Here is a 144,179-nt window from a genome sequence, read left to right as displayed (position 1 = left end):
ATTAGTATATGGGAGGGGGAAAACTTTTCCAGATGGGTGTTGACCATGGCGGTCATTTTGGATCCAACTTTATTTTTTTCAATGGGAAGAGGGTCATGTGACACATCAAACTTATTGAGAATTTCATACGGATACTGGAAGCCTGTGCTAGCATTTCTTCTGCGGTGTTGCTATTAGTGTGTCAAGAGTGGAAGAAGACAGCTGCATTGACAATCCAACACAATGGGCAGCACTTTGAACATATTTTATAAGTGGTCATAAACTTGTAAAAAACTCATGAAAGAATAAAGTTATGCTAAGATCAAGCACACCATTGTTTTTCTTATAAAATTTTCAATAAGTTTGATGTGTCACATGACCCTCTTCCCATTGAAAAAAATAAAGTTGGATCCAAAATGGCCGACTTCAAAATGGCCACCATGGTCACCACCCATCTGGAAAAGTTTTCCCCCTCCCATATACTAATGTGCCACAAACAGGAAGTTGGTATTACCAACCATTCCCATTTAATTTAGGTGTATCCATATAAATGGCCCACCCTGTACATTTCTGAAATTGCACAGCCAGCATCTAGTACATGCTGCCCATGGAAACGGGGGTGCAGAGTAGTAAGTGATTAGATGTTAATGAGCTTACTATGTGCTAATTTGCATTTTTATTAAATATTTTGTAATTCTGATATTATTAATATTTCATAAGAGGAAATTGTTAACATGGATGGTGTATGTATGCTTAAATATAACGTGGATGCTTGAAAATGCTCTTTGCTAACCACAGTTTGCTACAAACTGTATGATTCAACTAATGTAGGCCAATTCAGAACATTTAAATCTGTTTTGGATTAGCAAACCTGTTTGTACAGCTTGTTATCTTTAAAAATCATTAAATTGCAGAGACCTAAGTACAAAAAGTCCAGGCATGAATCAAAACAACAGCCTTTATTTGTAGAGAGAGATTGTAAGTAATGGCTGTGACACCAGCTTTATATTATTTTTCACATCAGTTATGTTTTTCTTCAAGACTTCTTTGAATACACACTTTTTCAGTAGGTGTAAAATGTCCTAAGCCGTAAGTTCATTTATTATTGCGGAAGTTACAGGACAGTAGTAAACACTTCCGTGCAGAATTATTACCTTTGCCAAAACTTTAAGTAAACTACAAATATTATATAATAATATTATATTAATATATTTCACATTGTTTGAAATATATTAATTTAATATTATTATATAATATTTGTGATACCATCCGGATAACAAAAATACAATGTCCTTATAGAATAAAAAGAAGCTCACTTTGGAGGAAGATGTTGCTTGGGGAGATGTTTCTTCTTAAGACTAAAGACATGTGACAGTTACAGGAGTTCTTGCAGGTAGGCCACAACAGCATAGTCATCCATCGAGACCAAAAATGAATAAATTCATTCTGATAACAAACCTTCTCAACAGGCAACGGTCCCTGGACTTGGCTTGGACACTCTATAGTGATATACGGTACTTTTAGATATCATTCAATGTCCTCTGCTTTTTGCTTAGAAGAGTTGTATTTGTTACTGCAACTCAGCTCCACTGAAGTGAATGGGCCAATGTGCAATACCACATACAACCTGTGGACAGGTGTGGAGCTGTCTTTCGGAAAAAGCAGCCATGTTTTTCGAGATTTGGACAACCCCTTTAATTTATTTTTATTATTTCACTTTTGCATAAAAGAAGCAAAAAATGTATTCCTACATTCTAAATAAAGTTTTTGTTCTCAAACTTACTACAAGCAAATATCTGTTGATTTTCCATTAAAGCTACACAATATGAAATTCTTCAAAGTCATCTGCCCATTATGCCTGTAGAGTTCTATTAGGCAGATATGGATCAAAAAATGTATTTTTGGAATATGATTGCTGGTATAATGATGGTATATAATGTTGGCTGAAGTGTATTGACTTTTTCCATATATACATGGACACATACTACATGTAGATGATTTTTATGCAATAAGAGTTGATGGCAGATGTATGCACACAGTTATATCTGGGTCATATGTTCTGTAGCACTGTTCAAAAGTGTAACCTACCCCATCTAGCCATGCTGAACATAATCAAAGTGAACAGAGCAACAATTTACATCCGTCCCTTAAATTAAAGAGGATATTCAATAACATAGACAACATTTTACTGTTAGATGTATTTGTGCAAATTGCATATACCAGGTACAGCATTAATATTTTGGTACTTTACGTGTATATTTTTACTTTTTGGATAACAAAACTTCAGGAAAATATTGTTCTTGACATATGCCATTATACAACATATAGTAATATTTTTTTTCCCTGGGGATTTTAAGATTTATTTAATAGGTTAGATGTTCTAGTTAATTAAATGCATGATTTAAACCAATTGCATTGAGATTGAGAACAGACATTGCAATATAACGTCTTGTACACAAACAGTTTTTACAAGATTTATATAAATGTACTCAGAATGTAATCAGAAAATTTCTATCTCAAAGGTACAGCATACAAATGAAATATTTTCATAGATGGAACAGGTATAAAAAAAATTGTATTATCTCAGTTTAATAAGTTCATTAGTGATGAGCGAGCACTAAAATGCTCGGGTACTCGTTGCCCGGGTCGAGCAAATTGGATTAATCGGGTGCTCGACCCAAGCAACGAGCCCAATGTAAGTCTATGGGAAGCTCGAGCATTTTTTAGGCAGCTCCCCCCGGCGGTCGGCAGAGGGCCTAAAAATTGCCCAAATCGATGGGAACAGTGCTCAAATGACATGGGAACAGCATGGGGAAGACCCCTGGTAGCATCTCTGACTCCCAGATCACTGCTGTCAGCAACGTGGTCAGAGTATTACACCACTTTTACAGACTCACAATAAAACATACAAAAACGAAACCAAAATGGATTTTCCTGGGAAATATGCTAAGGAACATCCTTTCCAGGGTAATGACTTGTATATAAGGCAAAATAAATAACAAAAAACAAAAATACTCCTCCACAACTTGGGCTATGTTCACACGTAGCGTTTTTGATGCGTTTTTGCACTTTTGAATTGCTTTCAACCAAGACAAATGCATTCACCAGGAAATGACATTTTAACATTTTACAACCTTATCTGGCCATGTGGTGTGTGACACATCATCAGACACATGCATACAGTGCTGAAAAGACATGGGAACAGCATGGGGAAGACCTCTGGAAGCATCTCTGACTCCAAGGTCACTGCGTAAAAGTGTGCCCATCATAAGTGATCCTTGGCACATGCGAAGATGCCTCCTGCCATGCACCTGTCGATGCAGACTTGCAACAATCACCGTTCACATCCTTGTCCCACTGCAGCGTTCAGTTGTCCCTACCCCATTCCTTGGAATGCAAGCGCAAGTATGCAGGCAGCCACCCACCCACAGGCTGCAATACTATACTGCCAAATTCTTGACAGCTGCTTGCACTTGAAATGTGGCCTTTTAGGCTCGTGGAGGCGGAAGCTTTTAATTTCTTGAATACAGAGTTGGACAATGGCCTGATCTGTAATGCGTTTTGAGAAATAACATGCATAAGCATGGCCGATCCACATTAAAAAAGCAGCCATAGAGTGTCCGGGAACCTTCCCCCACACTTTTCTTAGCCAGGGCTGCTTTTCGGCAGGGTTGGATGGGCCCACCAGAGAACCGGAGACTCCTTCGACGGGCCCTGGCTTCTCCTTCAGGAGAGTTCATAGTTCCGAGGTGAGGCCATGATGATGATAGAGGCCAACATCTGCTTAGTTTTCTGTTACTTGGAATGCAAGTGCAAGTATGCAACCAGCCAGCCACCCACCCATAGGCCGCAACACTAAACTGCCAAATTTCTGGGCAGCTCTTTGCACTTGAAATATGGCCTTTTAAGCTCGTGGAGACGGAAGCTTTTCACAACCTCATGCCGGCGGCGGCCGGGTGTCCATACTCGGTCCCCAGCTGCCACTATATTTCCCTGTATCGCCTCCGCCTTTCACAAGCACGGGTCCCACAACATTACCTGTGCCCTTCCCAGTGCACTTACAGGGAAGGACCGCCTAACCACAAACACGTGGACCGGTGAATGTGGCCAGGGACGGTATGGAGCCAGTCCACAACTTTTTTTTGCCGAGAGTTGTATTTATCTCGGTGAAAGGACTGGCATAGAGGGAAACCGTATCTACCCTGCGTGTTATTTCTCCCAGGAAGTCCTCTAAAGCTGTTTGCACTTGAAATGTGGCTGAATTTTACTGCTGGTACTTTTCTGTGGGAATTTGCTTGCCTCCTACCAGCCTGGAATATTTCCAGCAAACTATGGTACGACACCATGGTATTAGCATTGCCCCCAGTACCAGTAGCGAAGCCATCCCCAATTTCCTTCTCAGGAATTTTATTTGGTAGACTGAGTGGCTGCCCAAATACATTTTCTCACAAAGGAGCTGAAGATAGAGTGGCAGTAGGTGCAAGTTTCTCCAGTCTGTTAGATATTAGAGGGTGAACAGCAGCACATTGGATCAGAGGTTAGCACTGAAGCCTTGCAGTGCTGGGATCCTGGGTTCAAATCCCAGCAAGGACAACATCTGCAAGTACTTTGTATGTTCTCCCCATGTTTGCGTGTGTTTCCTCCTCAGTAAAAAAACAGCCATAGAGTGTCTGGGAACCTTCCCACACACTTTTCTTAGCCAGGACTGCTTCTCGGCAGGGTTGGACGATCCCACCAGAGAATCCTCTGGCGTGCATTGGCTTCTACTTCAGGAGAGTTCATGATAGCGCTAACTTTGCAGCTGCTATGGGGCTCTTGAGCGAGTGAGAAAGGTTAGCCCTCAGAATCAAATCCTCTGGTGGGCACAATGTTTTTCAATTTGAAACAGCTTCTCAGTGGGAGTTGTATTTCACCACAGCCATTTTCTTTAGCCCGGTGAAAGTACTGGCATAGAGGGGAACCGTATCTACCCCGGCTGTTATTTCTTCGTCACCAGGTTCCGCCCATTGTCACACACGACCATGCCTGGCTGTATGTTCAGCAGTGAGAGCCACAGATCAGGCTGCTGTGTTACAGCTTTCAACAAGTCTGCAGCGCTGGGTGGTTTGTAAATTAAGCATTAAGCATGTTATCTTCAGCCGCTTGGCCAAGGCAGCGCTGCAGTGCTGTCAGCTTGTGACTGATGTGGTCATTTTGGAGATGGAGGAGGAGGTGCATGAGCTGAACAATGTGATTACATTGAGGTTAAATTGGTGACGCTGTTTTTTATACTAAAGAAAGATCCTATTGTTTTGGTTTTTTTTACGTTATTTTTTAAGACAAATGCATTCACCGGGAAATGTCATTTTAACATTTTACAACCTTATCTGGCAATGTGGTGTGTGACACATCATCAGACAAATCCTTTTTTATTTATGATGGAGGGACTCTGAAAGTCATAAAGCCTATTTTTATAGGGACATCAGACGGCCCTTACTATTCTTAAAAGGCCAGCAGTCGGCCCTCGCTATTGTTAGAGAGCCATCAGCCGGCTATGCTTTGTTATTCCCATTATTAACAAGTGGGTCTCCTATACTGTTATTGCGTATCCAGTGACAGCAAGGGCTGCCAAAAATTTGGACGCAACCCAATACTCCTTTGAAGAGACATAGAGGAGGGTCTCAGTAAAAAAAATGTTCCCATTATAAAGGTGCGGGTCTCCTATAGTGGTAATGCCCATGCTGTGACTGCAAGGGCTGCCAAAATTTGGGAAAAAACCCACTAAGAATTTAAAGACACATGGAGCAGGGCAACAGTAACAAGGTACGACATGTTCCCATTAGAAAGGAGAGGGTCTGCTATATAGTTATAGGGTATGCAGTGAGTCCAACGGCTGATCAATTTTAGGAAAAACTCCACTAAGAATTTAAAGACACATGGAGCAGGTCACAGTAACAAGGTACGACATATTCCCATTAGAAAGGAGAGGGTCTGCTATATAGTTATAGGGTATGCAGTGAGTCCAACGGCTGATCAATTTTAGGAAAAAATCCACTAAGAATTTAAAGACACACAGAGCAGGGCCACAGTAATGACAAATTCCCATTAGAAAGGAGAGAGTCTCCCATAGTGTTGGCATATGCAGTGAATGCAAGGACTGCCAAAAATTTGGAGGCACTACAATGCCCCTTGAAAGAGACGTGGAGGAGGGCCTCATACAAAAAATGTTCTCATTAGAAAGAGAGGGCCTCCTATACTTGTAATGCTATGCAGTACGTGTATGGGCTGGCAAACATTTACTCCTGGGGGGTATACATGAACATACTGTATAAAAAATTTTTTTTGTGGGCATCATAAACACCCTTTAAAAAAATTATGTGGGTGTTGCATCACGGACCACGGTCACCCTGGTGATATGGTGGTGGAGGATGAGGAGAAGGAGGAGGACAAGAGCAAATAGCCAAAATCAGGAAGCGTATACCCATGTGTGGGTGTGAAAAGGTGCATGGGAATACAGCTCCCAAGAAAAGTCACTGGATTTGAGTTTATGTTACGCTGCTATCATTCGTAGAGATGAGCGTTGTTCTACTCGAACTGTTCGCCAATCTCAAATTCGAGCTGTTTTGGGCGGTGTTCGAGCCGTTCGGCGAACACGAACAATTTGATAAAAATTCGGCTGTTCGAGGTTATGTTCGATAACTGTTCGTGCACCAAAATCATAACTGGATTTTTTCTCAGTAATGATGAAAATTAATGTTAATACGCAGTTTGAGTGCACAGCGGGGTGGGGGGAGGGGCAGGGGATGGATCTCTGCAGGAACAATGAAGATCTCCATTTTTTTTTCTCTTTCCCGCATTTGCAGTGGGGAGGTGCAATCTGTCAGCCTATCAGCAGCGCACACACGGAGCGAAGTGCTTTTTTTCACACAAGCAAGGGCATGTGTCATTGGCAGTGTATGTCACATGTCCTTGCCCTATAAGACCAAGCTATTTTCCCCGTCGCCACCATTTTCTCACTGCTGCAGCTGCGTGTTAGACGGCACCGCTGTTGCTGTGTGCGCTATACCTTGTTAATTTCAAGCCAATTTTCGCACAAATATACAGATAGCTTGGGAGTAGGGAATAGTTGTGATTGCAGTCCTTTTAAGGACTAGGTTACAGCATTTCCTACGACTTTTATCAGGGAGGTCTGTGCTCTTAAATAGATAGGTTGTGGGAGTAAAGACTACTTGTAATTGGAGTCCTTTTCAGGACTAGGTTACATCAGTTCCTATCAGTTTTTGCCAGGCAGGTCTGTGCCAGTGCTGTGCAAGTTTTTTTCACAGCATTTGGCTGAATCTAGCAAAGCTAATCCTTTTTGGCCTATTGCAGAGTGTGTTAGTCAGTGGAGTAGCCTATCTGTGCTGCAAGATATACCACCTGTGTATAGAATACCAATTTTTTTACTGCACCTAGTGAAGTAAAATCTTTTGGGCATAGCATCATTCTATTAGTCCATCTATACTGACCTCCATCAGGTTGCAAATTAAAACTAATTTTTATCTGCATCTACAGTACCTCTGAAAAAATATTTGGGCTTCTAGCTGTGTGTGGGACTTGTTGTATTAGTCCATCTATACTGACCTCCATCAGGTTGCAAACTGAATATATTTTTTTCTGCATCTACCTCTGAAAAAATATTTGGGCTTCTAGCTGTGTGTGGGTCTTGTTCTATTAATCCATCTATACTGACCTCCATCAGGTTGCAAACTGAATATAATTTTTTTCTGCATCTAGCTCTGAAAAAATATTTGGCCTTCTAGCAGTGTGTCGGACTTTCTCTATTAGTCCATCTATACTGACCTCCATCAGGTTGCAAATTAAAAATAATTTGTATCTGCATCTACAGTACCTCTGAAAAAACATTTGGGCTTCTAGCTGTGTGTGGGACTTGTTGTATTAGTCCATCTATACTGACCTCCATCAGGTTGCAAATTAAAAATAATTTGTATCTGCATCTACAGTACCTCTGAAAAAATATTTGGGCTTCTAGCTGTGTGTGGGACTTGTTGTATTAGTCCATCTATACTGACCTCCATCAGGTTGCAAACTGAATATATTTTTTTCTGCATCTACCTCTGAAAAAATATTTGGGCTTCTAGCTGTGTGTGGGACTTGTTGTATTAGTCCATCTATACTGACCTCCATCAGGTTGCAAATTAAAAATAATTTGTATCTGCATCTACAGTACCTCTGAAAAAATATTTGGGCTTCTAGCTGAGTGTGGGACTTGTTGTATTAGTCCATCTATACTGACCTCCATCAGGTTGCAAATTCAAAATAATTTTTATCTGCATCTACAGTACCTCTGAAAAAATATTTGGGCTTCTAGCTGTGTGTGGGACTTGTTGTATTAGTCCATCTATACTGACCTCCATCAGGTTGCAAACTGAATATATTTTTTTCTGCATCTACCTCTGAAAAAATATTGGGCTTCTAGCTGTGTGTGGGTCTTGTTCTATTAATCCATCTATACTGACCTCCATCAGGATGCAAACTGAATATAATTTTTTTCTGCATCTAGCTCTGAAAAAATATTTGGCCTTCTAGCAGTGTGTCGGACTTTCTCTATTAGTCGATCTATACTGACCTCCATCAGGTTGCAAATTAAAAATAATTTTTATCTGCATCTATAGTACCTCTGAAAAAATATTTGGGCTTCTAGCTGTGTGTGGGACTTGTTGTATTAGTCCATCTATACTGACCTCCATCAGGTTGCAAATTAAAAATAATTTGTATCTGCATCTACAGTACCTCTGAAAAAATATTTGGGCTTCTAGCTGTGTGTGGGACTTGTTGTATTAGTCCACCTATACTGACCTCCATCAGGTTGCAAATTAAAAATAATTTGTATCTGCATCTACAGTACCTCTGAAAAAATATTTGGGCTTCTAGCTGTGTGTGGGACTTGTTGTATTAATCCATCTATACTGACCTCCATCAGGTTGCAAACTGAATATAATTTTTTTCTGCATCTAGCTCTGAAAAAATATTTGGCCTTCTAGCAGTGTGTCGGACTTTCTCTATTAGTCCATCTATACTGACCTCCATCAGGTTGCAAATTAAAAATAATTTTTATCTGCATCTACAGTACCTCTGAAAAAATATTTGGGCTTCTAGCTGTGTGTGGGACTTGTTGTATTAGTCCATCTATACTGACCTCCATCAGGTTGCAAATTAAAAATAATTTGTATCTGCATCTACAGTACCTCTGAAAAAATATTTGGGATTCTAGCTGTGTGTGGGACTTGTTGTATTAGTCCATCTATACTGACCTCCATCAGGTTGCAAACTGAATATATTTTTTTCTGCATCTACCTCTGAAAAAATATTTGGGCTTCTAGCTGTGTGTGGGACTTGTTGTATTAGTCCATCTATACTGACCTCCATCAGGTTGCAAATTAAAAATAATTTGTATCTGCATCTACAGTACCTCTGAAAAAATATTTGGGCTTCTAGCTGTGTGTGGGACTTGTTGTATTAGTCCATCTATACTGACCTCCATCAGGTTGCAAACTGAATATATTTTTTTCTGCATCTACCTCTGAAAAAATATTTGGGCTTCTAGCTGTGTGTGGGACTTGTTGTATTAGTCCATCTATACTGACCTCCATCAGGTTGCAAATTAAAAATAATTTGTATCTGCATCTACAGTACCTCTGAAAAAATATTTGGGCTTCTAGCTGTGTGTGGGACTTGTTGTATTAGTCCATCTATACTGACCTCCATCAGGTTGCAAATTCAAAATAATTTTTATCTGCATCTACAGTACCTCTGAAAAAATATTTGGGCTTCTAGCTGTGTGTGGGACTTGTTGTATTAGTCCATCTATACTGACCTCCATCAGGTTGCAAACTGAATATATTTTTTTCTGCATCTACCTCTGAAAAAATATTGGGCTTCTAGCTGTGTGTGGGTCTTGTTCTATTAATCCATCTATACTGACCTCCATCAGGATGCAAACTGAATATAATTTTTTTCTGCATCTAGCTCTGAAAAAATATTTGGCCTTCTAGCAGTGTGTCGGACTTTCTCTATTAGTCCATCTATACTGACCTCCATCAGGTTGCAAATTAAAAATAATTTTTATCTGCATCTACAGTACCTCTGAAAAAATATTTGGGCTTCTAGCTGTGTGTGGGACTTGTTGTATTAGTCCATCTATACTGACCTCCATCAGGTTGCAAATTAAAAATAATTTGCATCTGCATCTACAGTACCTCTGAAAAAATTTTTGGGCTTCTAGCTGTGTGTGGGACTTGTTGTATTAGTCCATCTATACTGACCTCCATCAGGTTGCAAACTGAATATATTTTTTTCTGCATCTACCTCTGAAAAAATATTTGGGCTTCTAGCTGTGTGTGGGACTTGTTGTATTAGTCCATCTATACTGACCTCCATCAGGTTGCAAATTAAAAATAATTTGTATCTGCATCTACAGTACCTCTGAAAAAATATTTGGGCTTCTAGCTGTGTGTGGGACTTGTTGTATTAGTCCATCTATACTGACCTCCATCAGGTTGCAAATTAAAAATAATTTTTATCTGCATCTACAGTACCTCTGAAAAAATATTTGGGCTTCTAGCTGTGTGTGGGACTTGTTGTATTAGTCCATCTATACTGACCTCCATCAGGTTGCAAACTGAATATATTTTTTTCTGCATCTAACCCAGCCAATAGTTTTGACCTAATACCACAGTTTGGCCACTCAGCTCTGCTCGGTTACCATCCATTGTTTTTTTGTGCAAACAACTCCAGAGTTGTGAATTATTTAACCACCAAAATGAGTGGAAAAAGGCCTGCTGCTGGTGGAAAGGGGAATAGGCGTGTTGGGAAGGGGAAAAAAGGTTGTGTCCGTGGGGTAGGTGTTAAAGCAACAGTAACATCTGCAGAAGAAAGACCATCTTCCAGCCAAACTAAAATGTCTACTTCTTTTAGCGGACAATGTGATAAGATCCCTTTCTTACGGCCACGCCAATCGCTACAAATTCCAGATGAGGCACAAAAACAGCAGGTGCTTCAACGGATATCAAGTGCTCCTTTAAGTGGGCTCTCCTCCACATCAACTTCAACATCACAAATACTCCAGTCCTCAAAGGTGTCACCCAAATCGCACTTGCTTCCTCACAGCTCCCAAATCTCCAGCTGCCCATCTGAGTATGAGGTAGAACAGATTGTTGAGTCTGCAGAGCTGTTTACTCATACTATAGCCTGGGAATCAGAGGTCGACTCCAGCGCTTCTGTGAATCCAGACGAGGAAATGATCTGCACTGATGCCCAGAATCTTTATGAGTCGGATCCAGGACCAGACGCAGAAGGTTCTGACCATAATGTAGACCCTCATTCCCAAACTGTAACTCCTGTTGGTGGAGACAATGAGGAAGACGATGATAAGACTCAAATACCTGATTGGAGCGACAACTTTAGTTTTTTGTCAGGGCAGGAACAGGTTGGCTCTGAGGACGACGGGTGTGATAACACACAGGGTGATGATGAAGAGGTTGGAGATCCCACTTACTGTCAACCCACAGTCAGCCAAGAGATGAGGTCAGCAGAGGAGGTGGAGGAAGATGCTAGTGACGACGAGGTCAGGTTTCGCCTTCCTGGACAGAGACGTAGTACTGGAAGCACGTCAACAACTGCATCCTCAAACACAACTCTGCCTCTCACCACAAGTCGTGGTGGCTCTTCAGGTCGCATGGGTGCTAAGCCTTGCATAGCCTGGGCATTTTTTCAGATCGATAAAGATGACCCAACTCATGTTATCTGTAACATTTGTCAGCAAAAGCTAAGTAGAGGCCAAAAAATACATAGTTTGAGTACTTCATGCATGAACCGGCACATGGACATGAAGCATAAGTTGCAGTGGGAAGCTCAGTGTGCTACAATGCGGCCTAGCCGGCCGGGCCAACCACCGTCTGCCATATCTTGTGCATCCGCGGCCTCTTCATCCTCTGTGACTGGGGGGACAGCAGTCACACCTGTTTTGGGGCGCAGACCTGCCACCTCTTTACCCGCAACAGCCAGCGTGATTGGCAGGTCATCATTTTCTTTGGAGGTGGTAACAGCAGCTGGTGTTGAGCGCTGTCCGACATCGATAGCACCACCTTTGGATCAAGGCAACCTAACATGTCCGCCTGCATCTTCCTCACAGACCGGCAGTTTGCCGGGGACACCCTTATCAACCCCGTCTAAGCACAATAGCCAGCCCTCGGTCCCTCAGATGTGGACAAGTAAAAGACCATTTCCTCCTAGCCATGAGAAAGCTAAGAGGTTGAATTTCACCATCTGCAAGCTCTTGGCTACAGAAATGCTGCCTTTCCGCCTGGTGGACACAGAGGATTTTCGAGACCTTATGTCCGTCGCAGTGCCCCAGTACCAGATGCCCAGTCGGCACTACTTCTCAAAGAAAGGTGTGCCTGCGCTCCACCAGCATGTCGCACACAACATCACCGCTTCTTTGAGAAACTCTGTGTGTGACAGGGTGCATTTCACCACAGACACTTGGACGAGTAGGCATGGACAGGGGTGTTACATGTCGCTGACTGGGCACTGGGTAACTATGGTGACAGCAGGACAAGGGGCTGCTGTCCAAGTCTTGCCGTCCCCACGAGTTGTGCGTCAATCCTCTTTATGTCAAAGTTCCTCCACTGCTTCTGCCTCCTCAACCTCCTCTCGGTCTTCCACCTGCACCCAAAGCCTGTCTGGTCATGCCACAAGCTTTCTAACTGCGCAGAAGGGATCCTGCACACCTCCTTACTATGCTGGCAGTAGGGCTCAACGTCATCAGGCGGTTTTTACATTGAAATGTCTGGGAAATGTGAGTCACACAGCTGAGGAGTTGTGGTCAGCTCTGGAGAACCAATTTCATGAATGGTTGTCTCCACTGGACCTGAAACCAGGGAAGGCCGTGTGCGACAATGCTGCAAACCTGGGTGCGGCCCTTCGCCGGGGCAATGTCACACACGTGCCTTGTATGGCTCACGTGTTGAACCTGGTTGTCCAGCAATTTTTAGCCCACTATCCTGGACTAGATGGCCTTCTGCAGAGGGCATGGTCACTGTGTGCTCACTTCCGCCGTTCGCATCCCGCAGCTCAGCGACTTACATCTCTACAGAAGTCGTTGGGCCTGCCACTTCACCGGCTAAAATGCGATGTGCCTACCCGGTGGAATTCAACTCTGCACATGTTGCAGCGACTGTGGCAGCACCGACAAGCCCTGGTGCAATACATTCTGACGTATAGCCTGGGCCAACGAGATTCAGAGGTGGGGCAAATCACGCTGGAGGAGTGGTCTCAGATCAGGGACCTATGCACCCTTCTGCACAGTTTTGAAATGGCGACGAAGATGTTTAGTGCTGACGATGCCATTATCAGCATGACTATTCCGGTGATTTACATGCTGGAGCACATGTTAAACAGAATTCGGAGTCAGGTGGTGGCACAAGAGGAGGTGGAGGAAGTAGAGGAGGAGGAGTTGTATGCGGAAGGGCTAACATCTGCAAGGTCCAGACGGTCGGCAGCACCAAGGCGGCAGGCATGTGAGGGTGGGGGAGATGGTTTTACCAGGGTGCATGGTAGCAGCCAAACTAGTGAGGACGGTGCAGGAGCCCAGGAAGAAGTGGAGGACGAACTGATGGAAGACTCATCAGATGAGGGAGACCTTGATCACATTTCTGTTGTGCGAGGTTGGGGGGAGAGGACAGAGGAAGGAAGCATGATTGTTACCTCGCCACCAACACAACAGGGACTTGGTGCTCCTGGATGCGCAACACACATGAGTGCCTTCTTGCTGCACTACCTGCAACATGACCCTCGAATTGGGAGAATTAGAAATAATCCTGACTACTGGGTTGCCACACTGTTAGATCCCCGGTACAAAAGTAAATTTGCAGAAATTATTCCTGCCATAGAAAGGGATGCACGCATGCAGGAGTATAGGCAGAGACTGTTGCAGAATCTTACATGTGCTTTTCCACAAAATACCAGTGGTGCACGTAGTGAATCTCACAGTTCCAACTTGCCAACCGTGGGACCGTCAAGTGTTCAGCACTCAAACCGTAACAGAACCACAGTATCTGGTGGTAACATCAATTTTGCGGAATCATTTCACCACTTTTTTAGCCCATCCTTTGCAAGGCCACAGGAGACAAGAAGTCTGACACATAGTCAACGCCTAGAGACGATGGTACAGGAGTATCTCCAAGTAAACATTGAAGCCACGACTGTGTCACTGGACCCTTGCTCTTTTTGGGCTTCCAATCTGGATAAATGGCCGGAGCTAGCCACTTACGCCTTGGAGATCTTGTCATGCCCCGCAGCCAGCGTTCTGTCTGAACGTGTGTTCAGCGCTGCTGGTGGTGTGCTGACAGATAAGCGCACGCGGCTCTCCACTGATAATGTAGACAGACTCACGTTCATAAAGATGAACAAATCATGGATCCGAAACGACTTTTCTACCCCTGTGTCATCCTGGGGAGAGTAAAAGCTTGATGATTGTTTAATATCACCCTACCAACCGTTTTAAGCTTTCAAATTACTAATCATGTTTATCTGTATCTTGACTGGAAAATAATTTGGGCTTTGTAGCAGTGTGCAGCACTGATCCTATTAGGCCATCTATAATAAGCTCCACCAGATTTAAAATTAAAAATAATTTTTAGCTGCATCTAGCCCGGAAAATAATTTTGGGGCTCCGAGATGCGCAAGACACATAAGTGCCTTCTTGCTGCACTACCTGCAGCATGACCCTCATATTGTCAGAATTCGAAGTAATCATGACTACTGGGTTGCCACACTCTTAGATCCCCCAAACTTTTCGATCAACCTTTTCATTTTAATAAAGACCAAAAAAATGGTCATTTTTGAAATTATAAGCATTAGCAGGTTGTTAGAAACTGAAATCAAACAGTTTTCAACTCAAAACTTTATTCTAGGTGATGTTACATTTTCACATAGGAACCCTTGTTCGAAAGGAGCTTCTGAACTCTCTCGTCCATTGAATTTGTCAGGTTTTGGATGGTTTCTGCTTCAATTGTTTTGCATGAGGACAGAATACCCTCCCAGAGCTGTTGCTTAGATGTGAACTGCCTCCCGCCATCATAGACACTCCTTTTAATGATGCTCCAAAGGTTCTGAATGGGGTAGACGTCAGGGGAGCATGGGGGTCACACCATAAGTTTGTCCCCTTTTATGCCCATATCAGCCAGAGATGCAGATGTTTTATGTGCAGCATGAGATGGTGCATTATCATGCAGAAAAATGATCTTGCTGTGAAATACACGTTTTTTCTTCTTGAACCATGGCAGGAAGTGCTGTTTGAGAAAATCCACATACATTATGGAGTTCATCTTTAGCGCCTTCAAGGATCCTAAAGGGGCCGACAATCTCTCTCCCCATGATTCCAGCCCAAAACATTACTCCACCTCCTCCTTGTTGGCGCTGTAGCCGTGTTTGCGTGGGGTGTCCATCAACCAGCCATCCTCCACTCCATCCATCTGGACCATCGAGCGCTGCACGGCACTCATCCGTGAACAAAACAGTTTTGAAATCAGTCTTCATGTAATGTTTGGCCCACTGGAGCCGTTTCTGCTTGTGTGAAGTGGATAGAGGAGGTCGACAGGATGGCGTATGCACAGCTGCAAACCTCTGAAGGACCCTGCATCTTGTTGTTCGGGGGACGTTGGAGGCACAAGCAGCTTCAAAAACTTGTCTGCTGCTATGACAAGGCTTTTTTGCCGCTGCTCTTTCAACCTGACGTAATTGCCTGTAGGAAAGAGTCCTCAATTTGCCCTTATCAGCACGCACACGTGTGTACTGTGAATCAGCTACATACTTCTTGATTGCCAAGACACTTCATCCTGATCATCGCACAATGTTGATTGTAGTCATGCCTTGACCTAAACACTCCACAATTTGTTGCTTCTCAGCAGCTGACACATCCTTTTTCTTTCCCATTTTGGCAGAAAATGTAGGCTGCTGAATAATGTGAGAGAGCCTTCTTAAGTAGTCTTGCCTTTCATTGGACACACCTGACAAACTAATTAGCACTGGTGTCTGCAATTGCTTACAGTGATATAAAGAGCCCTGACACACATCACCATCAATGAGTTTAACTGACAAACAAACAAATTCTTCCCTTATCACTCCTAAACACTTTTTGCATAATAATTTGGAACACAGTGTACATGTGCTTTTCCACAAAACACCAGTGGTTCACGTAGTGAATCTTACAGTTCTAACTTGCCAACCGTGGTCTGTATGGAGTTGTTCAATAAAGGGCCCAAAATTAAGATAACATAGATGGGAGAGGTCTCTATGAATAGGAATTCCTAAGTATTTGATACCCTGTGAGGGCCAGGCAAAGGGAAAGTTGGACTGGATGGAATCCTATATGGATTTGGGGAGGGAGACATCGAGGGCCTCAAACTTCGCTGCATTGATTTTAAAATTTGACCATGTAACAAAGTGATCTATTTCAGCCATAACAGTATGGATGGATATATGTGATTGAGTGATATATACTAGGACATCATCAGCAAATAGAGAGCACTTGTACTCGGTGCCTCCCACCTCAATCCACCTAATATTGGGGTTATGGCGAATTGATGAGAGTAGGTGCTCCGTCACTAGGATGTATAAGAGAGGGGACAGAGAACATCCCTGCCTTGTCCCATTGGTGATTGTGAAAGGTGATGAAAATGTTCTGACGCGCCCCCTGGGCCTTGGGACACCCGGAGCCGGACCCTTTTTGGTGGATGCTGGTGGTTGTAGTCTCCGTGGCGGCAACCCGGTTCCGTGGCTCAGGGCGGTCAAACCAGTGGCGGAACTATTTATGTGGTTTTGATGTTTAAATGTCCGACTACGCCACCCGTGGATTGCGGTCAGAGTGAACCGCCCCTCCAGGGCAGACCGCTGAGGCTGGTGTTGTGGGTGCAGCAGAGCGTAGCATAACTCCCCACGGGAGGAGTATAGCCTCAGGGCAGTGTATGCGGAGGATGGGGGTGATGGTGCAGGGCAGCAGCAGTAATGACACGGAGTCAGTGATGCAGTCCAGGGCCTTTACTCACAGTTCTTATTATCCAGACCACGTCTGCAGGTAACGGCTGCCCACGTCGTACTGTGCTCACCAGGTGAGCGGCTCAGACAACTCCCAGATAACTTTGGAGCGCTTCACAGGACCCCCTTTGTGTGTCCTTTGTCTGGCCTTTCTTACCAACCCTTCTGTCCGGCTGCCTCGGGCCTCCTCTTGGTAAACTTGGCGCCAGTTTCCCTGACCCTATGTGGTGCCTTCCTAGCGGGTGTAGCGAGGGGCTGCGCCACATAAAATGTCACAGCCTCCTGTTTCTAGCTGAGGGTCGTTTCCTGCCTCCACTAGTTTCGGGGACCGGTCTCCCCCTTTGGCCTGACCCCTCCACGCAGGTGGATTCTGGCGTGCGGTGGCGACTCGCCCGTCCGCACCCCTGAGATCCCTTCGTTCCTCGTTCCTGGAGCCTTCTCCGCTCCTCTTCCTTCCTTCTCCCTCTTCCAGGCCTGGGCCTCTGTTACTAGGCCCGCCTCCGGAGCAGAGCTCATGCAGAGCCCCTGCTCCCTGCCACTTCTGCTCAGACTTCTCTGCACTGAACTAAGATGGTGCCCACCTTTTATACTCCCTTCTCAATGCACCCAGGAACTGCTTCCTCCCTGCTCCTGCACTACAGGGTTCCCATTCCTCAGTGTTCCCTCCCCCCACTCCAGCCAGGGACAGGGACTGTCGTGCCCATCTCAGGGGCATATTGGTCGCCCTGCCCCACGGCAATGTGGTGTAATGCATGCAGGTGTCGGGTCGTGATCCACACTACATCCTTACCTGAGAGTGAGATATCACACCTCTGGGTGAGGTGCAATACCTCTGTAGCAACCGAGCCCTCAGGGTGCTACAGTTCCATTTATCTTCAGCCTAGGTGACGTATTGCGATACAGGGCCGTGATTTTGGCTATAAAAGGGTCCCCTAGACCCCTACCCCAAGCTTTTTAAGAGAATCATATATGGCGTGCCAGGAGACTCTATGGAATGCTTTCTCAGCATCCAACGAGAGTATCTAATTACAAATTTTTAACTGCATCTAGCCCAGGAAATACTTTGTGCCTAGTAGCAGGGTCTGCTAGTCAGCGGATTATCCCGGCTGTTAAGCAAGCTACACCACCTGTAGTTTGGACACTTCATTTTTTCAAAGGAAATGCTTCGGGACCACGGGATACTCAGTGAAGAGCAACAGGAGGCACCCCAAGGCATAGGGGCTGGGACTGGCAGTAGGATGCCTTGCGGTGGACAGCCGAGCTCGATCCTTATAAAAGCTTTTTAACTGCAGCAGCTTTAGTGGACGCTACTGGAGCTGGAATTACGCGGCTGCTGGCATGAGACTTGCCCTCCAATAGATCCTTGTAAATGGATTTAAAGTGTATTCATTCAAATTAGAGAGACAATTTAAATTAAAAAGCTTAGAGCTGCCTCCACCACAGGGGGGCTCGCTCGACCCACCAGCGGACAGGCACCAGTATTGGGAGAGGGGGGCTGGCCATCAGGGTTCACCGCGGCTCTGGCACAAACCCGGCGACACGGAGGTGGCACGGGCAGGAGCGGACTGGCCGTGTCGGCTTCTCACTTTTTGAATTTTAGAAGGGCATGACATGCCTATATCTGTGTCTCCCCCTCCTTTTACTCCTCCACCTCTTTTATTTTCGCATGACTATATGTACTTGTCACTTTTCCATGTGTTAGTTATGTCTTCTGAGCAGTTTGTCAGCTTTTGGACACCTTTGAAGGTGTTTTCTATGTGTTTCTATGTGTTTTTGTTTGCCTGCCATTGGTTTTAACGGTGTTCGAAGGTGTTCGTCGAACAGTTCGACGAACAGTTCGGCGAACACACGGGTGTTCGACGAACCGAACCGAACTCGAACACTACGGGGGTGGCTCAACACTAATCATTCGGTGCTGTTGAGAAGTCTGGCCCAATCCAGCCCTTGTTCATTTTTATAAGAGTCAGCCTGTCAGCATTTTCAGTTGACAGGCAGATGCGCTTATCAGTTATAATTCAACCAGCGGCACTAAAAACCCGCTCTGATAAAACGCTGACGGCAGGGCAGGCCAGGACCTCCAAGGCATAGAGAGCCAGTTCATTCCACGTATCCAGCTTGGATACCCAATATTTATAAGGCACAGAGGAATCACGGAGGATGTTGGTAGGATCGGCAAGGTACTCCCTCAGCATCTTCCCAAACTTTGCACTCGTTGTGAGAGTACCCCGCGCCTCAGGGCCTGTGCGATAGGAGGGTCTGAGAAAACTCTCCCAGAACTTTGACAGTGTTCCCCTGCCTCTGCTGGATTGAGGTTGTGTCTCTCTCGCCTGTACTCCTTGGTTGTCCAACGAAGTGTGCCCTCTGCAGCCAGCGTTTTCAGATGGTAATTTTTTTAATAGTTCCACAACAATGGCTTTCTGGTACTGCCCCATTTTTGTACACCTGTCCGCCTCAGAAATAAGAGATATAAAGTTCTCCTTGTAGCGTGGGTCTAGTAGTGTCACCAACCAGTAATGACTGTCACCCAAAATTTTGAGAACGCGAGGGTCATGGGAAAGGCAGCGTAACATAAACTCTGCCATGCGTGCCAGACTGCTAACAGTCAAGACTTCCGTGTCCTCACCAAGAGGATGACTTACCATGCTCTCCTCCTCCTCCTCCTCCTCTCTGTCCTCTGGCCATCCACGCTGAACAGACGGTATGACAGCTGTGCAGGTAGTACAGTCTATAGTGCATGAAACTAGCTCCTGTCCATCCTCATCCTCCTCCTCTTCCTCATTGTCACCCAATCCACGTTGGGATGAGATGAAGCTTGGGTGTGTAATCACCCTGTATGTTTCCTTGCTCCATCTCATCATGCTCTGCTTGCAATGCATCCTCTTTGATTTTGAGCAGAGAGCATTTAAGAAGACAGAGACGCTAATTATGGCGTCATCGCCGCTCACCATCTTGGTGGAGTCCTCAAAGTTTTGGAGAATGGTACATATGTCTGACATCCATGTCCACTCCTGAGGTCTTATGTGTGGAGTCTGAGCTGAATACCGACGGCCTTGTTGATGCTGGAACTCAACAACTGCACACTCCTGCTCACAAATCCTTCCCAACATCTGCAGTGTAGAGTTGCAACGCGTGGGGACATCACACACCAGTCTGTGAGCAGGAAGCTGCAAACGCTGCTGAAACACTGCAAGGGTGGCGGAAGCTGTAGGTGACTTTCTAAAATGGGCACACAGGCGGCGTACTTTAACAAGCAGAACCGGCAGCTCCAGGTGAGATTTGAGAAACCGCTGAACCATGAGGTTAAGCACATGGGCCAGGCATGGTACGTGTGTGAGCTCGCCTCGCCTCAGAGCCGCCACCAGGTTCCGGCCATTGTCACACACGACCATGCCTGGCTGTATGTTCAGCGGTGTGAGCCACAGATCTGCCTGCTCTTTCAGAGCTGTCCACAACTCTTCAGCATTGTGTGGTTTTTCACCTAAGCATATTAGCTTCAGCACAGCCTGTTGCCGCTTGGCCAAGGCAGTGCTGCAGTGCTTCCAGTTTGTGACTGATGTGGTCATTTCGGAGATGGAGGCTGAAGAGGAGGAGGCTGAGGAGGATGAGGTGCAGGAGCTGTAGACCGTGGGGGCAACCCTGATTGACCTAGGGCCCGCAATCCTTGGCGTCGGGAGGACCTGTTCCGTCCCAAGGTCCGACTGGGTCCCGGCTTCCACTATGTTAACCCAGTGTGCCGTCAGCGAGATGTACCATCCCTGCCCACAAGCACTTGTCCATGTGTCCGTGGTTAGGTGGACTTTACCGGTAACTGCGTTGTTGAGAGCACGGCTAATGTTTTGGGACACGTGCTTGTGTAATGCGGGGACGGCACACCGGGAGAAATAGTGGCGGCTGGGGACCGAGTACCGAGGGACGGCCGCCGCCATCATGTTGCGGAATGCTTCCATCTCCATGAGCCTGAAAGACAACATTTCGAGCGCAAGCAGTCGTGAAATGTGAGAATTTAGTAGTGTGGCCTGTGGGGCGTTGGCTGCATATTTGCGCTTGCGTTCCAAGGACTGGGATATGGACAACTGAATGCTGCACTGGGACAAGGACATGGACATGCTTCCTGATGCTGCTACTTGAGAGTGTGCAACGACAGGTGCAGGGCAGGAGGCGTCTTCGCATGCACCATGGACAGAGGATTGGCTTGCATGATCAGCAGCGGAAGAAGCAATGGTGCCACCCGCAGACACTGTTCCTGGACCCTGGGGTTCGGCCCACAAAGTCGGGTGCTTTGATGCCATGTGCCTGATCATGCTGGTGGTGGTCAGACTGGTCGTTTTGCCACCCCTGCTGATGCTGGCCTGGCAGGTGGTGCAAATGGCCTTTTTGGGGTTATCGGCACAGTCTTTAAAGAACAACCAGACTCGGGAAGACCTAACAGTTGTACTGGCAACTTCCTTTGTGATGGTGTTACAGGGAATGGTTGCCTGCCTTCTGTCTGTGGCCACCACACTGCTTCTTCCTGCCTGTTGGGGTGCTCTGCCTCCCTCCCCCTGTGTGCTGCTGTCCTCACTCGGCATGTCCTCCTGCCAGGTTGGGTCAGTTACTATATCATCCACCACCTCGTCTTCCACTTCCGCACCCTGGTCCTCCTCCTGACTTCTGGCAATTGTGTCTGATCATCGTCCACCTCTTGTGACACTTTCCCACCGTCGCCTTTGTGTGACCATGGCTGCTCAAATATTTGGGCATCGCTACATGCGATCTCCTCTTGCCCCGCTTCAAGTGTACCAGGCGAGAGGTCCGAATCTATAAATGGAAAAGTGAACAGCTCTTCAGAGTGTCCAAGTGTGGGATCCGTTGTCTCTGGGTACACGGCATGGTGGGAGGAAGGAGGATCAGGGTGAGGAATATGCGGTCCAGACTCACGGCTCCTGAGACTTGACCGTGTGGAAGACAGGGTGGTGGTGGTGGTGGCTGAGTGACTGGAAGCATTATCCGCTATCCAACCAACAACCTTTTGACACTGCTCTGGGTTCAATAGTGGTGTGCTGTGCTCCCCTAGAAATTGGGACTGGAAGGTCAGGCGAGAAGATGTGGGTGCTTGTTGTGGCACAATTTCGGCTTGCCCACGGCCTTGTCCTCGGCCTCTCATGCACCATTACCATCACGTCCAGTTCCCCGTCCCTTGCCACGTGTCTTGCCCATTTTAAATGGAGGACAGTATCTTCCATGCTCACTACAAATGACTGAGTTTGGAGCGAACTTATATGTGATCCATGTGATAGAGAAAACAGAGTTTTAAATACCTGGCCTGTAGGTAAGTAGTTTGAACAGCAAACTGTGGTGAATTGCTTCAATGACACACTAAAGGAAATTTTTAATGGAGGCCAGAAATGGCAGTATTTTCTGACAACGTATATGTGATCCGTTTGACGGAGAAAACAGAGTTTTAAATACCTGGCCTGTAGGTAAGTAGTTTGAACAGCAAACTGCGGTGAATTGCTTCAATGACACACTAAAGGAAATTTTTAATGGAGGCCAGAAATGGCAGTATTTTCTGACAACGTATATGTGATCCATTTGACGGAGAAAACAGGGTTTTAAATAGCTGGATTTCTAGGGCTCTAATATAGAAAGGACCTGGCTGTATTCTGCAGTGCAAACAAGCGAATGTCTCAGAAAAAATTGTGTTCTCTGGATTGCTTTTTAAGCAAATAATGAGGATTGAGATCCAAAGAAAAGTATTCCTGGCCCCTGAGACCTGGGCCTTTGTATAGAAATATCTAACAGCAGCAGAAGTCAGAATTGAAATGGAGCCTCTTGTGTTATATGCACTGCAGTCTGCTATATACACTGCCAGCCTATACACCCTGCCAGCCTGATATCTCTGCAGATGGATTAGTCCTCAGGGATTGAAGCTTGAAGAGGACAATTTGCATATTCCAGGTGCCTTCAGGGAAAAGCGAAGAGTCTCCCTCAGCTAGAAGATCGTTGGGTACAGCCGGGACCAGCTGCTTGGAAAGCATCGCCAAACCAGGGATTGAAGCTTAAAGAGGACAATTTGCATATTCCAGGTGCCTTCTGGGAAAAGCGAAGAGTCTCCCTCAGCTAGAAGATCGTTGGGTACAGCCGGGACCAGCTGCTTGGAAAGCATCGCCAAACCAGGGATTGAAACTTGACGAGGACAATTTGCATATTCCAGGTGCCTTCTGAGAAAAGCGAAGAGTCTCCCTCAGCTAGAAGATCGTTGGGTACAGCCGGGACCAGCTGCTTGGAAAGCATCGCCAAACCAGGGATTGAAGCTTGAAGAGGACAATTTGCATATTCCAGGTGCCTTCTGGGAAAAGCGAAGAGTCTCCCTCAGCTAGAAGATCATTGGGTACAGCCGGGACCAGCTGCTTGGAAAGCATCGCCAAACCAGGAATTGAAGCTTGAAGAGGACAATTTGCATATTCCAGGTGCCTTCTGGGAAAAGCGAAGAGATCTCAGCTAGAAGATCGTTGGGTACAGCCGGGACCAGCTGCTTGGAAAGCATCGCCAAACCAGGGATTGAAGCTTGAAGAGGACAATTTGCATATTCCAGGTGCCTTCTGGGAAAAGCGAAGAGTCTCCCTCAGCTAGAAGATCGTTGGGTACAGCCGGGACCAGCTGCTTGGAAAGCATCGCCAAACCAGGGATTGAAGCTTGAAGAGGACAATTTGCATATTCCAGGTGCCTTCTGGGAAAAGCGAAGAGATCTCAGCTAGAAGATCGTTGGGTACAGCCGGGACCAGCTGCTTGGAAAGCATCGCCAAACCAGGGATTGAAGCTTGAAGAGGACAATTTGCATATTCCAGGTGCCTTCTGGGAAAAGCGAAGAGTCTCCCTCAGCTAGAAGATCGTTGGGTACAGCCGGGACCAGCTGCTTGGAAAGCATCGCCAAACCAGGGATTGAAGCTTGAAGAGGACAATTTGCATATTCCAGGTGCCTTCTGGGAAAAGCGAAGAGTCTCCCTCAGCTAGAAGATCGTTGGGTACAGCCGGGACCAGCTGCTTGGAAAGCATCGCCAAACCAGGGATTGAAGCTTGAAGAGGACAATTTGCATATTCCAGGTGCCTTCTGGGAAAAGCGAAGAGTCTCCCTCAGCTAGAAGATCGTTGGGTACAGCCGGGACCAGCTGCTTGGAAAGCATCGCCAAACCAGAGATTGAAGCTTGAAGAGGACAATTTGCATATTCCAGGTGCCTTCTGGGAAAAGCGAAGAGTCTCCCTCAGCTAGAAGAGTTGCATGGCAGATGTGACAACCTACATGGTGAGCTGCAACATGTGCTACATATTCACAGATCAACCAGAAGATGAAACCAACTTCACCTGCCAGAAGTGGAGACTACTAGCTCTTTTAGAAGAAAAGGTGCGGGGACTGGAAGAAAGAATTGCGACATTAAAACTCATCAAGGAAAATGAAGACTTCCTGGACAGAACAGAAGCGTCACTACTGGTCACGGAAAGTGAAGGAAGCGTCAGAGAGCCTCCAGAGGCAGACAAGTGGAGGCAAGTGACCAAAAGAAGCAAGAAGACCATGGAGACACCACCAACCACACAATTGAGAAACAGATTCCAAGGACTTGTGGAGGACGAAGATGGCACACATAAGGATGAGGCACTACCAGCAAGCAAAGAAGAAAAGAGCACCCAGAAACACCCAGAAGCGACAAGAAAAAGGACAGCCAAGAAGGGAAGAAGAGTGGTGGTGGTGGGAGACTCACTACTGAGAGGAACAGAAGCAGCTATCTGCAGACCGGACATAACCGCAAGAGAAGTATGCTGCCTCCCAGGTGCGAAGATCAAGGATGTTACCGATAGGATACCGAAGCTCATCAGTTCCAAGGATGTCCACCCATTTCTTCTGATACATGTTGGCACCAATGACACGGCAAGGAAGGACCTACCGACAATCTGCAAGGACTTTGAAGCATTGGGGAAGAAAGTAAAAGAACTGGATGCGCAGGTCGTTTTTTCTTCTATCCTTCCAGTAGACGGACATGGCGTCAGGAGATGGAACAGGATCCTTGATGTGAACAACTGGCTGAGACGATGGTGCAGACAACAAGGATTTGGATTCCTGGACCACGGTGTGAATTACCTCTATGACGGACTCCTTGCCAGAGACGGACTACACCTCAACAAACCCGGGAAACACACATTCGCCAGGAGACTCGCAACACTCATCAGGAGGGCGTTAAACTAGAAGATGAGGGGATGGGAAGAAAAACGCCAGACACGAACATGAAACCAGAGAACATACTAATGAAAGATATGAAGTGCGACAAAGAAGGTCCAAGACAAGATACTTGGAAGGGAGGTAAGAAAATTTCTAATACAATCCACATGGAGAAGATTGGAACAAAACAAAATTGTGTAAACTGCGTGCTAGCAAATTCCAGAAGCCTGACAAACAAGATGGATGAACTGGAAGCAGAAATATCTACAGGTAACTATGACATAGTGGGAATAACCGAGACATGGTTAGATGAAAGCTATGACTGGGCAGTTAACTTACAGGGTTACAGTCTGTTTAGAAGGGATCGAAGAAATCGGAAAGGGGGTGGAGTCTGTCTATATGTAAAGACGTGTCTAAAGCCTACAATACGGGAGGATGTATGGGAGGGAAATGAGGAGGTCGAGTCCTTATGGGTGGAGATACATGGGGCAAAAAACAATAAGAAAATTATCATAGGAGTCTGTTATAAACCACCAAATATAGCAGAAGCCACGGAAAGTCTATTAATGAGACAAATAGACGAAGTAGCAAAAAATAATGAGGTGATTATTATGGGGGACTTCAACTACCCCGATATAGACTGGGAAGCCGAAAGCTGTAGATCTCAGAAAGGAAACAGGTTTCTGTCAATTATCAAAGACAATTATTTGTCACAACTTGTGCAGGAACCAACTAGAGGGACGGCCCTTTTAGACTGAATATTAACTAACAGGCCAGACAGAATAACTGAGGTGCAGTTCGGGGGGCACCTGGGAAATAGTGACCACAACATTATACAATTCCACATGTGCTTCCGTAGGGTGCCCAGCAAGGGAGTCACAAAAACAGTGAACTTCAGGAGGGCAAAGTTTGATCAGCTAAGAGATGCCCTTCACCTTATAGACTGGGATAGTATCTTCAGTAATAGGAGCATGGATAGAAAATGGGAAATTTTCAAAACAGTCCTACATAGTCACTGTAGAAGGTACATACCTTATGGGAATAAAAGGGCTAGGAATAGGAGGAAGCCAATGTGGCTAAATAAGGAAGTCAAGAGGGCAATGAAAAACAAAAAAAGGGCTTTCGGTAGACTTAAACAAGATGGCAGAGAGGAAGCACTAATATCTTATAGGGAAAAAAACAAACTCTGTAAGAAACAAATAAGAATAGCAAAAGAGGAGACAGAGAGACTAATTGCCAAGGAAAGTAAAACGAATCCCAAACTGTTCTTTAACTATATATACAGTAAAAGGATTAAAACTGATGGAGTTGGCCCAATGAAAAATAACCTGGGTAAAATCATAGAGGGCAATGAGGGTAAAGCAAACCTACTCAATAGCTTCTTCTCCACTGTTTTCACAAAAGAAAACAATTTATCGGAGGAAATGCAGAGTGATAAAGTAAACCCTCCGCTAAATATCACCCACCTAACCCAGGAGGAAGTTCAGAAACGCTTAAATAATATCAAAATAAACAAGTCACCAGGCCCAGATGGCATACACCCCCGGGTACTAAAAGAATTAAGTAATGTGATAGACAGACCGCTCTATCTTATATTCAAGCACTCTTTATGGACAGGAACTGTCCCACTAGACTGGCGCCAAGCAAATGTGGTACCAATATTCAAAAAGGGGTCTAAAAGTGACCCTGGGAACTATAGACCAGTAAGCTTAACGTCTGTTGTGGGTAAATTGTTCGAAGGATTTCTTAGAGATGCTATTGTAGAATATCTTAATGATAATAACTGTCTAACTCCATATCAACATGGATTCATGAGGGATCGCTCCTGCCAAACAAACCTGATCGCCTTCTACGAGGAGGTGAGCTCACAGCTGGACCGGGGAGAGTCAGTGGATGTTGTATACCTTGACTTCTCCAAAGCGTTTGATACCGTGCCACACAAAAGGTTGGTATATAAAATGAGAATGCTTGGTCTGGGGGATAATGTGTGCAAGTGGGTAAATAGCTGGCTGAGTGATAGAAAGCAGAGGGTGGTTATCAATGGAGTAAGCTCAGGGTGTGTCAGGGTTACTAGCGGGGTGCCTCAAGGGTCTGTCTTGGGTCCTATATTATTTAATATATTTATTAATGATCTAGTGGAAGGGTTGCATAATACAATAGCAATATTTGCAGATGATACTAAACTTTGTAAAGTAGTTAATACAGATGAGGATAGGGCACAGCTACAGGAGGATTTAGATAAATTGGGGAGTTGGGCCAAAAAATGGCAAATGGGGTTCAATGCCGATAAATGTAAGATCATGCATATGGGAAAGAAAAACAGCAGTCACCCATACATATTAAATGGGAAACCGTTGGGGAAATCTGACATGGAGAAGGACCTGGGCGTCTTGGTTAACAGCAAATTAAATTGGAGTGCCCAGTGTCAGGCAGCAGCTGCGAAGGCAAATAGAGTCATGGCATGCATCAGAAGAGGAATAGGGGCATATGATGAGAACATTGTTCTTCCTCTGTATAAAGTGCTGGTAAGGCCGCACTTAGAATATTGTGCACAGTTCTGGGCTCCGGGGCTCAGGAAAGACATATTGGAGCTAGAGAGGGTACAAAGGAGGGCGACTAAGGTAATAAAGGGAATGGAGGGACTAGAATACCCAGAGAGGTTGTCAAAATTAGGCCTATTTACGTTGGAAAAGAGAAGGCTTAGGGGAGACCTCATAAACATGTATAAATACATCAGGGGGCAGTACAGAGATCTCTCCCATGACCTGTTTATACCAAGGATGGTGACAAAGACGAGGGGGCACACTATGCGTCTGGAGGAAAGGAGGTTCCTGCACCAGCATAGAAGGGCATTCTTTACGGTCAGAGCCGTGAGACTCTGGAACTCTCTGGGAGAGGAAGTGGTGATGTCCAACTCACTTAATGAGTTCAAGAGAGGCCTGGACGCCTTTCTTGAGAACAATAAAATGACATCTTATGCTTAGTGATACTTAATTAATCCAGAGATTTAATCTGACTGCCAGATTGGAGTCGGGAAGTGAATTTTTCCTCAATAATGTAAATTGGCCTATACCGCATGTTTTTTTTTTGCCTTCCCCTGGATCAACGCTGCGGAATAGCTGCAGTGCACAAGAAATAGGCTGAACTGGATGGACGCTTGTCTTTTTTCGGCCTTATAAACTATGTAGACTATGTAGACTATGTAGACTATGTAGGACTGTTTGTCAAGATGGATATGTGTAATGTTTGGTTTTTCTCCCTACACTACCTAATACACAAGCAAATCTGTCCCTGACGCAGCAGCACCTCTCCCAAAACAAGCAAATGGCGCAGAAAAACTGTGTTCTCTGGATTGCTTTTTAAGAAAATAATGAGGATTAAGATCCAAAGAAAAGTATTCCTGGTCCCTGAGACCTGGGCCTTTGTATAGAAATATCTAACAGCAGCAGAAGGCAGAATTGGAATGGAGCCTCTTTTGCTATATGCACTGCAGTCTGCTATATACACTGCCTGCCTATACACCCTGCCTGCCTGATATCTCTGCAGATGGATTAGTCCTCAGAAGGACTGTTTGTTAATATGGATATGTGTAATGTACGGTTTTTCTCCCTATACTACCTAATACATGATAAAATCTCTCCCTGACACAGCAGCAGCTCTCCCTAAACTGTCTGATCCGGAGTGACTGTGACGAGCATGGCGGCGCCAGGTCTAATATAGACCTGATGACGCTGTGCGGCCAGCCAATCACTGTAATGCCCACAACCAACATGGCTACGGCATTACAGTGCATGGCAGGCAATCCCTGCATGTTCATTGACTCTCTAAAGAGCGCCAAACATGCAGGGAGGGGACCCGAGTTCCCACCCGAGCAACCCGGAAATACTCGGCGAGCGCCAAGCATCTCGAGCAGTGAGAAGCTCGGGCGAGCACCGAGCAGTAGTGAGCATGCTCGCTCATCTCTAAAGTTCATACTTCAATCTGCTTTTTAATATGTTTGTGGCTTCGTAAAGATAATGAGCACTGAACCAGAAAACCACAAGTTTACAGACCAAGATTGTGTTCAGTGGCAAGTATGATTTTCTATTCTTTCTCTTTGTTTTTGTATTCAAGCTATATGATGCAAAGGTGAATCTAGGTTTTCCTGCGCTCATAGCAAAAATTCAGTTTGGCATCCAGTTCTGCACATAGCTTAAGCGTTTTAAGTAGTCGTTACTAGTGTTGAGCGAATTTGTTCGACATTTCAAATTCAGGTTCGTGTTCGGGGTTCCGGCGTGTTCGCTCCAAAAAATTGGCTCCACCCATGAACATCCTTGATTTGCCACACTGTCACGCAGATGTTAACTTTGTGACCGGGTGGCAAATCAGTGATGTTCATGGGCGGAGCCGACTTTTTCGCGTGAACACGCCGGAACCCCAAGCACAAACCCGAATTTGAAATGCCAAACAAATTCGCTCAACACTAGTCGTTACGTGATTGCTCATGTGTGATTAGAATACTTACAGTCAAGTGCCGACTATCTTCTCTTTGTGAATCTCTCAATGTTCAGTGAAAAACTACAGCCCCTTCTTTATTTAGAGAAGCCAGTAGGCAAGTTACTGTAAGTCTGAAAATCATATTTGAATTGTCATGTGATGACTAGACATGAGCAGATCAAGCCACGGAGGATCAAGTTTGAGTCAAATTTTCTGAAATTCGCATTTTCATTTGGAATTCAATTCCTAAGTCGTTTCTCTTGCCTGTAAAGTGTAAGGGCTTATAGACAGAGAGGTTCTTTCTCTTCCCTCAACGCCACATGTATTTTACAAGCAATTACAAGTTTTCAGTCTTGAGAATTGTGCTAAATTTATTTGATGCAAATCTAGTTTTTTGGGAAAATTAGTCGAAGTCGGAGAATACCAATTTCAAAAGATCCACTGATATCTATTGATGACCACTGGGACTGCCAACTTATTAGATGACACAATACTTTGTTAATATAGCTATGTATTGCTACATGTGTCCAGGATGAGAACCAATAACAGTATATGAATACATCACCAGAACCACCAACAGTACAGAAGTACATCACCAGAACCTTCAACAGTGCCGAAATACAGCATCACAACCACAATCAGTACAGAAATACATCACCAGAAGCACAATTAGTACAGGAATACATCCCCAGAAGCCCACATCAGTGCAAGTCTACAGCAATGTGAAGCACTGTGGAATTAATTGTGCTATATAAGCGAGAAAAATAAATAAATAAATAAATTGCAATGTCAGGTTAGCCACATATACAATTATATAGCATGACCCCAAAATTCCCATTAAGTCCTTAACAATGATACGGAAATACTGGGAGTTGATAAGTTATAGTCAGTATCACTAATAAAGATTTACATTCAGGTACTTTATAGATTACATTTTCTCTGATTGGAGTAAGTCTCTTTCTTTTCTTCTCCATCTGGTCCAGACGCCATGATGACTCTTTATATCCACAGCTCGTCTGTCTTCCTTCTTCTCTGGGCTTCTCCAGGACTTCCTGACACAGTGCTCTTAACCGGTTCCCGACCGCCCACTGTACATAAACGTCGGCACTTGCTGGGCTCTGTGCAGCGCCGACGTTTAAAAACGGTGGGTGGTCCCGCAGCGCTCAGGACCCCCAGGGTCCTGCTAGTGCTGCGGTACCGGTTCAGAGCGATAGCTCTGACATGTGGCATCATGGGGACCTGATTGGATCAGGTCCCCATGATGTTAACCTGTTCCTATCTTCTAGATGCCGCGATCCATAGCGATCGCGGCATTTAAAAGATAGTGACAGCCGGTGGTCGGCGATCGGGACCCCCCACATACCTCAGGAGCAGCGGGGATCCCGGTGCTGTGACCTCTGACATCATCGAGACCTGATTGCCTCAGGTCTCGATGATGTCAGCGTCACACCAGCCAATCAGAGAGATCACCAGGGAAGTTTGTTTTAGCAACAAACTTTCCCAGGCGATCTGGCTGATAGAACACTGTTTCTCCTCCGATCTCAGTGAGAGAGCAGAGGAGAAACAGTGTGACAAGAGCTGTCAGCCTTGCCACTGTAAAATTGAAAAAAATAAAATAAAAAAGAAAGTAAGAGTTAGGGTTAGTCAGTCCTGTCAGATCAGTCAGTCCTGTCAGATCAGTCAGTCCTGTCAGATCTGTCAGTCCTGTCAGTCAGTCCTGTCAGACCTGTCAGTCAGTCAGTCCTGTCAGATCAGTCAGTCCTGTCAGACCTGTCAGTCAGTCAGTCCTGTCAGATCAGTCAGTCAGTCAGTCCTGTCAGTCAGTCCTGTCAGAACAGTCAGTCCTGTCAGATCAGTCAGTCCATCAGTCCTGTCAGATCAGTCAGTCCTGTCAGATCAGTCAGTCCGTCAGTCCTGTCAGATCAGTCAGTCCTGTCAGATCAGTCAGTCCGTCAGTCCTGTCAGATCAGTCAGTCCTGTCAGTCAGTCAGTCCTGTCAGATCAGTCTGTCCTGTCAGTCAGTCCTGTCAGATCAGTCAGTCCAGTCAGATCAGTCTGTCCAGTCAGTCAGTCCTGTCAGATCAGTCAGTCCTGTCAGTCAGTCAGTCCTGTCAGATCAGTCAGTCCTGTCAGTCAGTCAGTCCTTTCAGATCAGTCAGTCCTGTCAGATCAGTCAGTCAGTCAGTCCTGTCAGATCAGTCAGTCCTGTCAGATCAGTCAGACCTGTCAGATCAGTCTGTCCTGTCAGTCAGTCCTGTCAGATCAGTCAGTCTTGTCAGATCAGTCTGTCCAGTCAGTCAGTCCTGTCAGATCAGTCAGTCCTGTCAGTCAGTCAGTCAGTCCTGTCAGTCAGTCAGGCCGGTCAGTCCAGTCAGTCCAGTCCGGTCCGTTCAGTCCAGTCAAAAAATATAAAAATAAAATGGCCCGTCAGACTTATACTGCAGAAGAGGTGTATGCCCTGCTGTGTTCTGATAGTGATGACAGTGCAATCTCAGATGGAGATATGGATTTTGAGGGCTTTAGTAGCGGTGACACTGAGAGCTCAGAAATGAGCAGTGATTCTGGTCCATCCTCAAGCCCAAGGACCAGTACAGCAATAGGGGCAAATAGCGCTACTGGAGAAACGTCTCCAAATCAGGGAACACTGCCCAGTACAAGCGCTGTCCCTGCTACTAGTGAATTGGCGCACGCCAGTGTACAAGGGGCTTTGCCACATGATCTAGCATTTCCCAGATGGGAGGCTTCGGATTCAGCTGCTCCATTCAGCCCTGATTTCAACGCCACTCCTGGTATAAATGTGGAGGTGGAAGATTTTGGACCAATTCATTTTTTTAATTTGTTTTTTTACAGACAGTTTGCTAGAGCATATTGTCGTGCAAACAAATTTATATGCATCCCAATTCATAAGCCAGAATCCCCGATCTTACTATGCTAGGGCAAATTTATGGACACCAACTAATATCCCGGAAATAAAAAAATTTTTAGGACTTACATTTGCCATGGGGCTTTTTAAAAAACCGAGCATTCGATCCTACTGGTCCAACCACCCTGTTCAAGCCACCCCTATGTTTTCAGTCATTCTGCCTAGGACCCGTTATGAAATGCTCTTGCGGTTTTGGCATTTTAACGACAATAGTCAATGCCTGCCCAGAAATGCCCCAGAACATGACAGGTTATATAAAATTAGAGCCATCATTGAAAATTTGTCAGAAAAATTCTTAAGGCTCTACACCCCAACACAAAATATTTCTATAGAGGAGTCCCTTGTAAAATTCAAAGGAAGACTGCACCTCAAGCAATTTATCCCATCTAAAAGGGCAAGGTTTGGAATAAAGATCTATAAAATGTGCGAAAGATCAACCGGATACACATCCACTTTTCGCATATACGAGGGGAAAGATAGCCAACTAAACCCACCAGGATGCCCTACTTTTCTGGGGACATCTGGAAAAATTGTTTGGGAGCTGATAAGTCCATTTTTTCAAAAAGGCTACAATCTATATGTGGACAATTATTACACCAGCATACCCCTATTTAAAAGTCTGGTTGAACACAACATCGGGGCTTGTGGGACCATTCGTAAAAACCGTCAGGGGTTTCCACAGCCATTGGTCAACCAAAAGTTCCAAAAGGGGCAGTCAGGGGCTGTACGCAACGGAGAGCTGCTTGCCCTGAAATATAGGGATAAGAGGGATATTTTTGTCCTCAGCTCGATCCACACAGATGCCACAAGGGCCATTGTAGAACTAGGATCCACCACTCCGAAGCAAAAACCTGTGTCAGTCATTGACTACAACAAACACATGGGGGGTGTGGACCTTGCAGACCAGGTTCTACAGCCATACCAGGTATCAAGAAAGTCCTATACCTGGTATAAAAAGTTGGTTATTTATTTGTTTCAGGTGGCCACATACAATTCTTTTGTGTTGTACAAAAAAGCAGGAAATTCAGATCCTTTTCTTGATTATCAAGAAAAGGTAATTGAAAATCTGGTCTTTCAAAGTGTTAGCCCCGCTCATCCATTAGAATCTGAGGATGTGAAAAGACTCACTGAGCGACATTTTATTGCACTTATTCCAGCAACGGAAACAAGAAGGAACCCCCAGAAAAGATGTTGTGTATGTACTAAGAGAGGAATGAGGCGTGATACCCGCTACTATTGCCCACAATGCCCATCATTGCCAGCCTTATGCGTCACTGACTGCTTTAAAATCTTCCACACAGAACCACGTTTTTAAACTGTAAAAATGTATCCCAATTTGTCATTCAAACATATGGTTCATTTAGTGAATGACACATTCGAGTAGAGCTCACTTAATTTCCAGGGGGGGTTCTCCAGAATCTAAACCTTCCATTGCGTGCTTGTTTCTGGAAATCATCCATTGAGTTAAAATGGTCACTAAACCCATAGATGAATACCCAGAGGGGTGTCATTTCCAAAATGGGGTCACTTGTTGGGGGTTTCCTCTGTTTAGGCACCTCAGGGGCTCTCCAAATGCAACATGGCGTCCGCTATCGATTCCAGCCAAATTTCCATTCCAAAAGTCAAATGGCGCTCCTTACCTTCCGAGCCATGCCGTGCGCCCAAACAGTGGTTTTGCACCACATATGGGGTATCAGCGTGCTCAGGAGAAATTGCACAACACATTTTGGGGTCCATTTTTTCTGGCTGCCCTTGTGAAAATTAAAAATTTGAGGCTAAAGTAACAGTTTTGTGTTAAAAATGTGTTTTTTTATTTTCACACTTCAACATTATAAAATTCTGTGAAGCCCCTGGGGGTTCAAGGTGCTCACTACACATCTAGATAAGTTCCTTGAGGGGTCTAGTTTCCAAAATGGGGTCACTTGTTGGGGGTTTCCACTGTTTAGGCACCTCAGGGGCTCTCCAAATGCAACATGGCGTCCGCTATCGATTCCAGTCAAATTTCCATTCCAAAAGTCAAATGGCGCTCCTTACCCTCCAAGCCATGCCGTTCGCCCAAACAGTGGTTTTGCACCACATATGGGGTATCAGCGTGCTCAGGAGAAATTGCACAACACATTTTGGGGTCCATTTTTTCTGGCTGCCCTTGTGAAAATTAAAAATTTGAGGCTAAAGTAGCAGTTTTGTGTTAAAAATGTGTTTTTTTATGTTCACACTTCAACATTATAAAATTCTGTGAAGCCCCTGGGGGTTCAAGGTGCTCACCACACATCTAGATAAGTTCCTTGAGGGGTCTAGTTTCCAAAATGGGGTCACTTTTTGGGGGTTTCCACTGTTTAGGCACCTCAGGGGCTCTCCAAATGCAACATGGCATCCGCTATCGATTCCAGTCAAATTTCCATTCCAAAAGTCAAATGGCGCTCCTTACCTTCCAAGCCATGCCGTGCGCCCAAACAGTGGTTTTGCACCACATTTGGGGTATCAGCGTGCTCAGGAGAAATTTCACAACACATTTTGGGGTCCATTTTTTCTGGCTGCCCTTGTGAAAATTAAAAATTTGAGGCTAAAGTAGCAGTTTTGTGTTAAAAATGTGTTTTTTTATTTTCACACTTCAACATTATAAAATTCTGTGAAGCCCCTGGGGGTTCAAGGTGCTCACCACACATCTAGATAAGTTCCTTGAGGGGTCTAGTTTCCAAAATGGGGTCACTTGTTGGGGGTTTCCACTGTTTAGGCACCTCAGGGGCTCTCCAAATGCAACATGGCGTCCGCTATCGATTCCAGTCAAATTTCCATTCCAAAAGTCAAATGGCGCTCCTTACCTTCCAAGCCATGCCGTGCGCCCAAACAGTGGCTTTGCACCACATATGGGGTATCAGCGTGCTCAGGAGAAATTGCACAACACATTTTGGGGTCCATTTTTTCTGGCTGCCCTTGTGAAAATTAAAAATTTGAGGTTAAATTAGCAGTTTTGTGAAAAAAAGTTAAATGTTCATTGTTTTCTTCCACATTCCAAAAATTCCTGTGAAGCACTTGAAGGGTTAATAAACTTCTTGAATGTGGTTTTGAGCACCTTGAGGGGTGAAGTTTTTAGAATGGTGTCACTTTTGGGTATTTTCTGTCATAAAGGCCCCTCAAAGTCACTTCAAATAAGATGTGGTCCCTAAAAAAATGTTTTTGTAAATTTTGTTGTAAAAATGAGAAATCGCTGGTCAACTTTAAACCCTTATAGCTTCCTAACAGAAAAAAATTTTGGTTCCAAAATTGTGCTGATGTGAAGTAGACATGTGGAAAATGTTATTTATTAACTATTTTGTGTGACATCTCTCTCTAATTTAAGGGCATGAAAATTCAAAGTTTGAAAATTGCAAAATTTTCAAAATTTTCGCCAAATTTCAGATTTTTTCACAAATAAACGCAAGTGACATCAAAGAAATTTTACCACTATCATGAAGTACAATAAGTCACGAAAAAACAGTCTCAGAATCATGGGAATCCGTTGAAGCGTTCCAGAGTAATTACCTCATAAATTGACAGTGGTCAGAATTGAAAAAATTGGCCTGGTCACGAAGGCAAAAACAGGCTCCGGCGCGAAGTGGTTAAAGAATAACAATGTCCTTATAATGCTCCTAAATAAAAATATCTTCCATATGCTGTGTCCATAATTAAATAATTGCCCCTCAGTGTGCTCCTTGCACAAAATATGACCCCCACATTGTCTCTCTTATGGTACATGACCTCCACAATGTCCTCTCCTATAAAATATTGCCTCCACACTGTCCATCCTTATGAACTACCACTGTCCATTATGTTATTAGCTACAACTGCCACACTGTCCTCCCTTATTAGCTATAACCGCCATACTCTCCATATTTGTTAGCTATAACCACCTCACTGTCCACCCTGATTACTTAGAACCACCACACTGTCCCTATGATAAGGGTCCCCAATTGTGCAGCACCCTTTCCATACTGTGCTCTCCCTTCACACAGTCTCCTCACACTGTGCCCCCCTATACTGCCAAGGCAGTATACTGTGCCCGCTTCTCACACTGTCTCCTCTGCGTACTGCCCCATCCCTAATGTGCCATCCCACTTTGTCCTCTTAAGCCAAAACTTATATACCAACAACACCACATAAAACTACAGTCATATCATTACTAGTGTTGAGCATTCCGATACTGAAATATCGGGTATCGGCCGATATTCGCGGTATCGGAATTCCGATACTTAATTCCGATACTATTGCAATATCGTATACCGGAATCGGAAGTTCCCATAATGCAATGAGACATTTTCATTTTATTCAGCCAATGAGGATCCTAAGAAGTGTGGGCACATCCTGTTAGGCATGTAGGCATCTTAACTAATGGCATGGCTGTGATTGGCTGCTGAAATGATGTCATGATGCACTATAAAAGCCACCGCCGCCATTTTGAGCTCACTCTGCTGTGAATTCAGTTAGGGATAGGACGCTGTTGTTCTGAGGGACAGTTTTAGCTACCTATTTGCTCTATACTGCTTTACCCAAGCTACTTTCTAAATCACTGTGCCTTGCAGTGCTAGTGCACAGTTCCCTGTGCTGTTCACCGCTATCTGCAAGGTCTGTGTGTGTGAGTGCAGCTCACCCTGTAGTGTGTGCTTCAGCCAAGTCTGGTTGTAGTGCACTCAGTGTGTGTCACTGCCTCATACATTGTCCTTTTTTGCCAATTCATAATTTTTCCTGATATCTCCTATTAGTGTGGTGGTTCCATCTGTATTCAGCTAAATTGGTTCCAAACACACTATATAGGAGTAGATAGAGAAATTTTTTTCCGTCTTGCAGCACTAGTGCACAGTGCTCTGCATCTGTACTGTTCACCGCTGTCTGCAAGGTCTGGTGTGTGAGTGCAGCTCACCCTGTAGTGTGTGCTTCAACCCCGTCTGGTTGTAGTGCACTCAGTGTGTGTCACTGCCTCATACATTGTCCTTTATTGCCAATTCATAATTTTTCCTGATATCTCCTATTAGTGTGGTGGTTCCATCTGTATTCAGCTAAATTGGTTCCAAACACACTATATAGGAGTAGATAGAGAATTTTTTTCCGTCTTGCAGCACTAGTGCACAGTGCTCTGCATCTGTACTGTTCACCGCTGTCTGCAAGGTCTGGTGTGTGAGTGCAGCTCACCCTGTAGTGTGTGCTTCAACCCCGTCTGGTTGTAGTGCACTCAGTGTGTGTCACTGCCTCATACATTGTCCTTTATTGCCAATTCATAATTTTTCCTGATATCTCCTATTAGTGTGGTGGTTCCATCCATATTCAGCTAAATTGATTCCAAACACACTATATAGGAGTAGATAGAGGAGCCTTTCTGCAGCATTGGGCCCTGCAGCCCCAGCCAGATTAGTATTAGCCTATTTTTTGCAGCCTCATCTATTGCATTGTAGGTTACCTTCCTACATTGTAATAGCTACAAAAAGTTTGTGATACTATCGTTATTACATCTTTAGGCACATCCAGTGTCTTTTTGTGACAAAAAAAACCTAAATAAAGTTCACCAAACACTCCACTTTACAGTTGTGTAGGCCACATTAGCTCATATTAAAGTCTAGTCCACACTTTATAAAATTAGTGTTTCTTATACCTGTTAGCAGCTGTTCAGGAATAAGCACACTAAGCCCTTAGTACTTTTCTGCCTATCTTTATCAGTCTACCAAGATGAAGAAGGCAGGGAGTAAGGCATGTGGTCGTGGTCGTGGGCGTGGGCGTGGAGTTTCTGCAGGGAGAGGACGTGAGGATTCTGTGCCTGCAGGGAGAGGACGTGGGGATTCTGTGCCTGCTGCGGGCACCAGTGACTCAGCATCCCCCAGTTTTACCAGGGAACAGTCCTTTATGCGCAGCTTTGTAGGAGCTAGCCGTACCCCACTGCTGCGCGAGGACCAAATTGAAGCCGTTGTCGGATGGATGGCAGCTAACGCATCGACTTCAATTAGTTCCAGATCCTCTCAGGTCCTGAGCACTGAAGAGCACCCATCTGTCTCTTCACCACCTGCCAAATTGCCCAGGCAGTCAGAGAGCCCTGGACAGGAGCCATCTCTACTTCTGTTCTCTGAATCTCTTGGCTTGGAAAGAGGGGGCCAGCCAAGCAGAATTCGAGAATTTGAAGAAGAGGTAGTATGCAGTGATGCGCAACCGTTTTGTCTCTCTGAATCTGAAGAGGCGGGTGGGCCAGTGCCTATGGTCAGCAGCACACCTCAGTACGCATCTGATGATGAGACTCAGGTGCCACTTTCTGGTGCGTACTGTGCTGTCGAGACTACCCAGGAGAAGCAGTTGTTTGAAGAGGGTGGTGTAGATGATGAGGTCCTTGACCCATCATGGCGTGAGGGACAGGAAGGTGGTGGGAGCAGCTCTGAGGAAGAGATTCCCCGAACGGCCCAAAAAGGAGGGAGAGGGAGGGGGCAGACTTGGTTGCCTGTAGCCTCCACTTCGGCACCCATTAGGAGCATGGCTCTTCCAAAATCCAAAGCGGGCGCTCCCAAGACTTGCAGTGCCTGGTCCTTTTTTGACACAGTTGCAGATGACATTTGCTTTGTCAAATGCAAGCTGTGTAATCAGAAGGTGAAAAGAGGGAAAAGTGTCAGCAACCTCAATACCACAAATATGTGGAAACATGTGCGGACCAAGCACGTGGTGGAGTTACACAAACACACTGAAGACCTAGGCCAACCTACAGCGCCACCTACCACCTCTTCAGCTCGTGTTGTAGCCTCTTCCTCCAGCTCACACACAGCTGGTTCGGCTTCCTCACAGGATCGCCATGGAAGAATCTCTGGCACTGTTGTACAGAGACACAGTGTAATTCCACCCACAGCACCACTTTCCCAGTCATCCTCACACTCCCAGGCCAGTCTACAGCCATCGTTAGCACAGGCATGGGAGAAAAGGCGCCCATACTCGGCAAACCACCCCCGAGCACAGGCTCTGAATGCTGGCATTGCTAAACTACTGGCCCTTGAAATGCTATCATTCAGGCTGGTGGAGACTGACACATTCCGTAACTTTATGGCATTGGCAGTCCCACAATACAACGTGCCCAGCCGCTTTTATTTCAGCAGGCAAGCCGTCCCTGCCCTGCAACATCATGTGGAGGGAAAAATTAAACATGCGCTACAAAACGCCGTCAGTAGCAAGGTCCACCTGACCACTGATGCGTGGACCAGTAAGCATGGACAGGGACGATACCTTTCCCTCACTGCCCATTGGGTAAATGTTGTGGAGCCGGGTACAGATCTTGAGAGTGGCGCTGTACGTGTTCTGCCAACTCCAAGGATTGCAGGAATCCAGTCTGTACACATTGACTCCTCCTCATACTCCAGTTCCTCTGAATCAGCGCTGCAGGAGCCGTCACGGTCTACCTCCACATCGACCCGTGAACGGTTACCTGTTATGATGACCGATATGAGCACAGCCGTGGCCAAACGTCAACAGGCCGTATTAAAATTAATTTCTTTGGGGAATCGAAGCCACACAGCGCAGGAGCTCTGGAATGCCATCAAGCAGCAGAGTGACGTGTGGTTTGTGCCAGCGAATCTCCAGCCAGGCATGGTAGTGTGTGACAATGGCCGAAATCTGGTGGCAGCTCTGGGCCTAGGCAACCTCACTCACATCCCATGTCTGGCACATGTGCTCAACTTGGTCGTGCAGAGTTTTTTGAGGGACTATCCGGATCTTGATGCACTGCTTCACAAGGTCCGCATAGAGTGCGCTCACTTGCGGCGTTCCAGCAATGCAAGATCACGCATTGCAGCTCTGCAGCGCCGATTATGTCTTCCGGAACATCGCATCATATGTGACCTACCCACCAGGTGGAATTCAACGTTACATATGTTGGAGAGGTTGTGTGAGCAGCAGGCAGCAGTAATGGAGTACCAGCTGCAGCAGGCGCAAACAAGTCGCAGTGCGCGCCGTTCACACTTCACCACCACTGAGTGGGCCTCTATGAAGGACATTTGCCACGTTTTGCGTGCCTTCGATTATTCCACGCGGATGGCGAGTGCAGATGATGCACTAGTCAGCATGACTATCCCCCTTATCTGCCTGCTTGAAAAAACACTGCAAGCACTAAGGGACGAGGTTTTGGAAGAGGTGGAGGATGAGGAGTCACAAATGCCATCTGCTTCTCTACAGTCTGCGCAACGTGGTTCCTCACAAAGGCCTAGGCAGGGGACACTTTGTGAGGAGGATGAGGAGGAGTCAATGGATGAGGAAGACATCTGTCCAGAGGAGGGAGGTACACAATGCTCTAGTAGTCAGTATCTAGAGCGAGGGTGGGGTGATGCAGAGCAGGCAGAGATCACGCCTCAAGCAGGGGACAGCGTTTCTTGGCCAGTTGGCAGTCTGCAGCACATGGTTGATTTCATGCTGCAGTGCCTCAGAAACGACCGCCGCATCGCCCACATTCTCAACACGGCTGATTATTGGGTGTCCACCCTCCTAGATCCTCGCTACCGGGACAACTTACAAAGCCTCATAACACCATTGAACCGGGAGCGTAAAATGCGGGAGTACCAAGACGCACTGGTGCATTCCATCATGTTCTCCATTCCAACCGAGAGCAGTGCTGCTAGTGCTTTACAAAGCAGCTCAGTGCGTCGAGGCAGTGGAGGAAGCTCTGCACAAAGAGGGAGCAGAAGCAGCGCCTCAGCACAAGGCAAGACCAGTATGGCCGAAATGTGGCAAAGTTTTGTGTCCCCGCCGCCACAAATGTCTACACCATCACAGACAGCTCCAGTCAGCAGGAGGCAACGTTTCCGTCAGATGGTGACAGACTACATGTCTTGCCCTCTTAGTGTACTCCCAGACGGCTCTTCTCCCTTCAAGTTTTGGGTCTGTAAGCTGGATACATGGCCAGAGCTTAGTCAGTATGCACTGGAGGTGCTAGCTTGCCCTGCTGCTAGTGTATTATCGGAACGCGTCTTTAGTGCCGCAGGTGGTGTACTAACAGACCGTCGCATGCGACTATCCTCCGATAACGTTGACCGGCTTACTTTTCTCAAAATGAACAAGGCCTGGATCTCTCATGAATTTGCCAGTCCTCTTCCAGAATAAATAATTGGTTGGCAACAGTATCCAGGTCTCCTGTTCTGTTCATGTTTCTACCACCTGAACTGTAATCCCTGAGCTCCAACACCGCCAGTTGGCGCTCGGAAGTGCCGTCTGCACAGTCAACACTTGCTGCCGTGTTATTGGGGTTCAGTAACGTCAGCTGTTCTCCTGCTGTGCGGACGGCAATTTCTCCTGATTTGTCCACATCCACTGTACTACACATTTTAAAGTTGCTCCAATTACTCCTCTGGCTCCTCTGTTTTCATTCTTATCCCTGGGCTCCAGCACCGCCAGTTGGCGCTCGGAAGTGCTGTCTGCACAGTCAACACTTGCTACCATGTTATTGGGGTTCAGTAACGTCAGCTGTTCCCCTGCTGTGCGGACGGCAATTTCTCCTGCTCTGTCCACATTCTCACTACTACAGATTTTAAAGTTGCTCCAATTACACCTCTGGCTCCTCTGTTTTCATTCTTATCCCTGGGCTCCAGCACCGCCAGTTGGCGCTCGGAAGTGCCGTCTGCACAGTCAACACTTGCTGCGGTGTTATTGGGGTTCGGTAACGTCAGCTGTTCCCCTGCTGTGTTCACGGCAATTTCTCCTGCTCTGTCCATATTCACTGTGCTACTTATTTAAAACTTGCTCCAATTACACCTCTGGCTCCTCCGTTTTTAGTATTTACCCTGGGCTCCAACACCGCCAGTTGGCGCTCGGAAGTGCTGTCTGCACAGTCAACACTTGCTGCCGTGTTATTGGGGTTCAGTAACGTCAGCTGTTCTCCTGCTGTGCGGACGGCAATTTCTCCTGCTTTGTCCACATCCACTGTACTACACATTTTAAAGTTGCTCGAATTACACCTCTGGCTCCTCTGTTTTCATTCTTATCCCTGGGCTCCAGCACCGCCAGTTGGCGCTCGGAAGTGCCGTCTGCACAGTCAACACTTGCTGCGGTGTTATTGGGGTTCGGTAACGTCAGCTGTTCCCCTGCTGTGTTCACGGCAATTTCTCCTGCTCTGTCCATATTCACTGTGCTACTTATTTAAAACTTGCTCCAATTACACCTCTGGCTCCTCCGTTTTTAGTATTTACCCTGGGCTCCAATACCGCTAGTTGCTGCTCAGAAGTGCCGTCTGCACAGTCAACGCTTGCTCCAGTGTTATTGGGATTCAGTAACGTCAGCTGATCCCCAGCTGTGTGTCCGGCAAATTCTCCTGCTTTGTCCACATCCACTGTAGTACGGATTTAAAACCTCCTCCAAATACACCTCTGGCTCTTCTGTTTTTAGTATTTACCCTGGGCTCCAGCACCGCCAGCTGGTTCTCGGCAGTTCCATTGGCTCTTGTACCTTCTGCTACCCATCCGGGTTCCAGTACCGTCAGCTGGTTCTCGGCAGTGTCTTTGGCACGGGTACTCCCTCCTGCCCAGCCTGGTTCCAGCACGCCAGCTGTTTCCGGGTAGTGTCAACGTCACTTTGCCTCCAATGCGTTGTCCTGTCGTGTTGCGGTCGGGTTAGCCGACTCTATGGTGCCTGCAGTTTAGGTGACTCCTATGTGGGCTGCGGGATCTGGCAATGAAGGCTGGTTCCATAGTGCCAATAGGACAAGCACCCTCTGTAGGACTGTGGGTTTTGGTAACTGCGGCCGGCTCGCGGCCTTGAACTTTTTTTTTACATGGGTACCTTCTGCTACCCATCCGGGTTCCAGTACCGTCAGCTGGTTCTCGGCAGTGCCTTTGGATTAGGTGCCTCCTTCTCGGTATCCAAGTTCCACCAACGTCTGCTGGTCCTTGGTAGTGCTTTCTGGCACAGGTACCTCCTGCTTAGTAACCGAGTTCCAGTAACATCAGCTGGTCCTCGGTAGTTCCATTGGCTCTTGTACCTTCTGCTACCCATCCGGGTTCCAGTACCGTCAGCTGGTCCTCGGTAGTTCCATTTGCTCTTGTATCTTCTGCTACCCATCCGGGTTCCAGTACCGTCAGCTGGTCCTCGGTAGTTCCATTTGCTCTTGTATCTTCTGCTACCCATCCGGGTTCCAGTACCGTCAGCTGGTTCTCGGCAGTGCCTTTGGATTAGGTGCCTCCTTCTCGGTATCCAAGTTCCACCAACGTCTGCTGGTCCTTGGTAGTGCTTTCTGGCACAGGTACCTCCTGCTTAGTAACCGAGTTCCAGTAACATCAGCTGGTCCTCGGTAGTTCCATTGGCTCTTGTACCTTCTGCTACCCATCCGGGTTCCAGTACCGTCAGCTGGTCCTCGGTAGTTCCATTTGCTCTTGTATCTTCTGCTACCCATCCGGGTTCCAGTACCGTCAGCTGGTTCTCGGCAGTGCCTTTGGATTAGGTGCCTCCTTCTCGGTATCCAAGTTCCACCAACGTCTGCTGGTCCTTGGTAGTGCTTTCTGGCACAGGTACCTCCTGCTTAGTAACCGAGTTCCAGTAACATCAGCTGGTCCTCGGTAGTTCCATTGGCTCTTGTACCTTCTGCTACCCATCCGGGTTCCAGTACCGTCAGCTGGTCCTCGGTAGTTCCATTTGCTCTTGTATCTTCTGCTACCCATCCGGGTTCCAGTACCGTCAGCTGGTCCTCGGTAGTTCCATTTGCTCTTGTATCTTCTGCTACCCATCCGGGTTCCAGTACCGTCAGCTGGTTCTCGGCAGTGCCTTTGGATTAGGTGCCTCCTTCTCGGTATCCAAGTTCCACCAACGTCTGCTGGTCCTTGGTAGTGCTTTCTGGCACAGGTACCTCCTGCTTAGTAACCGAGTTCCAGTAACATCAGCTGGTCCTCGGTAGTTCCATTGGCTCTTGTACCTTCTGCTACCCATCCGGGTTCCAGTACCGTCAGCTGGTCCTCGGTAGTTCCATTTGCTCTTGTATCTTCTGCTACCCATCCGGGTTCCAGTACCGTCAGCTGGTTCTCGGCAGTGTCTTTGGCACGGGTACTCCCTCCTGCCCAGCCTGGTTCCAGCACGCCAGCTGTTTCCGGGTAGTGTCAACGTCACTTTGCCTCCAATGCGTTGTCCTGTCGTGTTGCGGTCGGGTTAGCCGACTCTATGGTGCCTGCAGTTTAGGTGACTCCTATGTGGGCTGCGGGATCTGGCAATGAAGGCTGGTTCCATAGTGCCAATAGGACAAGCACCCTCTGTAGGACTGTGGGTTTTGGTAACTGCGGCCGGCTCGCGGCCTTGAACTTTTTTTTTACATGGGTACCTTCTGCTACCCATCCGGGTTCCAGTACCGTCAGCTGGTTCTCGGCAGTGCCTTTGGATTAGGTGCCTCCTTCTCGGTATCCAAGTTCCACCAACGTCTGCTGGTCCTTGGTAGTGCTTTCTGGCACAGGTACCTCCTGCTTAGTAACCGAGTTCCAGTAACATCAGCTGGTCCTCGGTAGTTCCATTGGCTCTTGTACCTTCTGCTACCCATCCGGGTTCCAGTAACATCAGCTGGTCCTCGGTAGTTCCATTTGCTCTTGTATCTTCTGCTACCCATCCGGGTTCCAGTACCGTCAGCTGGTTCTCGGCAGTGTCTTTGGCACGGGTACTCCCTCCTGCCCAGCCTGGTTCCAGCACGCCAGCTGTTTCCGGGTAGTGTCAACGTCACTTTGCCTCCAATGCGTTGTCCTGTCGTGTTGCGGTCGGGTTAGCCGACTCTATGGTGCCTGCAGTTTAGGTGACTCCTATGTGGGCTGCGGGATCTGGCAATGAAGGCTGGTTCCATAGTGCCAATAGGACAAGCACCCTCTGTAGGACTGTGGGTTTTGGTAACTGCGGCCATCTCGCGGCCTTGAACTTTTTTTTTACATGGGTACCTTCTGCTACCCATCCGGGTTCCAGTACCGTCAGCTGGTTCTCGGCAGTGCCTTTGGATTAGGTGCCTCCTTCTCGGTATCCAAGTTCCACCAACGTCTGCTGGTCCTTGGTAGTGCTTTCTGGCACAGGTACCTCCTGCTTAGTAACCGAGTTCCAGTAACATCAGCTGGTCCTCGGTAGTTCCATTGGCTCTTGTACCTTCTGCTACCCATCCGGGTTCCAGTAACATCAGCTGGTCCTCGGTAGTTCCATTGGCTCTTGTACCTTCTGCTACCCATCCGGGTTCCAGTACCGTCAGCTGGTTCTCGGCAGTGCCTTTGGATTAGGTGCCTCCTTCTCGGTATCCAAGTTCCACCAACGTCTGCTGGTCCTTGGTAGTGCTTTCTGGCACAGGTACCTCCTGCTTAGTAACCGAGTTCCAGTAACATCAGCTGGTCCTCGGTAGTTCCATTGGCTCTTGTACCTTCTGCTATCCATCCGGGTTCCAGTACCGTCAGCTGGTCCTCGGTAGTTCCTCAGCTTTCTTGTACCTTCTGCTACATTTCCAAGTTCAAGCTTTTTGAAATGGTTCTTGGTAATCACTCTGGATCTCCCTGACGAGGACCCTGAAGACGAGGACCCTGAAGACCAACCCTAAGAAGACGAGGACCCCGAAGACAATGACCCTGAAGACGAGGACCCTGAAGACCACCCCGAAGAAGACGAGGACCCTGAAGACCACCCCGAAGAAGACGAGGACCCTGAAGACCACCCCGAAGAAGACGAGGACCCCGAAGACGAGGACCCAGAAGACCAACCCGAAGAAGACGAGGACCCCGAAGACGAGGACCCCCGAAGACGACGACCCTGAAGACCACCCCGAAGAAGACCAAGAAGATGACCCTGAAGAAGTTGACCAAGAAGACAAAGAAGAGAAGACAAGCACCAAGATACAGAAAAACAAGAGACAGAAAACCAAGAAGCAGAAATACAAGAAGCTGCAGAACAAAAAGCGGAAGAACATTAAGCATAAGACTAAAAATCAGAGCAAAAGATAATATCTAAATTATAAGCAGAAGATGACTAAGCAGTGTATGGGGGTGAGTCCGTTCCTCCTCGTGGTGCCCCTGGAAAAGACCTGCTGCTGCAGGCCAAACTGAACGCGGACAAATCCTGTTGTAAATCTTTTGTGACGGGCAGAACGAAAGGTGTAATGTCCAACCTTTTATAGATAACAACTACAGGAATGCCTGTCACAAATAAGAATATGATGAAGAAGAAGAATATGAAGAAGATGAAGAAGTAGAATATGAAGAATGTAAAAAAAAGAATAATACGAAGAAGGTGAAGAAGAAGAAGGTGAAGAAGAAGTGGATGAAAAAGATGCTGAGGATGATGAAGGAGAAAGTGTGGGAGAAGTAAAAAAGAAGGTGAAGAGCATGGAAGTAGTGAAACATAAATATCTGACAAAATATAAAAATACTTAACATAGTTAATATTTCCGTAACTCAGAACATAATAAAAAAATATTAATTCCTGCTATTCCATTTGACTGGGCTAAACCTCTATGCCTTTATTGTCTCCCCCACCTCCCCCAATACATTCTACATTATTCTTAGTTGTTTTCCTTCATGTAGAAATAACCTACAAGGAAAGAAAGGGTTTATTTTAATTCCGATATTTATGTCCCATTGACTTGCATTGGTTTCCGGTATCGGAATCGGCGATATCCGATACTTTTTCGGTATCGGTCCGATCCAATCCGATCCGATATTTCCCGATATCGGAAGGTATCGCTCAACACTAATCATTACCAAATATTACTACCACATACAGTAATAGCGTCCACCTTTTATGCCCCGATACATCTGTAATCTCCCAAATTTTGCCTTCTTTTATGTGCCTCCTAAATAATCATGTTCCTCACACTCCACCCCGCATTCCCTTCAAGATGAATCAGGGCTTTATAATGCAGCTGCAAGTCACAGCTTCATTCAATGTGCTGAACTGTTGGTGGGAGCTAACACTGATCAATGGGGGTGTGGGAACCCCACTGATCCGACATTAATGACTTCTCAAACGGATATCTCATCAATATATTGTAACCAAGAATCCTCTTGAAATGTAGTTTTTTTTTTTCCTTTTTTAAGAAATTCCTGGAAATTGCAGAGACCCTTAATAAAACACATACAACAAATACTGTATAATTATTATTTCCTTCCTTCTATTTTCATCACTATATATGCTTTGCTTTGTAACTTAAAGGGGTTGTCCAGTTCAAATCAATAAGTCTGCAGTCACTCTGTGAATCCTCCCATGACACGCACTGTGCGCTGCAGCTTCTGAGGCGGGACCGTAGGTCATGCATGAGTTATATGTACTCCCCCCGACTAGTAACGTAGCAGTCTAGTGGGCATGGCAGACTGGAGGAAGGGGGCTGGCAGATTGTATGTATAACTCATACATACCCTCCGGTCCTGGCTCAGAAACCGGTGAATCCACACAGAGCACAGTGCTCATAAGTCACACAGAGTGACTGCAGACTTATCAGTTTGAAACAGACAACCCCTTTAAGTAAAATATTATCACCAGACGTAGTTCAGTGTAAAAAAAGCACAGTAAGTAACCCACAGCTTGTTTGGTTAATCTGAACTGACAATATATAACTGAAACTGGAAAACCCCTTTAAAGCCTTAATGATCAGATGATTTTTTGTTTTTGGGATTTTACTTTTTCCTTTCCTTCTTACAAGAGGCATGTTTTTTATTTTTCCATTTACATGGCATATGAGGGCTTGTTTTTCACAGAATGAGTTGTAGATTTTAGTGATTTCATCCATTTTATCATACAATGCACTGAAAATAAGGAAAAATTTCCAAGTGGGATGAAATGGTAAGAAAATTGCAATTCCAGCATTGTTTTATGGGTTTTGTTATTACGGTTTTTATTGATTTTATCGGTAAAAAGTATATGGCAGCATAATTTTCCAAGACAGTATGATTACAGAGATATCATCTTTGCTTATATTATTTTTTATTCAAGGGGTGAAAAAAACAAATTTTTGGTACCATTTTCTGAGACCCGTAAAGTTTTTCATTTTTCATCAATAGACGTGTGTAAGGGCTTTTTTTTTTGCTTACTTGGCCAATGGCTTCATTAATACAAATTTGGGGTTCATACAATATTTTGGTAGTGTTTTATTGAATTATTTTAGGGAAATGTAGTGTCCAAAAACATTATTCTGGTGTTTTGATTTTCATTCACTTTATAGTATTATGTTAACCATATGGGTTAATTCATTTTATATTTCGATGAAACAGACTTTTATAGATAGGGCAAGACAATTTTTTTTCTACTTTTTTTAATATATTTTAAATGAGGAAAAATGTGAGGTGATTAGTGTTGAGCGAGTATGTTCTATTAACCCTTTCGCCGAGTATGCTCGGGCCGAGCTCCGAGTATTTATAGCTGCTCGGTGATATGGTTGAATCGCTCCCGTGTGCATGATTTGCGACTGTTTGACAGTTTTATTACATGTGAGGAATGTCTATTTCTTACACATTCCTCACATGTAATAAAGCTGTCAAACAGTTGCAAATCATGCACACGGGAGCGATTTAACCATATCACCGAGCAGCTATAAATACTTGGAGCTAGGCCCGAGCATACTCGGACCAGAACATACTCGCTCAACACTAGAGGTGATTTGAATTTTGTATATTTTTTCTTTATTTCTTAGTCTGTTTAGTGGTCTTGAGAAGTGCTATAGGGGGATAATGGGTGCCTGAATGTATGTCCTATCGGGATTACTCTAGTTAGAATACCTCTGTCAGAATATGACAGTGGTATTTAAACTCAAGTAATTTATACAATACTAGATGGAGGCCCGATGCTATCGCACCAGGAGGGCGGTAATGTCAAGATGGGGGCAGGCTTTGCAGCGTTGAGAATCTCTCCCCCCCATGTGCTCACCCACCTATCCACTTTTTCTCTCATGTGATCTCTTCTTTAACCTGTGCTATCCCCCTTGTCTGCTGTCTCTCTCCTTCCTGCGCTGTGTTCTCCCCTCATGTGCTGTCACGTTTGAGCTGTCTCCCCCCTGTGCTCTGTCTCTCTCCCCCCTGTGCGCTTTCTCTCTCCCCATCTGCTGTCTTCTCCTCTCATGTGATCTCTTCTTTGACCTGTGTACCCCATGTGCTCTCCCCCTTGTCTGCTCTCTCTCTCTCCACCCCTGTGCTGCCTTCTTCCCTCATGTGTTCTCTCGTTTGAGCTGTCTCCCCGCGTAGTAAATCAGACCGCCGCCATCTTTGTGCAGGCAGATAGCGGCGGTCACATTAAAACTGCTCATGCGCTCCTCCTGTACAAAGAGGAGCGCATTTTAAACAAGTAATATGCATATTCTTCTTGCGTTTTTGGTTATTAAAATCGTTCTGACACATTCCTATTAGGTAATAAATAATAATAATAATCTTTTTATTTATATGGCGCCAACATACTCCGCAGCGCTTTACAATTCAGACAATTTACAGACATTATCGACACTGTCCCCATTGGGGCTCTCAATCTACGTTCCCTTTCTGTATGTTTTTGGAGTGTGGGAGGAAACCGGAGAACCCGGAGGAAACATGGGGAGAACATACAAACTCCTTGCAGGTAGCTCATAATTGACAACACTACAGTTTCATAACAGAATAAGTCATTTCTAACTTATGCCATGATATAACCAAACTACTGTATATTACAATATTATTGTTTCCCTCCTGATGTATTTATGCTTTTTTACTGTAAGAAACTATAAATGAGCAAAATGTATTATGACAATATTTTTCATATGCTTCACTGCACAAGGCAGATATTTCCTAAGGTTTACAACAATATCTACATTTTGAATAATAAATTTGGACATAGATTGTGACATTGTGACATAAATTCCACAGTAGTACCACGTCCTAACAGCATTAACACAAACAAGAAATTGGGCTAAATCATATTTGAAGAAATCTTGAAGAAAGGTCAACCTGCTGGGATTTGAAGAGGATTATTTGCAAGACTGACTCTTATACTTCTTTATACGTCAGTACAGCAACTTGATATGGGCATTAGGGATATTTCCCTATCATAACATTGCACATGGGTAAGTGCACAATTCCTAGAAAAGAACAATTAAACAGAAGAACAGCAAAGAACAAAAACACACAGGTTCCATATCTAATGAAATTCTTCCACTTTCTACAAAAGCAAATATTACACAAACAGTACAAGTTCAAATAAATACCAAGTAATGCATCATAAGCTCTGTGACATGGATCGGTTAGCTGAAAACTTCCGTGAATGACGCAAATATACTTTTGAAGTGATAATGATTTGCTGCTAAAACTCTAAGGCCCGGTATAAACACACAGATTGCGACCCCTAAATTGATCAATCAGATTAATATAAATCTAAACTATGCGATTGGACAATAATTATTGGACAAATAAATCTATAATATTGCATACATAGAATAAGGCTTCATTTTCCTATTAGCCGGACCCTGGGTACATGTCCCTCTCTTCGTTTTATCAAATAGCGGAATTTCTATTGATTATAAAAGAAAATAAAGTTATTTCTTTATTAAATTCAGGTAATTAATTAATAATAGCTATTATTATAATTTTTATTAAAGGTGTTATCCAATGGTCGCATGACATACTGTTGGCATCATTGCTCAATGATGGGAGCAATACCAGTAGTATTGTATGTGACCACTGATGGCACTGATTGGCTGGAGCAGTCATATGTAGGCTACTTGTAAATAAAGTCTGGCAGGACTGCAGAATCTTCTATTCTGGAACACCATGGGAAAAATGAAGTAAGTAGTATTTATTTAATTATTTAAAAGATCATGTGTGCCCGCTATTAAATAGAACAAATATTCACTGCTCCTCACGCCCATGGTCCCGCCCACCTCTAAGCACTGAAGCCGGCGCCGAGAAGTGGGCGGAACTATGGGAGTGGAGAGCAACGAATATTCACTCTCTTTAATAGTGGGCACATGTGATCCCCCAGCAGCTGCAGGAAGCCAGCGGCTGTGGCTCACACTGTGCCCGCTATTAAGGAAAATGAATATTCACTTCTTCCCATGCCTGTAGTCATGGGCATGGGGAGCAGTGAATATTCTGACACCTGACCTCAGTATGTGAGAGCGCATGTCAGTGACGTCATGTGCTACTTAAGCGCTGATGCCAGCTGCTGGCATCAGAAAAGAACACCACTGGAGCAGAGGGAAGGTGAGTAGAATCCTTTATTTTTATGTGGGTGGCGTGAGGGGGCCGTATATACCAGGATGGGAGCAATGTATACCAGGATGGGGAGACATATATAGCAGGATGGAAGGCCATGTATACCAGGATGAGGATGGGGGGGGCACATATATAAGGGTGGGGATAGGTGTCATGTATACCAGGATGGGGATTGGGGCCATGTATAACAGGATGGGGATGGAGGGGCCATGTATACCAGGATGGGGATGGGGGGGCCATGTATACCAGGGTGGGGATAGGTGCCAAGTATACCAGGATGGGGATGGGGGCCATGTATACCAGGATGGTGGCCCATGTATACTAGGATGGAGATGGGGGGCCATGTATACCATGATGGTGATAGGTGCCATGTATACCAGGATGGGGATGGGGGCCATTATACCAGGATGGTGGCCCATGTATACCAGGATGGGGATGGAGGGGCCATATATACCAGAATGGGGGGGCCAAATATACCAGGATGGGGGGGTGTATACCAGGATGGGGGGCCAAGTATACCAGTGTGGGGATAGGTGCCATGTATACCAGGATGGGGATGAGGGGGCCATGTATACCAGAATAAGGGGGCCATGTATACCAGGATGGGAATGGGGGCCACATTTATCAGGATGGGGGGACATATATACCAGGATGGGGATATTAGTAAAGAATTGGGGGGCATTACCCCTATAACAGTGTCAGCAGCAGACCTCCCCCCATAACAGTTTATCATGACCACAATTTTTGCTTCAAATTTTTTTCTATTTTCCTCCTCTAATACCTAGGTGCGTCTTATAGTCCGGTACGTCTTATAGTCCGAACAATACGGTATTTCAAAATGGTATCAATATAAACAGCTTGCCAAAACAAGTCCTCAGACAGCTTCAACAAAGGAAATATTAAAAAGTAGTTGTAGTCTCAGAAAAAAACAACATAACCCTATACTTTTGCTTTTTACAAGTCTCAAATTTTATTTCACTACTTAAATAAAATTTAAATAAAAAACTATACATGTTTAGTACCGAATTAAACTGACCTGGATAATTATGTTGAAAGGAATTTTTACAACACAATGAACTCTGTAAACAAAACAAAAAAAAGACAAAATTATGTTTTTTTTTCCATTTCATTACACTTGGAATTTTTTTTTTTACACATATTGGGCCCGATTCATCAAAGCTTTTACGCCGGTATTCTGCAGTAAAAAGCTTGGAAGAGTATCCTAATTTTGGCGCAACTGGCAGCTGTACTAAAATTATGCAACTTTTGGCATTATTCCGCAGGTTTCGTCCAGCTCTGACAAAGTTCGTGGAGCTTGGCAGGTTAAGGGGTCATGGCAATCGCTGCTTGTCAAATTCATGATTTGTGGCAGCGTTCACAGTGTCATTATGCTACATATGCTACATCAGGGACTAGAGTAGAATTTGTGGCATTCAATGTTCTTCACTCATGAAGAGCCATACACTTCTTCAGAAATCAGGAGTGTTTGACTACAGTCCATCTCCTCATCAAGACCAGTGTGAACAACAGTCTTGATATATCTCGCCCATTGTATGATAAAATAATAACGGTTTAAAAACTATAAGTTGTCCTGCAAAAAACAAGCCCTCGAATGGCTATGTTGGTGGACAAATAAAAATGTTATGACTCCTGGAAGGAGTGGAGGAAAAAACAAAATGGAAAAAAATTAAAAACCGTCAAGACAGAAAGGAGTTAAAGTACGGGAAATACGGGAACGAACAGTCGTCGGGTGATTGCCATTCCTACAAATAATTGTTCCTGATTATTGTCTCATCTAAACAGGCAGGCAATCACCCACTGACTGAAGAAGAGATAATGCTTCATTGTTGAGTGTGATTATTTTTAAGTCACCTTAAAAAGCATAAAAAAACCTGAAATGTGCATTAATAATTTGATTGAGCACAGAACAATTGTATTGACAATCATTCTGTGTGCATAGAAGTCTGGTCAGCTTGTCTAAACAACCCATCAACTTTTATATACTGTAGTCTATTAGCTGTCGTTTAAAGGGACTCTGTCAGCACAGAATCACTGTTCAAACCAAGTACAAGCGCACGGTGCTTCCCGGAAGGGACAATCATTTAAATACACCTTCCCACCTGCTTGGTTTCCATCCTGGAGTCCCTTAATTGCCAGAATGAGCTAGTGTATACACACTTGAAGTTTTGCACAATTTTTCTTCATTTTAAAAACAATAATAACTATTTTTAACGTTATATATTAACTTTGCAAAAGACAATTTAATATTGAAATAAATCCAGCAGAGTTAATTGCTAATTACAATCATCTACAATTCCTGTAGAATTTGTAGCAGTATATTGTTATGCTGCATTAATATATTATTTAATTTTTGTTGAATACACATTTTATGGATACTGCACTTGTATGACTTTTGAACAAGTACAGATGTAGTCATTCTTAAAATGACAAAGTTATCACAATGCAGAAAGATATCCTGGCGTATAATTCGTCACCAATATATACAAATTCAGAGGCTTTGTTGTGTTGGTTTTGAAGGGGTTTTCCTCTTTTAGGAAAGTGGGTCCCAAACTGTGTAAAATACATCAAATACCAAACTCAGCAGGTATTGATGTTAACTTGGTTCAGCACCGGACCCCAGCCACTGCTAGAGTCTTGGCGTTTTGACTATAATGGTGATGTCACATAAACAGCGCACATCACCGCTCTAGCCAACCATGGAGCTCAGAGGCTCATTCATTGAGGCTAATGGCAAGCGCCACACTTTCTGAGTGCGCGAATTACTGAGGTCAGTGGCTGACTAAAGTGGTGATATCAGGTCAACAGCGCACATCACTGCTCTAGCCAGTCACTGAGCACAGTGTCACATGCCATCAAAACCAGTGAATGAGCTCTAAGCTCAATGCTTAGCTATGTAGGTGATGTGTGCTGGTGATGTGACATCTGATGTCACCACTATAGTTAAAACACCAAGACCTGAGCAGTGGCAGGGAGCCGGTGCTGGTATGTATTTTACATAGTTTGGGGATCACTTTCCTGAAAAAGTGGATCCCAATGAAATTACTGTGCTGTGATATATCTTTCTTCTGTTTTATTTTAAGTAATGCGGCTTCATCTGTATATTAACACATAAGAGGTTTCACAGTAAAATATAATGGGTCATAAATTTGGAATATTTAGCATTATTTTAATAATAGGAAAAATACTGTATTAGCAAATGAGCATTCTGTATGACATAGTCAGACCAGGCATTTCCTACCATTATAGCCACAGACTGTAGTTTTCCACTGGAGTCTCACTTTTACACATTTTAGATACTGGAAAATATTTGAATACATTTTTATATTAGAAAGTCTGCTTATCCAGCCATGCTATTAGTTTTCCTGGCACATATAAAGGCTTTCCCTTACTCGAATTTGGCCATAGAAAGAGAGTATGTTAGGTAAATGTGGCTCATGTGTGAAATCCAGTTAAATAAATTATATATATGGTGAATTAACGTCTCGGGCTATACAGGAAATACAGGTTGTAGAATTAACCTCAATCAGAGGTCATACTTTGTGGTCGGATTATACTGAAAGGAAAAATATAAAGAATTTGTATGCATTCCCCTGGAAACATTTACAATCCTCCTACTCCTAAAAAAATCATCAATAATGGATATAAAAAATCTCCATCCCTACCTCCTCTCCCCGTTAATATGCCAGGTTTTCGTCATATAAAAGATCATACCAAGAAGAATGATTTCACAACTTTTTCCACCTTTAATGTCACCCATAATCCTTACAAATCCATTGAGAAACAAACTAAAATAATTTTGAGGGGTAAAGTAAAAAATACAAAACTAATGTGTTTGCATTAGTGTGAACACCCTCTCATAATTGGGGATGTGGTTGTGTAAAGAAATAGACAAATATGTTTTAATTTAAAGTGATTCTAATTAACTTCATATAATATTTGACTGTTGAAATAGGATTTTCCTGACATTTTCTTAGTTGCATTTTGCAACAAAAGCCATGGTCCATAAACAGCTTACAACAGAGCAAAGGGATCTTATTTCTGAAAGTTATAAGTCAGGAGAAATACATTTGAACATTTTGACAAAGTTCATCAATAAGTGGTTGGGACAACAGTGACAGTACCTAGGACTGGACATCCCTCAAAAATTGTTCAAAAGGCAAAAAAATAGTTTTGGCATGTTGCCAAGAGGCCTACAGCAATATTAAATATCAAATTGAAATCGGGAGCCGAGATTTCGGGAGACGAGATCTCGGTGCCGAGATCTCAATCTGAGCAATCTCCGGCGGCCATTTTCCCGGAGTCCACCGCATTACAAAGTATGGAAGGTGCGGGGCTCCGGCTTTCACATAATGTCAGTGGAGGCCCTGCTCAACTGAACATCTCATCCTACCAGCGTGGGGTCCACAGCCATCTCCCGACTCCTGCCTCCGAACACCCTGTCCTGCCTCCGCAGCATCTCCTGCCTCTGCCAGCAGCGACCCTGCCACCTGGGACCCCACTCCACCAACCCCGCCACCCCCGAGGTATGCTAATTATAACACGCCCCGGTTTATTAAAAAACATTTTTTTCCTATTTTTGTCCCCAAAATTTGGGGTGCGTCTTATAAACCGGTGCATCTCATAATCCGTAAAATACAGTATATATTATATCTTTATATTTTTATTAATATTTTTTATTTTATTTTTTATTTTTATTAATATCATTTTATATTTTATGTATTTTTAATTTTCTATATTATTTTTACATTTTTACATTTTTTTATTTACTTAATTTTAATTTATATAATTTTTGTTATTATTTTGCATTTATATACAGTACAGACCAAGGTGACTACCTCTTGAAGCTCATCAAGAGAATGCCAAGAGTGTGCAAAGCAGTCATCAAAGCAAAAGGTGGCTACTTTGAAGAACCTAGAATATAAGACATATTTTCAGTTGTTTCACACTTTTTTGTTAGGTATATAATTCCACATGTGTTAATTCATAGTTTTTATGCTTTCAGTGTGAATGTACAATTTTCATAGTCATGAAAATACAGAAAAATCTTTAAATGAGAAGGTGTGTCCAAACTTTTGGTCTGTACTGTATATATAATATATATATTTTCATTTTTCATTGATTAATCTTCACTTTTCATTATATTTCTAACAATATCAATATGATCCCTTTGGATTCTATTCATAGACTAAAAAATTGTCATTTCTCCATCTCTCATTAGTGTATCTGTATTATTCCTGATCTACTATATCTTCATATTTAACTATTGAAGCGCATCTGCGCATGGATCGCAATTCTTTTTGATATTTCTTTTTAATACTTCTTTGCATATGTGGAAGGACTGACCTTGTGACTGTGACCACATGACCACTGACCCTTGCACGCACTGTTAGGAGACTTTTGAGCATGCGTGTATATCGTGTATTTTTTCTTTGTTATTTATTTATTCTTAGCGCTCACTTGCACAGTACCGCTCATGTGACCACGTGACCTGCGGTCACATGACTTGATATTTTGGCACTGACTTTTTTGACACACTTACGCATGCGTGACTTGTGTCTCCTCTATATTAATGACTACATCGATTACGTGACCTGCACTCAGGTGAGCGATCACGTGAACTATTAACTCTAGTGTGCGTGTGCATAATACTATCTTCTTCCATGGAGACATGTGAGATGCCAACTCCCACTCTTGGCAGTTGCAATAAATTCAAGATAATCAACTGTTTTCCTATATATTTGCATATACAAGTCATTCTCAACTAGACTATTACCCATGATGAAGCCACAAGTGTAGTGGCGATACGCGTGGGATCTTTCTTTCCACTGCCCGTCTGGGTTCCGTTATTCAGGTTATTATGACTATATCTTTGTGCCAACAATCTGTCCACTATGATGTATTATGCTATGTATGTTAGTATTTTTACTAGGTGATAATCTTTATGTTATGTTAGCCTATATAGCCCATTTGTATATCTACATTTGAACCCATATTGTGGGCCCATTCAACCTTTACTTGCCTGACTGATTCTTATTTAGGAATATCAGGCCGATCTATTAGGCTATTGCTGGTATTCTCTATATAATATATTATATAAACAGACAGTTTTGATCTTGTATTGTATCTTGATCTTATCATATGCTACAGCAGTAGCATAGCTACCGGGGGAGGAAGGGGTGGCAGAGGGGGCAGTGGCCCCAGGCCACGCACTCTGAGAGGACCCACCCGGAGCTAGGCTCACACGCCAATACAGTTACACCCTGGGGCAGAGCAGGGAGACTCGATGTCCTTGCAATGCCAGGTGGCTGCTATCGGGTCATTGAGCAGGATGGGAGCCCCCTCGTGCCAGCATCGGCCCCCCCGCCAATCACCCCAAGACAGTTCAATGATGAGAAAGGGAGCGCGACGCCCTCTCTTCCATCAGTTCTCTCTGTGCCTGACGTCACGTACCGGGCGTGATGACGTCATCATTTGGCACCCACTGTTCTGAAGATGTGGGATGCATAGGGATGCATTTTTATATAGACTCTGTCTATGGGGCTGCATTATACTACAGACTCTGCCTATGGGGAGTGGATTATACTATATACTCTGCCTATGGGGGTACATCATACTATATAGACTGCCTATGGGGGTGCATCATACTATATAGACTGCCTATATGGGTGCATCATACTATATAGACTGCCTATAGGGGTGCATAATACTATATACTCTGCCTATGGGGGTGCATTATACTATATACTCTTCCTATGGGGGTGCATCATACTATATAGAATGTCTATGGCAGTACATCATACTATATACTCTGCCTATGGGGTGCATTATACTATATACTCTGCCTATTGGGGTGCATCATACTACAGGGTGGGCCATTTATATGGAAACACCTAAATTAAATGGGAATGGTTGGTGATATCAACTTCCTGTTTGTGGCACATTAGTATATGGGAGGGGGAAAACTTTTCAAGATGGTTGGTGACCATGGCGGCCATTTTGAAGTCGGCCATTTTGGATCCAACTTTATTTTTTTTAATGGGAATAGGGTCATGTGACACATCAAACTTATTGAGAATTTCATAAGAAAAACAATGGTGTTCTTGGTTTTAATGTAACTTTATTTTTTGATGAGTTTTTTACAAGTTTATGACCACTTATAAAATGTGTTCAAAGTGCTGCCCATTGTGTTGGATTGTTAATGCAACCCTCTTCTCCCACTCTAGACACACTGATAGCAACACCACAGAAGAAATGCTAGCACAGGCTTCCAGTATCCATTGTTTCAGAAGCTGCACATCTCGTATCTTGATGGTATGGTGTGGTATATGGGGTATAAAGATAGCTGGGACATTCTTCATCAATGGAAACCTCAATGCCACTGGATATCTGAAATTGCTACATGATGATGTGTTGCCCTCTTTATGCACTGAAGATGGCACGTTCCCTGAGTTTTTCCAACAAAATGGTGCACCATCACATTATGGGTGTCAAGTCTGAGCATTTCCACATGAACAGTTTCCTGGAAAGTGGATTGGTCATCGTGGGCCAGTTGTATGGCCACTAAGGTCTCCCGATCTGACCCCCTTAGACTTTTATCTTTGGGGTCATCTGAAGGCAATTGTCTATGCTGTGAAGATACGAGATGTGCAGAATCTGAAACAACGGATACTGGAAGCCTGTGCTACTAAGGGGTCAGTATACTGTGTGGGGGGTACTATACAGTGAGCGGGCATTATACTATGTATATGAGAGAATCATACTGTGTAGAGGGGAGAAGACTCAGGACATTATTAAATGTTAAGTGGGCACTTATCGTTATAGGGGAACTCATGTTATTGTGACTGTCAATGGGGCAAACAGAGGGCATTATTACTTTCTAGGGGGCAAAATGTAAGCTTTGTTTAATAGTGCACTTGCACATGGCATTTCTATAGTCTAGAGGTTTGTTTTATCATTTAGAGGGTACACCGTACCACACAGCAGGTGCAATAATAGGAACACGGCAGCAGCTGCTCAGTATTAGGGTATCAGCAGGATGAGGAGTTTGTGCAGGTTGGGAATAGATGGGGGACGGTGCCTGAAATGTAAGGAGTCAAATGTGTCTTTGTTGTAACCTCTGTAGACGAGTCCTGGATGGAGAAGTTGTCATGTCAGTCTGGGCCAGATGGAAAATACGGGAGAAGTGAACGATTTCATCAGAAAGAATGTCACCTGTAAGGTACTATATATACCTGTACTGTAATCTCTTTAGTGTTCTGAAGGACTGGTATCTACCACTATATGGTCACCATATAGCAATAATATCAGTGTTGGTCTTTGTATAGAGATTTTTTTAGTAACAGCCCGGTCATCTGCTGAGGTTCTCCTACATCCACTATTAGGGTGCGCCACCATAGTTGTAATCAGGGTTACCTGGTTAGGGGCCACTCAGAAGTTTCGCCCATCCTGAACCAAAACCCTAGCTATACCTCTTTGCTACAGCCATTTTTAAATGTTTTTATATTTCTTTTTTGGCTTACTTGTGAAAAAATATGTATTAATTTTTTTGGAGTATCCCTCATTTTGCACACTTCTTTCGTCTTTTTTTCATGCTACCCAAACATAGTAAATGGGGAAAGAGAGCACTCAGCTTTACACTGTGTGCACATTAGGCAAGTGGGTGTTTTGACCATATCATTTTTATGCAGATTTTCCATCTCCAAGCTGTATAAATATGAATGCATATTGCATGAAGCAGATTAGGTGATGTGTATTTGTGTAATTAGGAGGGTGCGGCCTAAGGACACAACACCCTTTATCAAGGTGTGCAGAATTATTAGGCAGATGGTTTTCCTCAGGCAAAATGGGCCAAAAAAGAGATTTCACTGAGGGACATTATTACAGGTCAAGCGACATTATTACAGGACGGGGACATTATTACAGGTTTAGGAATATTATTACAGGACAAGGGACATTATTACAAGCTAGGGAATATTATTACAGGACAGGGGACATTATTACAGGACAGGGGACATTATTACAGGACAGGGAACATTATTATAGGATTGGGGACACTATTACAGGAAAGGGGACATTACTATAGTACAGGAGATATTATTACTGGATTGGAGACATTACTACAGGATAGGGGCCAGAATTACTATATGGGGCTAATTGAAAAACTACATTACTGTATGGGGCCGATTGGGGGTAAAAACAAAGGAAAATATCTCAAAGAAAATCTAAAATATAGAATGAAAAAGTAATGGAATTATATTTGGCCATCAAAAATGCTGTTTATGTAAAAATTGAAGTAAAAAGGGAAGACCTGTATCATAACCCATATGATAAAAATAATAAAAAACACACCAAAAAAAAAGATGATGATCAAAAGGTCATATAGAAAAATAATGATATCACTGAAAACGTCATCTTCCCCCATAAAGAACACGGTCCTTCAAATTCAAATTTTTCCTATGTATGGTCGCTTTACCCGGCTGAGGTTGAGACCCCTGGTTTAGAACATGTACAAAGATTAGTGAATCTATAAATAAAAAAGGAGATCTACAGGTACTCACCCACATAAAATATTCCAGAAGAAATCTTTTTTTTTTTAATTATTAGCCGATGTGACACTTATAAGATTTCATCTTGAAATATTTGAAAAACTACTTTTGAATGGCAATGCTGTAAGAAAACTGAACACTTGCTGATGGGTTTCCTTTACAGATAATAGCTTTTCATAAGATTTGTTTCATTTTTTTGCATTCATTATATACAGTGCCTTGTGAAAGTATTTGGCTCCCCTTGAACTTTTCTACCTTTTGCCACATTTCTGGCTTCAAACATAAAGATATAAAATTCAAATTTTTTTGGGAAGAATCAACAACAAGTGGGACACAATCGTGAAGTGTAACGAAATTTATTGGATATTTTAAACTTTTTTAACAAATTAAAAACTGAAAAGTGGGGCGTGCAATATTATTCGGCCCCCTTGAGTTAATACTTTGTAGCGCCACCTTTTGCTGCGATTACAGCTGGGGTATGTCTCTATCAGTTTTGCACATCGAGAGGCTGAAATTCTTGCCCATTCTTCCTTGCAAAACAGCTCGAGCTCAGTGAGGTTGGATGGAGGGCATTTGTGAACAGCAGTTTTCAGCTCTTTCCACAGATTCTCGATTGGATTCAGGTCTGGACTTTGACTTGGCCATTCTAACACCTGGATACGTTTATTTTTGAACCATTCCATTGTAGATTTTGCTTTATGTTAGGGATCATTGTCTTGTTGGAAGATAAATCTCCGTCCCAGTCTCAGGTCTTTCGCAGACTCCAACAGGTTTTGTTCCAGAATGGTCCTGTATTTGGCTCTGTCCATCTTCCCATCAATTTTAACCATCTTCCCTGCCCCTGCTGAATAAAAGCAGCCCCAAACCATGATGCGGGTGATGAGCTGTGTTGTTTTTACGCCAAACATATCGTATTGCATTGTGGCCAAAAAGTTCGATTTTGGTTTCAACTGACCAGAGCACCTTATTCCACATGTTTGGTGTGTCTACCAGGTGGCTTGTGGCAAACTTCAAGCGAGACCTTTTATGGATATCTTTGAGAAATGACTTTCTTCTTGCCACTCTTCCATAAAGGCCAGATTTGTGCAGTATACGACTGATTGTTGTCCTATGGACAGACTCTCCCACCTCAGCTGTAGATCTCTGCAGTTCATCTAGAGTGATCATGGGCCTTTTGGCTGCATCTCTGATCAGTCTTCTCCTTGTTCAAGATGAAAGTTTAGAGGGACGGCCGGGTCTTGGTAGATTTGCAGTGGTCTGATACTCCTTCCATTTCAATATGATCGCTTGCACAGTGCTCCTTGAGATGTTTAAAACTTGGGAAATCTTTTTGTATTCAAATCCGGCTTTAAAACTTTGCCACAGTAGTATCTCGGACCTGCCTGGTGTGTTCCTTGGTCTTCTTGATGCTCTCTGCACTTGAAACAGAACCCTGAGACTATCTCAGAGCAGGTGCATTTATACGGAGACTTGATTACACACAGGTGGATTCTATTTATCATTACCAGTCATTTAGGACAACATTGGATCATTCAGAGATCCTCACTGAACTTCTGGAGTGAGTTTGTTGCACTGAAAGTAAAGGGGCCGAATAATATTGCACGCCCCACTTTTCAGTTTTTAATTTTTCTAAAAAGTTTAAAATATCCAATAAATTTCGACCGCTTCACGATTGTGTCCCACTTGTTGATTCTTCCCCAAAAAATTTGAATTTTATATCTTTATGTTTGAAGCCAGAAATGTGGCAAAAGGTAGAAAAGTTCAAGGGGGCCAAATACTTTCACATGGCACGGTATTTCCTTTCTTGATTTTCTTGTATACGCCTTCACCGTGTGATTTGTACAGCCATACCTATTGGCTCTAATCCTGTATATAGGTATTGTGGGATCTCCTGTCATGTAGCTCAAACAAAGAACGCCAAATTGCGTTTGAAACGCATTGCCCTTGAAGGTGGCATGGACTAAATTTTTTAATTTTTTTTAAATAAAATTTGAAGTTTTAAGGAGCTGGAATTTACCCCTTTTTTCATTTTGGATTAAGGCTTATGGTCATTCGGCTTTCCCTGCTCCTGCATGCCTTGAGTTGCCTAGGTGAGGTTTTTTCACTATTTCTTTTTCTAATAGCTGAGGGACTGGTGAACAGTTCAAAATCCCTTTAACACACAGTTGTCTGCATTAGTAGAATGGATTAGTAGTGACTTAGGGTCTGTTATTTGGATCACCCGGCCGTACGATCCAACAGCCGATGGGTAAACTTTCACTGATCAGTGGTTGTTTGAATGCCTGATTACACAGGCAGACCAACACAAATGATGCGCACTGAGTGATCTATACTAGATCACTCTGCGCACACAGGCTGCCATAGATCTCAGCAATGTGAGTCCTATTTACACAGGGCGATGCTCTGCCAAGAACAATGATCTATCATGCTGCACAAAAGATCAAATCACCCAATGGACAAGTGTTTCAAGTGATCGGCATCATATTTACACGGCAAGATAATTGTGAAATTAACTTTTTTCAACAATGCTTGTTCACGATTATCTTGCTGTATAAATGCCCCTTTACTCATCCAATTTTGGAATCCTTTGCACGGACTTGTCAGCTGACAATCATATGTATGACAACAGTTCAAAAGTTCAAAAAATCCAGCATTGAGGAGAAAAACTTTCTTGGTTTATTAGAATTCACAATGCATCATGCAGCACAAAGGTAAAATATTGATAACAACTTTGCTAAATCTGCTGACATGTTTGGAGCATCTTGCACACTTTTAATCATAGTGCATGATCAAATTAGATCATGTGCTACAATTAAGAGCGGGGGAGACCCTCAAAACATGTCAGCAGATGTAGCAAACTGCTATATTGTGTGCTGGATGATGGATAATATAATGCCAAGTCTAGTGAAGCAATAAATGTTTCATCCTCGATGACAATTTTTGACATTTTTTACTTTTTTTTACTGTTGTTTATAGACAGTTATTTTAGTTTCCCTTAAATTGTGCATGCTTTCAACTGCAAGGAATAGTTTTTCTCACTAACATATCGCCATAGTGACATGGAGAAACATTTGTTTGGATCTATGTATGTGTATCAGCAAGGAGGTGAAGGATGTGTATATTTACAGAAGATTATTGAGGGCACTCCACCCAGTGAAAATAATTAGTCATGCTTTGTTTACATGCTCCGTTACAGTTTATCTCAAGCTTATTGCTATGTCCTCCTTCATAGACCTGATTACCCTCAACCGGGCAGAACAGAGTTGAAGGCTATATTTCCTAAATATAATTCTTCCTTTAATGTGGAGCCCCACCTTTGATTAACACTGGCTATATAGTCAGGAAATCTCAAATCTCAATATCAAATCGAATCTTTGTGGTTGGTAAGGTTTTTACCGGAACCACAACAATCCTAAAAACGAACCAAGATATTTCAGTTTTTATCTCTGTTCAGCTGGGTACCATAGATTTGTCTGGGCATTAGTTTTTTGAAGGATACTCCTCTGTTTTAACGATAATAGGTGCAGTGTGTAGAAAGAGTTTGTTGGGTGAAAACAGAGAACGCAAAATGCGAAATTCTTCTGCACTGGCTAAAAAAAATGAATTTTTGGGGGTTACCAGTTCTCACGTACACATTCAGTTTACTTCATATTGTGAAGAAGGGTAACATGGCGATTTTGAATTGCTGATCTTCTGGGCTCATTTCCCACCATGGACAACAACTACAATATGTCTATATGATCTCCCCTTGTTTGCGTGGGTTTCCCCTGCATACTCTGGTTTCCTCTCACATTCCTACTGATAGGGAATTTAGATTGCGAGCCCCAATGGGGACAGTGATGATGTTGTCTGTAAAGCACTGAGAGATTAATGGCGATATATAAGCGAGTAAATAAAGAGTGCCAGTAATGTTATAGGGATAATCCAATCACAAATGGTTGGGGCTATGGAAAAAGTCGAGAGGCCTGTGCTATGCTGTTTATCAATCCCATTTATTTCTATAGGAACAGCTAAGTTCATTTGGCTGTTTAGAGTCAACACTCCTTTGGTCGGCAGAAAGTGGCCAATATTTCCATTTCAGACATTTTTAGGAATAACCCTTAAATCTTAGACAACAACAAAAAAGGTTCTGCAGAAATTATTTAAAATACTTTGTTTTCTTTTATCACGGAAATTTTTTTTTCCAATCTGCCAACACGTATACACATTACCTCACATTAGCTTACAACTTGTTTGTGATGGACACTTGGCATACAATATATACAATTTATAAGAGAAATCAACTGACTTACTGACCACACGTGTAACCCTACCAATGCAACAGCAGGCTATACATTTAGCGGTTCGAATAGATTATTTGACTATGCTTTTTAGTATAATGAAAGAATAGCTATAGTGGTGTATACAAGCCAAGAACACTGTTTTGGCAAATATTCAGTAAATTTTTGCCGGTTTTCAATATGTTTGACATATGTGAGTGGGAATAGACATGCGGTATTCACAAGATATACAGATGTCAGTCTCAAATTGACTGCAGTAGGGAGTCTGGATCTACTAATAAAAAGGTAACAGGAACCTTTTGTACTAGTTATATTAAATAAATAAATATCCTGTATAATAAAGAGATTCAATTATAATATTTAGAAATTGGCATTCTTGTATTACACGTAGGTTTTGCATGCATTTATGACGATGTCAAGTATAAAATCCGTAGCTTCTTAAACAATTGACAATTTATTATAATATAATGACATTTTTAGACCAGGAAGTTAAATGTTATGCAAAATAGCCCTGATCTGTATTCAGTTCACACCTGCTATTTTTCATGTCTCACTTTGAAATAAGACACAGTTATTTGCAAATAATGCAGCTCATTTTCTTTCTTAAAGACGTACATCATTCCTCATCACCTGAGTTTTTTTTTTTTACATATGTTAAATGTATAAAATATAGCCTCTAAGTAACAATATGAGAGGGAGAATTGCATTTTTGAATCAAAGCTCTTAATTTAACATATGGAAGGATGGTTAATGCTTAGATTTTATTGCGAAAGATCGCTAGTAAAATAGTTCATGCTTGTGATTAGCTTTTCATGCCTTGGCTGTTTCTTGACAGATGTCAGAAGTGTATGAATTCCCTGAGCATTTTATAATTTTGTTTTCATTACAGTTACCAAATAAATTAACATTCTGACTGTCTATTCATGGACCATACTCACATCGTATAAGGTACACATATAGCGATCTTAAATTATTATTTTGGAGAAAGACCATCAGTGTCGGTATTGGGGAAGGGGGATGAAAACTGGGCAATTGCTCAGGACTCTCACACCCTTGGGGGCCCCCAGCCTCTGCAGCAGGAGCTAGACTGATAATAGCATTAAAACAATAAAAAAAAAATATATATACACATTTGGTATTGCTGCATTTGTAAAAGTCTGATCTATCGATATATAAAGTAAATTAATTAAATCGGTAAACGGTGTAACGAGAAAACAATCAAAAAGCCAGAATTAAGTTTTTTTGGCAGCTGAAAAATTGCAATAAAATGCAATAAGAGGAGATAAAAACATTGTATCTGCCCCAAAACAGTATCAGTAAAAAGTCAGTTCAGGAAGCAAAAAATAAGCCATCACACAGCCCCATATGTCCTGGGTTCAATTCCCACCAAGGAACATCTGCAAGGAGTTTGTATGTTCTCCCCGTGTTTGCGTGGGTTTCCTACGGGTTCTCCAGTTTCCTCCCACACTCCAAAGACATACTGATAGGGAATCTATATTGTGAGCCCCAATGGGAACAGTATCAATAATTTCTGTAAAGCGCTGTGGAATTAATGGCGCTATATAAATGAGTAAAATAAATAAATAAATATCCCAAAAAAGAAACACATTAAGGCTATGTTCACACGCGTGTTTTTTTCTGCTGCAAATCTGCAGCTAACTTTTCTCTGGCAGGAAAACAGCTGCGTAAAAAACGCAGGTTTTGTTGCGTTTTTTGCTGCGTTTTTGTTGCATTTTTTTGACCACTCATTACTTCCCATGGGTGAAAAAATGCAGCAATTACGCAGCAAAAACGCAGGTGCGTTTTCTGCTGCAGAAACGCTGAAAGAAGTGACATGCTCTATTTTCCAAATAGCAAGCAAGGCAGAAAATACTCAGCAAACAAAAAGCAACATGTGGGAACAGAGAATTCTGGCATCTCATAGAATTTGCTGGTACTGCTAGATGCAGCTGAAAATTTGCATTAAAATCTGCTGCAAAATCCGCAGCAAAACACAATGTGTGTGAACATAGCCTAAGGGTCTCAGAAAATGGTGACAAAAGCAAAATTTGCTTTATTTACAAACTTCTGAATTTATTTTCCCTCTTAAATAAAAAGAAAACTATACGTGTTTGGTATCTGCATACTCATACTAACCTGGAGAATCATATGGCAGGTCAATTTTACCATATAGTGAACATGGTAAATAAAAAACTCAAAACACAATTATAGAACTGCACTTTTTTTGGAATTTTTTTCCTGCTTTCCAGTGCATCACATGATAAAATGAATAGTGTCAATCAAAAGTTTAACTTGTCCCACAAAAAACAAACCCTCAAATGGCTATGTGGACAAAAAATAAAAAAGTTATGGCTCTTGGAAGAAGGTGGAAATAACAAAAACGGAAAATCGCAAATGGTGAAAGGGTTAAAATCCTTGTAATAGCCATATAATAGCAGCATGAGAGCTACCTGCAGGCTTCAATCTTTGGATATTCATGATGGGTTTACTAACAAACTAAAAAAATAATCATATCTATAGAATGTAATTAGGGTTAGTGTGCCTACTAGTGTTGATCGTGCACTAAAATGCTCGGGTGCTCGAAGCTTGGGCCAAGCTCGCCGTGATACTCGGGTGCTCGACCCGAGCAACGAGCCCAATGTTAGTCTATGGGAGACCCGAGCATTTTTGGCGCGGCACCCCCGGCAGTCTTTTAAAAGCCTAACAAGTGCCCAAAACGATAGTGACAGTGCTCAACTGACATGGCGACAGCATGGGGATCGCCCCCGGAAGCATTTCTGACGCCCAGGTCACTGCTGTCAACAACGTGGTCAGAGGTATTAAGCCACTTTTAAGGGCTCACAATAAAACGTTCAAAAACTAAACTGAAACGGTTTTCCTGTGAAATATGTTAAGGAACTTCCTTTCCAGGGTAAAGACTTGTGTATAAGGTAAAATAAATAACCCCCCAAAAAAATACTCCTCCACACCTTGGGCTATGTTAACAAGTAGCATTTTTTATGCGTTTTTGCACTTTTGTATTGCTTTCAACCGTGACAAATGCATTCACCGGGAAATGTCATTTTAACATTTTACAACCTTATCTGGCCATGTGCTGTGTGACATGCATACAGTGCTGAAAAGACATGGGAACAGCATGGGGAAGACCCCTGGAAGCATCTCTGACACCCAGGTCACTGCCTAAAAGTGTGCCCATCAGAAGTCATCCTTGCCGCATCAGAAGATGCAAACTTGCAACTATCCCCGTGCAAGTTCTTGTCCCAGGGCACTGTTCAATTGTACCTCCCCCATTCCTTGCAATGCAAGCGCAAGTATGCAGCCTGCCACCCACCCACCCCCAGGCTGCAATACCATACTGCTTGCTTGCACTTGAAATTGGGCCTTTTAGGCACGTGGAGGTGGAATCTGGCCACCACGTCATGGCTGCGTTGGCGGCCTGGAATCCATACTCAGTCCCCAGCCGCCCGGCGGCCGGGTGTCCACACTCGGTCCTCAGCCGCTAAGGGGCGGCCGGGTGTCCATACTCGGTCCCCAGCCGCCCCGCGGCTGGTTGTCCACACACGGTCCCCAGCCGCCTGGGGGCAGCCGGGTGTCCATAAACGGTCCCCAGTCGCCCCTATTTCTCCCGTCAACTTCCCCCCACACACTTTTCTTAGCCCGGCCTGCTTTAGGGCAGCATTGGACGAGACCACCAGAGAACCAGACTCCTCTGGTGGGCCCTGGCTTCTCCATCAGGGGAGTTGAGAGTGCCAAGGTGAGGAGCATGATGATGATGATAGAAGTTAGCATCTGCTTTGTTTTCTTTTAATGCAAGCATAAGTGTGCAGCCTGCCACCCAACCACCCCCAGGCTGCAATGCCATACTGCTAGCTTGCACTTGAAATGGGGCCTTTTAGTTTGGAGGAGGCCGAAGCTGGCCACTACCTCATGGCTGCTTCATCAGCGAGGTATCCATACTCAGTCCCCAGCCGCCCCTATTTGTCCTGGTGTGCCTTATACATAAGATTAAGCGCGTATACCAAAACATTACCTGTGCCCTCCCCAGTGCATTTAGTGGGAAGGACAGCCTATTCCGCTATAGTGTGTGCATGCCAAACCCCTGTTCATGGTACATGCGAAGATGCCTCCCACCCTGCACCTGTCATTGCAGACTTGCAACTATCCCCGTTCAAGTCCTTGTCCCAGGGCAGTGTTCAATTGTACCTCTCCCATTCCTTGCAATGCAAGCGCAAGTATGCAGCCTGCCACCCACCCACCCCCAGGCTGCAATACCATACTGCTTGCTTGCACTTGAAATTGGGCCTTTTAGGCATGTGGAGGAGGAATCTGGCCACCACGTCATGGCTGTGTTGGCGGCCTGGAATCCATACTCAGTCCCCAGCCGCCCCGGCGGCCGGGTGTCCATACTCGGTCCTCAGCCGCCCCGTGGCCGGGTGTCCACACATGATCCCGGCCTTTTAGGCATGTGGAGGAGGAATCTGGCCACCACGTTATGGCTGTGTTGGCGGCCTGGAATCCATACTCAGTCCCCAGCCGCCCGGCAGCTGGGTGTCCATAAACTGTCCTCAGCCACCCCTATTTCTCCTGTCAACTTCCCCCTACACACTTTTCTTAGCCTGGCCTGCTTTAGGGCAGCATTGGACGGGAACACCAGAGAACCAGACTCCTCTGGTGGTCCCTGGCTTCTCCATCAGGGGAGTTAGAGTACCAAGGTGAGGAGCATGATGATGATAGAAGTTAGCATCTGCTTTGTTTTCTTGGAATGCAAGCGCATGTATGTGTAGCACCCTGAGGATTCGGCTGCTACAGGGGTATTGCACCTCAACCCAGAGGTGTGATATTCCACTCCCGGGCAAGGATGGAGTGTGGAACTGAGCTCGGAAAGCTGCATGCACTACACACATCCCATTTCCGAGGAGCAGACCAACGGTACTCCCACTTAGAAATGTGCAGGTACGACCGAGTCTGTTCCTGGCTGGAGTGGGAGGGGGGTGGTACATCCCAGTAGTGTAGGGGCAGATAGGGGGAGCAGCCTGGGTAAAGATAGGAGCTCATTGGGTGCTGGTCACCTGAGCTCACACATAGAGGGTGTATATAAGGTGGGCACCAACTAAGAACAGGGTCAGATGCAGAGAACAAGTCAGATGCAGAGAACAAGTCAGCAAGCAGAGGAAGAGGAGAAGAGAGAGACCCAGAGTGAGAGAGGAGAAGAGAGAGAGAGACCCAGAGGGGGAAACAGCAGAAAAGGACTCCAAGATCCCAACTTAAATCCCCGGGTGAAGAGTCGGCACAGGGTACCGGATCCCAAGCTGGTGGGGGCAGAAAACACACCCCAGCCAGAGACCGGAGACCGTGGGCAGCGTTTGCCACGGTCACCCATCACATCCACCCCGAAGGCACACCACATGAAGGGTCAGGGAACCCAGGGCCAAGGGTGTCCCAACAGAAGGCCCGAGGGAGCTGGACCTAGGTGGATCACTGGTGGGGACGGCCAGAGAACGGGACAGAAGGAGAGCTCAGGGCCACGCTCCGGACTTGTTTGGGGGTTGGCTGGATCCAGGACCTGGTGGACGCAGCACGGCTCGGGTGGTCACTCGAAGCTGGAGTGACCAGTACAACATCTGCAGTAAGTAAACACCCTTAACTGCACAACCCGACTCTGTCTTCATTGCCGTCTGCACTGCACCACCACAACCCCCATCCTCTGCACCTGTCCCCTCTGAGGCTATACCCCTCCCGTTGGGGGTTATCTCACCAAGCTGCGCACCCACCATCAGCCTCAGCGGACCCTGCTGCAGCGGCGGCCACAGTGACCGCATCACAACGGGTGGCGTAGTCGACACAAAAGAACTCTTAATAACATCTGTAGGACTGCCACATAACACTGAGCTTGACGCCCTGGGCACGGGCCGGGTCACAGCCGCTCGGAGACTACAACCCCCCATCTGATCCGGTGCCGGGTATTCCCCTCAAAAAGGAATATGTCCCAGGGGGCGCGTCATATGTAGTAGCGGCTAGGCCTGAGGTGGTCAGCGTTTTGGCGCATATCCTACCTCCTAAGAGGATTGCTGGATGTTTTCCTGCTACTATCCCAGTTCTATGACTCCCGTTAAAACAAAGCTTCAGGTGATAAATGATGGATGAGGTAGTGGCAAAGGAGAAAGAGCAGGAGGAACAGGGACCATTCACATCAATATCAGGCTAGTCAACCACATATGTCTTGTAGGATATATTTCTGTAACAAAAGGAGCGGTTCGGCTACACAGTTATAGGGCATACAGTGAGTATGCCCCTTGGAAATGACATGGAGGTCAGAGGGCCTTAACTAAACCGTTTTTTCCATTTATACCAACTGGGTCTCCTGTACACTGTTAGCCTAAGGAGTGAATGGAAGGCTTTACAAAAATTATGAGGAACTTGCAATGCCCCTTACAAGAGCCATGCAGTACAGCATATTACAAACATAAGTCCCATTATTGGGGAGTGGGTCTCCCATAGTATTTGCTTATGCCTTCCAAGGAAAAGCTTCCAAAAATTAGGACGGACCAACTTGCAATGCCTCTTACAAGAGCCATGCAGTACAGCATATTACAAAGATAAGTCCCATTATTGGGGAGTGGGTCTCCCATAGTATTTGCTTATGCCTTCCAAGCAAAAGCTTCCAAAAATTAGGATTGACCAACTTGCAATGCCCCTTACAAAAGCCATGCAGTACAGCATATTACAAACATTATTCCCATTATTGGGGAGTGGGTCTCCCATAGTATTTGCTTATGCCTTCCAAGCAAAAGCTTCCAAAAATTTGGACGGACCAACTTGCAATGCCCCTTACAAGAGCCATGCAGTACAGCATATTACAAACATTATTCCAATTATTGGGGAGTGGGTCTCCCATAGTATTTGCTTATGCCTTCCAAGCAAAAGCTTCCAAAAATTAGGACGGACCAACTTGCAATGCCCCTTACAAGAGCCATGCAGTACAGCATATTACAAACATTATTCCCATTATTGGGGAGTGGGTCTGCCATAGTATTTGCTTTTGCCTTCCAAGCAAAAGCTTCCAAAAATTAGGACGGAGCAACTTGCAATGCCCCTTACAAGAGCCATGCAGTACAGCATATTACAAACATTATTCCCATTATTGGGGAGTGGGTCTCCCATAGTATTTGCTTATGCCTTCCAAGCAAAAGCTTCCAAAAATTAGGACGGACCATCTTGCAATGCCCCTTACAAGAGCCATGCAGTACAGCATATTACAAACATTATTCCCATTATTGGGGAGTGGGTCTCCCATAGTATTTGCTTAAACCTTCCAAGCAAAAGCTTCCAAAAATTAGGACGGACCAACTTGCAATGCCCCTTACAAGAGCCATGCAGTACAGCATATTACAAACATTATTCCCATTATTGGGGAGTGGGTCTCCCATAGTATTTGCTTATGCCTTCCAAGCAAAAGCTTCAAAAAATTAGGAGGAAATGCAGTGCCCGTTCGAAGACTCGTGGAGGTCCAAGTTGCTTAAAAAGACGATTTTAATGCCCCTTACAAGAGACGTGGAGGTCAGAGTGGTATAACAAGACGCTTTTAATGCCCCTCAGAAGAGACGTGGAGGTCAGAGTGGTATAACAAGACGCTTTTAATGCCCCTCAGAAGAGACGTGGAGGTCAGAATGGTATAACAAGACGCTTTTAATGCCCCTTACAAGAGACGTGGAGGTCAGAATGGTATAACAAGACGCTTTTAATGCCCCTTACAAGAGACATGGAGGTCAGAGTGGTATAACAAGACGCTTTTAATGCCCCTCAGAAGAGACGTGGAGGTCAGGGTGGTTTAACAAGACACATTTAATGCCCCTTACAAGAGACGTGGCGGTCAGAGTGGTATAATAAGATGCTTTTAATGCCCCTTACAAGAGATGTGGAGGTCAGAGTGGTATAACAAGATGCTTTTAATGCCCCTTACAAGAGACGTGGAGGTCAGAGTGGTATAACAAGACTCTTTTAATGCCCCTTACAAGAGCCATACAGTACAGCATCTTAAAAATATTATTCCCATTATTGGGAAGTGGGTCTCCCATAGTCTTTGCTTATGCCTTCCAAGCAAAAGCTGACAAAAATAAGGACGGAGGAACTTTCAATAATGGCAAAACGGACCACGGTCACCCTGGTGGTATAGTGGTGGTGGAGGCTGAGGATAAAGAGAAGAATATAAAACAGCCGAAATGAGGAAGAGTATACACATGTGTTGATGTGAAGCGGTGCATGGGAATACACCTCCCGAAATAACACAGTGGATTTGACTTTATGTTACTCTGCTGTCATTTGGTGGTGATGAGAAGTTGGGCCCAATCCAGCCCTTGTTCATTTTGATAAGGGTCAGCTTGTCAGCAATGTCAGTTGACAGGCGAGTGCGCTTATCAGTTATAATTCCCCCAGCGGCACTAAAAACACGCTCCGATAACACGCTAGCGGCAGGGCAGGCCAGGACCTCCAAGGCATACAGAGCGAGTTCATTCCATGTGTCCAGCTTGAATACCCAATAATTAAAAGGCACAGAGGAATCAATGAGGATGCCGGTACGGTTGGCAAGGTACTCCCTCACCATCTTTTGAAACTTTCCACTCCTTGTAAGAGTACCCAGCGCCTCAGGGTCTGTCCGAAGGGAGGGTCTGAGAAAACTGTCCCAGAACGTTGACAGTGTTCCCCTGCCTCTGCTGGATTGGAGTTGCCTCTCTCTCGCTTGTACGCTATGGTTGGTCAATGAACTGTGACCTCTGCCGCTAGCGTGTACAGATGGGAATTTTTTTTAACAGTTCTGCAGCAAGGGCCTTCTGGTACTGGCCCATTTTTGCAGACCTCTCCACCTCAGGAATAAGAGAGTGAAAGTTCTCCTTGTAGCGGGGGTCTACAAGTGTCACCAACCAGTAATGACTGTCACCCAACATTTTGACAACGCGAGGGTCACGGTTAAGGCAGTGTAACATAAAGTCAGCCATGCGTGCTAAAGTGTTAACGGGCAAGATTTCCGTGTCCTCACCAAGATGACGACTGACCATGCTCTCCTCCTCCTCCTTCTCCTCCCCCCTTTCCTCAGGCCACCCACCCTAAACTGACGGTATGACACTTGTACAGGTACTACCGTCTACAGCGCATGATAACAGCTCCTGTTCTTCCTCCTCCTCCTCCTCTCCCTCATTGTCCCCCAATGCACGTTGGGATTTGATGAGGCTGGGCTGTGTGTAATCGCCCACTACGGCTTCTTGATCCATCTGATCATACTCTGGCTGCAATGCCTCCTCTTTAATCCTCTGCAGAGAGCGTTGCAAAATATAGAAAAGTGGGATGCTGACACTAATGATGGCGTCGTCGCCACTCACCATCTTGGTGGCCTCCTCAAAGTTTGTCAGGATGTCAGACATCCAGGTCCACTCATGAGGTCTTATGTGTGGAATCTGACCTGAATATCGACGGCCTTGTTGCAGCTGGTACTCCACAACTGCTCTCTTCTGCTCACAAATCCTTTGCAACATGTGGAGGGTAGAGTTCCATTGTGTGGGGACATCACACACCAGTCGGTGTGCCGGAAGATGCAAACGCTGCTGCAACACAGCAAGGGCGGCGGAAGCTATAGCCGACTTGCGAAAATGAGCTGACATGCGGCGTACTTTCACGAGCAGATCTGGCAACTCGGGGTGCAATTTAAGAAACCGCTGAACCACGAGGTTAAGCACATGAGCCAGGCAAGGTACGTGTGTGATCTCGCCTCGCTTCAGAGCCGCCACCAGGTTACGGCCATTGTCACACATGACCATGCCTAGATGTAGGTTCAGTGGTCTCAGCCACAGATCTGCCACAGCCACAGTCACAGCTGTAAACAACTCACAAGCAGTGTGAGGTTTATCACCTAAGCTTATGAGTTTCAGCACAGCCTGTTGCCGCTTGGCGGAGGCAGTACTGCAGTGCTTCCAGCTTGTAACTGATGTGGTGATATCTGAGATGGAGGCTGAACATGAGGAGGAGGAGGAGGAGGATGATGCGCAGGAGCTGTACACTGTGGGGGCAACTCGGACTGACCTAGGGCCCGCAATCCTCGGTGTGGGGAGGATGTGTTCATCCCAAGGTCCGACTGGGTCCCAGCTTCCACTATGTTTACCCAGTGTGCCGTCAGGGAGATGTACCGTCCCTGGCCACAAGCACTTGTCCACGTGTCCGTTGTCAGGTGGACTCTCCCGGTAACTGCGTTGTTGAGGGCACGGCAGATGTTTTGGGACTCGTGTTTGTGTAGTGCGGGGATGGCACACCGGGCAAAATAGTGTCGGCTGGGGACCGAGTACCGAGGGACGGCCACCGCCATAAGGTTGCGGAAGGAATCCGTCTCCACCAGTCTAAAAGGCAGCATTTCCAACGCAAGCAGTCTTGAAATGTGCAAATTTAGGACTGTGGCCTGTGTGGCATTAGCTGCGAATTTCCGCTTTCGTTCAAAGGTCTGGGATATGGACCATTGAACGCTGCGGTGGGACGTGGATGTGGACGTTGATGCTGTTTCTTGAGAAACTGCCATAACAAGTGAAGACTGAGAGGAGGCATCTTTACATGCAGTATGGACAGGGGATTGCCTTGCACACACAACAGTGGGTTCTATTGCACGCACAACAGCGGAAGAAGCAGTGGTGACACCCGCTGACACTGGTTGTGGACCCTGGGGTTCGCCCCACAAAGTCGGGTGCTTTGCTGCCATGTGTCTGATCATGCTGGTGGTGGTCAGGCTGGTAGTTTTTCACCCCTGCTGATGCTGGCATGGCACGTGGTACAAATGGCCTTTTTGGGGTTATCAGCAGAGTCTTTAAAAAAATTCCAGACTCTGGAAGACCTACAGGTTGTACTGGCAACGTCCCTCGTGTTGGTGTTACGGGGAACAGTTGCCCGCCTTCTGTCTGCGGCCACCACACTGCTTCTTCCTGCCTGTTGGGGTACTCTGCCTCCCTCCCCCTTTGTGCTGCTGGCCTCACTCTGCATGTCCTCCTGCCACGTTGGGTCAGTTACTAGATCATCCACCACCTCCTCCACTTCCATTTGCGCACAACGATGCTCCTCCTCACTTCCTTGCAATTGTGTCTCATCATCGTCCACCTCTTGTGACAAATTGCCAGCGTCGACTTCCTGTGGCCGTGGCTGTTCAAATATTTGGGCATCGCTACATGGGATCTCCTCTTCCACCACTTCAAGCGTAGCAGGCAAGGGGCACAAATAAGGAAATGGACCAGTGAACAGCTCTTCAGAGTGTCCAAATGTGGGATCAATTGCTGTCTGACGACACTCGGCATGGTGGGAGGAAGGAGCATCAAGGTGAGGAGGAGTATGCGGTCGAGATTCACGGCTGCTAAGAGTTGACCGTGTGGAAGACAGACCGGAGGTGGTGGTGACCAGGTAACTGGAAGTATTATCTGCTAGCCAATTAATAACCTGTTCACACTGATCAGTTCGCAATACTGGTGTTGTTCTGTGCTTCCCTAGTAATTCGGTGAAGAAGTGGGAGAGAGAAGATGTGGCTGTTGGTTGTGGCACATTTTCACCTTGGCCACGGCCCCGTCCTCTGCACGCACCATCACCAGAACGTCCAGTTCCACGTCCCTTGCCACGCGCCTTGCCAATTGTAAAGGAAGTAAAATAGCTTACACTCGCACTATCAATGGAAAAAGGGTAATAAAAAGTAGATTAGAACCGTGGAAGAGGAAAACCACAGTTCTATTTCTCTGGCCTATACCCGACTCTTTTAAACAATCAGAACAATCAGGGAGAAACTATTACTGTTTTTCCTTACGGAAAAAATACCAAAACCTGAATAATAGAGATTTTTTTCCATGGAATGGCAAAACCACAGTTTTAATTTTCTGGTGTATACCAGACTTTTTAAAATATATAGATTTGCGGCTGAACAGTGAGCGACACACTCAAACTGTTTTTTTTTAGATACCAAAGGCCCAAAACTGGATACTACACAGATTTTACCCGTTGAACTGCAAAACCACACTGGGATTTGTCAGGCATACACCAGACTATTTTCAACAGATATATTTTTATGTCAGAACACTCAGGAGACACTACTGTTTTTTTTTACTGCAAAAAATGCAAAAAGCAGGATAATAGAGATTTTTTACCGTGGAACAGCAAAACCACAGTTTTAATTTATTGGTATATACCAGACTTTTTAAAATATATAGATTTGCGGCTGAACAGTGAGCAACACACTCAAACTGTTTTTTTTTTAGATATCAAAGGCCCAAAACTGGATACTACACAGATTTTACCCGTTGAACTGTAAAACCACACTGGGATTTGTCAGGCCTACACCAGACTATTTTCAACAGATATATTTTTGTGTCAGAACACTCAGGAGACACTACTGTTTTTTTTTACTGCAAAAAATGCAAAAAGCTGGATAATAGAGATTTTTTACCGTGGAACAGCAAAACCACAGTTTTAATTTACTGGTGTATACCAGACTTTTTAAAATATATAGATTTGCGGCTGAACAGTGAGCAACACACTCAAACTGTTTTTTTTTTAGATACCAAAGGCCCAAAACTGGATACTACACAGATTTTACCCGTTGAACTGCAAAACCACACTGGGATTTGTCAGGCCTACACCAGACTATTTTCAACAGATATATTTCTGTGTCAGAACACTCAGGAGACACTACTGTTTTTTTTTACTGCAAAAAATGCAAAAAGCAGGATAATAGAGATATTTTACCGTGGAACAGCAGAACCACAGTTTTAATTTACTGGTGAATACCAGACATTTTAAAATATATAGATTTGCGGCTGAACAGTGAGCAACACACTCAAACTGTTTTTTTTTTAGATACCAAAGGCCCAAAACTGGATACTACACAGATTTTACCCGTTGAACTGCAAAACCACACTTGGATTTCTCAGGCCTACACCAGACTATTTTCAACAGACACATTTTTGTGTCAGAACACTCAGGAGACACTACTGGTTTTTTTTACTGCAAAAAATGCAAAAAGCAGGACAATAGAGATTTTTTACCGTGGAACAGCAAAACCACAGTTTAATTTACTGGTGTATACCAGACTTTTTAAAATATATAGATTTGCGGCTGAACAGTGAGCGACACACTCAAACTGTTTTTTTTTAGATACCAAAGGCCCAAAACTGGATACTACACAGATTTTACCCATTGAACTGCAAAACCACACTGGGATTTGTCAGGCGTACACCAGACTATTTTCAACAGATATATTTTTGTGTCAGAACACTCAGGAGACACAACTGTTTTTTTATTACTGCAAAAAATGCAAAAAGCAGGACAATAGAGATTTTTACCGTGGAACAGCAAAACCACAGTTTTAATTTACTGGTGTATACCAGACTTTTTAAAATATATAGCTTTGCGGCTGAACAGTGAGCGACACAATCAAACTGGTTTTTTTAGATACCAAAGGCCCAAAACTGGATACTACACAGATTTTACCCGTTGAACTGCAAAACCACACGGGGATTTGTCAGACGTACACCAGAATATTTTCAACAGATATATTTTTTTGTCAGAACACTCAGGAGACACTACTGTTTTTTTTACTGCAAAAAATGCAAAAAGCAGGATAATAGAGATTTTTTACCGTGGAACAGCAAAATCACAGTTTTAATTTACTGGTGTATACCAGACTTTTTAAAATATATAGATTTGCGGCTCAACAGTGAGCAACACACTCAAACTGGTTTTTTTTTAGATACCAAAGGCCCAAAACTGGATACTACACAGATTTTACCCGTTGAACTGCAAAACAACACTTCTGTTTCTGTGGCCTATACCAGACTCTTTTTAACAGATATATTTGTGTCTGAAAAATCAGAGACACACTTTTTTTTGAAGGGGGGGGGAACGGACACCAATAGGTTAATAAGACGGGTATTTGTACAGTGTGTATGAGGGAAAAAAAAAGAGGATTTAGATGAAAAAAAAGGATTTTTACTGGCCCCCGAGACCTGCAGCTAAGTCCAGCAATTTCAGAAACAGGAGCTCACAGGACTGTAATGCAGCGTTTGCTGGTATAACCACTGCATCTCCTATACAGCCTGCCTGCCTGCCTGATATCTGGGATGGATATTAGTCCTGAGAAGGACTGTTTGTTTGTTCTGGCAGCCTTTACAGACCCTACACTAACTATTTTGCAGCAAAAATCTCTCCCTAGCTCAGCAGCGCTGTCCCTACACTGTCTGATCCGGAGCGTCTGTGTCCAAGATGGCGGCGCCCGGTTTTAAATACTCGAGGTGACGCTGTAATGCCCACAAACAACATGGCTGTGGCATTACAGTGACTGGCTGGCAATCCCTGCATGTTCATTGGCTCTGTAAAGAGCGCCAAACATGCAGGGCGGAGACCCGAGCTCCCGCCTGAGTAACCCGGAAATGCTCGGTGCTCACCGAACATCCCGAGTAGCGTGATGCTCGGGCGAGTACTGAGCAGTGTCGAGCATGCTCGCTCAACACTAGTTAATTCCTAAATGTGCAGACAGTTATCAGGCGGGCATGTAGTTCAACACTTCCACTAGTGACCACCCTAGTGACTCCATAGCAAGACAAGACGTGCTGTCATAGGGATTTTGGAACACCAGGATGGTGCTTAATAATTCAAATTTAACTTAGTTTAAGTAGATGATCCTATGAAAACAGACTTCTGACTGACTCTCCAGTTTTTAAAACCTATTTTATTAAAATTTTTAGGTAATTCTTAATTAATATAAGGAGACCTGTGTTCAGAATCCTCATCTCTTGGTCAGGGTATAAGTAGTTACAAAGAGCATCTCTCTCTGGATGACCCGTCCTGTATGACACAGACAGCCCAATGATGTGAATGTGTGTGTACCTCTATCTATGTGTCTCTGTGTATGTGGTTTAGCCTAGAATATATGGACTCTCGGTTGTCTTTATAAATATATACATATATATATATATATATATATATATATATATATATATATATATATATACACACAGTTGAAACCAAAAGTTTACATATACTATATAAAAAGACACATATGCATGTTTTTCTCAATATCTGACATAAAATCAAAATAAACCTTTCCTGTTTTTGGTCAATTAGGATTACCATAATTTTTTATATTTGCCAAATGCCAGAATAATGAGAGAGAGCGAATGTTTTAAGGCATTTTTATTGATTACTGCAAAGTCAAAAGTTTACATACACTAAGATTACTATGCCTTTAAACAATTCTGGACTGCCCATATGATGATGTCATGTGTTTGGAAGCTTCTAATAGGGTTTTTGGCAATATCTGAGTTAATTAGAGACATACCTGTAGATGTATGTTAATTAGTGTTGAGCGAGCACTAAAATGCTCGAGTGCTCGAAGCTCGGGCCGAGCTCGCTGTGATACTCGGGTGCTCGACCCGAGCAACGAGCCCAATGTTAGTCTATGGGAGACTCGAGCATTTTTGCGGTGGCACCCCCGGCAGTCTTTTAAAAGCCTAACAAGTGCCCAAAACGATAGTGACAGTGCTCAAATTACATGGGGACAGCATGGGGATCACCCCAGGAAGCATTTCTGACCCCCAGGTCACTGCTGTCAACAACGTGGTCAGAGGTATTAAGCCACTTTTACAGGCTCACAATAAAACGTTCAAAAACGAAAGTGAAACTTTTTTCCTGTGAAATATGTTAAGGAACATCCTTTCCAGGGTAAAGACTTGTGTATAAGTTAAAATAAATGACCAAAAACAAAAATACTCCTCCACACCTTCGGCTATGTTCACAAGTAGCATTTTTTATGCGTTTTTGCACTTTTGTATTGCTTTCAACTATGACAAATGCATTCACCGTGAAATGTCATTTTAACATTTTACAACCTTATCTGGCCATGTGCTGTGTGACACATGCATAAAGTGCTGAAAAGACAAGGGAACAGCATGGGGAAGACCCCAGGAAGCATCTCTGACTCCCAGGTCACTGTCTAAAAGTGTGCCCATCATAAGTGATCCTTAACGCATCAGAAGATGCAGACTTGCAACTATCCCCATGCAAGTTCTAGTCCCAGGGCAGTGTTCAATTGTACCTCCCCCATTCCTTGCAATACAAGCTCAAGTATGCAGCCTGCCACCCACCCACCCCCAGGCTGCAATACCATACTGCTTGCTTGCTTGAACTTGAAATTGGGCCTTTTAGGCATGTGGAGGCGGAATCTGGCCACCAAAACATGGCTGTGTCGGCGGCCTGGTATCCATACTCAGTCCCCAGCCGCCTGGTGGCCGGGTGTTCCCGCTTGCTCCCCAGCCTCCAGGGGGTGGCCGGGTGTCCATACTCGGTCCCCAGCCACCCCTATTGGTCCCGGTAACCTTTCCCACACTTTTCTTAGCCTGGCCTGCTTTAGGGCAGCATTGGCCGAGCCCACCGGACTATCAGACTCCTCCGGTGGGCCCTGGCTTCTCCATCAGGGGAGTTGAGAGTGCCAAGGTGAGGAGCATGATGAGGATGATAGAAGTTAGCATCTGCTTTGTTTTGTTGTAATGCAAGCTCATGTATGTAGTAGTGGCTAGGCCTGAGGTGGTCAGCGTTTTGGCGCATATCCTACCTCCTCCGAGGATTGCTGGATGTTTTCCTGCTACTATCCAAGTTCTATGACTCCCGTTAAAACAAAGCTTCAGGTGATAAATGATGGATGAGGTAGTGGCAAAGGAGAAAGAGCAGGAGGAACAGGGACCATTCACATCAATATCAGGCCAGTCAACCAGATATGTCTTGTAGGATATGTTTCTGTAACAAAAGGAGCGGTTCGGCTACACAGTTATAGGGCATACAGTGAGTGCAATGCCTACCAAAAATTTCGAGCCACTCCAATGCCCCTTGGAAATGACATGGAGGTCAGAGGGAGTTAACTAAACCTTTTTTTCCATTTATAGCAACTGGGTCTCCTGTGCACTGTTGGCCTAAGCAGTGAATGGAAAGCTTTCCAAAAATTATGAGGAACTGCAATGTCCCTTACAAGAGCCATGTGTGGCACCCCAGGGGTCTGGTCACCACAGTAATAGAGATATTACGTCGGAGAGCAAGTGGGAGGTTTCCTGGTCAGGATCCCTTAAACATGCAACATCCTCCTGCCCCAATCCTGGGAGGGGAGAATTCTGCCCTTATGAACTGGATCTGGGGCGGGGTTGAGTGAGTCAGAGAACAGTCAGAGTCAGAGTGAGAGCAAGGGAAAGTAACAGCAAGGAGCTCTGTAGGAGCTAGGAGCTAAAGACCAGGGGCTGGAAGCTGAGCAGAGCTCGCCCTAGCAGAAGACAATAGGAACAGGACACAGGAGTCCGAAGCTGTGAGGACTTATATATCCAGCAGCAGAAACCAGCCGGCAGGGGATTTCAGGTCCTCTGGCCATAGAAGCCCGGAGGCTCAGTCAATAGCAAGGGACCAGCGCCGCCGTCGTGGAGCGGAGGCTAACAGAAGGCCCCAAGTCACCAGCCATACGGGTGAGCACTACACGGTACACTCAGGGACGTGGGCTACTTCTACCCACTTACAGCAAGGTAGCCAGGAAGAGTGCAGACAGACGGGGAGGCCTACAACTTCACCTGGCCAGGGGAACTCCTGCTTGCTCACAGACTGACCAGGCCTCTTATGCTAGCCAGTACTCCCGGGAGGGTCTACCTTATAATCATCAGTAAAGACCCTGAACTGCACTGCAAAGACTCTGAGTCATTCCTGCTGCGCTCGAGCACCATCACCCCCATCATCCACACTCACTGCCCTGAGGCTATACTCCTCCCGAGGAGAGTTATCCCATTCTATGCTGCGCACACAACACCAGCCTCAGCGGTCTGCCTCGCAGCGGTGGTACTCCCTGACCGCAATCCACGGGTGGCGCAGTCGGACAATTAACCTCAAAACCTAAGAAAGACTGCCACTGGTTTGACCAGCCTGAGCCATGGGACCGGGTCACCGCCACGGAGACTACAGACCCCAGAGACCCGGCACCGGGTATCCCACACGCGTGTACACACGGCCCAGGGGGCGCATCACATGCAGTACAGCATATTACAAACATAAGTCCCATTATTGGGGAGTGGGTGTCCCATGGTATTTGCTTATGCTTTCCAAGCAAAAGCTGCCAAAAATTAGGACGGAGCAACTTGCAATGCCCCTTACAAGAGCCATGCAGTACAGCATATTACAAACATAAGTCCCATTATTGGGGAGTGGGTGTCCCATAGTATTTGCTTATGCTTTCCCAGCAAAAGCTGCCAAAAATTAGGACGGAGCAACTTGCAATGCCCCTTACAAGAGCCATGCAGTACAGCATATTACAAACATAAGTTCCATTATTGGGGAGTGGGTGTCCCATAGTATTTGCTTATGCTTTCCCAGCAAAAGCTGCCAAAAATTAGGACGGAGCAATTTGCAATACCCCTTACAAGAGCCATGCCGTACAGCATATTACAAACATAAGTCCCATTATTGGGGAGTGGGTGTCCCATAGTATTTGCTTATGCTTTCTCAGCAAAGGCTGCCAAAAATTAGGACGGAGCAACTTGCAATGCCCCTTACAAGAGCCATGCAGTACAGCATATTACAAACATAAGTCCCATTATTGGGGAGTGGGTGTCCCATAGTATTTGCTTATGCTTTCTCAGCAAAAGCTGCCAAAAATTAGGATGGAGCAACTTGCAATGCTCCGTACAAGAGCCATGCAGTACAGCATATTACAAACATAAGTCCCATTATTGGGGAGTGGGTGTCCCATAGTATTTGCTTATGCTTTCCCAGCAAAATCTGCCAAAAATTAGGACGGAGCAACTTGCAATACCCCTTACAAGAGCCATGCAGTACAGCATATTACAAACATAAGTCCCATTATTGGGGAGTGGGTGTCCCATAGTATTTGCTTATGCTTTCTAAGCAAAAGCTGCCAAAAATTAGGATGGAGCAACTTGCAATGCCCCATACAAGAGCCATGCAGTACAGCATATTACAAACATAAGTCCCATTATTGGGGAGTGGGTGTCCCACAGTATTTGCATATGCTTTCCCAGCAAAAGCTGCCAAAAATTACGACGGAGCAACTTGCAATGCCCCTTACAAGAGCCATGCAGTACAGCATATTACAAACATAAGTCCCATTATTGGGGAGTGGGTGTCCCATAGTATTTGCTTATGCTTTCCAAGCAAAAGCTGCCAAAAATTAGGACGGAGCAACTTGCAATGCCCGTTACAAGAGCCATGCAGTACAGCATATTACAAACATAAGTCCCATTATTGGGGAGTGGGTGTCCCATAGTATTTGCTTATGCCTTGCAAGCAAAAGCTGCCAAAAATAAGGACGGAGGAACTTGCAATGCTGGCACCCTGGTGGAATAGTGGTGGTGGAGGCTGAGGATAAGGAGAAGAAGATTAAACAGCCGAAACGAGGAAGTGTATACCCATGTGTGGGTGTGAAGCGGTGCATGTGAATACACCTCCCAAAATAACACAGTGGATTTGACTTTATGTTACTCTGCTGTCATTTGGTGGTGATGAGAAGTCTGGCCCAATCCAGCCCTTGTTCATTTTGATAAGGGTCAGCTTGTCACCATTGTCAGTTGACAGGCGAGTGCTCTTATCAGTTATAATTCCCCCAGCGGCACTAAAAACACGCTCCGATAACACGCTAGCGGCAGGGCAAGCCAGGACCTCCAAGGCGTACAGAGCGAGTTCATTCCAAGTGTCCAGCTTGGATACCCAATAATTAAAAGGCACAGAGGAATCACGGAGGACGCTGGTACGATCGGCAAGGTACTCCCTCACCATCTTTTGAAACTTTCCACTCCTTGTGAGAGTACCCCGCGCCTCAGGGCCTGTAAGCTGGGCGGGTGTCAGAAAACTGTCCCAGAACGTTGACAGTGTTCCCCTGCCTCTGCTGGATTGGAGTTGCATCTCTCTCGCCTGTACGCCTTGGTTGGGCAACGAACTGTGACCTCTGCCGCTAGCGTGTTCAGATGGGAATTTTTTTAAGAGTTCTGCAGCAAGGGCCTTCTGGTATTGCCCCATTTTTGTAGACCTCTCCACCTCAGGAATAAGAGAGTGAAAGTTCTCCTTGTAGCGGGGGTCTACAAGTGTCACCAACCAGTAATGACTGTCACCCAACATTTTGACAACGCGAGGGTCACGGTTAAGGCAGCGTAACATAAAGTCAGCCATGCGTGCCAGACTGGTAACGGGCAAGATTTCCGTGTCCTCACCAAGATGACGACTGACCATGCTCTCCTCCTCCTCCTCCTCTTCCTCCTCCCCCCTGTCCTCAGGCCACCCACGCTGAACCGACGGTATGACACTTGTACAGGTACTACCGTCTACAACGCATGATAGTAGCTCCTGTTCTTCCTCCTCCTCCTCCTCCTCTCCCTCATTGTCCCCCAATGCACATTGGGATGAGATGAGGCTGGGCTGTGTGTAATCGCCCTCTACGGCTTCTTGATCCATCTCATCATACTCTGGCTGCAATGCCTCCTCTTTAATTCTCTGCAGAGAGCGTTGCAAAAGACAGACAAGTGGGATGCTGACACTAATGATGGCGTCATCGCCACTCACCATCTTGGTGGCCTCCTCAAAGTTTGTCAGGATGGTACATATGTCAGACATCCAAGTCCACTCCTGAGGTCTTATGTGTGGAGTCTGACCTGAATATCGACGGCCTTGTTGCAGCTGGTACTCCACAACTGCTCTCTTCTGCTCACAAATCCTTTGCAACATGTGGAGGGTAGAGTTACAACGTGTGGGGACATCACACACCAGTCGGTGTGCCGGAAGCTGCAAACGCTGCTGCAACACAGCAAGGGCGGCGGAAGCTGTAGCCGACTTGCGAAAATGAGCTGACAGGCGGCGTACTTTCACGAGCAGATCTGGCAACTCGGGGTACGATTTAAGAAACCGCTGAACCACGAGGTTAAGCACATGAGCCAGGCATGGTACGTGTGTGATCTCACCTCGCCTCAGAGCCGCCACCAGGTTACGGCCATTGTCACACACGACCATGCCGGGATGTAGGTTCAGCGGTCTCAGCCACAGATCTGACTGCTCTTTCACAGCTGTCCACAACTCACAAGCAGTGTGAGTTTTATCACCTAAGCTCATGAGTTTCAGCACAGCCTGTTGCCGCTTGGCGGAGGCAGTACTGCAATGCTTCCAGCTTGTAACTGATGTGGTGATATCTGAGATGGAGGCTGAACATGAGGAGGAGGAGGATGCGCAGGAGCTGTACACTGTGGGGGCAACTCTGACTGACATAGGGCCCGCAATCCTCGGTGTGGGGAGGATGTGTTCCGTCCCAAGGTCCGACTGGGTCCCGGCTCCCACTATGTTTACCCAGTGTGTCGTCAGAGAGATGTACCGTCCCTGGCCACAAGCACTTGTCCACGTGTCCGTCGTCAGGTGGACTCTCCCAGTAACTGCATTGTTGAGGGCACGGCAGATGCTTTGGGACACGTGCTTGTGTAGTGCGGGGATGGCACACCGGGCAAAATAGTGTGGGCTGGGGACCGAGTACCGAGGGACAGCCACCGCCATAAGATTGCGGAAGGATTCCGTCTCCACCAGCCTAAAAGGCAGCATTTCCAATGCAAGCAGTCGTGAAATGTGCGTATTTAGGACTGTGTCCTGTGGGGCGTTAGCTGCGTATTTCCGCTTTCATTCAAAGGTCTGGGATATGGACAATTGAACGCTGCGGTGGGATGTGGACGTGGACGTTGATGCTGTTTCTTGAGAAACTGCCATAACAAGTGAAGACTGAGAGGAGGGGGCATCTTTACATGCAGTATGGACAGGGGGATTGCCTTGCACACACAACAGGGGGTTCTATTGCACGCACAACAGTGGAAGAAGCAGTGGTGACACCCGCTGACACTGGTCGTGGACCCTGGGTTTCGCCCCACAAAGTCGGGTGCTTTGCTGCCATGTGCCTGATCATGCTGGTGGTGGTCAGGCTGGTAGTTTTGTCAGCCCTGCTGATGCTGGCATCGCAGGTGGAACATATGGCCTTTTTGGGGTTACCAGCAGAGTGTTTAAAAAAATTCCAGACTCTGGAAGACCTACCGCTTGTACTGGCAACGTCCCTCGTGTTGGTGTTACGGGGAACGGTTGCCTGCCTTCTGTCTGCGGCCACCACACTGCTTCTTCCTGCCTGTTGGGGTACACTGCCTCCCTCCCCCTGTGTGCTGCTGTCCTCACTCTGCATGTCCTCCTTCCACGTTGGGTCAGTTACTAGATCATCCACCACCTCCTCCTCTTCCACTTGCGCACCACGATCCTCCTCCTCACTTCCTGGTAATTGTGTCTCGTCATCGTCCACCTCTTGTGACAGATTGCCAACGTCGACTTCCTGTGGCCGTGGCTGTTCAAATATTTGGGCATCGCAACATGGGATCTCCTCTTCCACCACTTCAAGCGTATCAGGCGAGGGGCCCAAATATGGAAATGGACCAGTGAACAGCTCTTCAGAGTGTCCAAGTGTGGGATCACTTGCTGTCTGACGACACTCGGCATGGTGGGAGGAAGGAGCATCAGGGTGAGGAGGAGTATGCGGTCGAGACTCACGGCTACTAAGAGTTGACCGTGTGAAAGACAGACCGGAGGTGGTGGTGCCCAGGTAACTGGAAGTATTGTCTCCTATCCAATTAATAACCTGTTCACACTGATCAGTTCTCAATACTGGTGTTGTTCTGTGCTTCCCTAGTAATTCGGTCAAGAAGTGGGAGCGAGAAGATGTGGCTGTTGGTTGTGGCACATTTTCACCTTGGCCACGGCCCCGTCCTCTGCACGAACCATCACCAGAACGTCCACTTCCACGTCCCTTGCCACGCTCCTTGCCCATTGTAAATGAAGTAAAATAGCTTACACTTGCACTATCAATGGAAAAACGGTAATAAAGAGTAGATTAGAACCGTGGAAGAGGAAAACCGCAGTTCCACAGCGATTTGACCCGTGGAACTGCGAAACCACACTGGGATGTCGGGCCTACACAAGACTATTTTCAACAGATATATTTTTGTGTCACAACAGTCAGGAGACACTACTGTTTTTCTTTACGGAAAAAACTACCAAAAGCTGAATAATAGAGATTTTTTACCGTGGGATGGCAAAACCACAGTTATTGTTTACTGGGGTATACCACACTTTTTTAAATAGAGATATTTGCGGCTGAACAGTGAGCGACACACTCAAACTGTTTTTTTTTTTAGATACAAATGGCCCAAAATGGATAATACAGAGGTTTGAACCGTGGAAGTGCAAAACAACACTTCTGTTTCTCTAGCCTACACCAGACTATTTTCAACAGTTATATTTGTGTCTGAAAAATCAGAGACACGATTTTTTTTTTTGGGGGGGGGGGGGACACCAAAAGGTTAATAAGATGGGTATTTGTACAGTGTGAAGGAGGAAAAAAAAAGGAGGATTTAGATGGAAAAAAAGGATTTTTCCTGGCCCCCGACACCTGGTGCTAAGTCCAGCAATTTCAGCAAAAGGAGCACACAGGACTGTAATGCAGCGTTTGCTGGTATAACCACTGTGTCTCCTATACAGCCTGCCTGCCTGGTATCTGGGATGGATATTTGTCCTGAAAAGGACTGTTTGTTTGTTCTGGCAGCCTTTACAGACCCTACACTAACTATTTCGCAGTTTATATCTCTCCCTAAATCAGCAGCGCTGTCCCTACACTGTCTAATCCGGAGCGACTGTGTCCAAGATGGCGGCGCCCCGTTTTAAATACTCGAGGTGACGCTGTGCGGCCAGCCAATCACTGTAATGCCCACAACCAACATGGCTGCAGCATTACAGTGACTGGCTGGCAATCCCTGCATGCTCATTGGCTCTGTAAAGAGCGCCAAACATGCAGGGCGGAGACCCGAGCTCCCGCCCGAGTAACCCGGAAATGCTCGGTGCTCGCCGAACATCCCGAGTAGCGTGATGCTCGGGCGAGTACCGAGCAGTCTCGAGCATGTTCGCTCAACACTAATGTTAATGCACACCTGAAACACATTGCTTCTTTGTGTAGCATCATGGGAAAGTCTAATAAAATCAGCCAAGATATCAGGACGGTACAATTTCAAGATACCTGAAGGTGCCTCGTTCATCTGTACAGACAATTATACGCAAGTACAAACAAGATGGGAATGTCCAGCCATCATACTGCTCGGGAATGAGATGGGTTCTGCGTCCCAGAGATAAACATGCTTTGGTCCGACATGTGCATATCAACCCAAAGACAAAAGCAAAAGACCTTGTGAAGATGATGTTGGAAGCTGAAAGGCCACTCTGCCAGGAAGAAGCCATTACTCCAAGATAAACATAAAAAAGCCAGATTAATGTTTGAAAATGCACACAGAACCAAACACCTTGACTTTTGGAGACATGTCCTGTGGTCTGATGAAACTAAAATTTAACTTTTTGGACATAATGATCATCGTTACGTTTGGAGGAAAAATGGAGGAGCTTGGAAGCCTAAGAACACCGTCCCAACTGTGAAACACGGGGATGGCAGCATCATGTTGTGGGGTTGTTTTGCTGCAGGAGGGACTGGTGCACTTCACAAAATAGATGGCATCATGAGGAAAGAAGATTGTGGCAATACTAAAGCAACATCTCAAGACATCAGCCAGGAAGTTAAAGCTTGGGCGGAAATGGGTCTTCCAAATGGACAATGACCCAAAGCATTGCCAAAATGGTAACAAAGTGGCTTAATGATAACAAAGTCAATGTTTTGGAGTGGCCATCACAAATTCCTGATCTCAATCCTATTGAAAATTTATGGGCAAAGCTGAAAAGGCAGGTGCAAGCAAGGCGACCTACAAACGTGGATCAGTTACAACAGTTTTGTCAGGACGGATGGGCCCAAATTCTGACCAACTATTGTGAGAAGCTTGTGGAAGGATATCCCAAACGTTTGACCCAAGTCATTCAGTTTAAGGGCAATGGTACCAAATACTAATGAAATGTATGTAAACTTTTGCCTTTGCAGTAAGTAATAAAAATGCCTTAAAACATTCCCTCTCTCTCATTATACTGGCATTTGGAAAATATTAAAAATTATGGTAATCCTAATTGACCTAAAATGGGAAAGGTTTATTCTGATTTCATGTCAGATTTTTGGAAAAACATGCATATGTGTCTTTTTATAGAGTGTATGTAAACTTCTGGTTTCAACTGTACATGTATATATACACTGCTCAAAAAAATAAAGGGAACACTCAAATAACACATCCTAGATCTGAATAAATGAAATATTCTCATTAAATACTTTGTTCTGTACAAAGTTGAATGTGCTGACAACAAAATCACACAAAAATCATCAATGGAAATCAAAATTATTAACCAATGGAGGCCTGGATTTGGAGTCACCCCCAAAATTAAAGTGGAAAAACACACTACAGGCTGATCCAACTTTGATGTAATGTCCTTAAAACAAGTCAAAATGAGGCTCAGTATTGTGTGTGACCTCCACGTGCCTGTATGACCTCTCTACAACACCTGGTCATGCTCCTGATGAGGTTGCGAATGGTCTCCTGTGGGATCTCCTCCCAGACCTGGACTTAAGCATCCACCAACTCCTGGACAGTTTGTGATGCAACGTGACATTGGTGGATGGAGCGAGACATGATGTCCCAGATGTGCTCAATCGGATTCAGGTCTGGGGAATGGGCGGGCCAGTCCATAGCTTCAATACCTTCATCTTGCAGGAACCGCTGACACACTCCAGCCACATGAGGTCTGGCACTGTCCTGCATTAGGAGGAACCCAGGGCCTACCGCACCAGCATATGGTCTCACAAGGGGTCTGAGGATCTCATCTTGGTACCTAATGGCAGTAATGCTACCTCTGGCGAGCACATGGAGGGCTGTGCGGCCCTAAAATGAAATGCCACCCCACACCATTACTGACCCACTGCCAAACCGGTCATGCTGAAGGATGTTGCAGGGAGCAGATCGCTCTCCATGGCGTCTCCAGACTCTGTCACATCTGTCACATGTGCTCAGTGTGAACCTGCTTTCATCTGTGAAGAGCACAGGGCGCCAGTGGCGACTTTGCCAATCCTGGTGTTCTGTGGCAAATGCCAAGCGTCCTGTACGGTGTTGGGCTGTGAACACAACCCCCATCTGTGGACGTCGGGCCCTCATACCACCCTTATGGAATTGGTTTCTAACCGTTTATGCAGACACATGCACATTTGTGGCCTGCTGGAGGTCATTTTGTAGGGCTCTGGCAGTGCTCCTCCTGTTCCTCCTTGCACAAAGGTGGAGGTAGGGGTCCTGCTGCTGGATTGTTGCCCTCCTACGGCCCCCTCCACGTCCCCTGGTGTACCGGCCTGTCTCCTGGTAGTGCCTCCAGCCTCTGGACACTACGCTGACAGACACAGCAAACCTTCTTGCCACAGCTCGCATTGATGTGCCATCCTGGATGAGCTGCACTACCTGAGTAAATTCTGTGGATTGCAGAGTCCGTCTCATGCTACCACGAGTGTGAAAGCACAACCAACATTCAAAAGTGACCAAAACATCAGCCAGAAAGCATTGGCACTGAGATGTGGTCTGTGGTCCCCACCTGCAGAACACTCCTTTATTGAGGGTGTCTTGATAATTGACAATAATTTCCATCTATTATCTATTCCATTTGCACAACAGCATGTGAAATTGATTGTCAATCAGTGTTGCTTCCTAAGTGGACAGTTTGATTTCACAGAAGTTTGATGTACTTGGAGTTATATTCTGTTGTTTAAGTGTTCCCTTTATTTTTTTGAGCAGTGTATATAGGTGTGTGTGTGAGGACATACATGTGTATGTATGTGCTCTGTATACAGGTGTTTATGTGCTCCATGTATATATACATATATATGTGTGTGTGCCATGTGTGTGTATATATGCGTGTGTGCTAAGTGTATATATACATGTGTGTGTTACCTACAATGTGTATGTAGAATCCACTTTTATAAACACCAACAGTGCAGACAAGAGTTCATAGGTGTAAACAAGTCAGAAATTGCCCAACGAATGAGAAAAATGCTGCTCACTCATCAGATGATTGAATTGTTTATGGTGGAACAAAAATTGTTCTCGGTGGCACATCGCCCAATGTAAATAGCAGAAGTGCTGCTAATGACATGATACTGTTTGTGGACAGATTGATCTATTAGTGATTGTTCTGTGTCCACCATTCTTCGTCAGCTGGTGTGAAGAGTCCGGTAAACAAGTACTGAACGGCTTCAATATTTTCAATCATGCTCATTGAACAGTCTGAACTCAGTGTATTTAAATGCAGCTGAAATGTTTGCGTATAATGGTGCAATATTTGAATATTTAGGGCCCTAATTTAAACTTTTGTCCAGGGTGCCATTTTGTCTACATTAATAAAAAAAGAGGAATTGCTACAAAATGCCAGATTGAAAATCTAAATATATGGTTTATTTCTTAAAATGATCTGCACTAATAACAGTTCCATACTGGACCTTTAGGCCCCATTTTAGGGTCATAGCTATGGCCCAACAAAGATGGCATGACAATTCCCTTTTATGGCATATTGACATCATAAATGGGTTCCTCTACTGGGACTTTATTAGACATAGAGTAGAATAGCTAGTGGGCCAGAACCTGTCAATTATTCAGCTGAAAGCACGTGATATTATATGCCAAAATGTATGTCCATAACAGCTGATCATTGGGGGGGGTTTAATAAGGACCCAAAGTGATCAATTAGTCCCTCCTAGTCCTTCTGTTGGCATCACACATATCTAATCTATGTGTGATGCTCTATTCTTTCTGTTCTAAATTGTCGGGTACCGATGTATGCCGCTGAGGAATTGCCGGCCGGCTTTTTCAAAGAGACGGGTGCATTGAAAACACTATTATTATTTTTTTTAATAAATCCTTTATCTGCCCCAGCCATCAGCTTAGCCTTCGCTAGAGATTAAAATTACAAGGATCCCTACGCCAATTTTTTTTTTAATAAATCCTTTATTTTAACACTAAATGACAAGTACAGTAATCAACACTATCACTGTACTTATTATATATGTGACTGACATGTTTCTATCTATCTAATCTATGTGTGATGCTCTATTCTTTCTCTTCTAAATTGTCAGGTACCGGTGTATGCCGCTGATGAATTGCCGTCGGGCTTTTTTAAAGAGACAAAAACACTATTATTTTTTTTTAATAAATCCTTTATTTTAACACTAAATAACAAGTACAGTAACCAACACTGTCACTGTACTTATTATATATGTGACTGACATGTTTCTATCTATCTAATCTATGTGTGATGCTCTATTCTTTCTCTTCTAAATTGTCGGGTACCGGTGTATGCCGCTGATGAATTGCCGGCTTTTTTAAAGAGACGGGTGCATGAAAATCGGAGGGCACTAGTGTGTTCCAAGTGCCCTGCTGTTTTTCATGTACCCTCCTATATACCCTGCCTGCCTGTCTGCCTATATATTCTGCCTGCCTGACGTTTAATTGAGCACTGTTCCCATCGATTTGGCCAATGTTTGACCTTCTGCAGACCGCCGGGGGGACCGCCAGGAAAATGCTCGAGTTTCCCATAGACTTACATTGGGCTTGTTGCTCGGGTCGAGCAACCGAGTATTCCAATGTGCTCGACCCGAGCTTCGAGCACCCGAGCATTTTAGTGCTCGCTCATCACTAATCAAGTTACATCTGCTTATTTAAAGTTTTGTGGTAGGAAGAAAGGGTAAGGCTCCGTTCCCACTATGCGTTTTTCAAGCGTTTTTGCCGTGGAAATTCTGCAGCGAAAATGCTTAAAAACACTTGGTAATACGTGCCCATGGTCCCCAATGATAATTCGCATGTGCTGTGCACATGCTGCGGAAATTTCCTCTGCGGATTATCATTGCGGAAAAATCCACAGCATGACCATTAATTTTGCGGACACGCAGCGTAATTACCGCCATTGACTTGCATTGAATCTACATGTGCATATGAGGATATTAAGTGATTCAATGTGCGGATGGTACCCGGGTCTGGAGAAGAGGAGGCTCTCCTCCAGACCCGGGTACCATAGTACCTGTAAAAAAAAGAATTTAAAATAAAAAATAAACATTTTACTTACCTTCTGATGGCCCCTGGTCTCCTGTATGATGCGTCCTGGCTCCCCGGTGGCTCGCGAAAGTGTAAAAGGACTTTCCATGACGTCATTTAGGCATGTGACAGGTCACGCGATCACTGACGTCGGCGGTTGCGTGACCTGTCACATTACTAAATGACGTCATGAAAGGTCCTTTTATACCACCACGAGCTGTACAAGAGACCGGGGGCCATCAGAAGGTGAGTATAATGTTTATTTTTTATTTTTTACCATTTTTATTCTTTTTTTTAACTATTAACTTGGTCACACTATATAAATCCATTCTGGTTGCATGGATTTATATAGTGTGACGAAGTTGTCAAGCACTTTTCCAAGTGATGCTAAAATCGCTTGGAAAAGCGCTTGATAACCCGCATGCAGAAATGCATGCAAAAACGCTTGACAAACGCTTCTACCTGGCAGGAAAAACGCATGTAAAATCTGCATGTGTTTTTCTTGCCAGGGAGATGCGGAAAAAATCTGCAGCATTTCTGCATCGTGGGCACTTAGCCTAAGAGCAAGAGGGAAACAAAAGCAGAAATGCAGAATGTCAAGGATAACAGCCGAGGAGGGGGAACAGAGGAACAGAGCTATTAAACTTTATATATTTAATCAAGGTAAAACACTAGGGAGAAAGTAGAGAAAATAGGGTCTTAATAGTGTTGAGCGAGCATGCTCGACACTGCTCGGTACTCGCCCGAGCATCACGCTACTCGGGATGTTCGGCGAGCACTGAGCATTTCCGGGTTACTCGGGCGGGAGCTCGGGTCTCCGCCCTGCATGTTTGGCACTCTTTACAGAGCCAATGAACATGCAGGGATTGCCAGCAAGTCACTGTAATGCCGCAGCCATGTTGGTTGTGGGCATTACATTGATTGGCTAGCCGCACAGCGTCACCTCGAGTATTTAAAACCAGGCGCCGCCATCTTGGACACAGACGGCGGAGATCAGCTGGTGTAGGGAAAGTGCTGCTGAGCTAGGGAGAGATTTATAGTGCGAAATAGGTAGTGTAGAGTCTCTAAAACCTGCCAAATCAAACAAACAGTCCTTCTCACTAATATCCATCCCAGATATCAGGCAGGCAGGCAGGCAGTATAGGAGACGCAGTGGTTATACCAGCAAACGCTGCATTACAGTCCTGTGTGGTGCTGCTCAAATTGCTAGAATTAGCTCCAGGTCTCGGGGGCCAGGAAAAATCCTTTTTTTTTTTCATCTAAATCTTCTTTTTTTTTTTTACTCCTTCACACTGTACAAATACCCATATTATTAACCTTTTGGTGTCCCCCCCCCCCCCCAAAAAAAAAAAAGTGTGTCTGTGACAGTTCAGACACAAATATATCTGTTTAAAAGAGTCTGGTGTAGGCCAGAGAAATAGAAGTGTGGTTTTGTAGTTCCACGGTTCAAACCTCTGTATTATCCACTTTTGGGCCATTTTTACCTAAAACAAAACAGTTTGAGTGTGTCGCTCACTGTTCAGCCGCAAATATATCTATTTAAAAAAGTCTGGTATACACCAGTAAATTATAACTGTGGTTTTGATGTTCCACGGTAAAAAATCTCTATTATCCTGCTTTTGGCATTTTTTGCCGTAAAAAAAAACTGTAATAGTGTCTCTCTGATTGTTCAGACACAAATATATCTGTTTAAAATAGTCTGGTGTGTGCCAGAGAAATAGAAGAGTGGTTTTGCAGTTCCACGGTTCAAACCTCTGTATTACCACTTTTGGGCCATTTTTACCTAAAATCTTCTTTTTTTTCTTTCCTCCTTCACACTGTACAAATACCCATCTTATTAACCTTTTGGTGTCCCCCCCCCCCCAAAAAAAAAAAAGTGTGTCTGTGACAGTTCAGACACAAATATATCTGTTTAAAAGAGTCTGGTGTAGGCCAGAGAAATAGAAGTGTGGTTTTTGCAGTTCCACGGTTCAAACCTCTGTATTATCCACTTTTGGGCCATTTTTACCTAAAAAAAAAGTTTGAGTGTGTCGCTCACTGTTCAGCCACAAATATATCTATTTAAAAAAGTCTGGTATACACCAATAAATTATAAATGTGGTTTTGCCGTTCCACGGTAAAAAATCTCTATTATCCAGCTTTTGGCATTTTTTCCGTAAAGAAAAAGAGTAATAGTGTCTCCCTGATTGTTCAGACACAAATATATCTGTTTAAAATAGTCGGGTGTAGGCCAGAGAAATAGAAGTGTGGTTTTGCAGTTCCACGGGTCAAATCTCTGTATTATTCTGCTTTTGACATTTTTTGCCGTAAAGAAAAACAGTAATAGTTTCTCCCTGATCGTTCAGATTGTTTAAAAGAGTCGGGTGTACGCCAGAGAAATAGAACTGTGGTTTTCCTCTTCCACGGTTCTAATCTCCTTTTTGTTACCCTTTTTCCAATGATAGTGCGAGTGTAAGCTATTTTACTTCATTTACAATGGGCAAGGCGCGTGCAAGGGACGTGGAACTGGACGTTCTGGTGATGGTGCGTGCAGAGGACGGGGCCGTGGCCAAGGTGAAAATGTGTCACAACCAACAGCCACATCTTCTCACTCCCAGGTCTTGACCGAATTACAAGGGAAGCACAGAACAACACCAGTATTGCGAACTGATCAGTGTGAACAGGTTACTCATTGGATAGCAGATAATACTTCCAGTTACCTGGGAACCACCACCTCCGGTCTGTCTTCCACACGGTCAAATCTTAGTAGCCGTGAGTCTCGACCGCATACTCCTCCTCACCCTGATGCTCCTTCCTCCCACCATGCCGAGTGTCGTCAGACAGCAACTGATCCCACACTTGGACACTCTGAAGAGCTGTTCACTGGTCCATTTCCAGATTTGTGCCCCTCACCTGCTCCACTTGAAGTGATGGAAGAGGAGATCCCATGTAGCGATGCTCAAATATTTGAACAGCCATGGCCACAGGAAGTCGACGCTGGCAATTTGTCACAAGAGGTGGACGATGATGAGACACAATTGCCAGGAAGTGAGGAGGAGGATCGTGGTGCGCAAGTGGAAGAGGAGGAGGTGGTGGATGATCTAGTAACTGACCCAACGTGGCAGGAGGACATGAAGAGTGAGGCCAGCAGCACAAAGGGGGAGGGAGGCAGAGTACCCCAACAGGCAGGAAGAAGCAGTGTGGTGGCCGCACACAGAAGGCAGGCAACAGTTCCCCTTAACACCAACACGAGGGATGTTGTCAGTACAACCTGTAGGTCTTCCAGAGTCTGGAATTTTTTTAAAGACTCTGCTGATAACCCCAAAAAGGCCATTTGTACCACCTGCCATGCCAGCATCAGCAGGGCTGACAAAACTACCAGCCTGACCACCACCAGCATGATAAGGCACATGGCAGCAAAGCACCTGACTTTGTGGGGTGCACCCCAGGGTCCACGACCAGTGTCAGCGGGTGTCACCACTGCTTCTTCCGCTGTTGTGCGTGCAATAGAAACACCTGTTGTGTGTGCAAGGCAATCCCCTGTCCATACTGCAAGCAAAGATGCCCCCTCCTCTCAGTCTTCACTTGTTATGACAGTTTCTCAAGAAACAGCATCAACGTCCATGTCCACGTCCCACCACAGCATTCAATTGTCCATATCCCAGACCTTTGAACGAAAGCGGAAATTCAGAGCCAACGCCACACAGGCCACAGTCCTAAATTCGCACATTTCACGACTGTTTGCGTTGGAAATGCTGTCTTTTAGGCTGGTGGAGACAGAATCCTTCTGCAACCAAATGGCGGTGGCCGTCCCTCGGTACTCGGTCCCCAGCCGACACTATTTTGCCCGGTGTGCCATCCCCGCACTACACAAGCACATGTCCCAAAACATCTGCTGTGCCCTCAACAGCGCAGTTACTGGGAGAGTCCACCTGACAACGGACACGTGGACAAGTGCTTGTGGCCAGGGACTGTACATCTCCCTGATGGCACACTGGGTAAACATAGTGGAAGTCGGGACCCAGTCGGACCTTGGGACGGAACACATCCTCCCCACATCGAGGATTGCGGGCCCTATGTCAGTCAGAGTTGCACCCACAGTGTACAGCTCCTGCGCATTATCCTTCTCCTCCTCCTCATGTTCAGCCTCCATCTCAGATATCACCACATCAGTTACAAGCTGGAAGCACTGCAGTACTGCCTCCGCCAAGTGGCAACAGGCTGTGCTGAAACTCATAAGCTTAGGTGATAAACCTCACACTGCTTGTGAGTTGTGGACAGCTGTGAAAGAGCAGGCAGATCTGTGGCTGAGACCGCTGAACGTACATCCAGGCATGGTCGTGTGTGACAATGGCCGTAGCCTGGTGGCGGCTCTGAGGCGAGGTGAGATCACACACGTACCATGCCTGACTCATGTGCTTAACCTCGTGGTTCAGCGGTTTCTTAAATCGTACCCTGAGTTGCCAGATCTGCTCGTCAAAGTACGCCGCCTGTCAGCTCATTTTCGCAAGTCGGCAACAGCTTCCGCCGCAATTGCTGTGTTGCAGCAGCGTTTGCAGCTTCCGGCACACCGATTGGTGTGTGATGTCACCACATGTTGGAACTCTACCCTCCACATATTGCAAAGGATTTGTGGGCAGAAAAGAGCAGTTGTGGAGTACCAGCTGCAACAAGGCCATTGATATTCAGGTCAGACTCCACACATAAGACATCTGGAGTGGACCTGGATGTCTGACATATGTACCATCTTGACAAACTTTGAGGAGTCCACCAAGATGGTGAGTGGCGATGACGCCATCATTAGCTTCAGCATTCCACTTGACTGTCTTTTGCAACGCTCTCTGCAGAGAATTAAAGAGGAGGCAGTGCAGCCAGAGTATGATGAGATGGATCAAGAAGCCGTAGCGGTCGATTACACACAGCCCAGCCTCATCTCATTCCAACGTGCACTGGGGGACAATGAGAGAGAGGAGGAGGAGGTGGAAGAACAGGATCTGGTATCATGCGCTGTAGACGGTAGTACCTGTACAACTGTCATACCGTCGGTTCAGTGTGGGTGGCCTGAGGACAGGGGGGAGGAGGAGGAGGAGAGCATGGTCAGTCGTCATCTTGGTGAGGACACGGAAGTCTTGCCCATTACCAGTCTGACATGCATGGCTGACTTTATGTTACGCTGCCTTAACCGTGACCCTCACGTTGTCAAAATGTTGGTTGACAGTCATTACTGGTTGGTGACACTTTTAGACCCCCGCTACAAGGAGAACTTTCACTCTCTTATTCCTGAGGTGGAGAGGTCTACAAAAATGGGGCAGTACCAGAAGGCCCTTGCTGCAGAACTGTTAAAAAAATTCCCATCTGAACATGCTAGCGGCAGAGGTCACAGTTCGTTGCCCAACCAAGGCGTACATGCGAGAGAGAGGCAACTCCAATCCAGCAGAGGCAGGGGAACACTGTCAACGTTCTGGGACAGTTTTCTCAGACCCGCCCAGCTTACAGGCCCTGAGGCACGGGGTACTCTCATAAGGAGTGGAAAGTTTCAAAAGATGGTGAGGGAGTACCTTGCCGACTGTACCAGCGTCTTCCGTGATTCCTCTGTACCTTTTATTTATTGGGTATCCAAGCTGGACACTTGGAATGAACTCGCTCTGTACGCCTTGGAGGTCCTGGCCTGCCCTGCCGCTAGCGTGTTATCGGAGCGTGTTTTTAGTGCCGCTGGGGGAATTATAACTGATAAGCGCACTCGCCTGTCAACTGACAATGGTGACAAGCTGACCCTTATCAAAATGAACAAGGGCTGGATTGGGCCAGACTTCTCATCACCACCAAATGACAGCAGAGTAACATAAAGTCAAATCCACTGTGTTATTTCGGGAGGTGTATTCACATGCACCGCTTCACACCCACACATGGGTATACGCTTCCCAATTTCGGCTGTTTTATGCTCTTCTCCTTATCCTCAGCCTCCACCACCACTATACCAAAAGGGTGACCGTGGTCCGTGTTGCAATTATTGCAAGCTCCTCCGTCCTTCTTTTTGGCAGCTTTTGCTTGGAAGGCATAAGCAAAGACTATGGGAAACCCACTCCCCAATAATGGGAATAATGTTTTTAAGATGTTGTACTGTATGGCTCTTGTAAGGGTCATTAAAACCGTCTTGTTAAGCTACTGTGACCTCCACTTCTCTTCCAAGGGGCATTAAAACCATCTTGTTAAGCTACTTTAACCTCCACGTCTCTTCCAAGGGGCATTAAAACCATCTTGTTAAGCTACTGTGACCTCCATCACTTTTCCAAGGGGCATTAAAACCGTCTTGTTAAGCTACTGCGACCTCCACGTCTCTTCCAAAGGGCATTAAAACCGTCTTGTTAAGCTACTGTGAACCCCACATCTCTTACGAGGGGCATTAAAACCGTCTTGTTAAGCTACTGTGAACCCCACATCTCTTACGAGGGGCATTAATACCGTCTTGTTAAGCTACTGCAACCTCCAAGTCTCTTCCAAGGGGCATTAAAACCGTCTTGTTAAGCTACTGTAACCTCAACGTCTCTTCCAAGGGGCATTAAAACTGTCTTGTTAAGCTACCGTAACCTCAACGTCTCTTCCAAGGGGCATTAAAACTGTCTTGTTAAGCTACCGTGACCTCCACCACTTTTCCAAGGGGCATTAAAACCGTCTTGTTAAGCTACTGTGACCTCCACCACTTTTCCAAGGGGCATAAAAACCGTCTTGTTAAGCTACTGTGACCTCCACGTCTCTTCTGAGGGGCATTAAAACCGTCTTGTGATGGAGGTCACAGTAGCTTAACTTTTCCAAGGGGCATTAAAACCGTCTTGTTAAGCTACTGCGACCTCCACGTCTCTTCCAAGGGGCATTAAAACCATCTTGTTAAGCTACTGCGACCTCCACGTCTCTTCCAAGGGGCATTAAAAACGTCTTGTTAAACCACTCTGAACTCCACAGCTCTTCCAAGGGGCATTGAAATGTTGTTTTTAATTAACTCTATCCTCCACGACTCTTTCAACGGGCTACTGCGTCCTCCACCACTTTTACAAGGGGCATTAAAACCGTCTTGTTAAGCTAGTGCGACCTCCACGTCTCTTCCGAGGGGCATTAAAACCATCTTGTTAAGCTACTGTGACCTCCACCTCTTTTCCAAGGGGCATTAAAACCATCTTGTTAAGCTACTGCGACCTCCACCACTTTTCCAAGGGGCACTAAAACCATCTTGTTAAGCTACTTTGACCTTCACGTCTCTTCCAAGGGGCATTTAAACCGTCTTGTTAAGCTACTGTAACCTCCACCTCTCTTCCAAGGGGCATTAAAACCGTCTTGTTAAGCTACTGCGACCTCCACCACTTTTCCAATGGGGCATTAAAACCATCTTGTTAAGCTACTGCGACCTCCACGTCTCTTCCGAGGGGCATTTAAACCGTCTTTTTACGCTACTGTGACCTCCACCACTTTTCCAAGGGGCATTAAAACTGTCATGTTAAGCTACTGCAACCTCCACGTCTCTTCCAAGGGGCATTATATCCGTCTTGTTAAGCTACTGTGACCTCCACGTCTCTTCCAAGGGGCATTAAAACCGTCTTGTTAAGATACTGTGACCTCAACTACTTTTCCAAGGAGCATTAAAACCGTCTTGTTAAGCTACTGCGACCTCCACGTCACTTCCGAGGGGAATTAAAACCGTCTTGTTAAGCTACTGTGACCTCCACGTCTCTTCCAAGGGGCATTAAAACCGTCTTGTTAAGCTACTGTGACCTCCACCACTTTTACAAGGGGCATTAAAACCGTCTTGTTAAGCTACTGCGACCTCCACGTCTCTTCCGAGGGGCATTAAAACCATCTTGTTAAGCTACTGCGACCTCCACGTCTCTTCCAAGGGGCAATAAAACCGCCTTGTTAAGCTACTGCGACCTCCACGTCTCTTCCGAGGGGCATTAAAACCGTCTTGCTCAGCTACTGTGACCCCCACCACTTTTCCAAGGGGCATTAAAACTGTCTTGTTAAGCTACTGTGACCTCCACGTCTCTTCAAAGGGGCATTAAAACTGTCTTGTTATACCACTCTGAACTCCACAGCTCTTCCAAGTGGCATTGAAATGTTGTTTTTAATTACCTCTAACCTCCACGACTCTTCCAACGGGCATTGCATTTCCTCCTAATTTTAGTCATCTTTTGCTTTGCAATGCAAAGGCAAAAACTAAGGGAGACCCACTCCCCAATAATGGGTAGAAGGTTTTTAGTACGCTGTAATCCACGTCTGTTTCAAGGGGCATTGCAGTTCCTCATAATTTTTGGAAAGCCTTCCATTCACTGCTTAGGCCAACAGTGTACAGGAGACCCAGTCGCTATAAATGGAAAAAATGGTTTAGTTAAGGCCCTCTGACCTCCTTGTCACTTCCAAGGGGCATTGGAGTGCCTCGAAATTTTTGGTAGGCATTGCACTCACTGTATGCCCTATAACTGTGTAGCCGAACCGCTCCTTTTGGTACAGAAGCATATCCTACAAGACATGTGTGGTTGACTGGCCTGATATTGATGTGAATGGTCCCTGTTCCTCCTGCTCTTTCTCCTTTGCCACCACCTCATCCATCATTTATCACCTGAAGCTTTGTTTTAACGGGAGTCATAGAACTGGGATAGTAGCAGGAAAACATCCAGCAATCCTCGGAGGAGGTAGGATACGCGCCAAAACGCTGACCACCTCAGGCCTAGCCGCTACTACATACATGCGCTTTCATTCCAAGAAAACAAATCAGATGCTAACTTCTATCATCATCATCATGCTCCTCACCTTGGCATTCTCAACTCCCCTGATGGAGAAGCCAGGGCCCACCGGAGGAGTCTGGTTCTCTGGTGGGCTCGTCCAATGCTGCCCTAAAGCAGGCCAGGCTAAGAAAAGTGTGGGGGAAGTTCCCAGGAGAAATAGGGGTGGCTGGGGACCTTTTATGGACACCCGGCCACCCCTAGGCAGCTGGGGACCGTTTGTGGACACCCGGCCGTGGGGCATCTGGGGCCCGAGTATGGACACCCGGTCGCCCCCTGGCGGCTGGGGACCGAGCGTGGACACCCGGCCGCTGGGTGGCTGGGGACTGAGTATGGATACCTCACTGCCAAAGCAGCCATGAGGTAGTGGCCAGCTTCGGCCTCCTCCAAACTAAAAGGCCCCATTTCAAATGCAAGCTAGCAGTATGTTATTGCAGCTTGCACGGGGGTGGGTGGTTGGCTGCATATTTGCGCTTGCATTGCAAGGAATGGGGGAGGTACAATTGACTACTGCCCTGGGACAAGGACTTGCACGGGGATACTTGCAAGTCTGCATCTTCTGATGCGGCAAGGATCACTTCTGATGGGCACACTTTTAGGTAGTGACCTGGGAGTCAGAGATGCTTCCAGGGGTCTTCCCCATGCTGTTCACATGTCTTTTCAGCACTGTATGTATGTGTCACACAGCACATGGCCAGATAAGGTTGTAAAATGTTAAAATGACATTTCCCGGTGAATGCATTTGTCACAGTTGAAAGCAATATAAAAGTGCAAAAACGCATAAAAAATGCGACTTGTGAACATAGCCCAAGGTGTAGAGGAGTATTTTTGTTTTTTATTATTTATTTTACCTTATACTCAAGTCTTTACCCTGGAAAGGAAGTTCCTTAACATATTTCACAGGAAAACCGTTTCAGTTTCGTTTTTGAACGTTTTATTGTGAGCCCGTTAAAGTGGCTTAATACCTCTGACCATGTTGTTGACAGCAGTGACCTGGGGGTCAGAAATGCTTCCTGGGGCGATCCCAATGCTGTCCCCATGTCTTTTGAGCACTGTCACTATCGTTTTGGGCACTTTTTAGGCTTTCTACAGACTGCCGGGGGTGCCGCCGCAAAAATGCTCGGGTCTCCCATAGACTAACATTGGGCTCGTTGCTCGGGTCGAGCACCCGAGTATCACGGTGAGCTCGGCCCGAGCTTCGAGCACCCGAGCATTTTAGTGCTCGATCAACACTAGTAGGCACACTATCCGACATACAATTGGAGCTATCTATCAGATTGTACTAACCTGATTTTTGATTTAAAAAGCATTTAAAAACGTTGTACAGCTGTTGCGGATCCACGGGTTGCAAAACCGACATGCATGAGGATAGTAATAATTTGTGGATGCCTCCGGCGTTGCTGTGTATGGAAGACGTCAATTCTCAGGGATTTATTCAAACGTGGTTTTTATTCAACGCGTTTCAAAGTGTCTAGCACTTCTTCAGGAAATGACCACATTTACATGGCCGAGTGCTATCCGATATTTATGGGGCAGTGTGGAGCTGCTATTTTTTTCTCATATCGATTTAGCATGAGAAAGAAAAAAATTCACAGCATGCTGTGAGTAGCTCCAAAATTCTAATCATGTGCACCCATACAAGTCTATGGGTGCTTGTGAAAACATCGGACTGCACTCCGATGTCGTACGAGTGCAGTTCGACATTCGCGGACTCAGACAATGGATAAATTAAGTTCTCCGTCTTCTCTGCATTTGTGATACAATTCTCGCATGCGATAGAATCAGATCACACTTAGATGACACTCGGCCAAAAGAAAGATACTGCACTGACAATCTCCCTCTGGTTTAGTAAAGTAAATGAAGTGATGTTAATGGAAGAACTCACTTCTATGATTAATAACTTTTATGACCGTTTCCGCAATACCTGGTTTTATTGGATGGAATTCAGAACGTCAGATGACTCTCGAGCCTTTATAGGGGAGAACTGATCTGCGCTCTTTGGCCTCATTTGAGAACACTTTTTCATAGGCCGTCCCTTCCCTATCCCCCACCTCCCTCTCCTCTTTTTACCTTGGGTTTCTTCTGCTGTTCTTTTTTTCTGTTTTTTCATCTTTGTTATTTTTTCTTCTTCGTTTACTTTTACGTCAGGTTTGCTATAATTGGCTTAAGCAATTTGGATATGTATGTTTATATCTTGCTATTTAATGCTCAAATGATGCTGCTATTCTACATAATCCTCAGGATTTGAGCAACCGGTTTTGGTTAATGTCTCCATTGTGCAGTAATTGTTTCTTTGTATGGTTTGTACCTTATGACTGTATTTTGTTGTTATTTTTTCTCTGTTTTACTCAATAAATAAAGATAAAGTTTAAAAAAAAAAGATGACACTCGACCAACACTTTATTATTATTATTTATTTATATAGTACCATTGATTCCATGGTGCTGTACATAAGAAAGGGTTACAAACAAAATACAGATATCACTTACAGTAAATTAACTAACAATGATAGACTGGTACAGAGGGAAGAGGACCCTGCCCTTGCGGGCTTACATTCTACAGGATGGTGGGGAAGGAGACAGTAGGTTGAGGGGTTGCAGCAGCTCTGCTGGTGGTGAGGAGGCTTCGTGGTCATTACAGGTTGTAAGTTTTCTTAAAGAAATGGGTTTTCAGGTTCAATCTGAAGGATCCGAATGTGGTGGCTAATCGGACATGTTGAGGCACAGAATTCCAGAGGATGGGGAATATTTGGGAGATGTCTTGGAGGCGATTGGGTGAGGAACGAATAAGTGTGGAGAAGAGAAGGAGGTCTTGGGAGGACCGGAGATTACGTGAGGGAATATATCGGGAGATTAGTTCAGAGATGTACGGAGGAGAAAGGTTATGGATGGCTATGTAGGTCAGTGTTAGAAGTTTGAACTGGATATGATGGGCAATTGGGAGCCATTTGCAAAGGGAGGTAGCAGAGGAGTAGCGAGGCGAGAGATGAACTAGTTGGGCAGCAGAGTTAAGAACGGACTGGAGAGGTGCAAGAGTGTTAACAGGTAGGCCACAGAGGAGGATGTTGTAGTAGTCGAGGTGGGAGATGATGAGGGCATGCACAACCAGTTTAGTAGATTAGTTTAGTAGATTGAGGATTGAGGAAAGGACAGATTCTGGAAATATTTTTGAGCTGGAGGCAACAGGAGGTAGCGAGTGCTTGGATGTGTGGTTTGAAGGGCAGAGTCAAAGGTTACTCCGAGGCAGTGGATTTCTGGTACAGGGGAAAGCGTGATGTCATTTATTGTGATAGATAGATCAGATGGGGAAGATACGTGAGATGGAGGAAAGATGATGAGTTCACATTTGTCCACATTGAGTTTGAGGAAGCGAGAAGAGAAAAAGGAGGATATGGCTGATAGACACACTGGGATTCTGGACAGCAGAGAGGTGACAACTGAGTCAGAGAGGTAGATCTGAGTGTCATCACAGATGGTACTGGAAGCCATGGGACTTCATGAACTGTCCCAGGCCAAGAGTAGAGATGGAGAACAGTAGGGGTCCTAGGACAGAGCCTTGAGGGACTTCAACTGAGAGAGGGCGGGATGAGGAGGTAGTGTGGGAGTGGGAGACGCTAAATGTGTGGTTGGAAAGGTATGAGGAGATCCAGGATAGGGCAAGGTCTTTGACGCCAAAGGAAGAGAGGATCTTTAGTAGTAGGCAGTGGTCAACTGTGTCGAAAGCAGAAGACAGGTATAGAAGGAGGAGTATGGAGAATTGTCTGCTAACTTTGGCTGTAAGTCATTAGTAATTTTGGTCAGGGCAGTTTCGGTGGAATGACGTGGATGGAAGCCAGATTGTTGGTTGTCGAAGAGAGAGTTAGATGAGACGTGAGAGGAAAGTTCAGCGTGAACATGTTGCTCAAGGAGTTTGGAGGCAAATGAGAGCAGCGATATGGGGCGATAGCTGGACAAAGCGGTTGGGTCGAGGGAGGGCTTTTGAGGATGGGCATGATTGTGGCATGTTTGAAAGCAGAGGGGAAGGTACCAGAAGTTAGTGATAGGTTGAAGAAATGGGTTAGGGATGGGATGAGTGTAAGGGTGAGGTTGGGGAGGAGGTGGGATGGGATGGGGTTGAGTGCACAAGTGGTGAGGTGTGATTTGGTGAGGAGATGAGTAAGTGTTGATGTTGGAGAGGGAGGTTATGGGGGAAGGGCAATGGTCTGGGAAACAAAGGAATTGTGGTGGTCGGACAATTAAGTCTTGCCTTGTTTGGTCAATCTTGTTTTTGAAGTGTGTGGCATAGTACTCAGCAGAGACGAGGGAGATCGGAAGGGGCAGTGGAGGGTGGAGGAGAGAGTTAAAAGTGTTGAATAACTGTTTTGGGTTGTAGTACAAGGAAGATATGAGGGTTGTGAAGTAGGCCTGTTTAACAGAGGTGAGGGCTGATTTGAATGCGAGCGTTGCTTATTTGAATGCAGTGAAGTCATCTTGCAAATGTGTTTTCTTCCAATGCCTCTCAGCAACCCTGGATGCTTGCTGAAGCTTTTTAGTGAGGTTATTGTGCCAGGGTTGTCTACTGATTCATCGCACTCTGCCATGCACAAGAGGGGAGACCGAGTCAATAGCTGATACAAGAGTGGCATTGTAGAAAGCAGTGACGCTGTCTGTGTCATGGAGTTAAGACATGGATGTCAGTGGTAGAATAGAGTCAGGGAGTGTGTGAGTGTCTAGATGTGCAAGGTTTCTGCAGGGGTGTGCTAGTTGCTGGACATGGGTGACAGGTGAGGAATACAGGGATGAGAATGTGAGTAGACAGTGGTCAGATAGGGGGAGGGAGGAGGTTGAGAGGTTAGATAGGGAGCAGAGTCGGGTGAAGATGAGGTCTAATATATGTCCGTCTGTGTGGGTGACTGAGGAGGACCACTGAGTAAGTCCAAAAGATGAAGTAAGCAACAGGAGTTTGGATGCTGCTGACTGGTGGGTGTCAGTGGGGATGTTGAAATCGCCCATGATGATGGTGGGAATGTCACAAGAGAGAATGTGAAGAAGCCAGGTGGAGAATGGGTCAATAAAGGCAGTGACCGGGCCCGGAGATCAGTATACGACGGCCATTTGGAGGCTGGAGAGAGAGTAGATGTGGACAGAGTGGACTTCAAAAGAAGGGAGAATAAGGAAGGGTAGAGGTGGGATTGGGTTAAAGGTGCAGTTGGTAGAAAGGAGAAGACCCACTCCTCCACCATGTCTGTTACCAGAGAGAGTAGTATGGGTGAAGTGGAGGCCACCGTAACACAGTGTAGCAGGGGAGGCAGTGTGGGATGGTGTCAGCCATGTTTTGGTGATGCCCAGGGAGTATAGGTTACGAGAGGTAAAGAGGTCATGGGTCACATGGAGCTTATTACACACAGAGCGGGCAGGGGGGTGGGCATCAAGGGCATGGGTTTTACCTAGGAGAGGTTGCGGTGGTTTCTATTTGGTTGGGAGCAATAGGAGGGGGAATTAGTGGAAGGTGTCAGCTGTGAGGGTCCAGGATTGGGAGATATGTCGCCAGCAGTGAGAAGAAGCAGAGAGAGGGAGAGCAGGTGGGAGAAGGAGAGTAGCCAGCTTGTTTTATGTTTCAGTAGGATAGATTTTAAGTTGAGGAGCAGGTCTGCAGATGAGGTCAGGTGAGGAGGTAAGAGGGAAGGAGAGATGGTTAATTGGTTAGAGGGTGCTGGGGATAGCGAAGAGTGAGGATTAGCGGAGCAAAAACTATAACGCCATATGTAAGCATAATGAAAGATTAAGTGTGGGGAGAAAAGAGAAGCTAAGTGCATTTAATAAATATTTACTCTTACCTTCTGGTCACTTCTGTCCCATTTCTGGCATATTTTTACTACACACTTTAGAGTCACACTTATGAGACAGACACTTTGACAGATTGTCATTAGCATAATCGAGCCGATCCTCTCACATAAAAGAATCATAGCTCGTGTGACCCCGGCCTAATAGTGTCATTCAAAACTACAACTCATTCCACAGAAAACATGCCTATGCTGACAGAAAAAAAATGTAAGGCTCCTGGAAAAAAGGGAGTAAAAGATGAAAGGGCAAAAATGGAAAATCGTCTGTTCGGGAAGGGGTTAATGGCCAGAAAAAGAAATGTTATTGCTCACATGACAGCTTATTTTGAAAAGTCACTTTACCTTTCCAGTTTTACAGCGGGTGCAATAAGTATTGAACACATCACCAATTTTCAGAAATCTATTTACTTAGAGAATTGGTGACGTGTTCAATACTTATTCCACCTGCTGTATATACACTAGGTGTGTGAGGCATGGTACAACCATATAAGTTTAATAAGAAAAGTCATCATTAACACTAAAATATTCAATGCTATACTTACTGTATTCACTGTAAGCTATTACATGTACTGCATTAGGAAATAAATGCCAGATAATAGAATACTTAAAGAAAATGTGCATTTTTGAAAACTCTCTATTAGTCCAAAGAAGCTTTGTAAATGTTCTTAATTGAAATAAATAAATATATTGTTTTGCTCCAAAGTTTGTCCATGATGCAGTCTACAAAGACTCCACTCTTTTCTATGTTTCCTCTTTCTTCTTACTACCTTTTAGTCAGTTATTGTTTCCAAGATTTACTGAAAATGATGACATTGAATTTATGAATATAAGTATTAGCTATGGGAGCAAAGCAATCAGGATTTCTCATTCTAATTTTGATTTTAAGAAATAGCAGAGAAAAATACCAGATTAACCTCTGAAACGTACCATTGCAAAACACTTTGTAAACAATAGAAATGTGGCAGGAAGTAAACAAGAATATGATAGCTGCCAATACAAATAGATTACCACAGGTCTTTTCATGTTTCATACTCAGGGTAAATAAACATGGCAACAATTATAATTTTCTTATGCAGAAAATGTCATTCTTAAAGGGAATGTTTATCTGAAATTACCCATTGTTTAAATAATATTTTTAAAAAAATATCAGGTGTTTTTCAATGTGTTCAACAAGCTGGATTATAATGAAAGGTAACATCTTTATTCAAAGGTGTATCAAAAGGGAATACAGAGATAGCAAAAGCCACTGGGCCAAAGTGCCTGAGGGGCAAATATGGCCATTTGCCACATAAGTAAACATCAGAATTATAAATGGGACATAGCATGTGACATGGCATGAAAGGGCTGTGGTACAGATTTTTATTGGGAACCCAGATTGTTTAAGTTATGCCTTTACTTATAGGAGATGGACAAGACACAACTTCTCCCCATCCCTTTACTGTAACCTTTGCATTTGTCATAGAGCTCGCTCATTAGGATGGTGTAAAAAAACATAGAAGGTTTGTTGGTTAAGAGTCAGACTATAAACTATGGCTGCAATCAAAACTATTTAGCCCCCCATGTACATTATGCTAACGTTGTCCAAACCAATCGATATTGATGGGTTTGGCCGACACTGTAATGTATATGGGAGACCCAGACAAGAAATATTGATCCAGCATCTCCGATTTCGCCAGAATCTCTGATAGAGAACACAAGTAGGCTGCACAAGCGCTCCTGTTTGGGAAAACAGGCCAAGATGGCTGCTAGACAGCCATCTAATGTGTATGGCGGCCTTTAGGCTATGTTCATACCTGTGTTGAAGACCTTATCGCAGATTCCTTTATTTTTATTGGCAAAACAGTGATGAATACAGTGTCAATATAGTATCAAAATGACAGATACCCTGATGAAACCCAAAGAGTCGCATTATTAGTCAATGGGTGATGCTAATGTCCATTTTGCGCAGAGATGAACAGAGCCTAAGTCCAAACTACTTTTAAGTTTTTTTTTCTTATTCAGGCATTTACAGTTTTGGCAGAGAAAAACTGTATTAAGGTTATGTTCACATTGTTATTTCAATTTCGTAAAAGCAGAACCAAGGTATTGTGGCATCTGTTATATAATGGTGACCAGTGACACTCAATGGACACCACTGAATTTATTGGGACCTGAATATGTCCACTATTTTAGCTAGAAATAAGCTGTAGGGAAACAGAGCACACATGACTTTATAAAAAATGCATTAGATCCAGATAAGGTGCTCACCTGAACAAGTTGTGTAGGTACAACTCACGTAAAAGCTCAATAACGGTTGCTGCTGCAACCTGGGGATGATTATCAACAGGGTGCTTGACAAAAAGACAATTCACATTTTTGGGCTGTGCTACCGAAATGAAGATTCTGGATCCAGAGATATATTAAGAGCTTGTTATTCCACAACACGTTTCATGGCAGACGTCTTTATCAAGTGTACAAGGTACAGTTGGTTTTTACACTTGATAAAGATGCCAGTCCAGCATCGAAACTCATTGTGGAATTAAAAACGCTTAATACATCTCTGGATCAAGAATCTTCATTTTGTACTAGAGCCCAAAACCATGAATAGTCTTAAGAAATGAACACAGTCAAATGGGCATTTGGGACCAATAAAACATTTCTGCTTCATAGATTCTATACAGCTCTCTATTTCACATAAACAAGTGGCATTCTATAGTTAACTTAATATCAATAAATGGATTGTGCTCTCGGGTACTTTTCATTACAGTGAATGCAGATGGATGAGGACAGTATCACAGCATCATCTCATTGCAAACTTTTATAAGAGCTACTTACTGTGATTTCTACTATTAAGTAAGTAGCTCAAATTTTCAAATCAATATGTATTTTATTTTATTTCTAATTAGTTTACTGTTTAGTTGAGTCTCAAAACCTTTTTGAAAATGGGTTTCCTGTACTAGTTGAAAGCTTCTTCATTTAACATTGGTCACTAGCTGCTCCTTCAGAGAATAGAAGCTGTTAATTTAAAGGGGTTGTCCAGTATTATTAATAATGTGTCAATCTATTTTTATGGTGAAAAGAAGCTTCTTTGTAATTACCTTATGTTGCCGTTACTGCCTGTGAGCGGCGCTACAGCTGGCAGGCATCACGTGACCCCGCGCTGATGTTACGTCAAGTGAGGCGTGACATCAGTGACGCAGTGGATGCTGGGGATGCATCCAACATCCACTGTGCGCTTTCCCAATGAATGGGGAGAGAGAGAGCGCACGGTGGATCCTGGGTATGATGAGTGAGGAAACCCCACCCACAGTCCAGCATCCACCATGAAACGCAGAAGTGAGTCACCCCTGGTTGCATCCGGAACCATAACGTGACATCAGCGGATGTCAGAGCTGGCTGCAGCTGGGGGTCATGTAATGCCTGTGAAGGGCCAAGGATAGCGCCGCTCACAGGCAGTAACGGCAACATAAGATAATTGCAAAGAAACTTCTATTATTCATAAAAATAGATTGGCACATTATTATTAGTTCTGGACACCCCCTTTAATATATAGTGAATCCATAGGCTTGACTGTCTGGATGAACATGTGTAACGGGACACTATCATAAAATTCCAGTACTAGAGATGAGCATTCATTTGAAATTTGTATTCGCTGGCTTTGCCAAATTTCCAAAATGATTTTATTCAAATAAATTTGCATTACTGGTAAGTTTCAAATTGCTCGGAAAATACATGTATAACACTATTGGATATCGGAGAGACTGAGACGACTTTTCCAGTGATTCTTGCAATGGAATCAAGCTCTGCTGTATAAGCTTCCAGTCCTGCGCCTGGTTGTGCTCAACTGGGACTAAAGGAACTCCGATAACCCAGGTCCTGGCCACCACTGTAAAATGTATGAAAACACAGGCCTACAAAAAAAAATGTTCTCAGGTGTCAAGGTTTTTTGAATGGATGGGTATTTTGAGTGCGCTGAATTAAAAAATTCTATAACTTTTGCTGAATTAGTTCTAGTTTTTGAGATAATTCATCCATAAAAATAATGCATTCCCCCAGAGCAACTTGTGTGTGATAACAAATGCAATAGTGCATTTGTGTCTTTTGGTCTGTCTTATGACTCATTAACAGTGTCTTAACAAATGAAATATCCCATATCATTATTTTGCATTTCAATTTGTAGGCTGACAATGCTATAAAAGTTACTTTTTGAAGCCAGAATTTTACTGTAATTAACTATTAAATATCTCAGAATCTAGAGACAATCTGGCAAAACCAAAATCATATTCTTAATCAGCACCATAAACTTAATATAAAACCATTCAGACATCGGTGGCACCAGAATCAAATCACTGTATATCAGTGTAATCCTCTTAATTAACTTAATTAGATAGACCATGTGATTTCATAGCATTACGGGGAAGCCTATACCACTGCGCAAAACATCCTTAGCCTACTCTCTGATGCTTCAGTAGTGTAGGACAAGTTTTTGTTTTATGATTAACGCAAATCAAATCTCAAAGTGTTTAAATTTACATGGAACAGTGAATTTTGGGAAAATCCAATCAATCTGCTCATCTTCATCCAGTACCCAAGATATCAGGGACACAAGACATGTTTATTTATATGAGCAAAGCACAACTTACAAATAACTCAGAATTAATTTTAGAGTGAATATTAAATACAGCAATCACTATAGAAGGACATTGTGGTTGTAAGAATAGAAGGAACAAGCCGAAGTGGAAGACCAGCAACCCGATGCCTTGATACAATCAAGATAACAGCGGAGAAGACCCCGGCAGACCTAGCTAGGCTTTCACAAGATCGATTTTCCCACAGATCGTTCATTCATCAAGTCACAATGGGTCGAGATTGAGTCAAAGGCCTTTAAATAAATTACAGACTCAACCTAGCATACAGTACTAAGAACTGTTCAAAAAACATCTCACTTTTATGTTAATGGTTGGAAAATTTGTATTGCTGCCACTAAAAAAAAGCTATTTCATTGGTTATTTATATCCTTTTGAAATAAATACGCTTTTATCTTCTAGAACCTTTTTGTCTTGTATCTATCAGTAAATATATTGAGAATATGAATGTATCCCTATAAAACAAGTAATTTCAAGTTGAAAAAAGAAAATCTCTTCAGTTGATTTTTTTTATGGTGATGAATAATATTATTGTTATTTTCCTTATATGAAGACCATAGGTTTTCATGTATTGTCAATTATATAACTACTCTATCAGCAATGGTGAGTAGAGGTGAACAAACCTCTCCAGGTTCGATTCATTTCAGATGGGCAAACTTTCCAATGTTGTCCGAAAAAAATTGCCAAACAGTTCGTCAAACATATCCGAATCCCATTGCATTCAATGGGAGGCAAAACCAAAAGCATACACAACCCCTTCAAAGGGGCCCAAAAGCTGCCAAAACAGCTCAAATTAGGGGCAGACACCAGGAAAAGTGGCATCAATTGACTCACAGTACAAATTTTATGATGACACAGCAGCAGTCAGCCGTGGGCCATGCATGAGGTATCAGGGTCTGGGCCAGAATTTATAGCTTTGAATTTAATTTCAAATTAACCCCTTAAGGACCGAGCCACTTTGTACGTAAATGACCGGGCCAATTTTTTCAATTCTGACCACTGTCACTTTATGCAGTAATACCTCGGGAACACTTCAACGGATCCCCCTGATTCTGAGATTGTTTTCGTGACATATTGTACTTCATGATAGTGGTAAAATTTATTTGATATGACTTTCAATTATTTGTAAAATAAACAGAAATTTGGTGAAAATTGTTAAAATTTTGAAATTTTCAAACTTTGAATTGTTATGCCCTGAAATCAGAGAGATATGTCACACAAAATAGTTAATAAATAACATTTTCCACATGTCTACTTTACATCAGCACAGTTTTGGAACCAAAATTTTTTTTTGTTAGGGAGTAGAGATGAGCGTTGTTCTACTCGAACTGTTCGCCAATCTCAAATTCAAGCTGTTTTGGGCGGTGTTCGAGCCGTTCGGCGAACACGAACAATTTGAGAAAAATTCGGCTGTTCGAGGTTATGTTCGATAACTGTTCGTGCACCAAAATCATAACTGGATTTTTTCTCAGTAATGATGAAAATTAATGTTAATACGCAGTTTGAGTGTACAGCGGGGTGGGGGGAGGGGCAGGGGATGGATCTCTGCAGGAACAATGAAGATCTCCATTTTTTTTTTTCTCTTTCCCGCATTTACAGTGGGGAGGTGCAATCTGTCAGCCTATCAGCAGCGCACACACGGAGCGAAGTGCTTTTTTTCACACAAGCAAGGGCATGTGTCATTGGCAGTGTATGTCACATGTCCTTGCCCTATAAGACCAAGCCATTTTCCCCGTCGCCACCATTTTCTCACTGCTGCAGCTGCATGTTAGACGGCACCGCTGTTGCTGTGTGCGCTATACCTTGTTAATTTCAAGCCAATTTTCGCACAAATCTACAGATAGCTTGGGAGTAGGGAATAGTTGTGATTGCAGTCCTTTTAAGGACTAGGTTACAGCATTTCCTACGACTTTTATCAGGCAGGTCTGTGCTCTTAAATAAATAGATTGTGGGAGTAAAGACTAATTGTAATTGGAGTCCTTTTCAGGACTAGGTTACATCAGTTCCTATCAGTTTTTGCCAGGCAGGTCTGTGCCAGTGCTGTGCAAGTTTTTTTCACAGCATTTGGCTGAATCTAGCAAACCTAATCCTTTTTGGCCTATTGCAGAGTGTGTTAGTCAGTGGAGTAGCCTATCTGTGTTGCAAGATATACCACCTGTGTATAGAATACCAATTTTTTTACTGCACCTAGTGAAGTAAAATCTTTTGGGCATAGCATCATTCTATTAGTCCATCTATACTGACCTCCATCAGGTTGCAAATTGAATATAATTTTTTTCTGAATTTAGCTCTGAAAAAATATTGGGCTTCTAGCTGTGTGTGGGACTTGTTGTATTAGTCCATCTATACTGACCTCCATCAGATTGCAAACTGAATATATTTTTTTCTGCATCTACCTCTGAAAAAATATTGGGCTTCTAGCTGTGTGTGGGACTTGTTCTATTAATCCATCTATACAGACCTCCATCAGGTTGCAAACTGAATATATTTTTTTCTGCATCTACCTCTGAAAAAATATTGGGCTTCTAGCTGTGTGTGGGACTTGTTCTATTAATCCATCTATACAGACCTCCATCAGGTTGCAAACTAAATATATTTTTTTCTGCATCTACCTCTGAAAAAATATGTGGCCTTCTAGCAGTGTGTGGGACTTTCTCTATTAGTCCATCTATACTGACTTCCATCAGGTTGCAAACTGAATATAATTTTTTTCTGCATCTAGCTCTGAAAAAATATTTGGCCTTCTAGCAGTGTGTGGGACTGTCTCTATTAGTCCATCTATACTGACCTCCATCAGGTTGCAAATTAAAAATAATTTTTATCTGCATCTACAGTACCTCTGAAAAAATATTTGGGCTTCTAGCTGTGTGTGGGACTTGTTCTATTAGTCCATCTATACTGACCTCCATCAGGTTGCAAATTGAATATAATTTTTATCTGCATGTAGCTCTGAAAAAATATTTGGCCTTCTAGCAGTGTGTGGGACTTTCTCTATTAGTCCATCTATACTGACCTCCATCAGGTTGCAAATTGAATATAATTTTTATCTGCATCTAGCTCTGAAAAAATATTTGGCCTTCTAGCAGTGTGTGGGACTTTCTCTATTAGTCCATCTATACTGACCTCCATCAGGTTGCAAATTAAAAATAATTTTTATCTGCATCTACAGTACCTCTTAAAAAATATTTGGGCTTCTAGCTGTGTGTGGGACTTGTTCTATTAGTCCATCTATACTGACCTCCATCAGGTTGCAAATTGAATATAATTTTTTTCTGCATCTAGCTCTGAAAAAATATTGGGCTTCTAGCTGTGTGTGGGACTTGTTGTATTAGTCCATCTATACTGACCTCCATCAGGTTGCAAACTGAATATATTTTTTTCTGCATCTACCTCTGAAAAAATATTGGGCTTCTAGCTGTGTGTGGGACTTGTTCTATTAATCCATCTATACAGACCTCCATCAGGTTGCAAACTGAATATATTTTTTTCTGCATCTACCTCTGAAAAAATATTGGGCTTCTAGCTGTGTGTGGGACTGGTTGTATTAGTCCATCTATACTGACCTCCATCAGGTTGCAAACTGAATATATTTTTTTCTGCATCTACCTCTGAAAAAATATTGGGCTTCTAGCTGTGTGTGGGACTTGTTCTATTAATCCAACTATACAGACCTCCACCAGGTTGCAAACTGAATATATTTTTTTCTGCATCTACCTCTGAAAAAATATTGGGCTTCTAGCTGTGTGTGGGACTTGTTGTATTTGTCCATCTATACTGACCTCCATCAGGTTGCAAACTGAATATATTTTTTTCTGCATCTACCTCTGAAAAAATATTGGGCTTCTAGCTGTGTGTGGGACTTGTTCTATTAATCCATCTATACAGACCTCCATCAGGTTGCAAACTGAATATATTTTTTTCTGCATCTACCTCTGAAAAAATATTGGGCTTCTAGCTGTGTGTGGGACTTGTTGTATTAGTCCATCTATACTGACCTCCATCAGGTTGCAAACTGAATATATTTTTTTCTGCATCTACCTCTGAAAAAATATTGGGCTTCTAGCTGTGTGTGGGATTGTTCTATTAATCCATCTATACAGACCTCCACCAGGTTGCAAACTGAATATATTTTTTTCTGCATCTACCTCTGAAAAAAATATTGGGCTTCTAGCTGTGTGTGGGACTTGTTGTATTAGTCCATCTATACTGACCTCCATCAGGTTGCAAACTGAATAGATTTTTTTCTGCATCTACCTCTGAAAAAATATGTGGCCTTCTAGCAGTGTGTGGGACTTTCTCTATTAGTCCATCTATACTGACCTCCATCAGGTTGCAAATTAAAAATAATTTTTATCTGCATCTACCTCTGAAAAAATATTTGGGCTTCTAGCTGTGTGTGGGACTTGTTCTATTACTCCATCTTTACTGACCTCCATCAGGTTGCAAACTGAATATATTTTTTTCTGCATCTACCTCTGAAAAAATATTGGGCTTCTAGCTGTGTGTGGGACTTGTTGTATTATTCCATCTATACTGACCTCCATCAGGTTGCAAATTAAAAATAATTTTTATCTGCATCTACAGTACCTCTGAAAAAATATTTGGGCTTCTAGCTGTGTGTGGGACTTGTTCTATTAGTCCATCTATACTGACCTCCATCAGGTTGCAAATTGAATATAATTTTTATCTGCATCTAGCTCTGAAAAAATATTTGGCCTTCTAGCAGTGTGTGGGACTTTCTCTATTAGTCCATCTATACTGACCTCCATCAGGTTGCAAATTAAAAATAATTTTTATCTGCATCTAGCTCTGAAAAAATATTTGGCCTTCTAGCAGTGTGTGGGACTTTCTCTATTAGTCCATCTATACTGACCTCCATCAGGTTGCAAATTAAAAATAATTTTTATCTGCATCTACCTCTGAAAAAATATTTGGGCTTCTAGCTGTGTGTGGGACTTGTTCTATTTATCCATCTATACAGACCTCCATCAGGTTGCAAACTGAATATAATTTTTTTCTGCATCTAGCTCTGAAAAAATATTTGGCCTTCTAGCAGTGTGTGGGACTTGTTCTTTTAGTCCACCTATACTGACCTCCATCAGGTTGCAAATTCAAAATAATTTTTTGTCTGTATCTAGCTCTGAAAAAATATTTGGCCTTCTAGCAGTGTGTGGGACTTTCTCTATTAGTCCATCTATACTGACCTCCATCAGGTTGCAAACTGAATATATTTTTTTTCTGCATCTACCTCTGAAAAAATATTGGGCTTGTAGCTGTGTGTGGGACTTGTTCTATTAATCCATCTATACAGACCTCCATCAGGTTGCAAACTGAAAAAATTTTTTTTCTGCATCTACCTCTGAAAAAATATTTGGGCTTCTAGCTGTGTGTGGGACTTGTTCTATTAGTCTATCTATACTGACCTCCATCAGGTTGCAAATTGAATATAATTTTTTTCTGCATCTAACCCAGCCAATAGTTTTGGCCTAATACCACAGTTTGGCCACTCAGCTCTGCTCGGTTCCCATCCATTGTTTTTTTGTGCAAACAACTCCAGAGTTGTGAATTAGTTAACCACCAAAATGAGTGGAAAAAGGCCTGCTGCTGGTGGAAAGGGGAATAGGCGTGTTGGGAAGGGGAAAAAAGGTTGTGTCCGTGGGGTAGGTGTTAAAGCAACAGTAACATCTGCAGAAGAAAGACCATCTTCCAGCCAAACTAAAATGTCTACTTCTTTTAGCGGACAATGTGATAAGATCCCTTTCTTACGGCCACGCCAATCGCTACAAATTCCAGATGAGGCACAAAAACAGCAGGTGCTTCAACGGATATCAAGTGCTCCTTTAAGTGGGCTCTCCTCCACATCAACTTCAACATCACAAATACTCCAGTCCTCAAAGGTGTCACCTCAATCGCACTTGCTTCCTCACAGCTCCCAAATCTCCAGCTGCCCGTCTGAGTATGAGGTAGAACAGATGGTTGAGTCTGCAGAGCTGTTTACTCATACTATAGCCTGGGAATCAGAGGTCGACTCCAGCGCTTCTGTGAATCCAGACGAGGAAATGATCTGCACTGATGCCCAGAATCTTTATGAGTCGGATCCAGGACCAGACGCAGAAGGTTCTGACCATAATGTAGACCCTCATTCCCAAACTGTAACTCCTGTTGGTGGAGACAATGAGGAAGACGATGATAAGTCTCAAATACCTGATTGGAGCGACAACTTTAGTTTTTTGTCAGGGCAGGAACAGGTTGGCTCTGAGGACGACGGGTGTGATAACGCACAGGGTGATGATGATGAGGTTGGAGATCCCACTTACTGTCAACCCACAGTCAGCCAAGAGATGAGGTCAGCAGAGGAGGTGAAGGAAGATGCTAGTGACGATGAGGTCAGGTTGCGCCTTCCTGGACAGAGACGTAGTACTGGAAGCACGTCAACAACTGCATCCTCAAACACAACTCTGCCTCTCACCACAAGTCGTGGTGGCTCTTCAGGTCGCATGGGTGCTAAGCCTTGCATAGCCTGGGCATTTTTTCAGATCGATAAAGATGACCCAACTCGTGTTATCTGTAACATTTGTCAGCAAAAGCTAAGTAGAGGCCAAAAAATACATAGTTTGAGTACTTCATGCATGAACCGGCACATGAACATGAAGCATAAGTTGCAGTGGGAAGCTCAGTGTGCTACAATGCGGCCTAGCCGGCCGGGCCAACCACCATCTGCCATGTCTTGTGCATCCGCGGCCTCTTCATCCTCTGTGACTGGGGGGACAGCAGTCACACCTGTTTTGGGGCGCAGACCTGCCACCTCTTTACCCGCAACAGCCAGCGTGATTGGCAGGTCATCATTTTCTTTGGAGGTGGTAACACCAGCTGGTGTTGAGCGCTGTCTGACATCGATAGCACCACCTTTGGATCAAGGCAACCTAACATGTCCGCCTGCATCTTCCTCACAGACCGGCAGTTTGCCGGGGACACCCTTATCAACCCCGTCTAAGCACAATAGCCAGCCCTCGGTCCCTCAGATGTGGACAAGTAAAAGACCATTTCCTCCTAGCCATGAGAAAGCTAAGAGGTTGAATTTCACCATCTGCAAGCTCTTGGCTACAGAAATGCTGCCTTTCCGCCTGGTGGACACAGAGGATTTTCGAGACCTTATGTCTGTCGCAGTGCCCCAGTACCAGATGCCCAGTCGGCACTACTTCTCAAAGAAAGGTGTGCCTGCGCTCCACCAGCATGTCGCACACAACATCACCGCTTCTTTGAGAAACTCTGTGTGTGACAGGGTGCATTTCACCACAGACACTTGGACGAGTAGGCATGGACAGGGGCGTTACATGTCGCTGACTGGGCACTGGGTAACTATGGTGACAGCAGGACAAGGGGCTGCTGTCCAAGTCTTGCCGTCCCCACGAGTTGTGCGTCAATCCTCTTTATGTCAAAGTTCCTCCACTGCTTCTGCCTCCTCAACCTCCTCTCGGTCTTCCACCTGCACCCAAAGCCTGTCTGGTCATGCCACAAGCTTTCTAACTGCGCAGAAGGGATCCTGCACACCTCCTTACTATGCTGGCAGTAGGGCTCAACGTCATCAGGCGGTTTTTACATTGAAATGTCTGGGAAATGTGAGTCACACAGCTGAGGAGTTGTGGTCAGCTCTGGAGAACCAATTTCATGAATGGTTGTCTCCACTGGACCTGAAACCAGGGAAGGCCGTGTGCGACAATGCTGCAAACCTGGGTGCGGTCCTTCGCCGGGGCAATGTCACACACGTGCCTTGTATGGCTCACGTGTTGAACCTGGTTGTCCAGCAATTTTTAGCCCACTATCCCAGACTAGATGGCCTTCTGCAGAGGGCACGGTCGCTGTGTGCTCACTTCCGCCGTTCGCATCCCGCAGCTCAGCGACTTACATCTCTACAGAAGTCGTTGGGCCTGCCACTTCACCGGCTAAAATGCGATGTGCCTACCCGGTGGAATTCAACTCTGCACATGTTGCAGCGACTGTGGCAGCACCGACAAGCCCTGGTGCAATACGTTCTGATGTATAGCCTGGGCCAACAAGATCCAGAGGTGGGGCAAATCACGCTGGAGGAGTGGTCTCAGATCAGGGACCTATGCACCCTTCTGCACAGTTTTGAAATGGCGACGAAGATGTTTAGTGCTGACGATGCCATTATCAGCATGACTATTCCGGTGATTTACATGCTGGAGCACATGTTAAACAGAATTCGGAGTCAGGTGGTGGCACAAGAGGAGGTGGAGGAAGTAGAGGAGGAGGAGTTGTATGCGGAAGGGCTAACATCTGCAAGGTCCAGACGGTCGGCAGCAACAAGGCGGCAGGCATGTGAGGGTGGGGGAGATGGTTTTACCAGGGCGCATGGTAGCAGCCAAACTAGTGAGGAAGGTGCAGGAGCCCAGGAAGAAGTGGAGGACGAACTGATGGAAGACTCATCAGATGAGGGAGACCTTGATCACATTTCTGTTGTGCGAGGTTGGGGGGAGAGGACAGAGGAAGGAAGCATGATTGTTACCTCGCCACCAACACAACAGGGACTTGGTGCTCCTGGATGCGCAACACACATGAGTGCCTTCTTTCTGCACTACCTGCAACATGACCCTCGAATTGTGAGAATTAGAAATAATCCTGACTACTGGGTTGCCACACTGTTAGATCCCCGGTACAAAAGTAAATTTGCAGAAATTATTCCTGCCATAGAAAGGGATGCATGCATGCAGGAGTATCAGCAGAGACTGTTGCAGAATCTTACATGTGCTTTTCCACAAAATACCAGTGGTGCACGTAGTGAATCTCACAGTTCCAACTTGCCAACCGTGGGACCGTCAAGTGTTCAGCACTCAAACCGTAACAGAACCACAGTATCTGCTGGTAACATCAATTTTGCGGAATCATTTCACCACTTTTTTAGCCCATCCTTTGCAAGGCCACAGGAGACAAGAAGTCTGACACATAGTCAACGCCTAGAGACGATGGTACAGGAGTATCTCCAAGTAAACATTGAAGCCATGACTGTGTCACTGGACCCTTGCTCTTTTTGGGCTTCCAATCTGGATAAATGGCCGGAGCTAGCCACTTACGCCTTGGAGACCTTGTCATGCCCCGCAGCCAGCGTTCTGTCTGAACGTGTGTTCAGCGCTGCTGGTGGTGTGCTGACAGATAAGCGCACGCGGCTCTCCACTGATAATGTAGACAGACTCACGTTCATAAAGATGAACAAATCATGGATCCGAAACGACTTTTCTACCCCTGTGTCATCCTGGGGAGAGTAAAAGCTTGATGATTGGTTAAAATCACCCTACCAACCATTTTAAGCTTTCAAATTACTAATCATGTTTATCTGTATCTTGGCTGGAAAATAATTTGGGCTTTGTAGCAGTGTGCAGCACTGATTCTATTAGGCCATCTATAATAAGCTCCACCAGATTTAAAATTACTAATCATGTTTATCTGTATCTTGACTGGAAAATAATTTGGGCTTTGTAGCAGTGTGCAGCACTGATCCTATTAGGCCATCTATACTAAAGCTTCACCAGATTTAAAATTAATAATAATTTTTAGCTGCATCTAGCCCGGAAAATAATTTTGGGGCTCCGAGATGCGCAAGACACATAAGTGCCTTCTTGCTGCACTACCTGCAGCATGACCCTCATATTGTCAGAATTCGAAGTAATCATGACTACTGGGTTGCCACACTCTTAGATCCCCCAAACTTTTCGATCAACCTTTTCATTTTAATAAAGACCAAAAAAATGGTCATTTTTGAAATTATAAGCATTAGCAGGTTGTTAGAAACTGAAATCAAACAGTTTTCAACTCAAAACTTTATTCTAGGTGATGTTACATTTTCACATAGGACCCCTTGTTCGAAAGGAGCTTCTGAACTCTCTCGTCCATTGAATTTGTCAGGTTTTGGATGGTTTCTGCTTCAATTGTTTTGCATGAGGACAGAATACCCTCCCAGAGCTGTTGCTTAGATGTGAACTGCCTCCCGCCATCATAGACACTCCTTTTAATGATGCTCCAAAGGTTCTGAATGGGGTAGAGGTCAGGGGAGCATGGGGGTGACACCATAAGTTTGTCCCCTTTTATGCCCATATCAGCCAGAGATGCAGATGTTTTATGTGCAGCATGAGATGGTGCATTATCATGCAAAAAAATGATCTTGCTGTGAAATACACGGTTCTTCTTCTTGAACCATGGCAGGAAGTGCTGTTTGAGAAAATCCACATACATTATGGAGTTCATCTTTAGCGCCTTCAGGGATCCTAAAGTGGCCGACAATCTCTCTCCCCATGATTCCAGCCCAAAACATTACTCCACCTCCTCCTTGTTGGCGCTGTAGCCGTGTTTGCGTGGGGTGTCCATCAACCAGCCATCCTCCACTCCATCCATCTGGACCATCGAGCGCTGCATGGCACTCATCCGTAAACAAAACAGTTTTGAAATCAGTCTTCATGTAATGTTTGGTCCACTGGAGCCGTTTCTGCTTGTGTGAAGTGGATAGAGGAGGTCGACAGGATGGCGTATGCACAGCTGCAAACCTCTGAAGGACCCTGCATCTTGTTGTTCGGGGGACGTTGGAGGCACCAGCAGCTTCAAAAACTTGTCTGCTGCTATGACAAGGCTTTTTTGCCGCTGCTCTTTCAACCTGACGTAATTGCCTGTAGGAAAGAGTCCTCAATTTGCCCTTATCAGCACGCACACGTGTGTACTGTGAATCAGCTACATACTTCTTGATTGCCAAGACACTTCATCCTGATCATCGCACAATGTTGATTGTAGTCATGCCTTGACCTAAACACTCCACAATTTGTTGCTTCTCAGCAGCCGACACATCCTTTTTCTTTCCCATTTTGGCAGAAAATGTAGGCTGCTTAATAATGTGAGACAGCCTTCTTAAGTAGTCTTTCCTTTCATTGGACACACCTGTCAAACTAATTAGCACAGGTGTCTGCAATTGCTTACAGTGATATAAAGAGCCCTGACACACATCACCATCAATGAGTTTAACTGACAAACAAACAAATTCTTCCCTTATCACTCCTAAACACTTTTTGCATAATAATTTGGAACACAGTGTACATGTGCTTTTCCACAAAACACCAGTGGTTCACGTAGTGAATCTTACAGTTCTAACTTGCCAACCGTGGTCTGTATGGAGTTGTTCAATAAAGGGCCCAAAATTAAGATAACATAGATGGGAGAGGTCTCTATGAATAGGAATTCCTAAGTATTTGATACCCTGTGAGGGCCAGGCAAAGGGAAAGTTGGACTGGATGGAATCCTATATGGATTTGGGGAGGGAGACATCGAGGGCCTCAGACTTCGCTGCATTGATTTTAAAATTTGACCATGTAACAAAGTGATCTATTTCAGCCATAACAGCATGGATGGATATATGTGATTGAGTGATATATACTAGGACATCATCAGCAAATAGATAGCACTTGTACTCGGTGCCTCCCACCTCAATCCACCTAATATTGGGGTTATGGCGAATTGATGAGAGCAGGTGCTCCGTCACTAGGATGTATAAGAAAGGGGACAGAGAACATCCCTGCCTTGTCCCATTGGTGATTGTGAAAGGTGATGAAAATGTTCTGACGCGCCCCCTGGGCCTTGGGACACCCGGAGCCGGACCCTTTTTGGTGGATGCTGGTGGTTGTAGTCTCCGTGGCGGCGACCCGGTTCCGTGGCTCAGGGCGGTCAAACCAGTGGCGGAACTATTTATGTGGTTTTGATGTTTAAATGTCCGACTACGCCACCCGTGGATTGCGGTCAGAGTGAACCGCCGCTCCAGGGCAGACCGCTGAGGCTGGTGTTGTGGGTGCAGCAGAGCATAGCATAACTCCCCACGGGAGGAGTATAGCCTCAGGGCAGTGTATGCGGAGGATGGGGGTGATGGTGCAGGGCAGCAGCAGTAACGACACGGAGTCAGTGATGCAGTCCAGGGCCTTTACTCACAGTTCTTATTATCCAGACCACGTCTGCAGGTAACGGCTGCCCACGTCGTACTGTGCTCACCAGGTGAGGGGCTCAGACAACTCCCAGATAACTTTGGAGCGCTTCACAGGACCCCCTTTGTGTGTCCTTTGTCTGGCCTTTCTTACCAACCCTTCTGTCCGGCTGCCTCGGGCCTCCTCTTGGTAAACTTGGCGCCAGTTTCCCTGACCCTATGTGGTGCCTTCCTAGCAGGTGTAGCGAGGGGCTGCGCCACATAAAATGTCACAGCCTCCTGTTTCTAGCTGAGGGTCGTTTCCTGCCTCCACTAGTTTCGGGAACCGGTCTCCCCCTTTGGCCTGACCCCTCCACGCAGGTGGATTCGGGCGTGCGGTGGCGACTCGCCCGTCCGCACCCCTGGGATCCCTTCGTTCCTCGTTCCTGGAGCCTTCTCCGCTCCTCTTCCTTCCTTCTCCCTCTTCCAGGCCTGGGCCTCTGTTACTAGGCCCGCCTCCGGAGCAGAGCTCATGCAGAGCCCCTGCTCCCTGCCACTTCTGCTCAGACTTCTCTGCACTGAACTAAGATGGTGCCCACCTTTTATACTCCCTTCTCAATGCACCCAGGAACTGCTTCCTCCCTGCTCCTGCACTACAGGGTTCCCCTTCCTCAGTGTTCCCTCCCCCCACTCCAGCCAGGGACAGGGACTGTCGTGCCCATCTCAGGGGCATATTGGTCGCCCTGCCCCACGGCAATGTGGTGTAATGCATGCAGGTGTCGGGTCCTGATCCACACTACATCCTTACCTGAGAGTGAGATATCACACCTCTGGGTGAGGTGCAATACCTCTGTAGCAACCGAGCCCTCAGGGTGCTACAGTTCCATTTATCTTCAGCCTAGGTGACGTATTGCGATACAGGGCCATGATTTTGGCTATAAAAGGGTCCCCTAGACCCCTACCCCAAGCTTTTTAAGAGAATCATATATGGCGTGCCAGGAGACTCTATGGAATGCTTTCTCAGCATCCAACGAGAGTATCTAATTACAAATTTTTAACTGCATCTAGCCCAGGAAATACTTTGTGCCTAGTAGCAGTGTCTGCTAGTCAGCGGATTATCCCGGTTGTTAAGCAAGCTACACCACCTGTAGTTTGGACACTTCATTTTTTCAAAGGAAATGCTTCGGGACCACGGGATACTCAGTGAAGAGCATCAGGAGGCACCCCAAGGCATAGGGGCTGGGACTGGCAGTAGGATGCCTTGCGGTGGACAGCCGAGCTCTATCCTTATAAAAGCTTTTTAACTGCAGCAGCTTTAGTGGACGCTACTGGAGCTGGAATTACGCGGCTGCTGGCATGAGACTTGCCCTCCAATAGATCCTTGTAAATGGATTTAAAGTGTATTCATTCAAATTAGAGAGACAATTTAAATTAAAAAGCTTAGAGCTGCCTCCACCACAGGGGGGCTCGCTCGACCCACCAGCGGACAGGCACCAGTATTGGGAGAGGGGGGCTGGCCGTCAGGGTTCACCGCGACTCTGGCACAAACCCGGCGACGCGGAGGTGGCACGGGCAGGAGCGGACTGTACGTGTCGGCTTCTCACTTTTTGGATTTTAGAAGGGCATGACATGCCTATATCTGTGTCTCCCCCTCCTTTTACTCCTCCACCTCTTTTGTTTTCGCATGACTATATGTACTTGTCACTATTCCATGTGTTAGTTGTGTCTTCTGAGCAGTTTGTCAGCTTTTGGACACCTTTGAAGGTGTTTTCTATGTGTTTCTATGTGTTTTTGTTTGCCTGCCATTGGTTTTAACGGTGTTCGAAGGTGTTCGACGAACAGTTCGATGAACAGTTCGGCGAACACACGGGTGTTCGACGAACCGAACCGAACTCGAACACTACGGGGGTGGCTCAACACTATTAGGGAGCTATAAGGGATAAAAGTTGACCAGCGATTTCTCATTTTTCCAACAAAATTTACAAAACCATTTTTTTTAGGGACCACATCACATTTGAAGTCACTTTGAGGTATCTATATCACAGAAAATAGCCAAAAGTGACACCGTTCTAAAAACAGCACCCCTCATCAAACTCAAAACCACATTCAAGAAGTTTATTAACCCTTCAGGTGCTTCACAAGAACTGAAGCAATGAGGAAGAAAAAAATTAACATTTAACTTTTTTCACAAAATATTAAATTTAGACCAAATTTTTTTTATTTTCACAAGGGTAACAGATAAAAATGGACCTCTAAATGTATTGTGCAATTTCTCCTGAACATGCTGATACCAAATATGTGTCGGAAAACTACTGTTTGGGCGCATGGCAGGGTTCGGAAGTGAAGGAGCGCCATTTGACTTTTTGAATTCAAACTTTGCTGGAATAATAAACAAACGCCATGTTGCGTTTGGAGAGCCCCTGATGAGCCTAAACAGTGGAAACCCCCCACAAGTGACCCCCTTTTGGAAACTAGACCCCTCAATGAACTTATCTAGATGTGTGATGAGCACTTTGAATCCCCAGGTGCTTCACAGAAGTTTATAACATAAATACGTGAAAAAAAAAATCACAAAAATTTTCTTTTAGCCCCCAATTTTGTATTTTCACAAGGGTAATAGGAGAAAATGGACTCCAAAAGTTGTTGTGCAATTTCTCCTGAGCATGCCGATACCCTATATGTGGCAGAAAACCACTGTTTGGGCGCACAGCAGGGTTTGGAAGGGAAGGAGAGCCATTTGATTTTTTGAATTCAAAATTTTCTTGAATAATTAGCGGACGCCATGTCGTGTTTGGGGAGCCCCTGATGTGCCTAAACAGCGGAAACCCCCCACAAGTGACCCCATTTTGGAAACTAGACCCCTCAATGAACTTATCTAGATGTGTGGTGAGTACTTTGAACCCCCAGGTGCTTCTCAGAAGTTTATAACGTAGAGCCGTGAAAATAAAAAAAAATCACAAAAATGTTCTTTTAGCCCCAAATTTTGTATTTTCATAAGGGTAACAGGACAAAATTGACCTCTCATTTTGTTGTGCAATTTCTCCTGAGCACTCCAATACCCTACATGTATTGGCACAGTGCAAAGGTCAGAAAGGAAGGAGCACCATATTATAGTACAGATTTTACTGTTATGGTTTGAGGGTGCCATGACCCACTCGGAGATCCCCTGAGGTGCCGTAACAGATGATTCCATCATAAATGACCCCATTTTACAAACTACACCTCTCAATGAACTCATCTAGGGGTGCAGTGATCATACTGACACCAAGGGTGTGTCACAGAATTTTATTCCATTGGGCAGTGAGGAAAAAATAATTACATTTTTACCGCAAAAATTTTGTTTTAGCCCCAGATGTGACATTTTCACACTGGATAATGGATAAAAATGGCACCAAAATGTGTCCCATAATTTCTGCTGAATGTGGCAAAACCTCATATGTGGCTGTACAGTACTGCTTGGCCATACGGCGACACTCAGGAGGGATGGAGCACTACTTGCCTCCTGGAATGCAGATTTTCCTAGAATAGTTTGCGTACCTCATATACAGAGCCCCTAAATGCTAAAAGAGCAGTATCCTCCCTCAAGTGACCCCATTTTGGAAATTATACCCCTACCAAACATGTGGACACTAAATGTAGTTTAGACACACTGCGGTGTTCAGAAGGGAGGGGGGATTTGGGAGCACAGAATTTGCTGAATTTCTTTTGGGGGGCGAGGAGCCATTTAGCTTTTCCAGAGCTTTTATTTACGCCTAAAAAGATGGACACCACTGGACATTAGGTCAAATACCGTCCACAGTGCCTCCCTCTGCCTCATTATAGGGAATCTTCCATCAGGGGTTTCTATCTGAATCACGTATTTCAGAGATTTACATGGAAACCCTGGTGTAAGCGCTCAGCGCAGAGCGCAGGATAAATGTGCGCCGAGCCTTACTGCGATCTTTGGGAGGCACAATAAACAAATCAGCAGCAGGTGAAGAATTGGTTTTATATATTTTTTACATCATTCCTTGTGCAGTATAAAAGTGATTAGACGACTTTATTCTTCAGGTCGGTGTGATTACAGCATTGCCAGATTCATATTGGGTTTTTATGATTGACAGCTGTCACTCACTAAAATACTTTTTTTTGCAAAAACTAATGTTTGCATCTCCTTATTTAGAGAGCTATAATTTTTACATATTTCGGCCGACAGAGTCATGTGATGGCTTGTTTTTTGCGGGACAAGTTGACGTTTTTATTGGTACCACTTTTGGGCAAATTACATTTTTGATCGCTTTCTATTCAGATTTTTTGGAGGCAGAATGAAGAAAAAGCAACAATTCAGGATTTTTTTTGTTCTTACTTGTGTGGTAAAATTGATAAGGTAGCTTTATTCTTTGGGTCAGCACGTTTACAGCGGTACCACATTTATGTAATTTTTTAATGTTTTTGCGCTTTTACATAATAAATAGCATTGAGCGAGCATGCTCGACACTGCTCGGTACTCGCCCGAGCATCTCACTACTCGGGATGTTCGGCGAGCAACGAGCGTTTCCGGGTTACTCGAGCGGGAGCTCGGGTCTCCGCCCTGCACGTTTGGCGCTCTTTACAGAGCCAATGAACATGCAGGGATTGCCAGCCAGTCACTGGAATGCCGCAGCCATGTTGTTTGTGGGCATTACAGTGATTGGCTGGCCGCACAGCGTCACCTTGAGTATTTAAAACTGGGCGCTGCCATCTTGGACACAGTCGCTCCGGATCAGACAGTGTAGGGAGAGTGCTGCTGAGTTAGGGAGAGATATATAGTGCGAAATAGGTAGTGTAGGGTCTCTAAAGCTTGCCAAATCAAACAAACAGTCCTTCTTAGGACTAATATCCATCCCAGATATCAGGCAGGCAGGCTGTATAGGAGACGCAGTGGTTATACCAGCAAACGCTGCATTACAGTCTGTGTGCTTCTGTTGGTTAAATTGCTAGACTTATCCCGCGGTCAGAGGGGCCAGGAAAAATCCTTTTTTTTTCCATGTAAATCCTGTATTTTTTTTTTCCTCAATCAGACTGTACAAATACGCATCTTATTAACCTTTTGGTATTCCCCCCCCCAAAAAAAAAAAAAAATTGAGTGTGTGACTGTTCAGACACCAATATATCTGTTTAAAAGAGTCTGGTGTAGGCCAGAGAAATAGAACTGTGGTTTTGCAGTTCCATGGGTCAAACCCCTGTATTATCCTGCTTTTGGCATTTTTTGCCGTAAAAAAAACTGTAATAGTGTCTCCCTGACTGTTCAGACACACATATATCAGTTTAAAAGAGTCTGGTGTAGGCCAGAGAAATAGAACTGTGGTTTTGCAGTTCCATGGGTCAAATCTCTGTATTATCCTGCTTTTGGCATTTTTTGCCATTAAAAAAAACTGTAATAGTGTCTCCATGACTGTTCAGACACAAATATATCAGTTTAAAAGAGTCTGGTGTAGGTTAGAGAAATAGAACTGTGGTTTTGCAGTTCCACGGGTCAAATCTCTGTATTATCCTGCTTTTGGCATTTTTTTACGTAAAAAAAACTGTAATAGTGTCTCCCTGACTGGACAGACACCAATTTATCTGTTTAAAAGAGTCTGGTGTAGGCCAGAGAAATAGAACTGTGGTTTTTCAGTTCCACGGGTCAAATCTCTGTATTATCCTGCTTTTGGCATTTTTTGCCATAAAAAAACAGTAATAGTGTCTCCCTGACTGTTCAGACACAAATATATCTGTTTAAAAGAGTCTGGTGTAGGCCAGAGAAATAGAACTGTAATTTTGCAGTTCCACGGGTCAAATCTCTGTATTATCCTGCTTTTGGCATTTTTTGCCATAAAAAAAACTGTAATAGTGTCTCCCTGACTGTTCAGACACCAATATATCTGTTTAAAAGAGTCTGTTGTAGGCCAGAGAAATAGAACTGTGGTTTTGCAGTTCCACGGGTCAAATCCCTATATTATCCTGCTTTTGGCATTTTTTGCCGTAAAAAAAAAACAGTAATAGTGTCTCCCTGACTGTTCAGACACAAATATATCAGTTTAAAAGAGTCTGGTGTAGGCCAGAGAAATAGAACTGTGGTTTTGCAGTTCCACAGGTCAAATCTCTGCATTATCCTGCTTTTGCCATTTTTTGACGTAAAAAAAAACTGTAATAGTGTCTCCCTGACTGGTCAGACACCAATATATCTGTTTAAAAGAGTCTGATGTAGGCCAGAGAAATAGAACTGTGGTTTTTCAGTTCCACGGGTCAAATCTCTGTATTATCCTGCTTTTGTCATTTTTTGCCAAAAAAAGCATGTAATAGTGTCTCCCTGACTGTTCAGACACCAATATATCTGTTTAAAATAGTCTGTTGTAGGCCAGAGAAATAGAACTGTGGTTTTGCAGTTCCACGGTTCAAATCTCTGTATTATCCTGCTTTTGGCATTTTTTGCCGTAAAAAAAACCGTAATAGTGTCTCCCTGACTGTTCAGACACAAATATATCTGTTTAAAAGAGTCTGTGTAATTTTGCAGTTCCACGGTTCTAATCTCCTTTTTATTACCCTTTATCCATTGATAGTGTGAGTGTAAGCTATTTTACTTCATTTACAATGGGCAAGGCGTGTGGCAAGGGACGTGGAACTGGACGTTCTGGTGATGGTGCGTGCAGAGGACGGGGCCGTGGCCAAGGTGAAAATGTGCCACAACCAACAGCCACATCTTCTCGCTCCCACTTCTTGACTGAATTACTAGGGAAGCACACTAGAACACCAGTATTGCGAAATGATCAGTGTGAACAGGTTATTAATTGGATAGCAGATAATACTTCCAGTTACCTGGGCACCACCACCTCCGGTCTGTCTTCCACACGGTCAAGTTTTAGTAGCCGTGAGTCTCGAACGCATACTCCTCCTCACCCTGATGCTCCTTCCTTCCACCATGCCGAGTGTCATCAGACAGCAACTGATCCCACACTTGGACACTCTGAAGAGCTGTTCACTGGTCCATTTCCAGATTTGTGCCCCTCGCCTGCTCCGCTTGAAGTGGTGGAAGAGGAGATCCCATGTAGCGATGCCCAAATATTTTAACAGGCACGGCCACAGGAAGTCGACGCTGGCAATTTGTCACAAGAGGTGGACGTTGACGAGACACAATTGCCACGAAGTGAGGAGGAGGATCGTGGTGCACAAGTGGAAGAGGAGGAGGTGGTGGATGATCTAGTAACTGACCCAACGTGGCAGGAGGACACGCAAAGCGAGGCCAGCAGCACACAGGGGGAGGGAGGCAGAGTACCCCAACAGGCAGGAAGAAGCAGTGTGGTGTCCGCACACAGAAGGCGGGCAACAGTTCTCCGTAACACCAACACGAGGGACGTTGCCAGTACAACCGGTAGGTCTTCCAGAGTCTGGAATTTTTTTAAAGACTGCTGATAACCTCAAAAAGGCCATTTGTACCACCTGCCATGCCAGCGTCAGCAGGGGTGACAAAACTACCAGCCTGACCACCACCAGCATGATAAGGCACATGGCAGCAAAGCACCTGACTTTGTGGGGCGGACCCCAGGGTCCACGACCTGTGTCAGCGGGTGTCACCACTGCTTCTTCCGCTGTTGTGCGTGTAATAGAACCCCCTGTTGTGCGTGAAGGCAATCCCCTGTCCATACTGCATGCAAAGATGCCCCCTCCTCTCAGTCTTCACTTGTTATGGCAGTTTCTCAAGAAACAGCATCAACGTCCATGTCCACGTCCCATCGCAGCGTTCAATTGTCCATATCCAAGAGCTTTGAACGAAAGCGCAAATTCGCAGCCAACGCCCCACAGGCCACAGTCCTAAATTCGCACATCTCATGACTGCTTGCGTTGGTAATGCTGCCTTTTAGGCTGGTGGAGACGGAATCCTTCCGCAACCTTATGGCGATGGCCATCCCTCGGTACTCGGTCCCCAGCCGACACTATTTTGCCCGGTGTGCCATCCCCACACTACACAAGCACGTGTCCCAAAACATCTGCCGTGCCCTCAACAACGCAGTTACTGGGAGAGTCCACCTGACAACGGACACGTGGACAAGTGCTTGTGGCCAGGGACTGTACATCTCCCTGACGGCACACTGGGTAAACATAGTGGAAGCCGGGACCCAGTCGGACCTTGGGACTGAACACATCCTCCCCACACCGAAGATTGCGGGCCCTATGTCAGTCAGAGTTTCCCCCACAGTGTACAGCTCCTGTGCATCATCCTCCTCCTCCTCCTCATGTTCAGCCTCCATCTCAGATATCACCACATCAGTTACAAGCTGGAAGCACTGCAGTACTGCCTCAGTCAAGCGGCAACAGGCTGTGCTGAAACTCATAAGCTTAGGTGATAAACCTCACACTGCTTGTGAGTTGTGGACAGCTGTGAAAGAGCAGGCAGATCTGTGGCTGAGACCTCTGAATCTACATCCAGGCATGGTCGTGTGTGACAATGGCCGTAACCTGGTAGCGTCTCTGAGGCGAGGCGAGATCACACACGTACCATACCTGGCTCATGTGCTTAACCTCGTGGTTCAGCGGTTTCTTAAAACGTACCCCGAGTTGCCAGATCTGCTCGTCAAAGTACGCCGCCTGTCAGCTCATTTTCGGAAGTCGGCTATAGCTTCCGCCGCCCTTGCTGTGTTGCAGCAGCGTTTGCATCTTCCGGCACACCGACTGGTGTGTGATGTCCCCACATGTTGGAACTCTACCCTCCACATGTTGCAAAGGATTCCCATCTGAACACGCTAGCGGCAGAGGTCACAGTTCGTTGACCAACCAAGGTGTACAGGCGAGAGAGACGCAACTCCAATCCAGCAGAGGCAGGGGAACACTGTCAACATTCTGGGACAGTTTTCTGAGACCCGCCCTGCTTACAGGCCCTGAGACGCGGGGTACTCTCACAAGGAGTGGAAAGTTTCAAAAGATGGTGAGGGAGTACCTTGCCGACCGTACCAGCATCCTCCGTGATTCCTCTGTGCCTTTTAATTATTGAGTATCCAAGCTAGGTACTTGGAATGAACTCGCTCTGTACGCCTTGGAGGTCCTGGCCTGCCCTGCCACTAGTGTGTTATCAGATCGTGTTTTTAGTGCCGCTGGGGGAATTATAACTGATAAGCGCACTCGCCTGTCAACTGACAATGCTGACAAGCTGACCCTTATCAAAATGAACAAGGGCTGGATTGGGCCAGACCTCTCATCACCACCAAATGACAGCAGAGTAACATAAAGTCAAATCCACTGTGTTATTTCGGGAGGTGTATTCCCATGCACCGCTTCACACCCACACGTGTATACGCTTCCTCATTTTGGTTGTATTTTGCTCTTCTCCTTATCCTCAGCCTCTACCACCACTATACCACCAGGGTGACCGTGGTCCATGTTGCCAGCATTGCAAGTTCCTCCGTCCTAATTTTTGGCAGCTTTTGCTTGGAAGGCATAGGCAAAGACTATGGGAGACCCACTCCCCAATAATGGGAATAATGTTTTTAATATGCTGTACTGCATGGCTCTTGTAAGGGGCATGACATCCGTCTTGTTAAGCTACTGCGACCTCCACCACTTTTCCAAGGGGCATTGATATTGTCTTTTTATTCCTCTGCGACCTCCACCATTCTTCCAAGGGGCATTAAAACTGTCTTGTTAAGATACTGCGACTTCCACGTCTCTTCCAAGGGGCATTAAAACCATCTTGTTAAGCTACTGCGACCTCCACCACTTTTCCAAGGGGCATTAAAACCGTCTTGTTAAGCTACTGCGACCTCCACCACTTTTCCAAGGGGCATTGATATTGTCTTTTTATTCCACTGCGACCTCCACCATTCTTCCAAGGGGCATTAAAACCATCTTGTTAAGTTACTGCGACCTCCACGTCTCTTCCAAGGGGCATTAAAACCGTCTTGTTAAGCTACTGCGAACTCCACCACTTTTGAAAGGGGCATTAAAACCGTCTTGTTAAGCTACTGCGACCTCCACGTCTCTTCCAAGGGGCATTAAAACAGTCTTGTTAAGCTACTGCGACCTCCACCACTTTTCTAAGGGGCATTAAAACCATCTTGTTAAGATAATGCGACCTCCACGTCTCTTCCAAGGGGCATTAATACCGTCTTGTTAAGCTACTGCGACCTCCACCACTCTTCCAAGGTGCATTAAAACCGTCTTGTTAAGCTACTGCGACCTCCACCACTCTTCCAAGGTGCATTAAAACCGTCTTGTTAAGCTACTACGACCTCCACAACTTTTCCAAGGGGCATTGATATTGTCTTTTTATTCCACTGCGACCCCCCACTATTCTTCCAAGAGGAATTAAAACCATCTTGTTAAGTTACTGCGACCTCCACGTCTCTTCCAATGGGCATTAACAGTCTTGTTAAACCACTCTGAACTCCACAGCTCTTCCAAGGGGCATTAAAATGTTGTTTTTAATTAACTCTAATCTCCATGACTCTTCCAACGGGTTTTGCATTTCCTCCTAATTTTAGTCAGCTTTTGCTTTTCAATGCATAGGCGAACACTAAGGGAGACCCACTCCCCAATAATGGGTGAAAGTTTTTAGTATGCTGTAATCCACATCTGTTTCAAGGGGCATTGCAGTTCCTCATAATTTTTGGAAAGACTTCCATTCACTGCTTTGGCCAACAGTGCACAGGAGACCCAGTTGCTATAAATGGATAAAAAAGGTTAAGTTAAGGCCCTCTGACCTCCATGTCACTTATAAGGGGCATTGGAGTGCCTCAAAATTTTTGGTAGGCATTGCTCTCACTGTATGCCCTATAACTGTGTAGCCGAAGTGCTCCTTTTGGTACAGAAACATATCCTACAAGACATGTGTGGTTGACTGGCCTGATATTGATGTGAATGGTCTCTGTTCCTCCTGCTCTTTCTCCTTTGCCACCACCTCATCCATCATGTATCACCTGAAGCTTTGTTTTAACGGGAGTCATAGAACTGGGATAGTAGCAGGAAAACATCCAGCAATCCTCGGAGGAGGTAGGATATGCGCCAAAACGCTGACCACCTCAGGCCTAGCCGCTACTACATACATGCGCTTGCATTCCAAGAAAACAAGACAGATGCTAAATTCTATCATCATCATCATGCTCCTCACCTTGGCACTCTCAACTTCCCTGATGGAGAAGCCAGGCCCCACCGGAGGAGTCTGGTTCTCTGGTGGGCTCGTCCAATGCTGCCCTAAAGCAGGCCAGGCTAAGAAAAGTGTGGGGGAAGTTGACAGGAGAAATAGGGGCGGCTGGGGACCATTTATAGAAACCCGGCCGCCCCCACGTGGCTGGGGACTGTGTGTGGACACCCGGCCGTGTGGCTGGGGAGGGACTGAGTATGGATACCTCGCTGCCGAAGCAGCCGTGAGGTAGTGGCCAGCTTCGGCCTCCTCCAAACTAAAAGGCCCCATTTCAAGTGCAAGCTAGCAGTATGGTATTGCAGCCTGGGGGTGGGTGGGTGGCAGGCTGCATACTTGCTCTTGCATTGCAAGGAATGGGGGAGGTACAATTGAACACTGCCTTGGGACAAGGACTTGCACGGGGATAGTTGCAAGTCTGCATCTTCTGATGCGGCAAGGATCACTTCTGATGGGCACACTTTTAGGCAGTGACCTGGGTGTCAGAGATGCTTCCAGGGATCTTCCCCATGCTGTTCCCATGTCTTTTCAGCACTGTATGCATGTGTCACACAGCACATGGCCAGATAAGATTGTAAAATGTTTTAATGACATTTCCCGGTGAATGCATTTGTCACGGTTGAAAGCAATACAAAAGTGCAAAAACGCATAAAAAATGCTACTTGTGAACATAGCCCAAGGTGTGGAGTAGTATTTTTGTTTTTGGTTATTTATTTTACCTTATACACAAGTCTTTACCCTGGAAAGGAAGTTCCTTAACATATTTCACAGGAAAACAATTTCTGTTTCGTTGTTGAACGTTTTATTGTGAGCCCGTAAAAGTGGTTTAATACCTCTGACCACGTTGTTGACAGCAGTGACCTGGGGGTCAGAAATGCTTCCTGGGGCGATTCCCATGCTGTCCCCATGTCATTTGAACACTGTCACTATTGTTTTGGACACTTTTTAGGCTTTCTACAGACTGCCGGGGGTGCAGCCGCAAAAATGCTCGGGTCTCCCATAGACTAACATTGGGCTCATTGCTCGGGTCGAGGACCCGAATATCATGGTGAGCTTGGCCCGAGCTTCGAGCACCCGAGCATTTTAGTGCTCGCTCAACACTAATAATAAAACTTTTATAGAAAAAATAATTATCTTTGCATCGCTTTATTCTGAACTCTGTAACGTTTTAATTTTTCGGATGATGGAGCTGTCTGGCGGCTTGATGTTTGTGGGAAAAGATGACGTTTTCAGCGGTACCATTTTTATTTACATTCCTATTTTTGATCCCGTTTTATTCCACTTTTTTCCAGCGGTATGATGAAAAGTCATAGTTTCTCATGGTTTTTTTTTTACGCTGTTCACTGAAAGGGTTAACTAGTGTGACTCGTTCCGGACGCGGCGATACCAAATATGTGTACTCTTTTGTTTATTTTTATATTTTTTTACCTATAAATCTGTATTTATTAGTGTAATATTTTTTTTTAGATTTTTACAATTTTTTTTTCTTTTTTTTTTACTTTTTTGCTTAGTCCCACTATGGGATTTTCACTTTTTTCATAGATATAATGTACTGCAATGCACTAGCATTGCAATACATTATACCTATAATGAAAGTTCGTGAGACTATGCTGTGCATTGGTCTCAGGAGCTTTCCGTAGCTTGGTGACCTAGGGGTCATCATGACGACCCCTGGTCACCATGGCAACGGTCGGGCCCCCGCAATGACGTCACAGGGGCGCCGACCTGAAGGCAGAGGGAGCTCCCAGCCCTCTACCTTGTCTCCAGAATGCTGTGATCGCGCTCGATTGCAGTATTCAGAGGGTTAATAGCCAGGGTCGGCGCTGACACCGTTCATGGCTGTTTAGTGCCGGAGCTCAGCCACTGGCAGAGCTGAGCTGTGGCACTGATAGAGCAGCAGAAGCTGAAATTTCAGCGTCTCCTGCTCCATCATGCTGTGACCAGTCAGTCAGATTGACTGACCTATCGCAGCGATCTGGGTGCAGGGACCAATGGATTGGGTCCCTGCACCCCTTCTCATGCTGCTCAGCTGCTCAGCCAAACTCAGGTGGCACAAATATCAGCTTTGTAGACTACTATTGCTAGAAAAATTTAAGGATAGTAACACAGGTAGTTGACTGAAAGTAAGTGCAGGCCTGACTTGCCTAGAACCTAGAATATAAGACATATTTTCAGTTGTTCACACTTTTTTGTTAAGTATATAATTCCACATGTGTTAATTCATAGTTTTGATGCCTTCAGTGTGAATGTACAATTTTCATAGTCATGAAAATACAGAAAAATCTTTAAATGAGAAGGTGTGTCCAAACTTTTGGTCTGTACTGTATATACACATGGATTATGTTAATAGTTAATGAATATATAATTAACAGTTTCTATTCTTATTGTAGACACGACCAAGTAAATGATTTCCTGGGAATGACGTATGCATGTGCATGGCTTATAACAGAGAGCTTCATGTTGAGTTGGCAAAGATGGCGCTGAGAGATGAACTCACCCCTCCCATCAGAATTCCTAAGGCGTTACTAAGGCCAAAAGATACATGGATGAACAAATTTCAGTGTGTCGAGTTATCAGAAAAAGCAAGGAATTTTACTAATCCCACCTAGAAGGAGAATAATATTTAACCCCATGCCTACATAATAAAGTATGCCATTTGCGTGGTTCAGTCTCTGAGTGAAGTTTTTCAACCAGATTAGCAAATTTGGTTAATTAGCTTCTCTGCATGCACTCGGACATCTTTAATTTTGAGGAAAGCAGTTACCTGGTGTATCTTAAATTGGTGAAAGCTCCACATTAGTAATAGAAAAAATGAGATTGTGTTACTGTGGACAAGCTCTGGATACAGCTGAATTTCACCACAAAAAAATTACAAGCTGAGAAGTGGCCTGCTGTATCATGTTAGTAATAGAAAAAATTAGATTTTTTTTTTTACTGTGGACGAGCTCTGGATACAGCAGAATTTCACCGCCAGAAAATTACAAGCTGAGATGTGGCCTACTGTATCATGATAGTAATAGAAAAAAATTAGATTTTTTTTACTGTTGACAAGCTCTGGATACAGCTGAATCTCTGTGCAAAAAAATTAGTCACTGAGATGTGGCCTGCTGCATGTATCACAGTAGTAACAGAAAAAAATTGTTTCAAAGGTGTACTCGTGCATGGAGCACAATATCAGCAGTGCACAACAGAGTTCTATGCTGAAATGCGGCCTGCTGCCTCTGTCTGGAACACCTTAATATCAAAAATTATTGATCTGCTGGAAGGTCGATTTCCCAGCCACACAAGATCCTATCTATCTAAATTATCTGACTTAGAAGCAACCGCCTAGCTAACGATCTCAAATCTCTGATTGGCTTGCCGGAATCTGCACACATTAAGTTAAGAAAAAAAAAAGATTTAGGTTAAGTGCCCACGTAGCGTTTTTGTAGCGTTTTTGCAACGTTTTTATGGCTGCGAAAACGGCACGAAAATGCTTGTAAAACAGTCTGCCATGCAATGCAATGTGAATTCGGATGTGCTGTGCACATGATGCGCTAATTTGCGCGCCGAATTTGCATTGCGTTGCAAAACGCAGCATGACCATTTCTACCCCGATTACGTTACAAATTCGAGGCCATTGAGGAACATTAAAACGCAGCAAACCCGCAGGTATATGTGGATTTGCTGAGTTTCAATTAAATTCAATGGCCGCGAATTTGCAGCGTAATCGCGGTGCGTGTGGTACCCGGGATGAAGAGGAGACTGCAACTCCTCTTCATCCCGGCTACCACGCGGTGAAAAAAAGAAATAAAAAGTTAAAATTAAACAAAACCTGTATATTCATCTCTCCGGCGGCCCCCGGTCTGCTCCCGGCCACGTCCTCTCTCCTTGGCGTCCCACGGTGTACTGTCAGGACCTGCGGTGACGTCATTTAGTCACCTGTAGTCACCTGATGGTCACGTGTCCGCTGACGTCGGCGGTCAGGTGATGGTCGCGTGACCATTAGCTGACTAAATGACGTCACCGCAGGTCCTGACAGTACACTGTGGGACGCCGAAGAGAGAGGACGCGGCCGGGAGCAGACTGGAGGAGACCGGAGAGGTGAGTATACAGGGTTTTTTTTATTGTTAACGTTTTAATTCTCTTTTTTTTACTATAGATGCTGCATTTAAAGCATCAGTTGTTCACACATTATAAATCCATGCTGGTTGCATGGATTTATATTGTGTGACCAACTTGTCAAGCACTTTTCCAAGTGATGCTCAAAATCGCTTGGAAAACTGCTTGAAAAAACGCATGCGAAAATGCATGTAAAAACGCTGAAAAAACGCTTCTCTCTGGCAGAAAAAACGCATGTAAATCTGCATGCGTTTTTTTCTGCCAGAGAGAGGCAAAAACGCTCTGCATCAAATCTGCTACGTGGGCACATAGCCTTACAGCCCGCCGCTACTCTGAACTCTCCCACCCCCTCCCCTCATCAAACACGTCCCCCCCCCCCCCGCTCATCATACAGCACCACTACCCTAGCCAAAGTCATAATAAATACAGTAGTGGAAATGCGATCATTTCCCGCACTTTTGCCGAGTTGGGCCGATTTTCAATAAAAACGCTCGGGTGTCCGATCACGAATCTGAATGTGCAATGTTCGTGCCGAATTTTAAAAAACCGAACGTGTTCCGAACATTTTCGCTTATCTCTAGTGGGGAGTATCATGTAAAACTTAACTTTTAATATATAGAATAAAATACAAAGTGACACATATAACAAAATAAAAAACACCTAATATTTCCCATACATCACGTATTGACTTATGGAAAATCCACAGTGGTGGATAGAAAGTCAATGAAAGCTTTGACACTCTAGACCAGAATTAGTATACATGCATAACTCATATTTCAGTGGTCATAAAGTTCCAAATGAAAATATAGGGTATGTGGGACTATAAAGTACTCAAAGCCTATATATGGATGGACAATGAATGATAACCTGTATAGATATTTTAAACTGGAATAATGTCACCCATTTGTTTCATCCATGAGGAAACGAGGGGGGTCTTTGCACCGTTAGGTCATTCTGTGGATCCCCATCTGGTCAGAGGGCAGAGTCCAGAGCTGGCCCTATTGTGCCCATATCAAAAATAGGCACAAAACAAAGTATTTTTGAATGCTTTTAATTTTCTACCCACATATCCCCCAAAAAATATTACATTGCAAAGTGAAGTATAGTAATGTTTCAGGTAATGTACCCTTCATCAGGCTGTGTACAAATCAAAAAACACTCATATTAGAAGATTTCTATTTCAAATTACATGGCAATTATTAACTTGACATAATATATAGTTAAAGCACCACTTCATCGTTTTCTTTTTATTTCACCTCTCTCCTGCAGTTTAAGACCTGCCTGCTGCTCCTGTGTTTCAGCCACAGGTCACTAACTAATGTAAGTCTATCAGAGCCTCATTCTGGCCTCATTCTGGTTCTCATAGACTTGCAATGAGCACTTGTGAAGTAGCTTCTGACTTCCAGACAGTCAGAAGCTGTGCTCTCAAAATGGCGCCGCAGGACCGAAGCATCGCCGAAAAACAGTGAAGCAGCCGGAGTTTGAGTATATGACCAGGGGGCTGGAGACTTACATTTAAAGCACCACTCCAGCTTTGAAGAAAACCCCCCCGCTGGAGTGGTGCTTTAATTACAGAAACAAGGGAGGAGCTTTGTAAAAGTTAGCATCAGGACAAGAAATACCATACAAACTCCTAAAGCTATGTGCCCACAATGCATAAATGCTCCGGATTTTTTCCTGAGCGTTTCTGCATCTCCCTGGCAGAAAAAAACGCATGCGGATTTTACATGCGTTTTTCCTGCCAGGGACAAGCGGAAGTGAAGCGTTTTTCACATGCATTTCCACATGCGGGTTGTCAAGCGCTTTCCAAGCGATTTTAGCGTCACTTGGAAAGTGCTTGACAACTTGGTCACACTATATAAATCCATGCAAACTGCATGGATTTATATAGTGTGACCTTAAAGAATGGTAAAAAATAAAAAATAAATATTATACTTACCTTCTGATGGCCCCCGGTGTCTTTATCCGATGCGTCTCGGCTTGCCAGCACCTCGTCGTACACAAAAGAACCTGCCGACGTCAGCGGTCGCGTGACCGGTCACATGACTAAATGACGTCATAACAGGTCCTTGAGTCCACCGCGATCTGCCGGCAAGCCAAGACAAAGACACCGGGGGCCATCAGGAGGTAAGTATAATGTTTATTTTTTATTTTATTCTTTTTTTTACAGGTACTATGGTACCCGGGTCCGGAGGAGAGTTTCCTCTTCTTCAAACCCGGGTATCATCCGCACATTGAAACGCATGGATACCGCATGTACAGATGCAGTGATGCGGATTACATGCTTTCCAATGCAAGTCAATGGCAGCGAAAACGCAGCGCTTCCGCAAAATAATTGGTAGCGGTGCGTATTTTTCCGCAATGATAATCCGCAGCGGACATTTCCGCAGCATGTGCACAGCACATGCGGATTATCATTGGGGAACATGGCAGGCCTTCTACCATGCGTTTTTTAAGTGTTTCTGAAGCAGAATTGCCGCTGCGGAAACACTTAAAAAACGCATCGAGGGCACACAGCCTAAGAGTATTCAGAAGATAGATAAATGAGGAAAGTCAGGTAGCATACTAAGAAATTGTTTAAATGCAGCAAAAGTGTGTAATAAATAATGACTAATGACCAAGTATAAGCAGAGATTTGTATATACAATATATAATTTCTATATATACTTTTAGTTGTCTAGGGAGTCAGTCAAATACAGTCACAGTGGTTCTAGAAGTTACCTATGAATAGGATATGTATGGAATGTTTTTCTTGGATGAAAAAAATGCAGAATGTCCACTTGTACCTGAAAGTGTCAGCAAAAAAGAGGTTATATTAAGGCATAAATATAATTAAAAAGATTAAATTACAGACAACTTCACTACTGACAATGGCCATCACATGTAATATATCAGTATATGAAAAGATGGAATCACTGGATGGTATAAGGATTCAGAGAAAGAGAGAAATTCCAGGTTGTGTCTCATGACAATGAGGGCAGTGCCCCACCATAATGCCAGCCTGAGTGTCCCAACATATGGTCAAATAAAAAGCCCTCACATGGTACTATTCCAGTACCAGAGTGCGCCACCACA

The sequence above is a fragment of the Phyllobates terribilis genome, unplaced genomic scaffold, assembly GCF_046119375.1.
Source record: "Phyllobates terribilis strain yellow unplaced genomic scaffold, ASM4611937v1 Scaffold_2__4_contigs__length_985480577, whole genome shotgun sequence".
In the NCBI taxonomy this organism is placed as follows: Eukaryota; Metazoa; Chordata; class Amphibia; order Anura; family Dendrobatidae; genus Phyllobates; species Phyllobates terribilis.
Note: the sequence above shows the minus strand (reverse complement) of the source record.